The sequence below is a fragment of the Neoarius graeffei genome, chromosome 3, assembly GCF_027579695.1.
Source record: "Neoarius graeffei isolate fNeoGra1 chromosome 3, fNeoGra1.pri, whole genome shotgun sequence".
NCBI classification, from domain to species: domain Eukaryota; kingdom Metazoa; phylum Chordata; class Actinopteri; order Siluriformes; family Ariidae; genus Neoarius; species Neoarius graeffei.
In genome coordinates, this window is record NC_083571.1 from 84,950,823 (window position 1) to 85,095,001 (window position 144,179).

Consider the following 144,179-nt stretch of genomic DNA (forward strand, 5'->3'; position numbering starts at 1 on the left):
TCGGTTCGATTCCGACCCCGGGTCCCCGGATTTATGGTATGGCGCCTTATCCACCTGAGCCACACCCACGACATGGGTTTTAAAAACTTTATTTCAATATTGAAGTTTTGTAATTGTGTAGAACAATGAAAAAAGGCATGTATAGTTTAATGATAAATTGTGATAACCTCGGGGGCGTTGTGGCTCAGGTGGATAAGGCAAAAGGTGGTAAATCCGGGGACCCGGGTTCGGTTCCGACCCGAGGTCATTTCCCGATCTCTCTCCCGCTCATTTCCTGTCTCTACGCTGTCCTATCCAAATAGAGGTGAAAAAAGCCCCAAAAAAATCTAAAAAAAAAAATTGTGATAACCTCAATTGCCTTTTTGCACTACTGTGAATGCCACTGTTCAGCAAAAAGAGAAATCTATGTTGGCAGAATGAGGAATTGAAAATTGACTTAATTAAGAATTCTTAATAAAGATAACAGTTTTATCATAGTTTGGATTATCATGGGCACATCGTTGGCAAAACATAAAATTCTTAATGCAGACGGTTGCCTTGAAATTTCAAGTATTCTCAACTATTTTTTTTACAGTGTATCAACAACATTTGATTCTTTATATTGTCTTGTGCCTGATTTCCCCCCCATTCTTATAAGTGCAGTTTGTAATGTTAAATTTATCTTAAGACCAATAATAATATAATCAAAAATTATTATAAAAATGTTGCAATGCAGTGCACCTGGGTAATTTCAGGCTTCTGTTTACATTTTTTTCTGGCCCTGAAATGAGCTTTGAGCAGATCGAATATCTGCTCAACACCTACCCCTTTTTCTTTGAAAGGAAATTCATGAATCATTTGATATGTGACTTTTCAGTGCAAGTTTTATCTAAAAAAAAAAAGTCACTGTCAAACTACATTTGTCAGACGTTTACATACAGTGACATGAATGTCATCTTGGATATGAATGTCATGGCAATATTTGGGCTTTCAGTGATTTTTCCATGAACTGTTCTTTTTCTGTGGCAGAATGATTGTGCAGCATACATCTTTAAAAAAATAGAATTTGGTACACAGTTTTCTTTAAGTTTTCTGAAATCAACACAGGGTCAAAAGTATACATACACGATCAAAAATGTATATACATTCACTCATCTCATCTCATTATCTCTAGCCGCTTTATCCTGTTCCACACGGTCGCAGGCAAGCTGGAGCCTATCCCAGCTGACTACGGGCGAAAGGCGGGGTACACCCTGGACAAGTCGCCAGGTCATCACAGGGCCGACACATAGACACAGACAACCATTCACACTCACATTCACACCTACGCTCAATTTAGAGTCACCAGTTAACCTAACCTGCATGTCTTTGGACTGTGGGGGAAACCGGAGCACCCGGAGGAAACCCACGCGGACACGGGGAGAACATGCAAACTCCGCACAGAAAGGCCCTCGCCGGCCACGGGGCTCGAACCCGGACCTTCTTGCTGTGAGGCGACAGCGCTAACCACTACACCACCGTGCCACCCCAGAAAAAGTACAGTTCAGAGAAATCATTCAAAGCCCAAATATTGCCATGACATTCATATCACTGTACATAAATGTCTGACCACCTGCCCACTGATCGTTTGAGACGTGTGATGATGGTAAAAACTAAGCTTTTAACTTTTTGTTCATCTGGCAAGTGAACACAGGGCACCTGACTGAGTAGTATACAACATTTACAGCAATTAGCAGATGCCCTTATCCAGAGCATCTTACAGAAGTGCTTTACACAACACTACAGCTGAACGATGGCATCCAGTCGACTTACTGGGGGGCGATGAGGGGGTAGTAGCGGCTGAGCTGCTAGGTCTTTGGACTTCTACCTGGTTGGCTGCAAGTTTGAATCCTGAAAGCTGTCTCTGTTTGGTCCTTGAACAAAACCATTAACCCTCATCTACTCACCTCAATGCGACACAATTTTTGGATAAAGGCATCTGTCAAATGAATAAATGTATATGAAAAATGGTATAATGTATCATTTCTGTTGGGATTATTATGTGGTAATGGAAATTCTGTCCATTTTATATAAACCAGCATAAATAGTACATAGTACCATGCATTTATTTTAACTATTGATGATTGATTATCAGGGCGGCACAGTGGTGTAGTGGTTAGCACTGTCGCCTCACAGCAAGAAGGTTCTGGGTTCGAGCCCAGTGGCTGATGAAGGCCTTTCTGTGTGGAGTTTGCATGTTCTCCCCATGTCCGCGTGGGTTTCCTCTGGGTGCTCCGGTTTCCCCCACAGTCCAAAGACATGCAGGTTAGGTTAACTGGTGACTCTAAATTGACCGTAGGTGTGAATGGTTGTCTGTGTCTATGTGTCAGCCCTGTGATGACCTGGCGACTTGTCCAGGGTGTACCCCACCTCTCGCCCATAGTCAGCTGGGATAGGCTCCAGCTTGCCTGTAACCTTGTAGGACAGGATAAGCGGCTACAGATAATGGATGGATGGATGATTGATTATTACATACTCACTGTCCACTTTAATACGAACACCACCTCATTTATGCAGTTATCCAATCAGCCAATTATGTGGTTATAGCACAGTGCATTAAATCGTACACCGGTCAAGAGCTTCAGTTAATGCTTACATCAAACATCAGAGTGGGATAAATTGTGATCTCTGTGATTTTCATTGTGGTATGGTTGATGGTACCAGACGGGCTGGTTTGAGTATTTCAGAAACTGCTGATCTCCTGGGGTTTTCACACACAACAGTCTAGAGTTTACACAGAATGGTGCAAAAAAGCAGATAACGCTGAGCGAGTAACAGTTTTGTTGGTGGAAATGCCTTTTTGATGAGAGGTCTGAGAAAAATGGCCAGATTGGTTTGAGCTGTCAGGAAGGATATAGCAACTCATATAATCACAACCATGGTGAGCAGGAAAGCATCTTGGCATGCACAAAACATAGAACCTTGCAGTAGGTGGGCTACCAGTGTTGCCAGATACTGCTGACGGTTTCCAGCCCAAAATATGTTCCAAACCCGCCAAAATGCACTTGAAACCGTCCAACTTGGGCGGGAAACCGCCCAATCTGGCAACACTGTGGGCTACAACGGCAGAAGACTACTTTGGGTTCCACTCCTGTCAGCCAAGAATTAGAATCTGAATCGATCATGGAACAGACTCACCCAAACTGTACAGTTGAAGATTTTTAATTAAAAAATAGTAGTAGTAATAATAACTGGGCCTTTTTCCAGTCTTCAACTATCCAGTTTGGGTGAGTCTGTGCTCATGATAGCCTCAGGTTCTTGTTGTTGGCTGACGGAAGTGGAACCTGGTGTGGTCTTTTGCTGTTGTAGCTGATCCAAATTCAAGATTTGAGGCGCTAAGCTGCTTTTCTGCTTGCCACAGTTGTAAAGAGTGATTATTTGAATTATATTGACTTCCTGGCAGCTCAGACCAGTCTGGTCATCAAGTCAAGTCAACTTTATTGTCAAATATGCTATACATGCTCGACATACAGCACAGATGAAATATCAGTCCTCTCTGACCCACGGTGCAAACAGGCAATGCAATAAATAAAAATAGAATAATTGAAAAAAACAAACAATATAAACAGTATAAACACTCTAGACAGGAACTAGACAGACTAAACACTCAAACAATATAAAGAGTATAAATAAACAGTATACACTAGATAAGAACAAGACATAGACTAAACACTCAGACAATATAAACAGTATAAACACTCTAGATATGAACTAGACATAGACTAAACACTCATATATATATATACATACACACACACACACACACACACACACACACACACACAAATTGGTTAAAATAACCAAACAGTCAAGGGCACTTGAGGTATAGCAGGTAAACATGAAACATGAAATAAGCAGAATAAACAAACTCTGTTAAGATGAGGTAGTGCGGAATAGTGCAAATGAGCGAGGTAAAGTGAGATGTGTGGTCCCTGAATAATGAACGATGAGATGTATGTGTGTGTTGGGGGGGGGGAACTGTGAGGATGACATGTCAGATGCTGAAGGGGGGTGTGCGAGCAGAATCTGTGGCAGGGGGCAGAGGGGGGATGAGGGGCAGAACAGGGAGGGAGTTGAGCCTCCTGACTGCCTGGTGAAAGAAACTGTCCCTGAGCCTGCTGGTTTTGGCCCGGAGACTCCGCAGTCTCCTCCCCGACGGCAGCAGGCTGAAGAGGCTGTGAGATGGGTGGGTGGGTGGGGTCACCTGCAATCCTGATGGCTTTGCGGGTGAGGCGGGAGTTATAGATATCCATTAGAGATGCTCATGCTCCTCTGATCTCTCTCATCAACAAGGTGTTTCAGACTGTCGGCCCTCTGCTCCCAGGATGTTTTTTTTTTTTGCACCATTTTGTGTAAACTTCAGAGACTGTTGTGAGTGAAATTCACAGGAGATTAGCCACTTCTGAAATACTCAACAACCATACCACAGTTAGAGAGCTCACACTTTTCTTCTTCATTCTGATGTTTGATGTGAACTTTAACTGAAGCGCTTGATGTGTGTCTGTAAGATTTTACATATCGTGCTGTTACCACATGACTGTAATCCATTTAGCAGCGTGTGCGTGTAAATGGAACCGGGTGCACAAACTTGACCTTGAACTTTCTGAGTCCAGGGCAAGGCATAGTCAAGACGCCGGGAAAGATGAAGGTTGCAGCCGTGATGCACCATCGGTAATCCTCTGCCGCATCCAGGACTAGGCGTTTGTCAGGGGCCTTATCCGTTTGACCTAAAGGCCTGACCACAATGGCAGCAGTGAGCATTGCTCAGGGGCCCACCCCTATCCACTTGATTCTAACAAAAACCTATACCACAGTGGCAGTGGTATCGTAACCCTGACGTGGGAGGCTTATGGGTTGTGCACCTTGCCCAAGGGTGCCCCAGAACAGTGGTGACTAGGGGGTAGTGATGTTCTCCCCGGAACCCTGGAGCTCTTGGACTAGGGCCTCACCACCGAATGCAGTTTAAAGTCTTACCCAGGATAACCCACATGACTGGCTGATGAGATAACTGCATAAATGAGCAGGTGTTCCTATTAAAGTTAATGGTGAGAATATGTAATGCAGTAATGAAAGTGATGGAAACTTTTTTATTGTTATTTTAATGCAATAATAATGTAATTTTTTTGAAAGTAATGAATGTATAATGTGTGTATATATAGAATAATGCAATAAGAATACATAAAATGAAATAAATGTAAGTCAAGTTTATTTCTATAGTGCTTTTAATAATAAATGGTGTCGCAAAGCAGTTTTACAGAATTTGAATGACTTTAAACATGAGCTAATTTTATCCCCAATGAGGAAGCCTGTGGCGACAGTGGCAAGGAAAAACTCCCTCAGACGACATGAGGAAGAAACCTCGAGAGGAACCAGACTCAAAAGGGAACCCGTCCTCATTTGGGCAACAACAGACAACATGAGTCAAGACAAGTTTATTTGTATAGTGCTTTTAACAATAAACATTGTCGCAAAGCAGCTTTAGAGAATTTGAACGACTTAAAATATGAGATAATTTTATTCCTACTCTATCCCCAGTGAGCAAGCCTATGGCGACGGTGGCAACTATAACATTAACAGTTTTTTTTTTTAATTAATGAAAGATACAGAGTTACAAACTTAGATGAAAGACATTCGTTTTTCACTTACATTTCCAAACTACAACCCCCTGCCCACCCTTCCACCCCCAACAGAACCTGTGCGTTTTCGTATGTCACCAGTCAAACAAAAGACAGTAAGTCACTTGTACAATTCTTATACAAAAACAAACAAAAAAAAACATATATACATTATCCAGTAATACCAAACCATACCAGTGGTACATCAAAAAATATTGCAGACTTCTTTAGGCCTATGCCATCAGACTATCTTGGTACTTTACATGTCATTACAGAGACACAGGAAGGGTCTTAAGTTTTTCAAAATATGTTATTACAGGGTTCCAGATACCATAAAAAAGGTCAACAGACCCTCTAAGTGCATACTTAATCTTTTCTAATTTCAGATACATCATAAGATCAGTCAGCCATACTGATACTTTTGGTGGGTATGGGGATTTCCAATTTAAAAGAATTTGCCGTCTGGCAATCAAAGTTGAAAAGGCTAATACATCTTTGTACCCAGAAAGCCTCACAGAGTCACCTGACACAGTTCCAAAAATTGATGTGTACATATTGGGCTCATATTCTATTTCTATAATTTCAGATATCGTTTTATAAACCCCTGACCAAAATTGATCCAAACTTGGGCATGACCAAAACATGTGAGTCAATGTCGCTGGAGCACTATGACATCTACTACAATGTTCATCCATGCCTGAAAACATTTTTGCCAATTTAGCTTTAGAAAAATGCATCCTGTGTAAAACTTTAAATTGGATTAAACTTAGACGCGCACAGGATGTAGTCCCATTGACCCTATGTACAGCTTCCTCCCATACACTATCCGGTATTGCCTCTCCAAATTCATCATCCCACTTTGCTCTAATCTTATCCAGGGTATTATCACCATGGGAAGTGATGATATTATAAATTCTAGAAATAAGCCCCTTTAAATTAAAAGACACATCCAAAATATCCTCCAAAACAGATGGATCTGGTTCATTTGGAAAATCAGTCGTATTACTACGAATAAATTGACGAATCTGTAGATATCTAAAATGATTTGAACGGGGGAGATTAAATGTTTCACACATGTCATTGAAACTTACAAATACACCTTCCTTATAAAAATCTTTAAATCTGACAAGGCCTTGTCTACCCCATTTCAAGAAAGTGGCATCTATTCTAGCTGGAATAAATGAGTGATTATGTCAAATTGGGGCTTGAATGGAGAAATTAGGTAGATCCTCATGTTTTCTAAATTGTTGCCAAATACGTAAGGTATTAATAACCGTTGGATTTGAAGTATATGTTGAACTAGCCAGAGGGATTTTAGAAGTCACTAAGGCTGGGAGCGAAGTTGAAAGGCAAGAATTATTTTCAGACTCACACCAGCCCACATCTGATGACTGACACCAATACAGTATTTTCTGACAGTTTGCTGCCCAATAATAAAATTGTAAGTTTGGCAAGCCCAAGCCTCCATTGGAGCGATGTCTTTGAAGAAATCTCTTTTGAATTCTAGGCACTTTACCAGCCCATATAAAAGATGATATATGCCTATCCATAGATAGAAAAAATGATTTGGGCAAATAAATTGGAAGACACTGAAAAAGATAAAGAAATCTAGGGAGAACATTCATTTTAATACAGTTAATCCTACCAACCAATGACAAATTAATGGCATTCCATCTCTGGAAATCAGACTTTAACTTATCTACTAATGGAGTAAAGTTTTTATGGTATAGCTCAGGGAATGTACGACTTAAATGAATACCTAAATACTTAAACCCATCTCTGGACATACAGAAGGGTAAATCTGAGTCCTGAAGAGACCGGGCCAAGACATTTATTGGGAAGCACTCACTTTTAGTTAGGTTCAATTTATAACCAGAAAAAACACTAAATGTTCGCAATATATTCAAAACATGGGGAATACAACGCATAGGGTCAGATATGTATAATAATAAGTCGTCTGCATACAAGGATAACTTGTGAGTCAGACCCCATCTATTAATTCCACATATTTCTGTCTTTGACTTAAGCACAATAGAAAGAGGTTCAATAACCAAAGCAAACAGAAGTGGACTTATTGGCGAACCCTGACGTGTTCCCCTCGTCAAGGAAAAAAAAATTAGAATGGTTCCTATTAGTGACTATTGATGCTTTTGGGCTGAAATATAAAAGCTCAATCCATGATCTAAAATTGGGACCAAAACCAAATCTACTCAAGCACTCAAATAAAAAACTCCACTCTACCCTATCAAATGCTTTTTCAGCGTCCAGGGAAATGACCACTTCAGCCACCACAGTAGATGCTGGTGAGTATAAAACATTTAGAAGGCGACGCACATTAGAAAAAGAATGACGACCTCTCATAAACCCTGTTTGATCAGGGGAAATCACCTCTGGCATAACTTTCTCTAAACGGCGTGCAAGTGCTTTTGCCAATATCTTGACATCACAATTGAGGAGAGAAATGGGGCGATAAGACCCACATTCCTCTCTGTTCTTCCCTGGTTTTAACAATAGAATTATGGAAGCTTCAGTCAATGTCCTGGGTTCCATTAGCTTTTGATTCTCTAAACATGTCAAGTAAAAGTGGAATTAATTGCTCAGAAAATTTCTTGAAAAATTCAACTGGGTACCCATCCGGGCCCGGTGCCTTACCATTTTGCATGGTCCTAATTGCATCAGCAATTTCAGTATGCGTAACTGGACATTCTAATTCTGCTCTACTAACTGCACTAATTTTAGGCATATCCAGATTACTAAAAAAATGATCCATAACAACATTGTCTATGGGAGCTTCAGATGAGTACAGCTTGGAATAGAATGCCTGAAATGTATCGTTAATTTCTACAGGATCAACTGTGAGTTCCCCATTCTCTTTCCTAATACCTGAAATATGCTGCTCAGATGATCTGCTTTTTAACTGGTGGGCTAAAAGACGTCCTGACTTTTCCCCATGTTCATACATAATGCCCCGTGATTTCAGCAACATCTTTTCAGTTTTTTCTGACATCAATAACTCATACTTGGCCTGCAGTTCCAATTTTTCTTTATAAAGTTCTGGGCTTGGGGAGGTTGAATATTTGCTATCTATCACCTGTATAGCTGTGATCAATCTTTCTTGCTCTACATGATTATTTTTATTTACCATGGATTTATATGAGATAATATTCCCTCTAATAACGACTTTAAGCGTCTCCCACAAAATAGTAGGAGACACACCATCGCCTCTATTAAATTTAAGAAAATCATCAATGGCAGATGAAATAATTTGGCAGAATCTCTTATCTTTTAATAAAGAGGTGTCCAATCTCCAAGGAGTGTACTCCATTCACTTGTGCGACAAGGAGAGGTCTAAAAGTACCGGGGCATGGTCAGATTCAATTATAGATGAATATTCAATTTTTTTAACCAAAGATAGCATTGCACTATCAATGAAAAAATAGTCAATTCTACTATATGTATGGTGTACGTGGGAGAAATAAGAATAAGTCTTGCTCAAGGGGAAACAGAAACGCCATGGGTCAGTGCAGCCCACCTGATCCATGAACATTGACAGTCTCTTCGCCATTTTAGAAGGAGAATCAGATTTTGGGTTGGAATGATCCAAAGATGGAATCATTGTACAATTTAGATCTCCACCAAAAATGAGAGAATGAGAATTGAGACTTGGTATGCATGCAGTGACTCTTTCCATAAATCTCTCATCGTCCCAATTAGGAGCGTATACATTCACCAGTATGACAGGCTTAAAATATAAAGACCCTAATACAATAACATATCGCCCCTGTGAATCTTCTATTATCTTTGTTGGGCTAAAAGGAACTTTTTATGTATCAGAATAGCCACTCCCCTAGACTTATGATCAAATTTTGAATGAAATAATTGACCTACCCATGATTTCCTTAATCTAAACTGATCTTTTACCAATAAATGAGTCTCTTGCAAAAAAAACAATTTCACCTTTTAAAAATTTTAAATGTGCAAATATCCTTGCTCGCTTTACAGGCCCATTCATCCCCTTAACATTCCAGTTTATAAATCTGACAGCTTCACCCAAGTCTTGATTATGCTTACTATTCATCATAATAAACTTAACACTGGTAGGCTACATGTACCCAACAAAACTGACACACAAAGGCAACCCCGACGCACTTCCCCATACCCTTAACCCCCCTCCCCCCTTACAACAAAACCAAAACAAACTGAAACCCATAGCGCATGAACTGCCTATGTCTAGATCCCGAAATGGGATAAACTGCAGGCTCGCTAAACATGCCTTCCCGGTGAACATCCTTTAAGAACTACGTTATCTACACTAAAACTCCCCTATGTCAATTTACATCATTATGAAAGTGTCATATATTTTACAAACTAAGTAAAGCACAGGATAACAACAGAGTAGGCTACCTAGTTATCGTACAGTCCAGGACGCATACTGTCCATCACCTCCTTTCATTCACTGGACCGAATGCGTTTGTTGTAAAATTCCTGTGCTTCATCTGGTGATTCAAAGGTAAGCGTCTCTTCTCCCAGAGTCACTCTCAGGTGGGCTGGATAAATCAGGCGGAACTTCACCCCTTTCTCATACAGCGCTTGTTTAACTCCGTTGAAAGCCCTGCGTTTTTTCGCTAAGGTAACACTCAGGTCATTGTAGAATCGGAGGCTAGCATCATGAAACTTAACCTCATGGTTCCTTGCCCAACGCAGCACTGCTTCTTTCTGTTGAAAACTTCGAAAGCACACCACAAATGCTCTAGCAGGCTTCCCGTGCGCCGGTTTAGTAGCCCCGGACCGATGAGCTCTCTCCAGTTCTGGCGGGGCAGTGAACACACTCGACCCCATACATTCCATAAGTAGCTCTTCCATGAATTTAACGGTGTCTTTGCCAGTCTCGCTGCCCTCCGGAATATTCACAACTCGCAGGTTCAACCTGCGTGACCTGTTTTCCAGATCGTCAACCCGATCCAACAATTCCTGATTTGCTAATTTCAAAGTTTTAATGGTTGCTTCAGCAGTGTTCAAGCGCTCAAAATTTTCACCAGCTATAGCCTCCGCTGATGTCAGCCTGGCTTGGAACGAATTTACTGTGTCCCGTATAGCATCCACAGCAGTCTGGAGTGGTTTTAGCGACTCTTGAATCAACGTGGCAATGTCTTCTTTTAGAACGGACCTCTGCTTAGCTAGCTCAGTCACCAGTTGAGGCATTGATACAGTATCAGCCACCTTGCCACTAGCCTTGTCCTCCGCCATAGCTGAAACTTTGCTAGCCAGACTAGCCTGTCGTGTCGACGGAGTTTGTTGCAAAGATTTCGATTTGCCACTCATTTCAAAGGTACCATAAAAACGCAATAACCTTTGTCTCACCAATGTATAATCCCACAAAAACAAATATTTAAGACCAGAGCGATGTTAAAACAATATAATTTCACAAGTTCACTGGGAGCACTGTAGAACGCGTCTCACCCCCACATCGCCAAACCCGGAAGTCCCAACATTAACAGTTTTAACATGAAGTCAGTTCTGTTGATGTTTATAAACTCTTCATTGATGGAAACTTGAGTGCAAAACTGTTCATGACAACTGCAGTCCGAAAGTTAGCAAGTCAATTGTAGTCCTCAGTCATAAAAGCATTACTGTAAGCGTCCAGAGCGTCTTCCAAGTGTGACTTTCAACTGTCCATATGGGGCCGTCCTCCACAGGAGCGATGTGATGAGACTCCAACCAGACATAGGGCATCAGGATGGATCAGGCAGGTCTGAGGAGCAGAAGAGGTCAGCATCTCGATCTCAGGATTGACATGTAACTCAGGGAAACACAGGTTGTTAGGTATGCCCAATGTCACCTGAATAAACAGTATAAACAGTACGCATTTTGCGCTGAGTGCAAGCAGGGACTCCGGCTAAAACTAACTATGACAGCATAACTAAAAGCGGAGAGCTAGAAGGTAACACAGGCATGAGGGAGCCCCGGGACATAAATCAGCCAGCCACTACACCATCAACAAAATCGAGTGAGCAAGCAAGTGGGGGACTGACAGCATCCATACATCTCGTCCATCCATCCATCCATCCATCCATTATCTGTAGCCGCTTATCCTGTTCTACAGGGTCGCAGGCAAGCTGGAGCCTATCCCAGCTGACTATGGGCGAGAGGCGGGGCACACCCTGGACAAGTCACCAGGTCATCACAGGGCTGACACATAGAGACAAACAACCATTAACACTCAGTCAATTTAGAGCCACCAATTAGTCTAACCTGTATGTCTTTGGACTGTGGGGGAAACCGCAGCACCCAGAGGAAACCCACACAGACACGGGGAGAACATGCAAACTCCACACAGAAAGGCCCTCGTCGGCCACGGGGCTTGAACCCAGGACCTTCTTGCTATGATGCGACAGTGCTAACCACTACACCACCATGCCGCCCCTCCATACATCCCAGTTTACCAAAACACTCTATGTCTAATTTATTACATTTACATGAAATAAATGTATGCATTGGAACGAAGAGGAATGAAGGTGAGCAGTAGCAAAACAGAATATGTGTGCATCAATGAGAATGGGGATGAGAGTGTTGTGAAGATGCAAGGAGTCGATGTAAAGAAAGTTGGTGAATTCAAGTACCTGGGGTCAACTGTGCAGGAAAATGGGGGCTGCGATAGTGAGGTGAGAAATAGAGTGCAGGTAGGGTGGAGCAGTTGGAGAAGGATTTCGGGAGCCTTTTGTGATAGGAAAGGTAAGATATATAAGACAGTAGTGAGACCAGCTGTGATGTACGGATTGGAGGCCGTACCCTTAACGAAGAGACAGGAGGCAAAGTTGGAGGTGGCGGAGTTGAGGATGTTAAGGTTTGCGATGGGAGGTTGGACAGGATAAGGAACGAGCTCATCAGAGGGACAGCACATGTGGAGAGCTTGGGAATTAAGCTAAGAGAGATGAGACTGAGATGCGGAGAATGTTGAGGATGGAGCTGCCAGGCACATGAAAACGAGGAAGGCCAAAGAGGATGTAGTGAGAGAGGAGGACATGAAAGTTGTAGAGAATGATGAGGAAAACAAGGAGCTATGGAGAAGAAAGATCCGCTGTGGCAACCCCTAATCGGGAGCAGCCAGAAGAAGAAGAAGAAGACATGAAATAAATCTCATCTTATCTCATTATCTCTAGCCGCTTTATCCTTCCACAGGGTCGCAGGCAAGCTGGAGCCTATCCCAGCTGACTACAGGCGAAAGGCGGGGTACACCCTGGACAAGTCGCCAGGTCATCACAGGGCTGACACATAGACACAGACAACCATTCACACTCACATTCACACCTACGCTCAATTTAGAGTCACCAGTTAACCTAACCTGCATGTCTTTGGACTGTGGGGGAAACCGGAGCACCCGGAGGAAACCCACGCGGACACGGGGAGAACATGCAAACTCCACACAGAAAGGCCCTCGCCGGCCCCGGGACTTGAACCCAGGACCTTCTTGCTGTGAGGCGACAGCGCTAATCACTACACCACTGTGCCACCCCCATGAAATAAATGTAAATGTATTTTTAATAGGAAGGAAACACTACAAAATGGGCGGCACGGTGGTGTAGTGGTTAGCACTGTCGCCTCATAGCAAGAAGGTCCTGGGTTCGAGCCCCGTGGCCAGCGAGGGCCTTTCTGTGCGGAGCTTGCATGTTCTCCCCGTGTCCGCATGGGTTTCCTCCGGGTGCTCCGGTTTTCCCCACAGTCCAAAGACATGCAGGTTAGGTTAACTGGTGACTCTAAATTGACCGTAGGTGTGAATGTGAGTGTGAATGGTTGTCTGTGTCTATGTGTCAGCCCTGTGATGACCCGGCGACTTGTCCAGGGTGTACACCGCCTTTCGCCCGTAGTCAGCTGGGATAGGCTCCAGCTTGCCTGCGACCCTGTAGAACAGGATAAAGCGGCGTGAGATAATGAGATGAGATGAGATGAGATGAGATGAGATGAGATGAGACACTACAAAATTCACAGCATGCCTCAGAGTCCAGTCAGGTTTTTTTTTTTTACTGGTCTCCAGCACACTGTCACTCTGAAGGAAAGGCTGTGCACCACTTGTGTGTGCGACCTTGATGTCATAAAACGCTTTAAAGGAATTTTACATAGCTACAGTTTGAAAATGAAGGCTTATAAAACTCATATTAACTGATAAAAGGCTGAGTGTTGGAGTAGTTTGGACAAGTAGTGCATTAGCAGGTCTGACGGCGTGTGCGCATGCGCGAATATGGACCGTTAGCTGTCAGTAGTGTTCCAGTTGAGACAGAGAGAGAGAGAGAGGAACCGAACCGATACCGAACCGAGTTCAGCACAAGTGGAGACTTTTACCGGTTGCAGGTTTGTTTTAACTTCTTCGTGTCAGTGCTGTGGTTTGGAAAATAAACACAAACAGCTGGAGGACAGCTTAATATCCAGAACTGGGATAGGTTACTCTAGACGAGGACGTGGTAAGCTAACAGACCTTTTCAATGAGTATTATTTTAAAAACTAGCTTATTTTAAATGCACCAGACAGACGATAACTTTTCAGTAAGAGGTTTATGAACGCATAAAGCCTGTTGGAAACACAGCTTTCACTACTCAGGTCTTTCCTACACCTTCTACAGATTTCCACTAAGACTCTCTGGATGATTTGTTGACCACAGTAGAGATTATTATTATTATTATTATTATTATTATTATTATTCCAGTATGATGATGGGGAACCAGGGTATGCAGGACCTGATTCCAATGGTGAACCGACTCCACGAGGCATTCAGTGTCCTCGGGCGGACCTGCAGTCTGGATCTGCCGCAGATCATTGTGGTGGGTGGACAGAGTGCGGGCAAGTCCTCCGTCCTGGAAAACTTCGTGGGCAGGTAGGTGATGTTCACACGTCTCAGTCTTTCTCGGCGCTGAAGGCGTGGAGGAACATCTCTGATTTGAGTGTGCGGTGTCGTGGCAACAGGTGCAGAGATCCTGCACTCATCTGTAGTCTGCAGCTGCATCTTCTCCTTCTTCATCTCCTCTTGCCAAGTGCAACGATCAGGAGCCAAGAACCACAAGCCATGTTCATACAAAGTCATCGAGACTTCACCTTATTCTTACTGAACATCACAGACGTTTATAGTGTAAGAATGTAAAAAAAAAAAAAAAAAAAGGTTTACATCTGGCATACATTTTAGATGATATAGCAGGCCTAGAAATTCATATTTTTTTTCACCAGCCAGCCGGACTAGTTACCTTCCAAAGTAACTAGCCAAACATAAAATCAACGAGCCAAAATTTGTTCATGTATGGATTTTACTTCTGTCAAAAATAACACAAAAGAGAGTAGTTACTATTGTTCATGACTAATGTGCATTTATTTCAAGACCCGAGTATTTTGATACTGTTGTTAAATACATAAATGAGCACGACACAGAGCACCATAATATAATATCAACAAATAATAATATATTGGAAAACTTGGCAACTTGGTGTATGAGTATTGAAAACGAATATACTTACTATCATGACTATAGCACCCAAAATATGTCCAACATGCTTTCTGTATTTAACCATTTACGAGAGAGAAAGCATTAGGAGCTTCATATTGACTAGGAATCAACTTGAAAAAAATTAATTATTCCATAAAAATCGTATCGCAGCCAAGGCCTACCCTGCTCTCACGTTTACTTATAAGTCCTTTGTTGTTTCTCCTTCTCGTACGCTTTATCGGCGGCCTTTTTCTCCTCTCCAGACCGAGGTCGCTTTGTCCCCGTTTTTGGCGGTTTCTGTACACCTTTCAGAAAATTCCACATCGCAACGTAGCTTTGGCAGATGTAGATGTAAACAACAACAAAAACACGTGTTTAAATGGGCGATAATGTGATTACCGCGATATTCAACGAGATGCGTTATATGCATGCGCAGTAGTGAAAAAACCGACGGCCTGACTCGTGCACAATATGATTTGGAATTCTTCGGTATTTTCCGTCCTGCCGATAAACACATTGATGAACACAGACACGCTTAATATGTGGCGGCTTTAGTTGACGGTGTGTCTGAATCTTCGCTTCATATATATTTTTTATTTTCAAATTGGACAGGAATTACCTGCCGAATGACAAATTAAGTCGCCTCGGGCGACCGGACCACCATGAATTTTGAGCCGTGTATAGACATTATCTAGTCTGCTTATACGTTGTTGGTCGTGGGTGAGTTGGAGTCAATTCCTGCTGACATTAGGCAAGAGGACAGGTCACCAATCTGTCCATCCATTATCCGTAACCGCTTATCCTGTTCTACAGGCGGGGTACACCCTGGACAAGTCGCCAGGTTATCGCAAGGCTGACACAGCCATTCACGCTCATATTCACACCTACGATCAATTTAGAGCCACTGATTAGCCTAACCTGCATGTCTTTGGACTGTGAGGGAAAGCGGAGCACCCGGAGTAAACCCATGCAGACATGCAAACTCCACACAGAAAGACCCCCATCGGCCACTGGGCTAGAACCCAGAACCTTCTTGCTGTGAGGCGACAGTGCTAACCACTACACCACCGTGCTGCCGTCACCAATCTATCGCAGGGCTAATACAGGGAGACAGACAGCCATTCACACCTATGGGTAATTTGGTGTAGCCAGTTCTAATCTGTGGGAGAAAATGTAAACGCAACACAAAGGCCCCACTTGACAGGCAGGTTCAAACCCGGAATATGCTTGTCGTGAGGCAACAGTGCTGCCATAGACAGACATATCCAACACAGATACTTCCAGAGATGGGAAACAACAAGGAAAGCTTGGTCTGCCAGTGTTTCAAGACATTGTCATACATCTGTTCATTCTTTTTATATGTAATTCCCTGAAGACAGGTTTAATTTGAGTATCTGTTGAAGGTCCCTGTCCCTATGGCAAAAAGACAGGGAAACTTGACTAATGAAAACCTGAAATCGTTTTAGTGCCACATTTGTGATTGTTTAATCATCCACTAAAAACAAATGTAATGCATGAATCTATAACGGGGCGGCACGGTGGTGTAGTAGTTAGCACTGTTGCCTCACAGCAAGAAGGTTCTGGGTTCGAGCTCAGTGGCTGACGAGGGCCTTTCTGTGTGGAGTTTGCATGTTCTCCCCATGTCTGCGTGGGTTTCCTCCGGGTGCTCCGGTTTCCCCTACAGTCCAAAGACATGCAGGTTAGGCTAATTGGTGACTCTAAATTGACCGTAGGTGTGAATGTGAGTGTAAATGGTTGTTTGTCTCTATGTGTCGGCCCTGTGATGACCTGGCGATTTGTCCAGGGTGTACCCCACCTCTCTCCCATAGTCAGCTGGGATAGACTCAAGCTTGCCCACGACCCTGCACAGGATAAGTGGTTATGGATAATGGATGGATGGACTCTATAATGACTTGTATAATTATATTTATAGTAGCTACAGCTAATTATAACAATGTTCAAAGCACACAATTGTATTGAATGTCTTTGTATGCCGTAGTATTACGATTTCTCTTTGTTGGAACTAAGAGACGCAAACCTGTTCCAGCATGACAATGCCTCTGTGCACAAAGCAAGCTCCATGAAGACATGTTTACCAAAGTTGGAGAGGAAGAACTCGAGTGTCCTGCACAGAGCTATGACCTCAGCCCCACTGAACACCTCTGGGATGAACTGGAACTCTGACTGCACTCCAGGCCTCTTCACCATTATCAGTACCTGATCTCGTGAATGCTTTTGTGCACTAATGTTGAATTATCACAAATCCCCACAGCCACACCCCAAAATCTAGTGGAAAGCCTTCCCAGAAGAGTGGGGGTTATTATAACAACAAAGTGGGTACTAAATCTGGAATGGGATGTTCAATAAGCACATTTGGGTGTGATGGTCAGGTGTCCACATACTTTTGGAAATATAATGTACATATAGAGTAAATTAAAAGGCAGAACGGCTATGCTAAGTTGTCACTTAAGTGCGAATGAGTGTGTGAATGTAGTTGTGCAAACTGCCCTGCGATTGACCATCCCGGTTGTGTGTTCACTTTGTACGCGATGTTCCTGGGACAGACCCTGGATCCGTCGTAGCCCTGACCAGGATAAATCCTTTCCTCAAAAGAAATTTGATGAATTATTTCAAAAATGCATATAAAAATGATGGGAATCGACAGTAAGCCAATCAAGTGACTTAAACAGACACCATATGTTTTAGGCTCTGAAATGAAAGTTATCTGTATGTTCGTAGACCTTTGCTTCCATGTTGCTTTGCTTTGAGGAGGAGTACAGCTGCTCTACGGAAGATGCTCCCTTGCCAAGAGAATTTCCTTGCCGATGTTTTGGGCCTGTCCACAGGAAACTGGGATTGTTAGTGAAAACCAGCCCATTGTTTGTTATGCTTGGTTTTAAGGAGTGGGGAAGTGAGGTGAAGGTTAGCTGTTTCAGATCACTGTTTCTGACACAGAGCAGAAGTTGAATTCTTATTGTTGACCCTAGCAGTTCCTGAGGCGTGTGTATGTGTGTCTCATATCATTTATACTCATCACCTGTAAGCAGCTCTAAAAGAGTGTGAGAGAAAGCGCGTTAGTTACTTCAATATGTGACCCACATGCAGTAAGAAATAAGGCCACCGAAAGCCTTGTTTTATAGCAGCACAAAGCAAAACGGGGCTTCGTCTCTGCAGCAGTAACTGAATAATGTAGCATTTCACAGATTACACTTTGTCCTCCCAGACATCTGTAGGATTATTTAGTGTTGTAGACCAGTCTTGGTTTGGAGACCACTTTTTGAAGATCTCGGTCTCGTCTCGGAATCGACCGCATTTTTACTCGGTCTTGTTTCGGTCTCAGACACAGAGGACTCTGGATTTTATTTCAAGACCGGTCAAGACCACAACTCTGGGGATTTCACTAAATTGGCTATGCATTGTCTGATTTATTTGTTAACATCGTTACTGTGATTGGATGTAAAATTTTCTGCTTCAAATGTGACCAATAGTGTGACTCATTGCTAGTTTTAAATTTTTCTTCCTGTTAACGGCTGTGACCCCTCCCTTCCTCCCTTCACACACACTGGTCTGGTCCTGGTCTTGACTCAATCTCGCCCTGCCTTGGTCTTGGTCTTGACTTGCTGTCAACCCCTGAGAGTCTTGGTCTTGTCTTGGTCTTGATACACTTTGTTCTTGGTCATGACTTGGTCTTGGTTTAGGTGGTCTTGACTACAACACTAGGATTATTACACCTCGATGAGTGATGCTACAACCCTGTTACCTGGTTTGCTTTTGACTGAGCTGTTTGTTTCACATGTTCTCATCATGTCTGTATGGGTTTTCTCCGGGTTCTCCAGTTTTCTCCCATCTACCAAAAACATGTCGGTAAATTACCTCTAGGTATGAATGAGTGTACAAGTGAGTGCATGGTGCTCTGTGATGGACTGGTGTCCCATCCTCACGCCCGGCGTTCCCGGGATAGGCTCTGAATCCACCATTACCTTGATCAGGATAATGCAGTTACTGAAGGTGAATGAATGGATATTAGATGCTTTTTCATTGTACAATGACACTTCGGTTTACGCCTGCGTTATTCACGCTGTTACGTGGTGGCCTGTTCAGAGTCTCATCTCATCTCATCTCATTATCTCTAGCCGCTTTATCCTGTTCTACAGGGTCGCAGGCAAGCTGGAGCCTATCCCAGCTGACTACAGGCGAAAGGCGGGGTACACCCTGGACAAGTCGCCAGGTCATCACAGGGCTGACACATAGACACAGACAACCATTCACACTCACATTCACACCTACGGTCAATTTAGAGTCACCAGTTAACCTAACCTGCATGTCTTTGGACTGTGGGGGAAACCGGAGCACCCGGAGGAAACCCACGCGGACACGGGGAGAACATGCAAACTCCGCACAGAAAGGCCCTCGCCAGCCACGGGGCTCGAACCCAGGACCTTCTTGCTGTGAGGTGACAGCGCTAACCACTACACCACCGTGCCGCCCTGTTCAGAGTCATATTATTTAAAAGATGTAGCCATAGCGATGGAAAAATCATTGTGCATCAGCACCACAAGCCATCTGTCCTTGCCTACTGTTCATCAAGGCCTGCGGATATGAGAGGGTTGACTAGAAGCCGAAGGAGATAAGGAAAGAGTGATGGTAGAGAAAGGATGAATTGCTTAAAGGAGAATAAGCATGAACGTGAGAGATATAATGGGTCTATATTTTAATTTGAAAACAGATACTGCTCCTATATACTGTTACACATAGGGTCCATTCAGCAAAACGTTAAACAAGCTTCGCTGAGTCGACCTTCTCCAGCAAACACGAACATGAGCTTTTCATAGACGCTCACTCAAATAGTGCAGGGTATGGAGGGTGGGAGCAGGCGTAGAGACAGATAGGAGGAAAAAGAGAGGTACAGTGGTCTGAATGAAAGCATTGTCATGGACCGAACGTCGAGGTCAGGAGCAAGTGATGAGAATGAATGGAGTCGGGGCTAATAATACGACACATTGTGGAGGAGGAATGTGGATGTGCCAGAGTCGATTCCTGACTAAACAGGGTGAAGTAATCCAAAACATCTCGACTGTACTGTTTAAGCGATACACAGATTAGGTTCTAACTACAACATGACATGTTGTGGTGTTTCACAGTGAATGAGAGATCCAACAAGAAAGCTTTGTGATCCTTGATCTTTACCTGTGAGCCAGCTAAGCTGTGTCCTGCATGCTGACATCTCCACCTCCTTATCCCTGTCGTGTCTTTAACTGGGTCTGCTCCTGAGGGAGGTCCCTCTCTATTTCGGATTGTGTTTCTGAATTAGCTTCACACACCCTGATTTCCTGCATTATCGCCTGAATTTCTGCAGCAGAGCCACAAATCTCCTCCTTTGTGTACTCCCTACAATTATGCGTTACATAATAATAATAATAATAAACTAAGGAAAGACATATAAGAAGCCTGAGTACTTGGTTTGTTTTTGCCAAGAAGTCTGTTGTGTGTTTATCTCAGATGGAGCAACGGAACAAAATACATTCATGCCAAGGGCACTTTTTTCTTTCTTGGTTTAAACACCGCTCAGAACTAGTTTGCATGTTTGTCTCATCTCATCTCATTATCTCTAGCCGCTTTTTGTTTTTTAAATTTGAATAGCAAGAAGTTGGGACAAAGTACAAATTGTAAATAAAAACGGAATGCAATGATGTGGAAGTTTCAAAATTCCATATTTTATTCAGAATAGAACATAGATGACATATCAAATGTTTAAACTGAGAAAATGTATCATTTAAAGAGAAAAATTAGGTGATTTTAAATTTCATGACAACAACACATCTCAAAAAAGTTGGGACAAGGCCATGTTTACCACTGTGAGACATCCCCTTTTCTCTTTACAACAGTCTGTAAACGTCTGGGGACTGAGGAGACAAGTTGCTCAAGTTTAGATAGGAATGTTAACCCATTCTTGTCTAATGTAGAATTCTAGTTGCTCAACTGTCTTAGGTCTTTTTTGTCGTATCTTCCGTTTTATGATGCGCCAAATGTTTTCTATGGGTGAAAGATCTGGACTGCAGGCTGGCCAGTTCAGTACCCGGACCCTTCTTCTACACAGCCATGATGCTGTAATTGATGCAGTATGTGGTTTGGCATTGTCATGTTGGAAAATGCAAGGTCTTCCCTGAAAGAGACGTCGTCTGGATGGGAGCATATGTTGCTCTAGAACCTGGATATACCTTTCAGCATTGATGGTGTCTTTCCAGATGTGTAAGCTGCCCATGCCACACGCACTAATGCAACCCCATACCATCAGAGATGCAGGCTTTTGAACTGAGCGCTGATAACAACTTGGGTCGTCCTTCTCCTCTTTAGTCCGAATGACACGGCGTCCCTGATTTCCATAAAGAACTTCAAATTTTGATTCGTCTGACCACAGAACAGTTTTCCACTTTGCCACAGTCCATTTTAAATGAGCCTTGGCCCAGAGAAGACGTCTGCGCTTCTGGATCATGTTTAGATACGGCTTCTTCTTTGAACTATAGAGTTTTAGCTGGCAACGGCGGATGGCACGGTGAATTGTGTTCACAGATAATGTTCTCTGGAAATATTCCTGAGCCCATTTTGTGATTTCCAATACAGAAGCATGCCTTTATGTGATGCAGTGCCGTCTAAGGGCCCGAAGATCACGGGCACCCAGTATGGTTTTCCGGCCTTGACCCTTACGCACAGAGATTCTTCCAGATTCTCTGAATCTTTTGATGATATTATGCACTGTAGATGATGATATGTTCAAACTCTTTACACTTTTACACTGTCGAACTCCTTTCTGATATTGCTCCACTATTTGTCGGCGCAGAATTAGGGGGATTGGTGATCCTCTTCCCATCTTTACTTCTGAGAGCCGCTGCCACTCCAAGATGCTCTTTTTATACCCAGTCATGTTAATGACCTATTGCCAATTGACCTAATGAGTTGCAATTTGGTCCTCCAGCTGTTCCTTTTTTGTACCTTTAACTTTTCCAGCCTCTTATTGCCCCGTCCTAACTTTTTTGAGATGCGTTGCTGTCATAAAATTTCAAATGAGCCAATATTTGGCATGAAATTTCAAAATGTCTCACTTTCGACATTTGATATGTTGTCTATGTTCTATTGTGAATACAATATCAGTTTTTGAGATTTGTAAATTATTGCATTCCGTTTTTATTTATAATTTGTACTTTGTCCCACTTTTTTGGAATCGGGGCTGTATACAATCCATTAATTAGCATTGTTCGATTTGGATAACTGAGGGGGGGTATTTTTTATTTTTTTATTTATTTTTTTTAACAAGAGCATTATGATATGATCCAAAACAGCATGCTGCTGCACATTGTGATTGCAGTATGACCTGGAATATATTAAAGCAAGCTGGTGAAGCCATGGCGTCATGAAAGACTAGCCTGCATTAATTAGACTAAAATTAATGCTGTTATTTTTTGCATCACACAAACGCCATGATGTGTCACCACACCTACAGAAAACATGTCTCGACACTATAAGATTGGTCAAAATGCTCATAAAACACCAAATATGGGTTTGTTAGAAGATTCCTTTTCTATATTGCAGGCCTTTGTGATACCAGTATTCCCAAAGCCGGTATAGTGATGATGTATTGTGTAGCTATTACTGGTATGATCTTGTAGTCATTTGCTATTCCATAAAAGGAACACTCCGATTCAGTTGCTAATTTTCTGTTTGATGCTGTATATTAATTATCCCTTCCCCCTTCTCCCAGTGCCCCCAAGGTTTAAAAACACAGTAAAAGTGCCCTGTGGAAGATAAAATGTGATAAAGTGCCTTCTGGAGTGTTTTATGAATGAAGAAAATGTGATGATGTGCCCTAATGTCTTGCCTTCAAATGGAAAAAGAATGTGATGAAATGCCCTCTAGGGTTGCCCCTATGTTTGGGGGGAAAATACATGAAGCGTCCTCTCGGGTGCTCTTCGGGTGGAGCATACGTGATGCAGTATTCGTTATGGTTCTCCCACATTCAAGGAAACATGGTGAAGTGCCCTCTAGGCTGCTCTCCCAATGGAAAACATGTGACGTAGTGCCCTATAGGCTCCCCTACATGTGCAAAATTCTGATGAAGATGTGTGCAAGAGAAGGTGCCCTATAGGAGCCCCATTGCATGTAGGAGTTGCCCTTTTTTATTACAGGCCCTTCAGACAGGCTGTGTCTGCCCCTGCCTTTGTGTGTCATCAGAGTGCACAGATCAGGAGGTGAGAGAGATGAAAAGGATTCAAGCTCTGCTGCATCAGTCACTTTAGGTAGAGATGAATTCCCATTAACACAGCATTGTGGGTAATATAGGAAACTGTTAGCCAGAATGAAAATAGACCAACATGTTGATGAAAGAAGTAAACATCCATCCATCCATCCACTATCTGTAGCCGCTTATCCTGTACAGGGTTGGGGGCAAGCTGGAGCCTATCCCAGCTGACTATGGGCGAGAGGCAGGGTACACCCTGGACAAGTCACCAGGTCATCACAGGGCTGACACATAGACACAGACAACCATTCACACTCACATTCACACCTACGGTCAATTTAGAGTCACTAATTAGCCTAACCTGCATGTCTTTGGACTGTGGGGGAAACCGGAGCACCCGGAAGAAACCCAAGCAGACACGGGGAGAACATGCAAACTCCACACAGAAAGGCCCTCATCAGCCGCTGGGCTCAAACCCAGGACCTTCTTGCTGTGAGGCGACAGTGCTAACCACTACACCACCGTGCTGCCCCAAGATTGGATATTAATTATAGATATAGAAGAGGTTCAGGGTCGACTTTTCCTTCATGGTTCCAAGCTCAAGATTGAGCTCACATCCATGGGCTGCTGGAGAACCATTGTTGGTCCTTAATTATATTGTGTCTCCAATTTAAGCTGCTTTTGACCAAATGACATGCCAAACGAAGTAGTGTAAATGTGTGAATGCCATAGATTCGAGGACACCATCATTCCCTTATTCACCATGATTCCATTATTCAACTTCGACTCTTTCTTCCTTTTGTCCCTGTTGCATACTGTTGTCTCTTGATTTGCTGAAGTTTCACTCTTTGGTATGATGTTTGGTAGCAATAACTAACTTCAACTTGGACTAACAAAATGGTGCGTCCTGGATTTTACCTTGATGACTGAACACACACCATATGCTAATGACTGTTAAAGGGATCAGCTCGTCCTTACCACAATCCAATTCATTGTTTTTGTTTGCATGCAGACCACTGCGTTTTGAAATCACGTGACCGCTACTCTGTAAGCTCTCTGTGCAGCAAAACCTCCGCACAATCATGTTTAGTGATCCCTTCGAAACACATCTTGAACTTTCTCTTCATCCACATGTCATACGTAGAAGTTTAGAATAGAAAATGCTTGATATTTATTTTTCTTCGTGGCCACCCACGAGATGGCCAAGGCCGGTTCTGGTCCATTACAACAGAATAATCATACGAATGTGGAATAGATCTGTAGAAAAAAAAAAGTAAAATATAACTACTTGAACAAGATATATTCAGTTTCACTTTACAGTTTATGATCTGGGTGGCACGGTGGTGTAGTGGTTAGCGCTGTCGCCTCACAGCAAGAAGGTCCGGGTTCGAGCCCCGTGGCCGGCGAGGGCCTTTCTGTGCGGGGTTTGCATGTTCTCCCCATGTCCGCGTGGGTTTCCTCCGGGTGCTCCGGTTTCCCCCACAGTCCAAAGACATGCAGGTTAGGTTAACTGGTGACTCTAAATTGAGCGTAGGTGTGAATGTGAGTGTGAATGGTTGTCTGTGTCTACGTGTCAGCCCTGTGATGACCTGGCGACTTGTCCAGGGTGTACCCCGCCTTTCGCCAGTAGTCAGCTGGGATAGGCTCCAGCTTGCCTGCGGCCCTGTAGAACAGGATAAAGCGGCTAGAGATAATGAGATAAGATGAGATGAATACAGTGGAATATCGGTGACATCAATAATGGCGACTCACTACTTGGTGCAGAGGCTTCTGGGAAAGACGAGCTGTGCCGTTTAAAGCCTTATATCTCTCTAATTTTGTATACCCTATATCCTGTACCAATCCTGTACACCCTGTCCTATATAGGGAGTCAGGAGGGTAATGTCTGGAATAAGGAGTGAGTATTATTGGGTTTATAGTTTCACCACATCCCTGACACATTGCCTGGCCTTGTCAAAGAATGCTGTCTTTTCTGGCTCCGTTCCAGGGGTGTGTGTGTGTGGTAAAAATACTCTGTCTATTTTTTTTTTCCCCAGGGATTTCTTACCAAGAGGCTCAGGGATTGTCACTCGAAGACCACTTGTGTTACAGCTAATCAGCTCCAGCTCAGGTAGATACACAGACACACACACACACATATATATATATATATATACTGTATATATGTATACAGTATGTACAGTATGTAAAAGCAGCCCTGCTGTGTCACTGCACAAGCCTGACTTGCTGACTCAGTGTTTATCCCTAAAATATCGCACTATGTTTTCTCAGCTGTGATCTAGTGATCTATTCCAGATTTGATCAGCTTTTGCATTAAATAATCAATGAAGGAAAAGGAAAGGTGTGTGACAGCTGAACAAGTTTGATTACATGCATGTTTTTTTTTTTAACCACTGGAGGTCAGTGTGTCCACGTCTGTTTCCATCAACCGTTCCATGAAAGGTTAAAGGGCATATCCTGGACCAATTTAGTGGGGGGTTTTTATATGAAAGTATGTCCCTTTACACACTCATCCAGAAGGGTAATTTTGCACAAGGCCATCTGTCTACAGCAGAAAAAAAAAAAATAACAAAACGCGTCTGGAAAAATCCCAAGGGAGTCTGGAGCCAGATTGATCCAGATTCGTGACGTCACGTGCGGATCCGCCAGCAGACTGAGAGACAAACACAGGAACACCTAATTTAGAGTATAGTCTCTCTTATTTCTTACCCTGGCAACAGTCAACTTGTGAATTGCCGATTTTCTTGGTCTTTTTCTTGGCTCTGCTTGGTCCTCGGCTTCGAGGTCCTCAGTGGATGCGGCACTTCGCCTTCTGTCAGAGGAGACGAACACGGCTGGCTCCTTTGGTGACGCTGACACAAATGGAGACAGTGTTGCTTTGGGCATTCTAACACATGGAAGTGTCTTTTTTCAGATCACGTTGCTTCTTGAAGCCCATTTCCCACTGCAAATAGTTCTCAAAGTCATCGGGCTTTATGAAGTGAGCCCCGCATATGATGCTGTGGTCTGTTGCATGTTGCCAGTTTTTTTCGGGTGCCTCGCACAAAGCGCTCCCATTTCTCTCTCATTGTCCAGCTTTTGGAAAACAATGAGTACTAATCCCATCAAGATTGGTGTTGCTACGCCCTCCTACGATACATTTGTTAACCTCATTCATTCATTATCTGTAGCCGCTTTATCCTGTTCTACAGGGTCGCAGGCAAGCTGGAGCCTATCCCAGCTGACTACGGGCGAAAGGCGGGGTACACCCTGGACAAGTCACCAGGTCATCACAGGGCTGACACATAGACACAGACAACCATTCACACTCGCATTCACACCTACGGTCAATTTAGAGTCACCAGTTAACCTAACCTGCATGTCTTTGGACTGTGGGGGAAACCGGAGCACCCGGAGGAAACCCACGCGGACACGGGGAGAACATGCAAACTCCACACAGAAAGGCCCTCGCCGGCCACGAGGCTCGAACCGGGACCTTCTTGCTGTGAGGCGACAGCGCTAACCACTACACCACCGTGCCGCCACATCTGTTAATCATTTTAATAATTACGTGATGACGTTGAAGAAATTTGCAGAAAACCACCAGGTCGTTTTCTCATAAACAAACCAGCGCTGATGTAGGATTCAGAGGGAGGCGTCCCGCACGCGACGTCACGAAAATCAATGTTTGCCGGGAAATCCAAATGCCAAGTTTTTTCAGAGGCGGACCAATTCGCCTCAAATGGCTTGATTTCAACTGAATTTTTCTGGTATTGCGCAAGGTAAAAAAAAATTGCACAAAATGCAAAATGTGACAGATATTTGACCAAAGTTTAATATAAAATAATAGAATTACATTGATCTTGCTCTTAAATATACCCAAGATGTGCCCTTTAAATCGACGTCTTAATAAATTTGTTAAATGCCTTTTTTTTTTTTGCTCTCATTTCTTTTCCTGTGTTTCACCTTCCATCTACTGCTTTTCTTTCTCACCTATCTGTCCTTCGGCTCTCACAGAGTATGCCGAGTTCCTGCACTGTAAAAAGAAGAAGTTTACAAATTTCGATGAAGTTCGACAAGAGATCGAAGCAGAGACAGACAGAGTTACAGGAGCCAATAAGGGCATTTCCTCCATTCCTATCAACCTGCGTGTTTACTCACCAAACGGTACAAACATCACCTTGACAACATTCATCTTCTAAAATGGCATTTACCGTACACTGAAGCTTCGACAGTTACAGTATAACATATGAATGTGTTCTAATTTTCTTTCTCTCTCAGTTCTTAACCTGACTCTAGTAGATTTGCCAGGCATCACTAAGGTTCCCGTCGGGGATCAGCCTCCAGACATCGAATACCAGATCAGAGACATGATCATGCAGTACATTTGCCAGGAAAACTGCCTCATCCTAGCTGTCACTCCTGCAAACATGGACCTGGCCAACTCGGATGCCCTCAAACTGGCCAAAGATGTCGACCCACAGGGTGAGAATGAACAGAATAATACGAGAAAGAGTTTCTTTCTGTCTCGGATTCCTATATAATTCCGTTGTCTCTTCTCTTTCTATTTGTTTTCTCGTGATCTTCGGTTCCTCTGTGTCAGGTCAGAGGACCATTGGCGTCATCACTAAACTAGACTTGATGGACGATGGGACAGATGCCAGAGATGTGCTGGAGAACAGGGTACTTCCCTTACGCAGAGGTACACTTTGCTTAATCAGTCTGCAATTAGGCCCAAGTTAATCCTTAACAAAGGCTGGAATACAATCAGTGTGATTTCAGTTCATCTTACTGGCACTATTCGTATATTGTCATATCAGTATGGACATGTGTGGACATATGTAGTGTGTGTGAAGCCTTTTAATAGTAAGCAAATCTGTATGAGGTCATGGTGTTGATATGAGACAAGTTCCTAAGTTCCCTTCCTGTAGTCCCACTGCCACAGGGTTTGGGTTACATCCAGAGCTGGCCTATAGGAACTGAACTGGTGCCAAGCAGTATAGGCCATGATCCCAGGCTCCAAGACCAGGTGCTGGGCCTTCATGCTTCGTGCTGGCACTTTAATGCATTAGACACACACACATGCACGCACACACACATTATACATACAGTACTTTCTTATTTTCCATGCAGATTACTGTAGACCACTCTCTAAATATGCTTAAGGGTTTTTTTTTACAGGATTGTACAGACTTTCTATGTAGTATGCAGAACAGTTTTTTGTTGTTCTTTTTGTGTTGTCTTTTCTTTGCATATTGACTGTTTCTTTGTCTTAGAGTCACTTTACTAATGGTCTGTATGTGTGTACAACCCCGATTCCAAAAAAGTTGGGACAAAGTACAAATTGTAAATAAAAACGGAATGCAATGATGTGGAAGTTTCAAAACTCCATATTTTATTCAGAATAGAACATAGATGACATATCAAATGTTTAAACTGAGAAAATGTATCATTTGAAGAGAAAAATTAGGTGATTTTAAATTTCATGACAACAACACATCTCAAAAAAGTTGGGACAAGGCCATGTTTCCCACTGTGAGACATCCCCTTTTCTCTTTACAACAGTCTGTAAATGTCTGGGGACTGAGGAGACAAGTTGCTCAAGTTTAGGGATAGGAATGTTAACCCATTCTTGTCTAATGTAGGATTCTAGTTGCTCAACTGTCTTAGGTCTTTTTTGTCGTATCTTCCGTTTTATGATGCGCCAAATGTTTTCTATGGGTGAAAGATCTGGACTGCAGGCTGGCCAGTTCAGTACCCGGACCCTTCTTCTACACAGCCATGATGCTGTAATTGATGCAGTATATGGTTTGGCATTGTCATGTTGGAAAATGCAAGGTCTTCCCTGAAAGAGACGTCGTCTGGATGGGAGCATATGTTGCTCTAGAACCTGGATATACCTTTCAGCATTGATGGTGTCTTTCCAGATGTGTAAGCTGCCCATGCCACACGCACTAATGCAACCCCATACCATCAGAGATGCAGGCTTCTGAACTGAGCGCTGATGACAACTTGGGTCGTCCTTCTCCTCTTTAGTCCGAATGACACGGCGTCCCTGATTTCCATAAAGAACTTCAAATTTTAATTCGTCTGACCACAGAACAGTTTTCCACTTTGCCACAGTCCATTTTAAATGAGCCTTGGCCCAGAGAAGACGTCTGCGCTTCTGGATCATGTTTAGATACGTCTTCTTCTCTGAACTATAGAGTTTTAGCTGGCAACGGCGGATGGCACGGTGAATTGTGTTCACAGATAATGTTCTCTGGAAATATTCCTGAGCCCATTTTGTGATTTCCAATACAGAAGCATGCCTGTATGTGATGCAGTGCCATCTAAGGGCCCAAAGATCACGGGCGCCCAGTATGGTTTTCCGGCCTTGACCCTTACGCACAGAGATTCTTCCAGATTCTCTGAATCTTTTGATGATATTATGCACTGGAGATGATGATATGTTCAAACTCTTTGCACTTTTACACTGTCGAACTCCTTTCTGATATTGCTCCACTATTTGTCAGCGCAAAATTAAGGGGATTGGTGATCCTCTTCCCATCTTTACTTCTGAGAGCCGCTGCCACTCCAAGATGCTCTTTTTATACCCAGTCATGTTAATGACCTATTGCCAATTGACCTAATGAGTTGCAATTTGGTCCTCCAGCTGTTCCTTTTTTGTACCTTTAACTTTTCCAGCCTCTTATTGCCCCTGTCCCAACTTTTTTGAGATGCGTTGCTGTCATCTCATCTCCTCTCATTATCTCTAGCCGCTTTATCCTGTTCCACAGGGTCGCAGGCAAGCTGGAGCCTATCCCAGCTGACTACGGGCGAAAGGCGGGGTACACCCTGGACAAGTCGCCAGGTCATCACAGGGCTGACACATAGACACAGACAACCATTCACACTCACATTCACACCTACAGTCAATTTAGAGTCACCAGTTAACCTAACCTGCATGTCTTTGGACTGTGAGGGAAACCGGAGCACCCGGAGGAAACCCACGCGGACACGGGGAGATCATGCAAACTCCGCACAGAAAGGTCCTCACCGGCCACAGGGCTCGAACCCGGACCTTCTTGCTGTGAGGTGACAGCGCTAACCACTACACCACCGTGCCGCCCACGTTGCTGTCATGAAATTTGAAATGAGCCAATATTTGGCATGAAATTTCAAAATGTCTCACTTTCGACATTTGATATGTTGTCTATGTTCTATTGTGAATACAATATCAGTTTTTGAGATTTGTAAATTATTGCATTCCGTTTTTATTTACAATTTGTACTTTGTCCCAACTTTTTTGGACTCGGGGTTGTATGTGGGATCGGTGTAGGTTACATTGGAGTGGTGAATCGCAGTCAGAAGGACATCGAGGGGAAGAAGGACATCAGTACGGCTATCACTGCAGAGCGGGTGTTTTTCCTGTCTCATCCAGCTTACAAGCACATGGCCGACCACATGGGCACACCTTACCTGCAGAGGGTCCTCAACCAAGTGAGAGTGATATATAGAACGAGACTGAGATGGAGTATAAATAACAGAACAGCTAGGTTAGACTGCAGCTTGGCAGTGTTTCTACTGCAACTGCAAATCACCACACAGGCACCCAAAGGTCTCTATAAATATGACCTAAGTTCTATGTGGATATATAAACATAACCTAGCAGTGAGTTGTATGATACCTCTGTTGTATCCATAGCAACTGACCAATCACATCCGGGAGACACTACCAACGTTCCGTAACCGGCTGCAGTCTGAACTATTCTCACTGGACAAAGAGGCTGATGAATACAGACACATGAACCCTGATGACCACTCACGCAAGACCAAAGCACTGATGCAGTGAGTCAGAATATGATACAGTATTATAAACAGACACATACGAACATTCACAAACCTGGGATCCTTGATTATCCATCACTAAATTAGGTTGAATGTAGTGAGCCAAAATTTGAACCCTTATCAAAAAGAAGTATGCTTCAAGTTAATTTTATTACGTATACTTAAGTTAAAGTATATTTCCTTAAGTGTACCAAGTATACTGATATCAATGTATTTCCAGTATACTTGTAAGTAAAACTAATCTAATACTTCTTGGGACTAAATTGGCTCGGTTTTAGTTTATAAAAAGTATACTTTAAGTCTAAGAGAAGTAAACTTTGAGTATACAACTAGTATTTTTTATTTTGTACTGCAAGTATACCACAAGTAAACATATATACTGATAGTTTACTAGTTCTATAGTTGAAGTCCACTCTTTAGTTTACAAATGCATACTTCATAGTATACTGGAAATATACTATGAGTTTACTTGTTTTATACTTCTAGTCCACTTTTTAGTTTACTAAAGTATACTTTGTAGTATACTGGAAATATACTATCGGTTTACTCGTTATACATTTCTAGTCCAATTTTTAGTTTATAAAAGTATACTTTATAGCATATTGGAAATACACTATTAGTTACTGGTTATATACCGGTACATCTAGTCCACTTTTTAGTTTTGAAGTATACTGCAATTACCCTTCTAGGTATACTATTAGTTTTCTAGCCCTAACCCTTACCTCATGCACACTACCAGTAGACAACTTAAGTGTTTTGTACCTTAAGATACAATGACGTTATAAAGGTAAGAATTCACAAAATAACAACAGATATTCAGGATTAAGAACATATTCATTTTCTTCAAAAATCAGAATTTAAAGCAACATTGTATTAAATGCCAAAATATAAAAACATGGCAATGAAAACTGAAACTGACATCCAAGCACTAAAGGAAAATAAATAAATTAATAAATAAATTAATTAATTTAATTATCCCACTCAGGAGAAATTTAAAAAAAAAACTTATATGGAACCACAGACATGCCTAAGACCGAACAATGCTGAAGCCCAGCTACAGGGCAAGTACACTTAAACATAAGGCACAAATATTTTAATACTTTATTACACTTTTGTTAAGTATATCTTGATCAAAAGTTTAAGTATCAGCTTAATATACTTAGACTTTTCTATATACGTTTCAGTATAAGCCAAGTATACTTATGTATAACTTTATTAAGTATATCTCTGATAGGTAAATAAAAAGTAAACTGAAAGCATACTCTCTTATTTTTAGTTTAAAAGAACTATACTAGAAGCACACTTGAATAAACTTCTTTTTTGTAAGGGAAGACATACACAGTTGCAAGCAAGACTGAAACTTTAAAGCTAGACGGCCTTTCGATTTCATAAAATCGGTGAAATTTAGTTCCCTCTGAAATTTGGTCATTGTGATATATGTTTATTTCTGTAATATCTCCAAAAAAAAATATCAGGCCATTCTGTGGCTGGGAAATTATTTAATTTGAAGGGATTCCCTCGCAAATAATGTGCATGAAATCGCTCGCTTTGCGCAGTCAAGCAGACAGAGGAAGTCCGTGTGTGCATGTACCTTCTTCTTCTTTTTGGTTTTACGGCAGCTGGCATCCACAATGTTGCATTACTGCCATCTACAGGTTTACCTTGATGGTGCACTGACAGTTACGTCATTCTGTCGCTAAACGAACAGCTGATCACACCGAGGTGCTCGCTGACCACCGATATTTATTAGTTTGGTCCTGCGTTTCCTTTCCTTCGCAACATAACGTCTTTTCTTCTCGCTTTTCGTTACTGTAGTCGGTCTTTCACGGTTCATTCGCACACTCACGTCCTCCATTTTTCTCTCCTGCTTCAAATTTGTATCCTACAGTGCCTTGCACGAATGGGGAAAGCCCACCATGTGATGCATGATGTAGTATCTTGAATTGGGTCATGGTGAAGCAGAAAAAATAGCGGAGCCATGTGGCCTCAAATTCATTCATTGTTCTATTAAAAAAACTAATAAAATTTGACGTCTGTGATTTGAATTCAGTAGCTTTTGGTCCGCTGAACAAAAATAATTGGGTGTCGGGGAAAATTCTTTTTATGACCTACAGTTGAAAAATCTGAAAGGCAGTATAGCTTTAAAGCAATGGTATGTCAAAAAAAATGAATCTAGACCTACGACTCTAATGAACCTAAAAAGTAATGATCAAAGATTTGGTGACATTTAGTAGAGCTCCAACAGGAAGAAACGTTTGGACACTAAACATTCTTGGCAGATTGATAATGGCCTTATTACCTCCGCCAAGGAGGTTATGTTTTCGGTAGCATTGGTTTGTTGGTTTGTTTGTTGGTTTGTCTGTTAGCAACATTACGGAAAAAGTTATGAACAGATTGCTCTGAAATTTTTCCCAGAGGTGTGACTGGGCACAAGTAACAATCCATTAAATTTTGGCGGTGATCCGGATCACCTTCTGGATCCCGGATTTTTTTAAAGGATTCTTGGCGGAGGTCTGAGCTCTTCGAGTGCTTTTCTAGTTTTGGTTAGGGTTCAAATTTTGCTCTAAATATTGCTGTAAAGCAGTAAATCACTGTGATAAATAAATTCACATGGTCCTGATATCCATTCCCTGAAAGCATTTTTTTCCCCCAATTGAAGAGAGGCATTCTTGTTAATACTGACAATTCTCACAAACCCAGTACTCTAGGACAGCTCGACTTACAGCTTTCAACCCAAGTATTCTTTTGTCATAATCTCTGTCATCCAGGCTAATCCAGCACTTTGGGCTGGACTTTGAGAAGATGATTGAGGGCTCTGGTGACCAAGTGGACACAGTTCAGCTCTCAGGAGGAGCCAAAATCAATCGCATCTTTCATGAGCGCTTTCCCTTTGAGCTCATCAAGGTGTGTGCTGGTCATCACATCACATCACATCTGCATCACTGATTAAACTGTGCCTTGTAATAGTTCACACTCATCCATTTTTCATTGGCTCATCAGATTGAGTTTGATGAGAAAGAGTTACGACGTGAGATAAGCTATGCCATCAAGAATATTCATGGGATCAGGTCTGGCTTTCAAACACCACACCTTTATTCTATCTTTAGTCTGACAGTGTATTATACTCGCAGCTCATAGGTACATATGCTGTCTGTGGTGGTCTATTTTTGTTTGTGTGTTTGTTTGTTTGTCTAGGACAGGCTTATTCACTCCTGACCTGGCATTTGAGGCCATTGTGAAGAAGGAGATAGTGAAGCTTAAAGGCCCGTGTATTAAATGTGTTGATATGGTCATCCAGGAGCTCATAGCCACAGTGAAACAGTGCATCAGCAAGGTATTATAAGTGTGTGTGTGTGTAATATTACTGAAATGGAGTGCGCATAAAGCATGTACATATGCAATTGTGGATCTTTACTGTCTGGTGTCCAGTTAGGGACCTTTCCAAAGCTGCAGGAAGAGACAGAGAGAATAGTGACCACACACATTCGGGAACAAGAGACTCGAACCAAAGACCAGGTGAGAGCTAAACTGCATGTAAATCTCTTCTCATGCACGTGACGTGACACTCCAACTTCAGGTCAACATTAAAACTTTATTATCCAGAGCTATGAATGTGTTCTATTATCTTGCACTCTCTTATCTTGCAACAGATTTTCCTTTCAATAGAAATTCAGCTTTCCTACATCAACACCAATCATGAAGACTTTATCGGATTCACCAAGTGAGTTCTCATATTCACGTACGCATGAGCACAAATACAAATTCAGGCCAGGTTACGATGTATAATGAAAAAGCACGCAACTCTTTTTCTGTTACTCTTTTCTGTATTTCAAGTGCACAACAGAGAAATAATCAGATTACTAAAAAGGCTTCCACATGGAACCAGGTGAGTCAGTGTCATGTAAATGTGAGTCAGACGGTGTGATATAGAGCTGTACACGGGACTGTTTTTAAAAACTTCTTCCTCAAAAATTATTTCTCCAGATCGCCACACAGATATTTACAACTCCAATTCCAACACGTGATGGCAGGCAAAACAAACCTCGCCTGGTAGCACTTTCGATGAATATGAAGGAAGATATTGCGAAAAAACGATTTTGATCTTTTTAGTAACCTTGACCTTGATTTTGACCTTGTGTGTGAACATACTTGGCCAATAAACATGGTTCTGATTCTGCTTCTCATTCGCACACCGTACTGCTCTCAGCCAATCAGAACACACCGTACTGCTCTCAGCCAATCAGAACACGTCTGAATGAATATAAAGGACGATATCGCGAAAAAACGATTTTGACCTTTTCGGTGACCTTGACTGGATGACCCTCAAAATGTTTGAGGTTCTATTTGAGACCAATGCCCATCTATCCTGAAAGTTTCATGAAGATTGGTCTAGCCGTTTTCCCGTAATATCATGAACAAAAAAACAAACAAACCCCACCGAAAACAATACCTCGCCCCCTGGTGGACTCCGTCCCGGGCGAGGTAAAAAAGGTGGGACGCTGTGTAAACTGTAAATATAAACAGAATGCGATCATTTGCAAATCATGGAAACTCTATATTTCATTGAAAATAGTACAAAGACAGCATATCAATTGCTGAAACAGAAATGTTGTTGTTTTTTTAAAAATATATGCTCATTTTGAATTTGATGTCACCAACACGTTTCAAAAAAAGTTGGGACAGGGGCATGTTTACCACTGTGTTGCATCACCTCTTCTTTTAACAACACTCTGTAAACGGTTGGGAACTGAGGAGACCAATTGCTGTAGTTTTGAAAGAGAAATGTTGTCCCGTTCTTGCCTGATATACAGTTTCAGTTGCTCCTTTGTGGTATTCTGTGCTTCATGATGCACCAAATGTTTTAAATGGGAGACAGATCTGGACTGCAGGCAGGCCAGTTTAGCACCTGGACTCTTTTACTACGGAGCTATGCAGTTTTAATATGTGCAGAAAGCGGTTTGGCATTGTCTTGTTGAAAGAAGGAAGGTCTTACCTGAAAAAGATTTTGTCTGGGTGGCAGCATATTGCTCTGAATCGCGTATATATCATTCAGCATTAATGATGCATTCCCAGATGTTCAAGCTACCCATGTCATGTCATGTGCGCTAATTGCACCCTCATACCATCACAGATGCTGGCTTTTGAACTGTGCGCTGATAACAAGCCGGATGGTCCCTCTCCTCTTTAGCCTGGAGGACGTGGTGTCAATGATTTCTAAAAAGAATTTCTACTTTTCATTCGTCAGACCTCAGGGCAGTTTTCCACTTCGCCTCAGTCCATCATAAAAGAGTTCAGGCCCAGAGAAGGTGGCGGTGTTTCTGGATATTGTTTATATCTGGTTTTAACTTGCATTTGTGGATGCATTAATGAAGTGTTTTCACAGACGATGGTTACAAAGATTTCTCCAGGTTCTCTGAGTCTTTTAATGATCTTATGTACCATCGATGATGTGACTCCCAAATTCTTTGCGATTTTACATTGAGGAACGTTATTCTTAAATTGTTGCACTGTTTGCCCACGCAATCTTTCACAGAGCAGTGAACCCCTCCCCATCTTTACTTCTGAGAGACTCAGCCTGTCTGGGGTGCTCTTTTTATACCCAATCATGTTACTGACCTGTTGCCAATTAACCAACTTAGTTTTTGTTTTTTTTGTTTTTTTTTAGCATTGCACAACTTTTTCAGTCTTTTGATGACCCTGTCCCAACTTTTCTGAAACGTGTTGCGGACATCAAATTTAAAATGAGTGTATATTTTTCAAAAAAACCCAATAAAATTTCTCAGTTTCAACATTTAATATGTTGTCTTTGTACTATTCTCAATGAAATATAGGGTTTCCATGATTTGCAAATCTTCACATTCTGTTTTTATTTATGTTTTACACAGTGTTCCAATTTTATTGGAATTGGGGTTGTAGTTCTGTTTCACTGCAATGAATTAGCTGTTATTTCAGTTTGTTCTCCTGAATAAGTGCACACTGTTGAAAGGTTAAGAGATTTTTTTCCTTAACCTGTTCATTCAGAGGGCAAAATAGGGTCTTTTTTTAAAAGCTACTTCTATTTAAATATTATTGTCCATAAATTTAAGCGCTGCACACCGATGACTACTCGCTTAAATTAAAGAGACGTGTACCGTAATAGATCATGGTTTTAAAATGTTGAATTTTAATAAATGATCTAAACAATTTGTCCATCAACTGAATTTTTATCGTTGTCTCGTTGTTCAAATTTCATATGCAGATCATTTAAAATGTATTACTTTGATAGATGACATGCCGTTTTTGCTGATGTTGTCACTGTATTCTTTACACGAAAGCTGTTTTTACACAATGGTCAGCCTGTAGACATCAGCGTCTCCACCACTAGGGGTCTGGACAGACAGGCTACTGAATAAACACTCACTCAGTTTCTGTAACCAGTTTATCTTGGTCAGGGTGGCGGGACAATTTATCTTAGCCAATTGACGCCTGCAGGTTTCGCTGAAACCCCAGTCCCAGTGCACACCTCTAGAGTGATGCTATGAGTGTAGACTTGCATTAGACAAAGACCAGGTTATGAAGCATTTGTGATATTGTACCTAATGTCTTGTTTCTGTGTTGTCTGTGGTTTGTGTGTCCTTCCTCATTTTTTGCTATTACACAGTAGATTTGCGATGATTCATCACTAATGTCTAACGTTACGCTCATATGTATTTGTTTCCTGTTGCAGCATGTAGTGCGGTATGCTAATATGGCTGTTTTGTTGTTTCTCTGCCCCCTACTACCATCTGCTTCTTTATGTTTTTTGTTACTCATATTCATTTCTAGTATCGTAGAATACACACTAATTGAAAATAATTCATTCTTATGTTCTTAAGGTCACGTAAAGCTTATTCTGAAGGTAACTGCAGGTTCTTCTGTAATAGTCCCAGCTCTTCCGTTTTATTTCCATTCTCAATGAGTCCATGCAAACTTCCCTTCCCTCTTCCCTTCCCTTCTCGTCTCCTCCATTTTATATTTTGCGCTCATGCACTACTCAGCCTGTTCTGCAGGGGGCATGGTGAGTAACTCGCATCCACACTGCATGAAGCCTCTGTCTTTTATCATATTCACTAATTAACAGTCCAGAAAGGGCGCTTCATCAGATTTCAAAAAATGTATCGATTTACAGTTTGTGTACTCAGTTTTCCTGTCTACATGTTTGTTTGTTGACGCAAGAGCTGAAATGTACTTAACGAACGTGTGATGTTGTATTGTGTAAAGCAAGCGATGCTTACTAGTCCTATTGTAATGGTGTTATTCTCTCTGCTGACATTTTTAGGGTGCTGCACCTCCGCCTCCCAGTCAAATTGTACGAGCCCTACGTGTCTGTAAGCTTTACTGTCTGTCGCCTATCGACTGTCTACCACTTCTCATTCTGCTCTCTGTAGCTTCTAACACGTGCCCTAAACGTCTTGTGGAGCTCAGGGATTGAGACTATTTCACGAAACATCTTAATCCACACGGCTTACTCTGTTTATGTTTGACTCATCTCTCCAACCCGAAAACATTGATCTCCTCCCGCATCAGTCCTAACCTGTTAGATACAGTACACCATAAATTCCCACAAACTAAATCCTCTTCTTTCTTTTTTTTTTTCACATTTCTTCGAGCAGTCAAACTCATCCAACCTGCTTTCATTCACGTTGATATTTCGTCGATCCATGATTAGCACATGTATACTTTTTCACTGTCTGTGTTGTGTATATTATGTAAGCGTGACAATGTTCGAAACACATCTGTACCAACTCCTGTGGAATCTCCAGGCCTGTAGATTTATAGCCTCTGATCTGAGTCCATCTGGTGTGCATGTGTTTACGTACAGTATACTGAGATCACACAGTGTTGGTAGGTGAATTTTTCTTTATTTTGTGTGACTCTGTTCAAACGTTTCAAATTACTAATAGCGTGCCGAGAACACTAGCAACATTTGCGCATATTGTATTGGAATGTGACCATTGATATCATTGGTTTATCATGTCATGGTGTTCGTGTGACCATTTCACATAGCAGTTTTTTGGATTTCCACCAACTAATTTCAGAGACTTGGATACTGTATATTTATGGCTTTTTGTACTGTGTTATGCTCTTGGAAAGGGTTCTTCGAGGGTTCTTTAAGGGTTCATTGGATAAATAAGGCCTCTTAGCTTTCAAAAATGATCCTACTTGGAGCCCTTTCTGGTAGGGAAACAGTTTGTTGCAGGGTTTTACACAGAAGAACCTTTACGGGGTCCCGAAAGAACCTCCGACATTTCTAAGAACATACTGTATGTGCTCTAATTAAATGGCATTGGATTTAGACCTAGATGTTTTCTGCTTACTTGCTGTAATTGAGCGGTCACATTTTGTACATGGGGTACAGTTGGACAGGAAGTTCAGGTCCTCTTCGCTGCTCTCTCTCTCTCTCTCTCTCTCTTTCTTTCACGCTCTCTATGTGTGCGCTTGCTTCATTTTCTATTCGCCAGCTGGGCTTTTTGCTTCCCTTTCTTTCATCACCTCCACCCCCTCATCCCTCCGTTTTCTCTCATCCTCAGCCTGCACCATTTGTATTTTAGTCTCCCCTTCCTTTTTTCTTACACCAGTCCTTTCCTGTTCCTCTGCTGGTCAGTACGTATCCTGCAGTCACACTCCCTGGGCTGTGAATATCTATGCTCGACATTTTACTGTCACGTTTTCTTAGACTCAGGTAGAGTCAAGTCAATCAATTGGTGTAATGAATTCTTTAAAACACTTATAAACATGTCAGCATGCTTCTGTTCAGACACGTATTCAGTCACAAGACTTTTTTTTTATTATTATTTAATTATCTCCAGTTAACACCTCTCTTCCTCTGTTTTCCAGAGGACTGGTGACCTTTCCCTTCTGGTGTCTTTCTTTCCGCCTCCCCACAGATCACACCTTCTAACACTGGAGTCCTGACCTCTTTCTTGCTTTGCAGGTGATCCAAAAAGGCTGGCTGACTATCAACAACCTTAGTTTGATGAAGGGAGGGGCCAGAGAGTACTGGTTCCTGCTGACTGCAGAGAGCCTGTCCTGGTTTAAAGATGACGAGGTGAGGTTTGGCCTGCTTCTGTTTCACGTGACTTCTCACTTGAACATTTGGCGTTTCCTGTGTTTCGTCTATTTGGATCAGATCTTCAGGCAACCGATGCAAGGACGAGTCTTGAAAACGTTTGTGCCCAAGCATTACGAGTCGTGATTGGCTGTCCGGCACGTCCCTCATGCCGCGTGGCCTGCCAGGTGGGCTGCCATCTGTCTGCCTGTCTGTGCCTGCTGTACAGGTGCAGGAAGTTCTGCACAGCAAGTGTAGACAGGCAGACAGACAACGCTCTCAGCCAATGGCAGCATGCTCTGCCTCTGGGAAAGGAGGACTTGCATGGAAGTAGAGGAGGAATCGTACCGTATAACACACATCCGTTCTCATGGTATAACACAGTGAAGGAATAAAATGAATATCATATCATGATATCTTAGGATATGAGGTGCGTGACTAATTACAGTAGCACTGAAAAGGCTCTGCTGATGATGTATAATTGGAAAGGAGATGAGTTTTGGTGTGGAAAACCAGTCCAGAATGAAAATTCAATCAGTTATGCCAACTTGTTTGCTGTTTTTACACTTTTCTATAGGTAGCTCTGTCCTATTTCTTCCTACCTTGCTCGCTTTAACTTCCTTTCCTCTCTTTTGCCCTCTGTGACCCTCTCTCTGTCTCTCTCTTGCTCTCTCACACACACACACACACATACTCCCTCACTCTCATTCTCTGTTGGGAATAGAGGCATTTGGATCAGATCACCCCAACACAGCTGGATTCCCCCCAAGCCAAACGAACACACACACACACATTTGAGCCAAATACAAATGGTTAGATGAAGAAATACATCACACAGTCAGTGATTATAAACGCATATGCAAGAGACATGGTACACACAAAGGTCTGCACAAATATTTCTGCCCTTAAAGACTTCCCCATGTGACTACACAGACGCTTGCGCAATTCTGGAGCACAAAACTTAATTATAGTCTTACGAACACATGCAGGCACACACTTCTTACACTCAGAGTTATAAATTACACAAAGTAATAAATGACTTCCTGTATTGCTGGCTATCGAACGCAGTACTGTTCTGCCTGCAGTGTTTGTGGCAGCGGTTTAACAGTAAATATAATTGATACAGATAGGTCGAGCTTTGTTTGGATCAGTTTGTAATGAACTACCTTCACTATAAAATCCTCTGATGAAAGCGTTAAGTTTAAAAAAAAATGTAAAAATAAGTAAGCGTACACGTCTGCAGAACCTATACTGTAAGAACGCCTTCAGATCCGTCTTTGGTTATATACCTCTCTGGATGTATTCGGAAGCCTAAAACATGTCATTCTGGAACACACATGAAGCCGTTTGTCCGTTTAATTGCTGTCTCTTTGTCTACGCCTATTTTCCTTTAAGTCTGCGCGCACATCCTTGCGTTTTTTTTTTTTCTCGTGCTGTGACTTTTTCTACATCTTTTTTTTGGCATTCAGCTTTATTTCACACTTCATTCGTCTTGTGCCTTAAATCTCCTGTCTCTCTCTCTCTCTCTCTCTCTCTCTCTCTCTCTCTCTCTCTCTCGCTTTCTCTCTCTGTGTGGCTGGCAGTCTCCCTGGGACTATACACATTCCTGGCTGGAAAATTGTAAGGCTTTGTCCAAACACCAGCCTCCAAGAGCCTGCTGAGAGAGAGAGAGAGAGAGAGAGAGAGAGAGAGAGAGAGAAATCCCTCTTGCTTCCTTACTCCTGCACCCCTTCACCCCTTACAGCCTATCATATAGCCAGGGTTCTCTCTCTCTCTCTCTCTCTCTCTCTCTCTCTCTCTCTCTCTCTCTCTCTCTTTTTTCAATCTCCCTCCCTCCTCTCCTTTCTCATTAGCTAATAGTTCAGCATCTGTACTACAACTACATACAGCCGTTCTTATAGTTGTCTCGGTATTTCTGGTGCCGCTGCTTTGAGTAAACCATCCCAACACTAAACAGACACACATTCCTGCAGCCTCTCTCTCTCTCTCTCTCTCTCTCTCTCTCTCTCTCTCTCTCTCTCTCTCACACTCATGCTGCATGAGAGAAAACAGATGACTCTTACTAAGTCTCCAGTCATCTGTGTGTGTGTGTGTGTGTGTGTGTGTGCAGAAGTCTTAGGCACCCTATTTTTTTAGTCCAAACTTTGTTATAGATGTTTATTTTATGACTTCTACTGTACGTCATCAAGCCAGTGCGAAAACGTTGTACATTTCCAAACATTAGTTTTCCAGCACAAAATTCAGTGTTACAGAAAAGTGTTTGTACCGTACGTCAGTAAAGAAAGCACCAGATTACATAAGAAACACTTCAAATAAAAACCATAATGAAGGCTACTGGGTTTTGCTGCAAAAATAAGAAGCAAGTGTGACAAAGTGTCCAGAAGAACTGTGGCTGGTTCTGTAAGATGCTCAGTCGAACCTACAGCTCATTTCCTTATCAAACTACACTCATTGTACCTGAGACTACTTTTCTTTTTTTTTTTAAGCAAAGGGTCATCTAACACTAAATATTGACTTTGTTTCATTTATTAGTGTTTACTGCTGTTTATCGTATTTTTTAAATGTAGAAACATTGAATTTCATGATTTCTGAAGGCGTCTTTGCTCTACGGCATGTCTTTGCATGTGCCTAAGACTTTTGCACTGTGTGTGTGTGTGTGTGTGTGTGTGTGTGTGTGTGTGTGTGTGTGTGTGTGTGGACTCATAGGTGAAATGCTAAACTGAACCCACATTCATATTGCACACATTTCTTTTCAGCTAGTGTCAGAGATACAGAATTCAAAGTTACGCTGCACGTGCATCTTGTGCGTTCTTTGAAACCGCAGCGGCTTATCAGTCTGATCGCTAAACACCAAACCACATCAAACCACATCAGCGAATCCGCTATAACGCTTGGCCATTCACATCGCAGCGATAGAAGATTAGACTGATTAGCAGACACAGTACAAACCTTGGCTAAAAACAGAATCACTACAGAAACATAAGGATTAAAATGCTGTCACTTTGTGTTTCTCAGGTCATTGGTCTGTGAGTGTATATCAAGTGCACATGAGCGTAGCCAGTCCATGCACAGTCTAACCAATGTGCAGACTACTGTACACCAGTATGATCCTGAACAGGTAGTCTGAACACTGGGATGACGGAGCAGGAGATAGTTCCATCCCTTCCTGTCACACTCTCTCTCTCTCTCTCTCTCTCTCTCTCTCTCTCTGTCTTCGTCATTTCTCTCTATCTACTCTATCGCTCAGCCCATTCTTGCTGGCTCAGACTTTCGCAGGAGGAGGTGGAAGATAAAAAATAAACAAGATAGAAATAGTCTCCGTTTCTCTCTCCATCTCTCAGTGGCTTCCCGACCTAGGGAAACGGGGAGGGCAGGGAAACGCGTGCCGGAGCTCCGTTGTCAGTCTTGTCCCGTTCCTGTCTTTTACGCTGTCTGAGTATCAGAGACGCCTCGGTCCTGGAGTCGCCGTGCATTTTCCTTGTCGCTTTGGTTGAGTATCCAGTCTTGACGTGGCACATTTCACTCCTGTAGCCGGCAGTCTGGCAGCACATTTAGGGAAGGCATGGTGAAAAAAGAGCGACAGAAGAACGAGGGAGAACGGGCGGAGAATGGGAGAGAGAGAGGGAGGAACCTGCTGGCCATATATGGGTTGATAGGACCCTGGGGGACCCTGATTTTTTGGATCGTCTTTTGCTATCAAAAAAATTTTTTTCAGACTTTCAGTCCTTTTCTACGAGACTCTGCTGTCCACACCTCCGTCAGCAGTTCTCCAGTTCTCTCCTCTCCTCCCATATCTATCTTCTTTTTGTACTTCAAGTACTCTTCTGCACTTTTCCTGCCCCCCCCCCCCTTTTTTTTCTAAAGCGGTACCAGATGTTGTAGTCTTAACGCCAGCCTGTCATTTCTGACCTTTTTTTTCAACCTCTAAAAAACTCCGGCAGGAAGTGGGCCTCTGAAAGGGAAAAAAGAGAAAGTTTTAGAGGGGTACAGCCGAGGAGGGGTGCAGGGAGTGAGTGAAAGTGGAAGAGAGAAGAAAAGAAGAAGAGCGAGGGATAGAAGGCAATGGCACAGGATGTAACTAAGTCTTAGCTGATCTCTTTTTTTTTGCTTCCTTTAATTTAGATTGTGTATTTGCTCTGTGAGGTCACAATCAGTCCACATCTCCACTTCTGTGGAATTCTGCGTCTTCGATTCTTGTCTTCTTGTCATTCTCTCGGTCTCTGCAACTTCTGCTCTGTGCCGTCATTCCCAGTGTAATCCAAGCCGTTTCCTGAGACCCCAGCCCCTCCTGGACAGAAGGAGGGGGCGAGCGTTAGAGGGGGAAGCTGCCCCCTCTTTTTGAGAAATGTTGTGTTTTAGAGGCTCAGGCTGAATAATGACTTCCACATGTGGGCCTTCTCCTTCTATCTTTCAATCCCCCTTTCATTCTTTTTCTCTCCCTCCCAAGCCTTTTGCCACTCACCAAAAATCTTGCAGCATCCCAAAGTGCTCAGTCTTTTAGTAAGCTGCCCTCCAGCTATGTTAACTCTGATTACATGGATCTCGATCACACCAGCTCTGAGACTCTTTAGGACCAGCACGACGCTGCTATCAGGCTGTTATTAGAGCTGATTTGTGTTAAACATAAAATTGCAGCATCTGTTAAACAGCCGTACATGATTCCATTTGATTCAGGTTGTGTAATATGTGTGTTTAGAGGTTTTTGGCTTTCAAAGGCAGAAATAATCAAGATAAATTCCTCCAGTGCCCGCATGACCTCGACCTCTCCAATCATATAGGATGTCTCTCTGCTTTTTTTTGTTTTGTTTTTTAATAAAAAAAACTCTCTGCCAGCAATTATATACGATGGGGTTTTTTTTCCCAGTGACTGATATATTTTTTTTAATAATTTGTTTGTACGCTTTTGATTTTACTGTCAGTTAATAATCCAGAATCATTATTCATATACAGTGGGTATAAAAAGTGTACACACCCTGTTAAAATGATCGGTTTTTCTGATGTAAAAAAAATGAGACCGCGATAAATAGTTTCAAAACTTTTCCCACCTTTAATGTGACCTATAACCTGTACAATTCAATTGAAAAACAAACAAATCTGTTAGGGGGGAAAAAATAAAAGATGTACAATAAGCTGGTTGCATAAGTGTGCACACCCTTAAAGTAATACTTTGTTGAAGCACCTTTTGATTTCATTACAGCATTCAGTCTTTTTGGGTCGGAGTCCATCAGCCTGCCACATCTAGACTTGACAATATTTGCCCACTCTTGCTTGCAAAAGCGCTCCAAATCTGTCAGATTGCGAGGGCGTCTCTTGTGCACAGCCCTCTTCAGGTCACCCCGCAGATTTTCAATTGGATTTAGGTCTGGGCTCTGGCTGGGTCATTGTCGTGCTGAAAGATGAAATTCCTCTTCAGCTTTCTAGCAGACACCTGAAGGTTTGGGACCAAAACTGACTGGTATTTAGAACTGTTCATAATTCTCTCCACCTTGACTAAAGCCCCTGTTCTAGCTGAAGAAAAACAACCCCAAAACATGATGCTACCACCACCATGCTTCACCGTGGGTATGGTGTTCTTTTGGTGATGCGCAGTATTGTTTTTGCGCCAAACATACCTTTTGGAATTGTGGCCAAAAAGTTCAACCTTGGTTTCATCAGACCATAACACGTTTTCCTACATGCTTTTGGGAGAGTCGATGTATTTTTTTGCAAAATTTAGCCGGGCCTGGATGTTTTTCTTTGACCCTACCTCATCGTCCAGACATATGGGGAATACGGGAGATTGTTGTCACATGTAGTACACAACCAGTACTTGTCAGAAATTCCTGCAGCTCCTTCAGTGTTGCTGTCGGCCTCTTGGCAGCCTCTCTGACCAGTTTTTGTCTTGTCTTTTCATCAGTTTTGGAGGGAAGTCCAGTTCTCGGTAATGTCACTGTTGTCCCATATTTTCTCCACTTCTTGATGACTGTCTTCACTGTGCTCCATGGTATATCTAATGCTGTGGAAATTTTTTGTACCCTTCTCCTGACTGATACCTTTCAACAGTGAGATCCCTGTGATGCTTTGTAAGCTCTCTGTGAACGCTGGCTTTTGCTGGAGGATGCGACTGAGTAAATGTCTGAACTTTATTTGGGGTTAATCAGAGTCATTTTAATTGACGGCAGGTGTGAACCCAAAAAGACTGAATGCTGTAATGAAATCAAAAGGTGCTTCAACAAAGTAATAGTTTAAGGGTGTGCACACTTATGCAACCAGCTTATTGTACATTTTTTATTTTTTACGCTTTTCCCCCTAACAGATTTGTTTGTTTTTCAATTGAATTGTACAGGTCACATTAAAGGTGGGAAAAGTTTTGAAACTATTTATCGTGCTCTCATTTTTTTACATCAGAAAAACCGATCATTTTAACGAGGTGTGTACACTTTTTTTATAACCACTGTAGTATCGTTTTCACTTTGCATTCGGTGAAAAGACATTGGGTGCTTTTGATTTGTGTGAACAGAGTACAGACGTTTAGTTGATCTACAGTTAGCAAACAATACTTTCTGCGGTGCTGATTCTTTCCAGATTTTAATAAGAAAAAACAGTCATGTGGTTCCTGCGTGACTTGTATGGACAGTCTACGTAAAGTGAAAAAAAGTCTCATCTCATCATCTCTAGCCGCTTTGTCCTGTTCTACAGGGTCGCAGGCAAGCTGGAGCCTATCCCAGCTGACTACGGGCGAAAGGCGGGGTACACCCTGGACAAGTCGCCAGGTCATCACAGGGCTGACATATAGACACAGACAACCATTCACACTCACATTCACACCTACGGTCAATTTAGAGCCACCAGTTAACCTAACCTGCATGTCTTTGGACTGTGGGGGAAACCGGAGCACCCGGAGGAAACCCACGCGGACACGGGGAGAACATGCAAACTCTGCACAGAAAGGCCCTCGCCGGCCACGGGGCTCGAACCCGGACCTTCTTGTTGTGAGGCGACAGCGCTAACCACTACACCACCGTACCGCCCTGAAAAAAAGTAATTTATGGTATATCAAGAAGAGTCAGCTGTTGAACTAAAAACTGTAAAATGTTGAATTTTGAAAAGTGTAAACGATGGGTAAAGGTGGAGGAGTTTTTTCAATCCAAATTTTAATCCACTTGTACACTTTTATCCCAGAGTTACCGAGTCACATGATCAAGACTTGACTGCTGTCTTTTACAAGCTGACAAATTAGAAAGTCCAACCTGCTATTAGGAAAAAGTGCACTGATTGGCAAACATGACCAACTTTGAGTCAACCTTGTCATAAAGAGAGAAACACTCACTGTAAGAAGTCCTTACAGTGCGCTAATATAACCTGGACCACACAAGACATGAGCTTAGTCAGCATAGCTGCCAAATGAATTTCTGCCCCTGTTTGTGTGTCATCTCTTCAAGCTCCAAACACTAAAGCGCTTTGTGGTCAGAAGTCAGAAACATCAAGTAAACAACATCAAGTAGAACATCCAGCATCTGAGTTTGTTTACAAATTTTGAAAACAATCTTCCCTGAAAGTGATTCATGTCAAATGGTGGATTTTTGTATGGAGCCGTTCTAGAGTTATGGTTAAATGGTTTACGGGTGCGCTTGAGCTCGGCTCGAGATGGCCTCCTGTTTCAAACGCTTCACCCTTGATTTCTGTCCTGTGTGTGACCCTTTCCTCAGGAGAAGGAGAAGAAGTACATGTTGCCTCTGGACAACCTGAGAGTGCGCTATATGGAGAAGACTTTCATGTCCAGCAAACATGTCTTTTCCATCTTTAACATAGAGCAGAGGTGAGTTGTGAGATATATATATATATATATATATATATATATATATATATATATATATATTTATACACACACACACAGGAAGGAGGGGTTTATGTAGAAAGAAATGATCAGGCTGTAGACTGGGAACTGGAGACACAGCTAGTTACAGACAAACCGCACTTTAGTGACTCACAGCTCGGGACTCACACACCGACCAGAGTGTGTGTTTGTGTGTCTTGCCACTAATAAGAGGTCATGACACTCGCTCACAGCTGCACTTTGATTTATCATCAGGCAGTTATAAAATGGATTCAAATACATAAGAAAACTCGTAAAACTCGACACACACTTTGACGAACGCTCCACTCCCCATACCGAAACGGCCCGAGTATTACTAGTCACCCCGCTCCGTCTCTTCTGTGCGTCTGCGGTCCTCTGCTCGCTGCCACAGTCTCTGCTTTTGCCGGTGGAATTTGTGCTCTGTTCTCCTGGCTGCTCTCTGCTTGGGAGTTTCCCGGACATTTATTACGCTAGACACAAACTGGGAGCGCAGTAGATTTAGAAGTGGTGTACGCAGCACATACACACTCAAGGCAACATTCACAGACCAAATAAATGCAGTCCAATTTTTAGATTCACATTAACATGAGGGATTTACACTAATGGAAAAACTATACACTTCCTCTCACACACACACATACACATTAACACATGGGCAGTGCTGTAGGACTCACTGACACATTCCTGGCTAGTGTCAATCCCCCTTTCCCTCTCCCTTTCGGAGATTCTTTCCTAAGAAGCACAGCTCCGTTTCTGATTGTGGGTGTGACCTGGGACTAATTAGAGGCCTAATTAGAGGGATTGCTGTGTAAGCAAATGCAAATCCTCTCTGATTAACTCGCGTAATCTTTCATAAATGAACGCACACTTAGCAAACTGGTTGCCTTGCACATACGGTGCACTCTTAGGCGTGTTGCTGAGCTCTTCCGTTCTTTCAGTGTATGTATTTCCTGAACAGAGCATTTCTACTTACTTTATCAAGGAAACTATAATGTAATACCTAAAGCACTGATGTGTGTCTCTGAACCAAAGGTGATGTCAGGAGGTAGACACAACTCTGTCAGGGAATACGTTTGGGATGTCGGGACAAAGGAAAACACACAGCACTCCAGCACAAAAACTCAGACTAAAACTCATACATGGTGACTCACACAGCCACACTTTTTCACACATACAGTATAGAACTGAAATTATTTTGAAATGACGTCAAATTTTATGAGAAGGGACAAAAGTGCATGTCAGGTGTGAAGTGTCCTGCTCCACTGTTACGCCACTGGTTTAAGAAAGAAGGAGAGTGTGTGTGGTGTGTGTGTGAGGGAGCGATCATTTGGCTCTCACGTGTGATGGCGTGTTGCCTGTACGGCTCTGGTCGTGGTCAGAAAAGGCTCAGCTTCAGAGAAACAGCACACTCCGGAAATGGTGCAGAACATTTTCCTTGGCTAATCAAGGATTGTTTTGTTGATTTTGCTCATAGTAACACATTTTTAGATGCATTCTGAACTTTTGGTAAGTCAGACCCATAGCGTGTGTCAGCACGGTGTTTAACAGCGCACAGCCGTCTCAGACATGCTCAAATGGTAATGATAAAACAAGTTGTGGAGGCATTTTAAGTGATACAAGTTAAGTAATAGCCAGTTACACGTAATACCACTTGTGCTTGCCAGAACAGTTTTGTAGCTGAACATCATGAGTTATGTGGAAATGTGGCTCTGTGATGTGTGGGTTTTTGCACAACACTTTTTGGTGTACACAACAAAACGCCACAATTGGACTGTATGTTTGGATACAAGTACTGACCAGAGAACATAGAGGAAACTCAGCTGAGCACTAGGAGAACATGTGAAGTGTTGGGGAGCAAAAAAATTTTCTGTAATTTTTTTTTTTTTTGTCTGAGTTCCCTGATAGAACTGGCCGTTTCACATTGGAGCAGTCTGAATTGATATGCAGTAATTAATTAATTAATAAGTCATGATCTGAAAAATCTAACTTTATTATCTCATCTCATCTCATTATCTCTAGCCGCTTTATCCTTCTACAGGGTCGCAGGCAAGCTGGAGCCTATCCCAGCTGACTACGGGCGAAAGGCGGGGTACACCCTGGACAAGTCGCCAGGTCATCACAGGGCTGACACATAGACACAGACAACCATTCACACTCACATTCACACCTACGGTCAATTTAGAGTCACCAGTTAACCTAACCTGCATGTCTTTGGACTGTGGGGGAAACCGGAGCACCCGGAGGAAACCCACGCGGACACGGGGAGAACATGCAAACTCCGCACAGAAAGGCCCTCACCGGCCACGGGGCTCGAACCCGGACCTTCTTGCTGTGAGGCGACAGCGCTAACCACTACACCACCGTGCCGCCCTCTAACTTTATTAAAACAAAACAAAAAAGAGGGTTTTTTTATCACATTTGATGGCAAAAACAGACGATTCCCCAATTTTATTTTATTATATATTTATTGATTGATTGATTGATTTTCAGAAAAACAGCAAATCTGAATTTGCTGGATGGCTGGATTAGATCATGGCTGGATTCGGTTTCTTTTTAAGTCTATCCTGTGATACAGTCACCTGCTCATCGATATCATTGAATTTTTCCATGTTTTAATGCAATATTTGGTGAAATAAATGCCAATTCAGCAAACCAAGGAAGGTCAACAAATCACGAGTGAAAAGAAAGCACAACTTTATTCATCACACACTTGTGAAATTTCCTCTCTGCATTTAACCCATCTGAAGCAGTGAACACACACATACACGTGAGCAATGAGCACACACACACATACCCAGAGCAGTAGGCAGACATGCTAACAGCGCCCAGGGAGCAGTTGGGAGTTAGCTGCCTCACTCAAGGCCATCCCATATTAACCTAACCTGCATGTCTTTTGGACTGTGGGGGAAACCAGAGCACCCGGAGGAAACCCACGCAGAGAACATGCAAACTCCACACAGAATGGCCCTTGCCAGCCGCTGGGTTCGAACCCAGAACCTTCTTGCTGTGAGGCGACCGTGCTAAAGCCTAGGTCACAACCGGACATACAATTTTTTGGCCGTGCAATTTCTGGCGTTTCCCAAATCGCTGCGTTTTTTTTTTGTTCGTGGAGAAAGACGCACGTTGGCCGTAAGTTTGTCTTGCAACCTGAAAAAAACGTAAGCGCCCGTAGAGTTTGTTTGACATGACAAAGAACCTCTGCGGCCAGTCTACGGCTCGAAAATCAGCACGTCACACGCGTGCCCTCCGTGCGTTTCTTGCGTTTTTTGCACGTAGACCGGCCGTAGGAGCACGTACGGCCGGTTGTGACCGAGGCTTTATAACCACTACACCACCGTGTACCCATGATGGATGATGTTACTAGCAGGGACATCACTAGACATCTATGATTGAGAGGGCTGAGCCATCACTGGGTGGGTGGGGCAAAGAGCATGCCTATTGCTGGGTTTCACGTGATGTCACAGCCACCTCATTAGTTATTCAAAACTTTAGCTGGTGGTCTACCAAAGCTCAGCTGACAAAACGTTTGTACGGAGAAGGTGCATTGCTCACATGAAAAGTGCCTTACGCTTGCGTTGTTTTAGGTTGTTTGACTCGATCAAACCGTGAAACTGAAAAGTTTCTTCAGGGTTCCCAGTGAACTAATAAAAAAGGGTGAACGAACACAGGATTTCACAAAAAGATGTCAAGAAAGGTGGCTTTTGAATCTCTCACTGAAATCGAAGGGAGCCAAGTTGAAGCATGCTTGCGTTTGCAGTGATCTCTTCGTGAAAGGTTTGTACCTCCCTCTCAGCTATGTCTTTAGTGTTCTCCAAGTACTTTTCTTGCTATGTGTTATTATTTTACAGTACTTTTTTAGTCACAAAGCGCTAAAGTCCCCAGCTGTTTCTTTGTTTACTCCTCAATCCTCACAAAGTCCATATGCATGAAGGTCGCGACAAAATTCTTACCCAGCCATACAGTTACAATGCGCCGTGATCACTTCTCCGTCTTGTTTAACTAAGATCCAGGTCTTTAAAGGGGTTTCTGATTATCTTTGTGAATGATTTGCCTGAGAGATAAGAGCCAACACAAGTGAGAATCAGGCAAACTGTTATTTGTTTACACTTCAACTTGCAGTGCTTCGTTGTAAAGACGCGAACAAAAAGCTTAAAAATATATACTTACACGGGCAAAAACAATACAGGATTCATTCGGCAGCGACTTGATACCGAGGTCCTTCATCCAGCCATGTACAAAAAAGTTGTAAGCCTCCATACTCTTCCATGCTTTCATCTGTTTTGCGGTGTAGCAGGATTTCTGCTACACCAGATAGTTCGAAATGTCGGGAAACTCGACTGAAGGGTAGTTTTCAAGATCGTGTGACAAATCCTTCTTTCCCAGACTGTAGGGGTCGATTCCATTGTACATAACAATCTTCTGAGTATATCCAAAGCGAGCAGTGGCTTCTAGATTACGAGCATACTCTGATAAGTTATTGCTCGTTGTTTGCACTACGGCAGCTGTTTATACCACCAGCTATTTCACTTCCAGTAAAACCGCTAAGATAAGTCATGTGACTGAAACCCAGCAATAGTAAAGAGCATAAGGCCCTGCAGTATAGCTCATCGTAATTTCTATTGAGCATGGCTCTACTGATACAAATGCTATCCATCAGCTTATAACAGTCACAGTTCAAAGAATATGTCCTTTACAATACAAGTCACTGGTCCTATGAATGTTATTCATTTACACAGCGAACAGATTTGTTCAATCTTAGTTGGTTCAATCAGAAAGAACATAACTATAAGGTATAACAAAACTAAAATTTTCAAGATACAGTGGTGCTTGAAAGTTTGTGGACCCTTTAGAATTTTCGATATTTCTGCATAAATATGGCCTAAAACATCATCAGATTTTCACACAAGTCCTAAAAGTAGATCAAGAGAACCCAGTTAAACAAATGAGACAAAAATATTATACTTGGTCATTTATTTATTGAGGAAAATGATCCAATATTACATATCTGTGAGTGGCAAAAGTATGTGAACCTCTAGGATTAGCAGTTAATTTGAAGGTGAAATTAGAGTCAGGTGCTTTCAATCAATGGGATGACAATCAGGTGTGAGTGGGCACCCTGTTTTATTTAAAGAACAGGGATCTATCAAAGTCTGAGCTTCACAACACATGTTTCTGGAAGTGTATCATGGCACGAACAAAGGAGATTTCTGAGGACCTCAGAAAAAGTGTTGTTGATGCTCATTAGGCTGGAAAAGGTTACAAAACCATCTCTAGAGAGGTTGGACTCCACTAATCCACAGTCAGACAGATTATGTACAAATGGAGGAAATTCATGACCATTGTTACCCTCCCCAGGAGTGGTCAACCAACAAAGATCACTCCAAGAGCAAGGCGTGTAATAGTTGGCAAGGTCATAAAAGACCCCAGGGTAACTTCTAAGCAACTGAAGGCCTCTCTCACATTGGCTAATGTTAATGTTCATGAGTCCACCATTAGGAGAACACTGAAAAACAATAGTGTGCATGGCAGGGTTGTAAGGAGAAAGCCACTGCTCTCCAAAAAGAACATCGCTGCTCGTCTGCAGTTTGCTAAAGATCATGTGGACAAGCCAGAAGGCTACTGGGAAAATGTTTTGTGAATAGATGAGACCAAAATAGAACTTTTTGGTTTAAATGAGCATTGTTATGTTTGGAGAAAGGAAAATACTGCATTCCAGCATAAGAACCTTATCCCATCTGTGAAACATGGTGGTGGTAGTATCATGGTTTGGGCCTGTTTTGCTGCATCTGGGCCAGGACGGCTTGCCATCACTGATGGAACAATTAATTCTGAATTATACCAACGGATTCTAAAGGAAAATGTCAGGACATCTGTCCATGAACTGAATCGCAAGAGAAGGTGGGTCATGCAGCATGACAACAACCCTAAGCACACAAGTCATTCTACCAAAGAATGGTTAAAAAAGAATAAAGTTAATGTTTTGGAATGGCCAAGTCAAAGTCCTGACCTTAATCCAATCCAAATGTTGTAGAAGCACCTGAAGCAAGCAGTTCATGTGAGGAAACCCGGCAACATAACAGAGTTGAAGCTATTCTGTACGGAGGAATGGGCTAAAATTCCTCCAAGCCGGTGTGCAGGACTGATCAACAGTTACCGGAAACGTTTAGTTGCAGTTATTGCTGCACAAGGGGGTCACACCAGATACTGAAAGCAAAGGTTCACATACTTTTGCCACTCACAGACATGGAATATTGGATCATTTTCCTCAATAAATAAATGACCAAGTATAATATTTTTGTCTCATTTGTTTAACTGGGTTCTCTTTATCTACTTTTAGGACTTGTGTGAAACTCTGATGATGTTTTAGGTCATATTTATGCAGAAATATAGACAATTCTAAAGGGTTCACAAACCTTCAAGTACCACTGTACCAGTGGCGGCTGCTGGTTTTTAAAACAGGGGAAGCCCATTTTACGCATTCATCGTAAAACCTGTAGGCCGGATATCAAAGCATAGAAAGGTGTGCCCCATTAGCATAGTGAACTAGACAACCCTACCTAGTGGCAGAAAGTATTTTTGCTTGTACATTTCATGTTATAGTCTGGCTTGCCAGGCTAGTGCCTCATATCCTTAATCAAAAATATCAAACATCCAAAAATCACTGGCTATTCAGCGAAGAGCCTTGAACATCATACCCTGATATGCAACACAGAGTCTTTCACACAACACCCAGCTGTGCAACACATCCTTGAACATCTTCTGCAACACAGTCTGGAAATTCATAACCAGGTAGGCTATGCAACACACAGAACCTTGAATATTATACCCAGGTATAACCTATAACACAGAGCCCACCATTCTCTTAACATTACTGAACAATATACACACTTCAGATTCATGAACATTATATGATGCACACTATTTATACACAAATTCTGCCTTCCGCTCCTTTTCCAGAAAATGGTCTGTGACCCTGTCATACTAGCTGGTTGTGCTTTCCAGAGACTTCACCAATTTCTGTTAGCAGCTAGCACTGCAGATCCCAATAAGGCTCAAGCTAGCCTACAACCAGATTGAACTACAAATGAAATAAACGAGTGAATTCGCGAATGATCAAACTGATAGAATGGATGAAAGTTAACGGAGCACAACGAGTAATATTTACATTTATTTACAGAGTAATGTACAGAGACATCAATGAGAAGAAACGTTTATATGAAAAGAAAGTCAGACAGCACTTTGGCACACGACTACACTTTCTCGACATCCGCTGGGGACTGACTGATCATACTTCCGTGTTCCTCGCCGACGCCGAAGTATAGAGCCCGCCCTCCTCATGTCTTTCAAACACTACCTCCAATAATCCTTCATCAGCCCGGCTTCTTGTCCCTCCCACTGTCTCGTTTAGTCCCAGAGAAGCCCGGCTTCCCTGGAAGTAACGATTTTGTCGATTTTAACCAATAACAACTAGCCGAAATTGGCTGTTCAGAGCCCTCTCATAGACTACAACGGATACCCGGCTGCCAGCCATAGAGCCCATTGAAATAAGAAAGGTTACAGCCAGTGTTGCCAGATTGGGCGGTTTTAAGTGCATTTTGGCGGGTTTTGAACATATTTTGGCTGGAAAACATCAGCAGTATCTGGCAACGCTGGTTACAGCCTGGCAGCAAAGGTGATTCTCGTAGCGAACTGCAAGTTCATCAGACATCACTCAAATAAGTTACAGGATAGTTATGAACGTAAATACAATCTTGGGCATATATTATGTTATGCAAGTTATTGTTTTAATGAGAATTCAATGTCGTAGATGCCGCAGTTTGGGGAGAGAATTTTAGGGGAAGCTCGGCTTCCCTTGTTGTCTCTGAGAAATCACCCCTCCACTGTACCATTAGCTAAAATGTGCAAGATCCTTTAAATTGTTCATAAAATATTCACTTAATCAAAAAAGTCTCAATTTAAAGCTAGAAACCTTGCATTTACTATATCCCTCTAATAATCATGAAAATTAAGGATTTGCAGCTTCAAAAGACAGGTTACTTGGGGAGACAACGATTACTACACAAGACTCATTTGTGTGAAAAACTTCTCTCGTTGTCTAGCAAGGTAAACTTTCTTTTGGAACAGGCTAATAAACGACCGCAAATGAGAGTTGGTTTTCAATATCAGGCTATATTTTGCCATAAATCAGTATGTTAGGTAGGGATTTTCAATTAAGTATTTACTACTGCAGCTTATCCAAGTCCCACATGAACTGTGATAAAAGGTAAGTGTCACTACTTTATAGAGCGTGTGGCACAGAAATGAAAAAGGTAGCCTTCTGGTTCACTCAGTGCACTGAATGTCAAGTCTGTGTTGACACTTCCAATCGTGACAGACACTCATTTGTGAAGGTGGCAGAAATTCCTGACTTCTGCTTCCATCCCAGGCTAGTGAAATTTGTCACAGAAATGTTTGAGGGTGGGCGGCACGGTGGTGTAGTGGTTAGCGCTGTCGCCTCACAGCAAGAAGGTCCTGGGTTCGAGCCCCGGGGCCGGCGAGGGCCTTTCTGTGTGGAGTTTGCATGTTCTCCCTGTGTCCGCGTGGGTTTCCTCCGGGTGCTCCGGTTTCCCCCACAGTCCAAAGACATGCAGGTTAGGTTAACTGGTGACTCTAAATTGACCATAGGTGTGAGTGTGAATGGTTGTCTGTGTCTATGTGTCAGCCCTGTGATGACCTGGCGACTTGTCCAGGGTGTACCCCGCCTTTCGCCCGTAGTCAGCTGGGATAGGCTCCAGCTTGCCTGCGACCCTGTAGAAGGATAAAGCGGCTAGAGATAATGAGATGAGATGTTTGAGGGTGTTGCGGCAGCTAGGTGACCTCCTAGGGGGTGAGTGTGATTGAGGTGCATGGCTACGTTCACCGTTGTATGAGGGACCACCAGTAGGACAGAAGGCTGGCTGCATCGCTCAGTGCAATTGTATAGGAGGCCCCATTGGATCAAGAAGCAGGTGGCGGGAAAGGCTTGCCCTGGCTGTTGGTTCTCACCCTCGACCAGACTCACTTGCCCCCATTAGTACTTCAGTTGATTGTCCTCCATCTGTTCCCGGTTGAAATTCCCCTTCTGGGCAGCCTGCTGATACATAAGAGAGAGTGTGTTCGCAGCGATGGCTGCTACTTCTGCACTTTTGGCTGCAACTTTGGCTTCTGCTTCTTTGGCTGCTACTTCTGCACTGTCTCATTGATACCTGGCCCTGCAGAGAGTTCAGGGTGGAGCTGGGGGGCGTCAGCCCCTCCAGGGTGGCCTGGGGTGTTCCCCTCTTTGGCTGGATGGCAGTTCTGTTGGGAACCTTGGTCAATCTCAGCCTATTAGGAAAGACACAGGCAAGTCAGCCATAATTCCCACCAGAAGGTCCCACTCACCGTTGTTGCCCCCTACTTGGACCTTGGCAATGGCCACCTCTTGTGCGTCCCCATGCACACAGGTGACCTTGACTATACAGCCCATCTCAGCCATACTGGGCAGTATAGACGATTGGGCTAGGCCGATTGTACTCTGTGAGTCTAAGAAGGTCTGAACCTCTAGCTGGACCTGGATGCTAGGAAGTCTGGAGTTAGGGGAGGAGTACAGGACACAGCTTATCAGCCATGGCTTTACAGCCACAGGGCCTCCTGCCAAGAGTCAGGGAGACGAGGAGGAGTAGGCCTTGTGAAGTTTCTCATTTGCAGCAGCTCGTGAGTGGTTGCCTGTAGTCCTCATGCTGGTTCATGGGTCTCATGCTGATGCTGGAGGTTGGCTTTGAGGAGGTGCTGGAGCAGGAGTTCCATGAGGAGGGAAGACAGGGGTGCTGCGTTTATGCCTGAATTCTCCACCACTGAAGCAGAATGCTAAGGGAGGCAAAACACAGAGATGGACCCAAGAGGGAAGTGCAAGGAAAGTGCTCTTTTATTAATACAATTTAGGGGGAAAGGGGATAGGTGTAGGGTTGTGGATCTTGAAATGGAAGTGTTCTGTTCCACCAGAGTGCAGAGCGGGAGTGAACTGACCGTCTCGGAGGTGCAGGGTTTTGTGGAGGGCTGGTTGGGCCACAGGTTGCAGGCAAGCCGAGGGGAGCATTGGCCAGAGCCCTGAAGGTTTTCAGTCTCTGACTGGAGCAGGAAGGAGAACCTGGGTTGCTCTTGGCATGGCTAGAATGTCAATTTCCTCATCTTCATTGTCGGCAGTGTGGCCTCAGTAGACAGTAGCTGTACCTAAACTAGACTCACCTCTGTTGCTGGTGGCGCTGTCTTATAATCCCCTAATTTCTCAAGGAGGGTAAAAAGAGGTGCTTAAGCTCCTTCAACTGTTAGGGTTTTGCTGGGATTCGAACCTGGTTCGTTGGTGTGATAATCCAGCAAACCCCCACTAGGCCACCAGGGGGATGACTCAAATGCAGAGGCGTGAGGCGGAAGTAGAAAAAGAATCAAATGGTTTATTTAAACTATATACACTATATACAGGGCAAAACAAAAGACAAAAAAAACCAAAGAGTAAATCCAAAAGAAAAGCAAAGTGCAAAAATTCAAAAGCTAAGAAGATCAAAAACACAGTACAAAGGAAACTGGAGATAAACATAACAGCACAAAGACTCCGTGACAAGAGGACTGAACTCAGGGGTATAAATAGACAAACTAATTAAGGACACAGGTGAAGATAATTAGGCAATTAACACAAACACAAAACACAGGAACAGTGGCGGCCTCTAGAGGCCAAAATAAACACGACATGAAAAGGAAATAACAGCGGCCTCTAGAGGCCAAAACAGTCCTAGTCCTAACAGGACCCCCCCCTCTAGGAGCGTCTCCTGACGTTCCCAGGGCGATCCGGATGGGCCGAATGGAAGTCCCGACATAGTTCTTTATCAAGGACATCCCGAGCAGGAACCCAGCAGCGCTCCTCAGGACCATAGCCCTCCCAGTCCACCAGATATTGCAACCCGCCGCGGACCCGGCGGGAGTCAAGCAGGCGATTCACAGTGAACACAGTCTGCCCCTGGAAGATGCGGGGGGGTGGGGGGTTCCTAGGGGCAGGGGCATACGTAGACGTCAGTACGGGCCGTAACAGGGAAACATGGAAAGTGGGGTTGATCCTCAGAGTCCGGGGCAACTGGAGCCGGTAGGAGACAGGGTTCACCCTGCGCACCACCTTGAAGGGGCCAATGTAGCGAGGAGCAAGCTTGCGGTTCTCCACCTGCAGTGGAAGGTCCTTAGTGGACAGCCAAACACGCTGCCCAGGGCGGAAAGCGTGTGCAGGTCTCCTATGGCGGTTGGCCTGAGTCTGGTTGGTTCTGGAGGTCTGTATGAGGGTCTTCCTGACCATGCTCCAGGTCTTGCGACACCGTCTCACATATTGGTTGACCGAGGGCACCCCCGCGTCCTCCTCCTGGTCCGGGAACAGAGGTGGCTGGAACCCGAATTGGCACTGGAATGGCGACAGCTTGGTGGCCGATGACTGCAGGGTGTTGTGGGCGTACTCCGCCCATGGCAGCCAGGTGCTCCACGATGTCGGGTTATCCATAGCCAGGCCTCGCAGGGTGGTTTCCAGGTCCTGGTTGAGCCTCTCTGTCTGACCATTGGACTGTGGGTGAAACCCAGAGGAGAGGCTGGCAGTGGCTCCGATGACCTTGCAGAACCCGTGCCACACTCGGGAGGAGAACTGGGGCCCTCGGTCTGAGACGATGTCCTGTGGAAGACCAAAGACTCGGAAGACATGATTAAACAAAAGTTTCGCAGTTTCAAGAGCAGAGGGGAGTTTGCACAGTGGTATGAAGCGGCAGGCCTTGGAGAATCTGTCAACTAAGACCAAAATGACCGTGTTACCTTGTGACTCAGGGAGACCCGTGATAAAGTCGACTGCCACGTGGGACCAGGGACGCCGGGGAATGGTCAGAGGATGCAGGAGACCCTGGGGACGCTGTCGTGGGTTCTTGGTTCTGGTGCAAACCTCACAGGACAGGACAAATGACCTTACTTCCTTCTCCATGTTAGGCCACCAGAAGCGTCTTTTCAGGAAGTCCAGGGTCCTCCGAGCTCCCGGGTGGGCGGTGAGAGGGGAAGAGTGACCCCACTGGAGAACCTTGGCCCGGGCTTGATGTGGGACGTACAAGAGGCCTGGTGGCCCCGTCCCAGGACCGGGGTCCTGGCGTTGGGCTCGTCGGACAGCCTCCTCAATACCCCAGCGGACAGGGGCCACAATCCGGGACACAGGGATAATAGGCCCGACTTCATTCTCCCTGTTAGTGGCAGAGAACAGTCTGGACAGTGCGTCAGGTTTGGTGTTCTTGGAGCCGGGGCGGTATGAGAGGGTGAAGTCAAACCGACTGAAAAACAGGGCCCACCTAGCCTGTCGAGGGTTCAGTCTCTTGGCTTGCTGGAGGTACTCCAGGTTCTTGTGGTCAGTCCAAACCAGGAATGGATGTTGTGCTCCCTCCAGCCAGTGCCTCCACTCCTCAAGGGCCAGTTTGACCGCTAGCAGTTCTCGATCCCCCACATCGTACCGGGACTCAGCAGGACTCAGGCGGTGGGAGAAGTAAGCGCAGGGGTGCAGCTTTCCTTCCGAACGTTGAGAGAGCACCGCGCCGACACCACTGTCCGAGGCGTCCACCTCCACGATGAATGGTTGGGAGGTGTCCGGGAGAACCAGAATGGGTGCCGTGCAGAAGCGGTCCTTGAGGTCTTTGAACGCCTTTTCTGCCTGAGGAGACCAGCCATAAGATCCACCTGTCCCTTTGGTGAGGTCTGACATGGGTGCTGCCACAGAACTGAAGTTCCTGATGAACTTGCGGTAGAAGTTAGCGAATCCTAAGAACCGCTGAACCTCCTTAACGGACTTGGGAGTAGGCCAATCCTGGACGGCCAGGGTCTTGGCAGGGTCCATTTGGAGTTGGCCTGTCCGTACAATAAATCCCAGAAAGGAGACCTCGGGAACATGAAATTCGCATTTCTGGGCCTTGGCGAACAGATTGTTCTGTAGCAGCCTCTGGAGAACCTGGCGGACATGGTGGCGGTGCTCCTGCACGGTCTTGGAGAAGATAAGGATGTCGTCGAGGTAGACAAAAACGTATAGGTTAATCATGTCCCTTAAGACGTCATTGATTAGGGCCTGAAAAACAGCTGGTGCGTTGGTGAGTCCGAAGGGCATCACCTGGTATTCGTAGTGCCCAGACGGGGTGTTAAAGGCAGTCTTCCACTCGTCTCCCTGTCGGATACGGATGAGGTGGTATGCGTTCCGTAGGTCCAACTTGGTGAAGACGGTGGCGCCTTGGAGCAGGTCGAAAGCTGTGGACATCAGCGGAAGGGGATATCGGTTGCGCACAGTGATCTTATTCAGGCCCCTGTAATCAATACATGGTCGGAGCCCCCCATCCTTCTTGCCGACAAAGAAGAAGCCGGCTCCAGCAGGTGAAGTGGAGGGTCGAATAAACCCAGAGACCAGGGCATCTTTGAGGTATTCCTCCATGGCCTTGCGTTCTGGCTGAGAGAGTGAAAACAGTCTGCCACGAGGAGGGGTAGTCCCAGGGAGCAAGTCGATGGCACAGTCGTAGGCCCGGTGCGGAGGAAGAACGGCGGCCCTGCTCTTGCTGAATACCTCCTTGAGATCCCAGTACTCTGTGGGAACTTGAGATAACTCGGTGAGATCAGGGGGCTCGGCAGGAGACACAGGAGAGCTAGAGAGCAGACAAGAGGCATGGCATGCAGGGCCCCATTCCACAACCTGGCTTGTTACCCAGTCTATGCGAGGGTTGTGGCGAGTAAGCCAAGGAAGGCCTAGAATAACTGGGAACTCAGGTGAAGGAATCAGGTGCAGGGATATTTCTTCCTTGTGACCTTGAGACTGGAGGAAAACTGGAGAAGTAACTTGGGTGACTCTTCCATCACCTAACGCTTGGCCATCGAGGGCAGACACAGACAGTGGGACTTCAAGAGGTGCAGTCGGAATATTGATGCTTTGGGCGAAGTGAATATCCATAAAGTTCCCAGCCGCCCCTGAGTCTATCAAAGCTTGACAAGAGTGGACAGACTCACCCCAGGAGATGGAGACCGGGATGTAGATTCCTTGGCCAGGGAGTCCGGGAGAGAGGGTAGGCCCCGTCACAACCCTCCCTCGGCTGGACGGGGCGGTCCTTTTCCCAAGAGTTCGGGACATGATGCTCGGAAGTGACCAGGATTGCCACAGTAGATGCAGCACTTGTCTCTCCTTCTGCGCTCCCTCTCAGATGCGGAGAGGCGAGTACGACCCACTTGCATGGGTTCTGGACAGTCACTGAAGGAGGTAGACGGTCTCCAGGTAGAGGTAGGGAGGCTGGGGGGGCTCAAGGCTTGGTGGCGTTCTCTCATCCTGTTGTCCAGACGAATAGCATGTGAGATGAGGGTTTCGAGGTCACTTGGGCATCCAATAGAGGCCAGACCGTCCTTGATGGGGTCAGACAGACCATGGTGGAAGGCTGACACCAGGGCAGTCTCGTTCCATCCACTTACTGCTGCGAGTGTTCGGAACGAGATGGCGTAATCTGCGACGCTTCCTCCTTGCCGGATGGACATGAGCTTTCGGGCTGCGTCGGTACTGATGTCTGCCTGATCGAAGACCCGAAGCATCTCTTCAGAAAACAGCTGGAAATCAAAGCACTCAGGTCCCTGTCTTTGCCAGATAGCAGTAGCCCAGGCTCGCGCCTTACCAGCTAATAAGGTGATCACAAAGGCAATCTTGCGGCGATCCGTAGTGTAGGTGGTAGGCTGAAGCTCAAAGGTGAGTTGACACTGGGTAAGGAACTCTCGGCACTCACTGTGCTTGCCGTCATACCTCTGTGGTGCAGGAAGGCTGGGTTCGCGAGGTGAAGAAGGCAGCATTGCAGGAGGCACTGGAGCAGGAGTGGGAGCTGGATCAGGAGCAGGAAATGCAGGCAGAGATGTCAGCTGTGCCAGGGTTTTCCCAATTTGCTGAAGCAGTTCCTCGTGGCGAGCGAGGGCCTCACGTTGGCTGGTGAGCGTACGTCCATGAGCGTCCATGGTCGCTCCGAAGCGTGTCAAAGCTGCCATAATTCCCTGAAGGTTGGCCGGGTAGACAGTTGAAGCAGCCTCTGCTGAGTCGGTCATGACGGAGTCTTTCTGTTAGGGTTTTGCTGGGATTCGAACCTGGTTCGTTGGTGTGATAATCCAGCAAACCCCCACTAGGCCACCAGGGGGATGACTCAAATGCAGAGGCGTGAGGCGGAAGTAGAAAAAGAATCAAATGGTTTATTTAAACTATATACACTATATACAGGGCAAAACAAAAGACAAAAAAACCAAAGAGTAAATCCAAAAGAAAAGCAAAGTGCAAAAATTCAAAAGCTAAGAAGATCAAAAACACAGTACAAAGGAAACTGGAGATAAACATAACAGCACAAAGACTCCGTGACAAGAGGACTGAACTCAGGGGTATAAATAGACAAACTAATTAAGGACACAGGTGAAGATAATTAGGCAATTAACACAAACACAAAACACAGGAACAGTGGCGGCCTCTAGAGGCCAAAATAAACACGACATGAAAAGGAAATAACAGCGGCCTCTAGAGGCCAAAACAGTCCTAGTCCTAACATCAACTTAAGCTGCTTCAGCTGAGGCTGGTTAATTTTCTTCCACCCTGCGGCCACGTGCTGCTCTGCTTTCCCAAACACTTGTGCTGAACAGGAGCTGTCCTTTCAGCACCTGCAGCACGGTGAGGTGAGGAGCGGTGAACAGGCTGAATGGAGTGTCGCCGTCACAGTGATGTACAAAGCATACATTAAAACATGCTCATATTTTATATCCTGTCTCAGTTTTTTACGTTTAATATGAGCATTCAAAAGAATTAAAAGGGTGAACACATTCAGGCTCGCAATTGGCGAGTTTTCCTTTTCCTCAAGAGTCTGTTCATTTGAAACCTGATGATGCTACAGGCATCTGTGGCATGGGGCCAAGAAAACAAAATGGGAGACAGGAATGGCATAGTATCTCCCCTGTCAATCACAGCGACACTAGCCAATCATAGGTGTCTGTGAGCTCATGTATGTGGAAGAGGGTAGATAGCATTGTCCGCCAAGTGTGTTACACTGCCCTGTGATACAGCATTCTGGCTTCTTGTGACTCAGAGGAAGCACGTGTTTGTTTTCAGCCACCCTGCTTGGAATCTGTTGTATGATGGGGAGAGCTAAAAGATGGGTGGGAATTTGGCAAGTGACCAAATTTGGAAGAAAAACAAGGAAAATTTGAAAAAAGAAAGAAAAGGATTAACATTTTTTAGAAATACTTTAGGGATTCTTTTTAGGACACATGCACCTGGACAATACATATTCATACATTTGATGCATTGTAAGATTGTGTGTGTGTGTGTGTGTGTGTGTGTGTGTGTGTGTGTGTCCATGCCTGCTGTTAGCTCATGTCCAGGCTATGTGTACTTTATGATGCTGGTATGAGGTGCAGCCAGAAACGGACCCATGTTGTGGAGCAGCCTGACAGCCTCTCGCCCCACAGGCGCAACAAAGCCGAACAACAAGCTGTGCAAACAGGGTGGGGGGTGGGGGAATTGTGTTGATGGTGAGGGTGGGTTGGGGATGGGGTGGGGTGGGGGGGCACAAAAAGAGGAAGAAACAACACAGTCATTAGGAGGAATGTGGAACAGATGGAAGGAGCTGGACTCCAGATTACTGGCTCTCGGAGCTATGCCTGCAAGAGACGGAGACTGGGGAGGAGACAGCGAGTATGGAGGAAAAGCATAGATGGGAGATGGGTACAGCACAAAAGCATTCCAAAAAATGTCACAGTATTAAGAAAGGATATAAAAATGTGAATGTGAATAAAAGACTATTGTGGGTGTCAGATGGAGCTCTGAAAGATGCCAGTTGTACTGGGTGACCTTCTAAGTTGGTCGATGTTTGTTCGGAAGTGTGTATGCTGTCCTGACCAGTGTGCATGTCTGTACTGTATGTGTTACTGTCATAGGAACGTATATAAGGACTACAGGCACCTGGAGCTCGCCTGCGACACACAGGAGGAGGTGGACAACTGGAAGGCCTCACTGTTGCGCGCTGGAGTCTATCCTGAGAAAACAACAGTAAGATAACCGTATCCATAACCTATACTGCTGTACAGCACTCACCTGTCGGGTATACACACTGTACACTGTCTACTGCTCAAGTGGATAGCATTGAAAATGCAACCCATTGGTCTGAAGCGGGTTATATTGCTTTACTCCAGGATTTTTAAAGGTGACCTATTATACCCCTTTTCCACAAGTTGACACAGTTCTCTGAGGTCTTAATGAAATGTCTATGACATGCTTTGGATAAAACACCACAGCTCCCTTCTCACCCTAATTTGAGTGCCTGTCCCCTTAAAGGATAATGAGCCACTGCTCATGCCCCCCCCCCCCCCCCCCCCTTCCACGAGCCTGTCAGGTAGCACTTTCCTCATGAATATTCATTTGCAAAGGCAGTTCTCAATCCATGAGTGGAGATACTCAGACGAGGGGGAGGCACAATTCTAATGAGCTCCTCTTGTGACATAGAAAATGGAGCCAAATCTGAACGGCTTGTTGAAGCACGTGTTTTCTGAAATGGACAGCCCAAAAAAAACCTGACTGGATGTCTTATTTCATAGTTTGTGGGTTGGTAGCACTCCAGATACCTAAATATTTGTGCACAAGCACTGAAAAAGTGAGTTTTTCATAATATGTCGTCTTTAATATAGCTTGTTCTATTGTATCTTCAACACATGTACACCTTATACTGTATATCCACGACCAGAGGTGGACAAAGTACCCAACTTCATTCCTTAAGTCAAAGTACAGATCCCACTGGTCAAATGTTACTCCGATACAAGTGAAAGTTGTCCAGTCAAATTTTTATTTAAGTTAAAGTACTGAAGTACTTGCTTTTAAAAATACTCAAGTATTAAAAGAACATTTTCTGCCAACGCATTGTTGTATTATTGCCACAACGCTTACAAAACCTAATGCCGTTACCAAAGACAGAAATGTGAATTCACAAAATGAACGCATGCTGTGCCATTATGGTGGTTTAACGTTAAGCTAGCTAGTCAGTGAAGCTCCATCTGACATGCTAGCAAACTCTTTTCAAACTCGAAATCATATTGGGTAGCTAACGCTACAAGAAAAGAAAGATTTATACATTCTGTTTATTTGGCAAGATTATGCTGAAACGTACAGTATTTCTGAAAGGACTTCAGATAAGTTAATGTTATTCATGTTAGCGTAACACAGTTTTTACATGCTAACTAACAGTGTCCAAGTTAACTAGCTATGTGTTGAGGTTAGCCATGGACAAGGCTACGGCAACTTGGCAGGTAAATCCATAGAAAGTCATTTCACTAACCAGACTGCATAGCTACATTTGCAACGTTATCACTAGCTCTAAAAGCACAGACAACTTCACTGCAAGCTTTCTCTTGGAATAAAACATTTATATACAACCCCGATTCCAAAAAAGTTGGGACAAAGTGCAAATTGTAAATAAAAAACGGAATGCAATAATTTACAAATCTCAAAAACTGATATTGTATTCACAATAGAACATAGACAACATATCAAATGTCGAAAGTGAGACATTTTGAAATTTCATGCCAAATATTGGCTCATTTGAAATTTCATGACAGCAACACATCTCAAAAAAGTTGGGACAGGGGCAATAAGAGGCTGGAAAAGTTAAAGGTACAAAAAAGGAACAGCTGGAGGACCAAATTACAACTCATTAGGTCAATTGGCAATAGGTCATTAACATGACTGGGTATAAAAAGAGCATCTTGGAGTGGCAGCGGCTCTCAGAAGTAAAGATGGGAAGAGGATCACCAATCCCCCTAATTCTGCGCCGACAAATAGTGGAGCAATATCAGAAAGGAGTTCGACAGTGTAAAATTGCAAAGAGTTTGAACATATCATCATCTACAGTGCATAATATCATCAAAAGATTCAGAGAATCTGGAAGAATCTCTGTGCGTAAGGGTCAAGGCCGGAAAACCATACTGGGTGCCCGTGATCTTCGGGCCCTTAGATGGCACTGCATCACATACAGGCATGCTTCTGTATTGGAAATCACAAAATGGGCTCAGGAATATTTCCAGAGAACATTATCTGTGAACACAATTCACCGTGCCATCCGCCGTTGCCAGCTAAAACTCTATAGTGCAAAGAAGAAGCCGTATCTAAACATGATCCAGAAGCGCAGACATCTTCTCTGGGCCAAGGCTCATTTAAAATGGACTGTGGCAAAGTGGAAAACTGTTCTGTGGTCAGACGAATCAAAATTTGAAGTTCTTTATGGAAATCAGGGACGCCGTGTCATTCGGACTAAAGAGGAGAAGGACGACCCAAGTTGTCATCAGCGCTCAGTTCAGCAGCCTGCATCTCTGATGGTATGGGGTTGCATTAGTGCGTGTGGCATGGGCAGCTTACACATCTGGAAAGACACCATCAATGCTGAAAGGTATATCCAGGTTCTAGAGCAACATATGCTCCCATCCAGATGACGTCTCTTTCAGGAAAGACCTTGCATTTTCCAACATGACAATGCCAAACCACATACTGCATCAATTACAGCATCATGGCTACGTAGAATAAGGGTCCGGGTACTGAACTGGCCAGCCTGCAGTCCAGATCTTTCACCCATAGAAAACATTTGGCGCATCATAAAACGGAAGATACGACAAAAATGTCCTAAGACAGTTGAGCAACTAGAATCCTACATTAGACAAGAATGGGTTAACATTCCTATCCCTAAACTTGAGCAACTTGTCTCCTCAGTCCCCAGACGTTTACAGACTGTTGTAAAGAGAAAAGGGGATGTCTCACAGTGGTAAACATGGCCTTGTCCCAACTTTTTTGAGATGTGTTGTTGTCATGAAATTTAAAATCACCTAATTTTTCTCTTTAAATGATACATTTTCTCAGTTTAAACATTTGATATGCCATCTATGTTCTATTCTGAATAAAATATGGAATTTTGAAACGTCCACATCATTGCATTCTGTTTTTATTTACAATTTGTACTTTGTCCCAACTTTTTTGGAATCGGGGTTGTACCTCAATATGCTTCTGCAGGTTGGACGGCAAGTTTTTGTAGGCTGTGATGTGGTTTGTTTCGACAAACAAAGCAAACATTTAAAACGAAACGCATCTTTAATCCTTTCAGAAAACTGAAATATGGGTTCTAGGTATGGCCATGGGTGCGTGCATTCCCCAGAAGAACCGCCTCCTTCCGTTCAGCCATCAACTGATTGTGTTAAATAATTCTGCGGAGAAATAATTGAGCTTGAGTTTATACAGTCTATGGACAGGATGTGACCCTAGTGATTACTGATAGGCTGTCTCAGTGTCACCTGCGAAAAAACCAATCACGTTTTAGAAAAGAAAAGAAAAAATATCCACTTTCAAAGCCACTTAATAGTAACGAGGACCTTGATAGAAATGTAGTGGAGTAAAGAGTACAATATTTGTCTTTCAAATATAGCGAAGTTAAAGTCATAAGTTTCTAAAAAAAATAATACTCAAGTAAAGTACAGATACTCAAAAAATGTACTTAAGTACAGTCTCATCTCATCTCATTATCTCTAGCTGCTTTATCCTGTTCTACAGGGTCGCAGGCAAGCTGGAGCCTATCCCAGCTGACTACGGGCGAAAGGCGGGGTACACCCTGGACAAGTCGCCAGGTCATCACAGGGCTGACACATAGACACAGACAACCATTCACATTCACACCTACGGTCAATTTAGAGTCACCAGTTAACCTAACCTGCATGTCTTTGGACTGTGGGGGAAACCGGAGCACCCGGAGGAAACCCACGCGGACTCGGGGAGAACATGCAAACTCCGCACAGAAAGGCCCTCGCCGGCCACGGGGCTCGAACCCGGACCTTCTTGCTGTGAGGCGACAGCGCTAACCACTACACCACCGTGCCGCCCTACTTAAGTACAGTACTCAAGTAAATGTACTTCATTACTGTCCACCTCTGTCCACGACTATCCGGTTTGTCTTCAGCTACACTTTTAAAGCAGCACATGATGACCATTGATCCCAAATATCTGTCAAAAATGCAGTGCAATAGTTTTATTGTAATTTTAATACTTTTAGATTAACCTATATACTTGAGTCCTGTTGTGTAACTCAAAATGTTTACTTGTGTTTCGATTTGGCAGTATCCAGTAAGACTTCGTTCTCGCATTCTAGTTTCGGACTTAACCTTTTTCCCAGAGTGTTTCTGAGCATGTGTTTTCTTTCAGAGTCATTTTTTCCCCCCTGAACATTTGTACTTTTTCTGTTCACTTTCTCACAGTCCTCTCTCTGACTGTGTGCGAATATGTGTGTCACCTCTCTGAGACTGTTCAAGTTTAAGGGCAGGAGTCTGAACGTGACCTCTCTGAATGTGTACAAGACACTTCTAAAGTGTCAGTATATGTGTCCTGTTTGTTAGTGCGTATCGCTTGCTCTGCCACTTGGCCAGCAGTCTTCAGGCTCTCTACCGGCTGCTCTACCGTCAGCAGGCCGCCTGCATTCCTCAGCTCTTGTGTCACTGTGTTGAGGAGAAGAGAGGGGAAAGAGGGGCGTTAATGTCTGTTTCTAATCAGCTCCCTCTTTTTTTACCCTCTTTCTCCATCTCAGTCTCCATCTCTCCCGTTCTCTAGTTCTTTCTCGTGCTCTTTTTTCCTCTCATGGTGAAACTTGCTGAATGATGTTAGAGATCTGTCAGGGTTCTGTCCTTCCCTGTCCCTGGATGTACCGTATTATGTCCTTCTGTTTCTTTCTCTCATTCTTTTATTGTCTCTAGCTAATGTCTTGTACTCTGATTCTATTTCTTACTCTTATAACTATGACACTTCATTCTTTCCATGCATCTTGCCCACATCTCTCTATCTCTCTGTCCTTTGTCAGGCAGATGGTGAGAGCTCAATGGTGGATGAGAACTTGTCCATGGACCCACAGTTGGAGAGGCAGGTCGAGACCATCCGCAACCTGGTGGACTCTTACATGAGCATTGTCTACAAGAGCATCCGAGACCTGATTCCCAAAACCATCATGCATCTGATGATCAACAACGTCAGTGATGGTTATGCATTTCCTCTCTCAGCCCAAAATCAAATATTAAAGTGTTATGTTGTTAAATTATTTGGAAAGTCAAGCAAGTAAATGAACTTGACCGTTCATGTCATAGTCACTGAAAATAGTTTCTCATTGGTTAACAGCTGTCCAGTCAGAACATTTCTCAATCAACGCTTTTGATACTGTGTAAGCCTGCTGTAACTATGACGACCATAAATAATAATTAGGTGTATGTTTACCATCCAAACTATGGATATCACATACAACCTGGAAGCTAAAAAGTGTAGGGATGTAAGCAAATACGAACGGCCCTTGCGGGTACATTTCAAGTGTTGACTCTGTTAGTCACTGTCACCTCTGTTATCGTTAAACTGGGCGATCCGTTAACAGAATTGGTGATAACAGAGTTGACATTTCCCACCATTTCGTGTCTTAACTCCAGTTGCTAACCTCAAAATAGCTACCACATGGCATGTATAAAAACAGAACTTTATGCATTTTAATCATATTATTGTTTAAAAAAAAAAGATTCACTCCAATATCACAATAACAGATTTGATGAATAATTAATCTACTGTTGGTGTATCTTCAACATTTTGTTCAAATTAATGAGAGAAGAAACGTAACATGCCTCACTGCCTTTCTGAAGTTTCCTGCCAGAGGAAGTGACATCACTCAGTGCAGGGGTCATGCGTATTATTAAAAGTCTTTGTGGACTTTATGCGGCTTTAGAACAGAGTTAACAGAGTTGACAAGAACATTGGGACGGATCGTTTTTTTATTACTGAAATTTCACATCTCATCTCATCTCATTATCTCTAGCCGCTTTATCCTTCTACAGGGTCGCAGGCAAGCTGGAGCCTATCCCAGCTGACTACGGGCGAAAGGCGGGGTACACCCTGGACAAGTCGCCAGGTCATCACAGGGCTGACACATAGACACAGACAACCATTCACACTCACATTCACACCTACGGTCAATTTAGAGTCACCAGTTAACCTAACCTGCATGTCTTTGGACTGTGGGGGAAACCGGAGCACCCGGAGGAAACCCACGCGGACACGGGGAGAACATGCAAACTCCGCACAGAAAGGCCCTCGCCGGCCCCGGGGCTCGAACCCAGACCTTCTTGCTGTGAGGCGACAGCGCTAACCACTACACCACCGTGCCGCCCTGAAATTTCACATAATACAGAAAATAGACTTTCTATGCAACTGATTTTATAACAGTTAATAGAATAAGCCCCAAATAGATTGTTAGACTGAATCACTTCATGTTTATTCAAGTTGAATGTATGAACCAGTAGTTGAAGACAGCCAATAATGTGGGGGGTGGGAGTCATTTAGTTAATATATTATGGATAAATTGGGTCTAAAATGTACATCAAGCATTGCTATTGGTGAAAGTTTGTCATAATTTGCATTACTGTTCAAAACTGATTCAATAAAGATTTTCTTTTGTGGAAAATAACAAAAGATTTATCTCGGAGACGTGAAATGTACCCCTAATTCTAGAATGACCCGAATATATTATTTGGATTGAACAGATAATGCATCCTAAACAAATGCGAATATAGATACGGACAAAAGGTGGTGTATAGGGAAGAGTCGTCAAGGTTCAGCAAAATTCCCATCACAAATACAACTTAAAAACCATGACAAAAATCTAACCAAAAACTAGACACAGGAAAATATAAACACATTGTTCTTCTGTTTGTCAGTCATTTCATGAGAAAGTGGTGTGCATTTCTGATTTGAAGAAAATATATTATCTGGCCAGAAGTATGTGGGCACCTGGCTATCACACCCATACCGTATATGGCTCTTCACCAAACTGTAGCCACAAAGTCGGAAGGGCACAACTGGCTCGAATGTATATTTTATGTTGTAGCATTACAATTTCCCTTCATTGAAACTAAGAGACCTAAATGTGTTCCAGCATGACAATGCCACTGTGCACCAACAGAGCTCCATAAAGACATGGTGTGCCAAGGAAGAACTCGAGTGACCTGCAACAAGCACATATGGGTGTGATGGTCAGGTGTCCACAAACTTTTGGCCATATAGTGGATCTGCACCACAAACAAAAGATTATAGAACCCCATTTTGACTCAGAGCAGCACTCCATGGTGTGTCCCAGCTTTATAGTGGATTCTGATAGCATGTCCAGTGAACTTTTCTGATCTTTCTGGAACATAACAACCCCAAAATAATTTTATTAGATGACTATTGTCAACGGGGTGGCACGGTGGTGTAGTGGTTAGCGCTGTCGCCTCACAGCAAGAAGGTCCGGGTTCGAGCCCCGTGGCCGGCGAGGGCCTTTCTGTGTGGAGTTTGCATGTTCTCCCCGTGTCCGCGTGGGTTTCCTCCGGGTGCTCCGGTTTCCCCCACAGTCCAAAGACATGCAGGTTAGGTTAACTGGTGACTCTAAATTGACCGTAGGTGTGAATGTGAGTGTGAATGGTTGTCTGTGTCTATGTGTCAGCCCTGTGATGACCTGGCGACTTGTCCAGGGTGTACCCCGCCTTTCACCCGTAGTCAGCTGGGATAGGCTCCAGCTTGCCTGCGACCCTGTAGAACAGGATAAAGCGGCTAGAGATAATGAGATGAGATGAGACTATCGTCAACTGTAACTTTGTAAGTTGATTTGCATTGAGCAAGTTAACTTGCTCAGTCACGTCAGATAGAAGATAGAAATCTACATTGTTATTATAATTTTTCCAGCAGCCCTGATTTTTTTTTTTTCATTGTTTTCCAGGACATAGTGGTAGGGTTAACCAAAGCAAACAAAAATCAAACTTCTGGTATAGACCACACACACTTCTGGTTTTAATCCATACACAAAAACAGATACGAATTTTGAGTGGCAAACAGGTAGAGATACAATTACTGATATTGGCACTGTTTTACACCCCGACTCTTTTTGCCCACTTCACAGTTGAACCAGTGGGAACGTTTCATTTTCATTAATTGTGTGCTTAGACTGACATTCCTGCGAGGATCAGTCAAAACAATCAATCAGTTCCCAGTGTCAGTGTTAATAAGTGAAAAATAAAATCAGAACTGGGCATGCTGATGAGCAATGGGTGGTGTGATGTGTTGCCACCTGAAGTTGATATTTTCCAAAAGTAGCATTTTGATTACTACACTTTAATTCCTCGTGTATCACAGCAATGCTATCAATTTTTATTTATTAAGAAATATCTGGTCATACTTTTCACTCATGTGGTGGTGGTGGTGGACTGAGTCATCGCAGGCAACGAATCTCATTCTCCCGGTCATTTAGTGACGATGCCTGCGATGGCTGAGGAGTCCAATGTGCGAAGCGCAGACGCCGTTGGCAGTCATCGCAGATGAAGTGATGGTGTGGGGGTGATGGGTTGAGGGGCAGCGGCGGGGGCAGCAGCAACATGATGCCTTCGCAGGCTTTTCTCTATCAGCCTGGTAGTCCTCTTTTCTTCAGAGGTTTTGCAGCCATCTTGGCAGATCTTGTGCCACTGGGCACGGTCTTGAGCCTTCCTCTCCCAAGATGAAGGATCGATGTTGTAGGCCTTCAGGGTGGCTTTCAGGACATCTTTATAGCGCTTGCGTTGTCCTCATTTATAGTCACATGGAATGGAGCAAAATATCTATAAAATAAGCTACTTCCTGATATTATAACTGTCCCTCTCCAGCCACTCATTTTTTCTCTCTGTTGAAGTTGCAGCTTGTCATGTTACTAAGAACCTGCAAAAATGTCTGTACTGAAGCCTTTCCTGTGACACAAACCTTACTGTTCAAACTTAAAGTGAGTGTTTCAGAGCACTGACATTGGAGACTCTGTACAAAAATGCTACAACCCCGAATCAGAAAAAGTTGGGATGGTATGGAAAATGCAAAACAAACTAATAATCATAATAATAAGTTAATATCCATCCATTCCTGCATTTCAGGCTGCAGCACATTATAAAAAAAGTTGGGACGGGGCAATTTAGGGCTATTAATGAGGTAAAACAATTAAATAATGATGTGATTTGAAACGGGCAATGTCAACTGGTGATTGTAATCATGATTTGATACAAAATCGGTATCCAAGAAAAGCCTAGTCTCTGAGGAACAAGAATGGAGCAAGGATCTCCAGTTTGTCAACAAACGTGTGAGAAGATAATAGAAATGTTTAAAAAAACAATGTTCTTCAAAGAAAGATATGAAGGGGTTTGGATATTTCACCCTCTTACGGTGCGTGATATCATTCACGATTCAAAGAATCTGGAGGAATTTCAGTGTGTAAAGGGCAAGGGCACAAGCCTAAGCTGAACACCTGTCCCTCAGATGGCACTATGTCAAGAGCTGTCATCCATCGATAGTTGATATAACCAGATGGGGTCGGGATTACTTTGGCAAACCTTTGTCAAGCACAACAATACAGCATTACATCCACAAATGCCAGTTAAAACTTTACTGTGCAAAAAGGATGCCTTATGTTAACTGCGTCCAGAAGCACCGTTGACTTCTCTGGGCTTGGAGGCATCTGGGATGGACCATCACATAGTGGAAATGTGTATTGTGGTCAGTTGAGTCAGTATTTCAAGTGTTTTTTGTAAGAAATGGATACCGTGTGCCAAAGACAAAAGACAAAGACAAAAAGATAAAAAGGACCATCCAGACTGTTATCAGCAACAAATCCAAAAGTCAGGGTCTGTCATGGTATGGGGTTGTGTCAGTGCCCTTGGCAAAGGTATCTTACACTTCTGTGATGGCAGCGTTAATGCAGAAAAGTACATTAAGATTTTTGAGCAACATACGTATGCTGCCTTCAAGATCACATCTTTTCCAGGGATATTTCAACAAGACAATGCAAAATCACATTCTGCACACATTGCAAAGGCATGGGTGTGGAAGAAGAGGGTGCCTGTCACCTATGTCCCCAACAGAGAATGTCTCATCTCATCTCATTATCTCTAGCCGCTTTATCCTGTTCTACAGGGTCGCAGGCAAGCTGGAGCCTATCCCAGCTGACTACGGGCGAAAGGCGGGGTACACCCTGGACAAGTCGCCAGGTCATCACAGGGCTGACACATAGACACAGACAACCATTCACACTCACACCTATGGTCAATTTAGAGTCACCAGTTAACCTAACCTGCATGTCTTTGGACTGTGGGGGAAACCGGAGCACCCGGAGGAAACCCACGCGGACACGGGGAGAACATGCAAACTCCGCACAGAAAGGCCCTCGCCGGACCCGGGGTTCGAACCCAGGACCTTCTTGCTGTGAGGCGACAGCGCTAACCACTACACCACCGTGCCGCCCCAATAGAGAATGTGTGAAATGAAAAATACAACGACGACCTCGTACTGTTGCACACTTTAAGACCTGTTTGCGGGAAAATGGGACAAAATAACACCTGAAATACTTCATCACTTGGTGTCCTCAGTCCCTAAACATCATTTAAGTGTGGTGAGAAGGAATGTCAACATTATAAAGTGGTAAATGCTTCACCGTCCCAATTTTGTTTCGAAATGTGTTGTAAGAATCGAAATTGAAATGTGTTTATTTGGGGGGGATTAATGAATTTAAAACATCAAATAATGTACTGTTGTATTGTTTTGAGTGCAATACAGGTCAAAGATTACTTACAAACCAATGTTTTCAGTTTTAATTTCAATTTCAGCATAATTTCCCAACTTTTTCTGATTTGGGTTTGTAAATAAACTCCTCCTCTCCTCAGAGAAAACTTCATTATCACAACCATGTCAGTGATTACACACTATTTTTAATCCCTTGTTCGAATAGAGAAAACAGAAAAAAAGTCCTTGAAGGTATGTAGTTCTTGGGGGATTCTCTAGTGGGTAGTTTTATAAAAAAAAAATGCATTTTTTCCTTGTTACATTATAGCTGCACGTACGTGGTGTGATCAAAAAGTTCACAGACCATTCCTGTTGCGAACCAACGGAGCGCAGAATGGTCATGCATGCAGTTTGATGCGGTGTCACTATGATGACTAGCTGTCGTGGAAAACAAGCTGCTGATACCAAAAGCAGGTAGTTTTGAGTCAAGTCATGCTGGTACCATGCTGTGGAAAAAGGCCGTTAGTTCCTGAAGTGCGGACACACAACAAAGGGGGAACTTCCTCCATTACTTTTAAGAACTAGCCTGAAAGTGTTTATCAAACCATGAACTTCAGCATTAATGTCCCGTAAGTAATGTTAATGAAGTAACGTGTGACCATAGTTAATATGTATTAATTGATGCTTATTTAAATGTTAATAAATCTTTATTAAAGTCATGATTAAAAATAAGTCTACATAAATTACAGCATGTTTCTATATACAACCCCGATTCCAAAAAAGTTGGGACAAAGTACAAATTGTAAATAAAAACAGAATGCAGTGATGTGGAAGTTTCAAAATTCCATATTTTATTCAGAATAGAACATAGATGACACATCAAATGTTTAAACTGAGAAAATGTATCATTTAAAGAGAAAAATTAGGTGATTTTAAATTTCATGACAACACCACATCTCAAAAAAGTTGGGACAAGGCCATGTTTCCCACTGTGAGACATCCCCTTTTCTCTTTACAACAGTCTGTAAACATCTGGGGACTGAGGAGACAAGTTGCTCAAGTTTAGGGATAGGAACGTTAACCCATTCTTGTCTAATGTAGGATTCTAGTTGCTCAACTGTCTTAGGTCTTTGTTGTCGTATCTTCCGTTTTATGATGCGCCAAATGTTTTCTATGGGTGAAAGATCTGGACTGCAGGCTGGCCAGTTCAGTACCCGGACCCTTCTTCTACACAGCCATGATGCTGTAATTGATGCAGTATGTGGTTTGGCATTGTCATGTTGGAAAATGCAAGGTCTTCCCTGAAAGAGACGTTGTCTGGATGGGAGCATATGTTGCTCTAGAACCTGGATATACCTTTCAGCATTGATGGTGTCTTTCCAGATGTGTAAGCTGCCCATGCCACACGCACTAATGCAACCCCATACCATCAGAGATGCAGGCTTCTGAACTGAGCGCTGATAACAACTTGGGTCGTCCTTCTCCTCTTTAGTCCGAATGACACGGCGTCCCTGATTTCCATAAAGAACAATTTTGATTTGTTTGACCACAGAACAGTTTTCCACTTTGCCACAGTCCATTTTAAATGAGCCTTGGCCCAGAGAAGACGTCTGCGCTTCTGGATCGTGTTTAGATACGGCTTCTTCACTGAACTATAGAGTTTTAGCTGGCAACGGTGGATGGCACGGTGAATTGTGTTCACAGATAATGTTCTCTGGAAATATTCCTGAGCCCATTTTGTGATTTCCAATACAGAAGCATGCCTGTATGTGATGCAGTGCCATCTAAGGGCCCGAAGATCACGGGCACCCAGTATGGTTTTCCGGCCTTGACCCTTACGCACAGAGATTCTTCCAGATTCTCTGAATCTTTTGATGATATTATGCACTGTAGATGATGATATGTTCAAACTCTTTGCAATTTTACACTGTCGAACTCCTTTCTGATATTGCTCCACTATTTGTCGGTGCAGAATTAGGGGGATTGGTGATCCTCTTCCCATTTTTACTTCTGAGAGCCGCTGCCACTCCAAGATGCTCTTTTTATACCCAGTCATGTTAATGACCTATTGCCAATTGACCTAATGAGTTGCAATTTGGTCCTCCAGCTGTTCCTTTTTTGTACCTTTAACTTTTCCAGCCTCTTATTGCCCCTGTCCCAACTTTTTTGAGATGTGTTGCTGTCATGAAATTTCAAATGAGCCAATATTTGGCATGAAATTTCAAAATGTCTCACTTTCGACATTTGATATGTTGTCTATGTTCTATTGTGAATACAATATCAGTTTTTGAGATTTGTAAAGTATTGCATTCCGTTTTTATTTACAATTTGTACTTTGTCCCAACTTTTTTGGAATCGGGGTTGTATGTGGTGAGAAATAAATTAAGTCTCTTGTCTCCAGGTTTAGATATTGGAACTTGCTCTTCTGAATTTTGCCTTTTAACAAACGCAAACATGTTAATTAAGATGTTAATTTAAGCTCATATTGGTCATTATGAGCTTAAATTAATCATTGATGGAATAGACATTGATTCATGTCGGTGTTGATTATTACTCACCCGGCCGACAAGCTTATGCCGTCATGTTGTCCATCGTCTGTCAAGCATCGTCCATAGTTCACAAAAATCACTTCTTCTCTCTCAATTCTTCACTGATTTTTATTCTTTTTGGCAGGAAGGTGGGTCTGCCTGGGGTGCATATAGCTTCCACCCAAATTTGCATAATTGCAAGTAATAATGAAGATTATGGAGTAATTAATCCCTAACGAGCAGTTTCCACACAAATTGCTTCTTCTCCCTCAATTCTTCACCGATTTTGATTCTTTCTGGCATAAAGGTAGGGGTGCCTAGGGTGCATATAACTTCTACCCAGATTTGCTTCATTACAATTACTAATGAAGTTATGGACTAATTAAGCCTTAATGAGCAGTTCAACAAAAAAATCGCTTCTTTTCAGTCAATTCCTCACCGTTTTGGATTCTTTCTGGCAAATAGGTCAGTATTCCTAGGGTGTATATAGCTTCTATATATAGCTTGTATATAGTGTATATAGTTTGCAACATTTATTGTGCAAGGTGGCCCACTTTAGATCGTTCCTTCTGGACTAGACGGGGCCGGAGTGAGCTACGCCGTCATTGACAGTCTCGTTTGGCTTTATTTCGGTTCTGATTTGAAAAAAAAAAATCAATTTATATGCATTTGTTAGTTTACGTACATGTGTTACCATTGCCTATGATGTATTAATTATCCTTATGAACAATGATGATGAAAATATAAAAAATAATACTTATAAAGGATTATTGTCCTGTCAACCCAGTTTTACAGAAAAAAAGTTGGGGGGGGGGGGGGGGGGGGGTTTCAGCACCTTCTATATGCTGAATATCAGTGTTTATTCTGTCCACATTCACTGGATATGAGCAATCGCACGCTCTGATTGGCTACTCTACTACTAGGATATCAGCTCATATACCATGAGTAGAGAAAAACAAAATGGCAGAGCGTGTTGCTGAACCAACCGAGGACAAAGTAAAGACAACTCAAAAACAAAACTTCAAAAAATACCAAAAAAAGCAACAAGAAAAAGGAATAAAAGTATTTGATGGTAAGAAAGTGTCTTTTTTCATTTTTCAAGAGTTATTATAGCATTTTTCCACAAATTGCTACTGTCATTTCGCCGGTTTGTTTACACTGTAAGCAGAAATGATTTTGTCGGACATTTTGTAGAAAGTTTATATTTATCGGATTTGCAAAAAATTTTTAAAAATGCTCTGTTTCTCAAAATCCAGTGAATGTGGATAGAATAAAACAGTTATTCCACTCAGTCTCGTCGTACATAGCTTATAGCCAACTCAGTGTTATGTGCCTCATCGGCTATCAGCTCATGTATGACTCGATTTCGTGGAATAACTTAATTGTACCATAAGTTGCATATCAACATATCAAACCTCACTCAAATGTTCTGTATGCCACATTATTCATCAACATACAGTATTTCAACCAAGCTAACTTCAACCACTATGCTATTTGAATCAGATCATTTAACCTCTTTTTTTTTAATTATTGAGCATTTCCTGGGGCGGCACAGTGGTGTAGTGGTTAGCGCTGTTGCCTCACAGCAACAAGGTCCGAGTTCAAGCCCCGTGGCCAGCGAGGGCCTTTCTGTGCGGAGTTTGCATGTTCTCCCCGTATCCGCGTGGGTTTCCTCCGGGTGCTCCGGTTTCCCCCACAGTCCAAAGACATGCAGGTTAGGTTAACTGGTGACTCTAAATTGACCGTAGGTGTGAATGTGAGTGTGAATGGTTGTCTGTGTCTATGTGTCAGCCCTGTGATGACCTGGCGACTTGTCCAGGGTGTACCCCGCCTTTCGCCCGTAGTCAGCTGGGATAGGCTCCAGCTTGCCTGCGACCCTGTAGAACAGGATAAAGCAGGCTAAAGATGATGAGATGAGATGAGATGAGCATTTCCTCGTGCATGCATAAAGTTTGTGCTTTTTGTGACATATGATTAATCTTAGCAGGCTCATGAAACTTCTCTGCAAACACAATCAGGCTTGCAAGTCACATGGTAGCACGGTACGGTAATGCGAGTGTTTTCAAAATTTGGATATGTGCTTTTTAGGCTGTAAATTCTTTAAGCTTCTGACAATACAAAGACTTTCCACATTTTTGAGAAAAAAGAACTGCATTACTAAACAAATTGAACACTTGTTTGTGTTAATGGTGAGTGCCCCAGTGTTACGCTAATTGAACAGGGCCACAGTTCCAGATTGTATTTGGGTGTTGGATGATAGAAGCTGATTGAGTGGTTTAAAGTGACAAAGCGCTCAATGACCAAATGCTGCATAAGTAATGAAAGTGATTTGTCATACGTGATGGTCAAATGTCTGAAATAGTTTTACTTCAATTGCTTCCTTTCTGTTTATCATACAAAGAGGTTACTTACACCTCCATGTTCAGGAAATCCATCCATCCATTATCCGTAACCGCGTATCCTGTGCAGGGTCGCAGGCAAGCTGGAGCCTATCCCAGCTGACTATGGGTGAAAGGCAGGGTACAACCTGTACAAGTCGCCAGGTCATCGCAGGGCTGTTCAGGAAATCAAGACCCATTTTCATCGCTGTCTATGAATATTACCATCAGTCCATCCATCCTCTTTTCACTCTCATTAGCACGATATTTCAAAAACGAGTGGTTGAATGTATGTAGGATTATATGGAATTATCATTGTCACAGATGAACTGATTAGATATTGGACTTGATCCAGACAGGGTCAAGACCACCGAAATAGTTTTTCTTCAATAGCCTCTTCACATTTGAAGTATAATTCAAGGGTAATTCTGCCCTACAAATTAGTAACAAGAAGGATTAGACTTCCCTCTTCCTTTTCACATTTCCCATTATCCCTACTTGCATTTTGTATCTCTTTTTTTCCCCACAGGTGAAAGAGTTTATCCACTCAGAGCTGCTGGCTCATCTCTACTCTTTAGGAGACCATTCAGCTCTAATGAACGAGTCTCCGGAACAGGCTTTGCACAGAGAACATGTGTTGCGGACTCACTCAGCCCTGAAGGAAGCGTTGTCCATTCTCAGTGAGATCTCCACTTCTACCCTGTCCACCTTGTTCTCAGCCTCTATAGAAGGTCCCAGACTACCGACCAGCATCACTGGTGACCTCAGGTAGGATATAGTCCCGGAGTCAAAAGATTTTGACGCAGTTTAAATCATATTGTGAGGTAGATTAAAGTCTAGGTAAAATAGATGGTGTGGATAATTCCTGTCAGTCAGAGGATGGAGAAGGTTGGTATAAGTTAATAAAGAGTAATAAATAAATGAAGTACAGAAGGGCTTTGTGAATAGGAAGTTCAATAAACTGCAAAGAACACCAACAGGTATTCCCTGTGCTTCCCTTTTGGTTTATTGCTGTAACAGTTCAGTGCAGTTGGATTCAGTGCTAGTTGTGTTTTTAGTTGTGATCCTCAAAATGTTCCACTACCAAAATTCAGTAATAGCAAATTAAAAAAAAAACAACAACAACAAGGTGAATCCATAGAAATCCCTAACAAGGGATTTATGTGCTTAAATCACACAGAAACATGCCAAGGCACATGGTTAAACAAGAAAACACATCATTAATAATGTTGCCTGGAGACAAGCAAGACTGTGACAAAACAAGAGATAATCTACAACCCCAATTCCAAAAAAGTTGGGACAAAGTACAAATTGTAAATAAAAACGGAATGCAGTGATGTGGAAGTTTCAAAATTCCATATTTTATTCAGAATAGAACATAGATGACATATCAAATGTTTAAACTGAGAAAATGTATCATTTAAAGAGAAAAATTAGGTGATTTTAAATTTCATGACAACAACACATCTCAAAAAAGTTGAGACAAGGCCATGTTTACCACTGTGAGACATCCCCTTTTCTCTTTACAACAGTCTGTAAACGTCTGGGGACTGAGGAGACAAGTTGCTCAAGTTTAGGGATAGGAATGTTAACCCATTCTTGTCTAATGTAGGATTCTAGTTGCTCAACTGTCTTAGGTCTTTGTTGTCGTATCTTCCGTTTTATGATGCGCCAAATGTTTTCTATGGGTGAAAGATCTGGACTGCAGGCTGGCCAGTTCAGTACCCGGACCCTTCTTCTACACAGCCATGATGCTGTAATTGATGCAGTATGTGGTTTGGCATTGTCATGTTGGAAAATGCAAGGTCTTCCCTGAAAGAGACGTTGTCTGGATGGGAGCATATGTTGCTCTAGAACCTGGATATACCTTTCAGCATTGATGGTGTCTTTCCAGATGTGTAAGCTGCCCATGCCACACGCACTAATGCAACCCCATACCATCAGAGATGCAGGCTTCTGAACTGAGCGCTGATAACAACTTGGGTCGTCCTTCTCCTCTTTAGTCCGAATGACACGGCGTCCCTGATTTCCATAAAGAACTTCAAATTTTGATTCGTCTGACCACAGAACAGTTTTCCACTTTGCCACAGTCCATTTTAAATGAGCCTTGGCCCAGAGAAGACGTCTGCGCTTCTGGATCATGTTTAGATACGGCTTCTTCTTTGAACTATAGAGTTTTAGCTGGCAACGGCGGATGGCACGGTGAATTGCGTTCACAGATAATGTTCTCTGGAAATATTCCTGAGCCCATTTTGTGATTTCCAATACAGAAGCATGCCTGTATGTGATGCAGTGCCGTCTAAGGGCCCGAAGATCACGGGCGCCCAGTATGGTTTTCCGGCCTTGACCCTTACGCACAGAGATTCTTCCAGATTCTCTGAATCTTTTGATGATATTATGCACTGTAGATGATATGTTCAAACTCTTTGCAATTTTACACTGTCGAACTCCTTTCTGATATTGCTCCACTATTTGTCGGCGCAGAATTAGGGGGATTGGTGATCCTCTTCCCATCTTTACTTCTGAGAGCCGCTGCCACTCCAAGATGCTCTTTTTATACCCAGTCATGTTAATGACTTATTGCCAATTGACCTAATGAGTTGCAATTTGGTCCTCCAGCTGTTCCTTTTTTGTACCTTTAACTTTTCCAGCCTCTTATTGCCCCTGTCCCAACTTTTTTTTAGATGTGTTGCTGTCATGAAATTTGAAATGAGCCAATATTTGGCATGAAATTTCAAAATGTCTCACTTTCGACATTTGATATGTTGTCTATGTTCTATTGTGAATACAATATCAGTTTTTGAGATTTGTAAATTATTGCATTCCGTTTTTATTTACAATTTGTACTTTGTCCCAACTTTTTTGGAATCGGGGTTGTATACAAGGCATTATGATAATTCTTAAAGCCAAACAAAACCCAAAAATTAAACACGGTTTGCCGATCATGGCAAGTGCCCTGATGTGCCCTCCACATGTTTTAAATTAAAAATAAAACTTTATAACAATTTATATATTTTAAAGGTTACGATATTGCTAAAATAGGCTTCCCTGGGCGCAGGCATTTGCGTTGAAACCGGATATCCGCTTGTGAGGTAACCGGTTCACGAATACACGGTTTCTCTAAGTAACACAGAGCCCTCAAATAAAGGCTTCTAATTTAAAAAAAAAATTCCCAACCACCACTGCTCTCTGCCTCTCTCTCTCTGTGTGCACGTTTTCACTGCTTCAGATGGGTTAAATACAGAGAAAGAATTTCACTGTGATGTAATGTATATTTGACAAATAACAGCTTCTAATTCTAAAAATCTAATCAGAAGTTTTCTGTAATCATGTGATTTTTACTGGCAACAAAACACGCAAATCAACAGAGTTCACTTTTATGAAGTGTGAATCTCACTCGGCTAGATAACGCATACGCAGTAGTAAACAATGTCCATTGTCCTAGCACAAACGCAATTCTTGCCATCTAAAAATATCACTTTTATCAATGAATAAGAACAAACAAAAGCATGTCACATAAAAATACAATTTAATTAAAAAAAAAAACAACTGCAAGTAGCCAGCAATGGAGTTTATAGGCAGCAAACAGCATCCTGGTTGGGTATGTGTCTGTTTACTACTCACGTGTGTGTGTGTGTGTGTGTGTGTGTGTGTGTGTGTGTGTGTGTGTGTGTGTGTGTGTGTGTGTGCACGCGCATGTGTGTGTGTTCATTGCTTCAATGATCGGGCTTATTTTTACAGCCGAACGTTTGACACTCGGCATCTTCAAGGTTGTTTACAACAATTTAGAAGTGATGTATCCACTAGATCTCAGCCTCGGTAACTCATGTAGCATGTAAGTAACGTCACAATCTCGGATTCTGTCATGTAATTTGTACTCAGAGTGCAATATTTGAACCTCGGACAGAGTAAGATGGCAGCACCCAGGGACATTTTATTTTAAAAGGAAAACAGTCTGTAGACAATATACAGGTACAAATATGAACAAATGAATAATCGAACATGTCTTATATGGATATTATCTGTCAGTATAAAGAAGTTAATTGTTTGGGTTTTGCTTGCCTTTAAAGCAAAATCTTCTAAGCCGTTAGCTTCAAACCTTCCCTCTCATTTCTCTCTCTCAGCTCTCCATCAATCATCTGTGCTCCTAAGAAGACTTTGTCTTGTCCTAGTCCTCAAACCCGTGGTTCTGCTCCTCCTGCTCCTCGCATCCTGCTTCACCCATCTCGTTCTGCTCCTGCTGTCCCCAAAGGCCTGAAGAAAAAAGAGTCCTCTCAAACACTGACACGCCCTAACCGATCTGCTCCCAGCATACCCAGGTAATGAATTACTGTGCGCTCAGATCATTCATGCTTTCTGCATCAGGTCTAAGCTCAGGAAGAATCCTACAGGACACAACTTATACTGTAAATATGTGAAAATAGACAGTGCGAACTTTTTAGGGTTTGCATACAATATTTATGAAAGCATGTTAAAGAGGTACACTTACACTTAAATGTGTTTTTTGAGCTGTAAAACTAAATTATATTACTACTGTGAGGAAACACATCAATGCTGGTGTTAAAGTGCATATTCTGGACCAATTTTGTGTTTTTTTTATATGAAAGTACGTCCCTTTACACACTCATCCAGAAGGGTAATTTTGCACAAGGCCATCTGTCTACAGCAGAAAAAAATAAAATAACAAAACGTGTCTGGAAAAATCCCAAGGGAGTCTGGAGCCAGATTCGTGACGTCACCTGCGGAAGCGCCAGCAGGCTGCGCGAGCTTTGCACGGTTTCAGTGCGCAGCCTGTGTAGTCAAGTCAAGTCAACTTTATTGTCAAATATGCTATACATGCTCGACATACAGCACAGATGAAATATCAGTCCTCTCTGACCCACGGTGTAAACAGGCAATGCAATAAATAAAAATAAAATAATTGAAAAAAACAAACAATAAAAACAGTATAAACACTCTAGATAGGAACTAGACATAGACTAAACACTCAAGCAATATAAACAGTATAAACACTAGATAACTACACACAGACTAAACACTCAGACAATATAAACAGTATAAACACTCTAGATAGGAACTAGACGTAGACTAAACACTCAAGCAATATAAACAGTATAAACACTCTAGATAGGAACTAGACGTAGACTAAACACTCAAGCAATATAAACAGTATAAACACTCTAGATAGGAACTAGACGTAGACTAAACACTCAGACAATATAAACAGTATAAACACTCTAGATAGGAACTAGACATAGACTAAACACTCAAGCAATATAAACAGTATAAACACTAGATAAGAACTACACACAGACTAAACACTCAGACAATATAAACAGTATAAACACTCTAGATAGGAACTAGACGTAGACTAAACACTCATATATATATATACATACACACACACACACACACACACACACATAAATTGGTGCAAATAAACAAACAGTCAAGGGCACTTGAGGTATAGCAGGTAAACATGAGTAAAGCTGTGTAGACCAAGCGCTCCCATTTCTCTCTCGTTGTCTGGTCTTTTGGAAAACGATGAGTACTAATCCCACCAAGATTGGTGTTGCTACCCCCTCCTACGATACATCTGTTAACCATTTTAATAATTACGTGATAACGTTGAAGAAATTTGCAGAAAACCACCAGGTCGTTTTCTCATAAACAAACCAGCGCTGACGTAGGATTCAGAGGGAGGCGTCCCACACGCGACGTCACGAAAATCAATGTTTGCCAGAAAATCCAAATGCCAAGTTTTTTCAGAGGCGGACCAATTCGCCTCAAATGGCTTGATTTCAACTGAATTTTTCTGGTATTGCGCAAGGTAAAAAAAATTGCAGAGAATGCAGAATGTGACAGATATTTGACCAAAGTTTAATATAAAATAGGAGAATTACACTGATCTCGCTCCTGAATTTACCCGTGATATGCACTTTAACGTTGGCAAAATGTTTATAAAAACACAGCATTTTATGGGCTGAAAATGTCTCAAGACGCCATCTACTGTTTAAAATCATTCTGAACCTTGCAAGCCTGATACTGATGTAGAGTTGATCGTTTGATACTTCTCTGTATCATGAAATTTTTATCTTTAAAAAAAAAAGGATGCTAACACTTTCTAATCAGAGGTGGGCAACCCAACCCCCCATAGCCCCGGCCCTTGAGTGGGAGTCTGTGAAACAGCACTCGTTTTCAAATATACCGTATGCTGATCGAGACTCACTGAGCAACTCCGGCCTCATACGTCCCCATCCCGCCCCCTCCTCAGCCCCTCCCAACCCCACCTCAGCACCTCCCTGCCCTCCCCCTCTAGCCCCTTTCCACTTTTTAGCATTTTTCAAAATTACGCAGTGGGTGGAGTTTGGCTCAGGGCTAAGTAAGGGTGAGTTACATTTTAATATTTGCTCAAGCAGTGGGTCACATTACACTGTTAAAACAAATCAGTTTAGTAGACCAACAACACATAAACAACTCGTTTAAATGTGTTAATTTCTTTAAATTTATCAGAAATAAATAAAATAAAAACATTTTGATTGCATAAGTATTCACCCCTAATGCTGTTAAACCCTTACATTAGTTCTTATGGAAAGACATGCTTACACTGTCAAATAGTTTGATTGCTAATGAAGAATTACATATCACTGGCACATTTTTAAATAGCTTATTTTATAGCCTATAGTTTACTGTTCCGTTTCGCCCCCTAGTGGAATAACAGAGACTAGGAAAGGAGTGTCCCTCGTCACAATTACACTCTGAGAGAAAAAGGGTTCAAAGCGTTCATTTGGATGGTTATTGTTAATAGTTCTAGCTTACCAAAGGGGTTCTCCTTGGAACAACTGCTGTAGGGTACTACATAGAACCTTAGGCGCCGTTTACACATACCCGGGTATTTTTAAAAACGCAGACCTTTGCCTTCGTTTGTGCCTTTCGTTTATACACAAACGGAGTTTTTTCCTCTGAAAACGATTCTTTCTAAAAACTCCGGCAAAAGTGGAGATTTTTTGAAAACTCCGTTTTGCGTTTGTGTGTAAAGAGACCAAAACGGAGTTTTAGGCAATCTTCGCGCCACAAAAGAGCGACCATTGTACATATGACAAGCATGGAAACACTCAGAGTAGCAGCATTTCTGTTATTAAGAGCTATATTCGCCTGTTTGCTTTTGAGAATAAAGCTCATAAAGCTCATTGACCAGCAGAGACGCATTAGGGCTCGGAGGGCAGCAATTGCGGAGCTTCTGGTGACCAAAAGAGCCCGACCGTACCACCACCAGCATCGGCGATTTTGGGTTCGACCTGGACGGACTGCTATCTGGTGGGAGAATTTCGAGAATGGCGTTGTCGTCCCGGAGGAATGGCAGGAAAATTTCAGAATGTCGCGATCCTCACTCCTGTCACTCGCAGAGTTGGTACGTCCGTACATACGGGGTAAGTGTACTCACATGCGCGCTTCTGTCGATGTCGTCAAAAAAGTTGCCTGCACACTCTGGCGTAGTTTAACAGCTCTTGACAGCGTATTTATGCGGATCAATATAAACGTAATTTTTTTAAAAAACGCAGCTGTGTGCACGAAGTTATTTTGGAAAACGGAGTTTAGAAAATATGCGTTTTTAAAAATACCCGGGTATGTGTAAACAGCACCTTAAAGTGTAACTTCACTTCTGAGCCCAACTCCACCCACTGCATCGTTTTGACAAATACTAAAAAAGTAGGTAACGGGCTGTGCGTGGGGAGTGGGGTCATAAACTCCTGTGAATGATTAGTCTCAATCAGCATATATTTGAAAATGAGCACGGTTTCACAACCTCCGATCAAGGGTGGGGGGCTGGGGCGGGGGGATGCCCACCTCTGATTAGGGGGGTTTCTTATTTTTTGTAGAGAAAAACCAAAAGGTCGACTCTACATTAACATCGGCCTTGCAAGGGTCAGGATGATTTTAAACAGTAGACGGCATTCTGAGCCATTTTCAACCCATAACATGCCGATTTTTATAAAAACGTTCGTTTTGTCAGTGTTAACACCTGCATTGGTGTGTTTTATCACAGTGCAGTAATATCGTTTAGTTTTCAGCTAAAAAAAAACACATTTAAGCGTGCAGTACCTCTTTAAGATGCAAGCAGAGCCTGCATTAACTGGCAGGCTGTGAGCCGAGCAGTGTATTTCAACAGATTGAACCGAGCACGAGAAAAATACTTTAGCACAACCAGTTAACTGATTAAAAAAAAATGGCCGTAGTTAAATAATTATAGTTTGTTTGTTTTTTAACAAGAAACATCAAGACTTGTATAGCAGATACTCTGCTGTAGCGTGTTGCAGCAAGTCACAAGCATTTATGGAAATAATTTAGCTGAAGACAGGAAGAGTTTTCACAGACTTTCAGAGATTTGTTTTATGTTGTTTACTTTCTCTGGCCTGATTAGTGATGTCATGCTCGTTAATAAAAGGAAGCAATGAAAATAGCTTGTTTAAAGACGACTGGAGCGGCACGGTGGTGTAGTGGCTAGCACTGTCACCTCACAGCAAGAAGGTCCGGGTTCGAGCCCCGTGGCCGGCGAGGGCCTTTCTGTGCGGAGTTTGCATGTTCTCCCTGTGTCCGCGTGGGTTTCCTCCGGGTGCTCCGGTTTCCCCCACAGTCCAAAGACATGCAGGTTAGGTTAACTGGTGACTCTAAATTGACTGTGAGTGAGGGTGTGAATGGTTGTTTGTCCCTGTGTCAGCCCTGTGATGACCTGGCGACTTGTCCAGGGTGTACCCCGCCTCTCACCCATAGTCAGCTGGGATAGGCTCCAGCTTGCCTGCGACCCTGTAGAACAGGATAAAGCGGCTAGAGATCATCGATGGATGGAAGGAAGATGACTGGACAGAGAAGGATGCATGTATAGGGGACATATGTTTTGAAAAACTCACTTTTTCAGTGCTTGTGCACATACATTTGGGTATGTGGAATGCCAGCAACCCACAAACTCTGAAATAAGACACCCGGTCAGTTTCTTTTGGGCTGCATATTTCAGAAAACATGTGATTCAACAAGCCGTTCAGATTTAGCTCCACTTTCTACGTCACAAAGGGAATTTGAATTATTCTGCCACCTCATCTGAGTGTCTCCACTCATGGCTTGAGAACTGCTTTTGCGAATAAATATTACTGAGAAAAGTGCTACCTGATTGGCTGGCGGAAGAGGGAGGGGTGGAATGAGCAATGGCTTATTATCATTTAAAGGAACAGGCGCTTTGAACAGGGCTGTTTAGACAGGGTTAGAAGTTGCTGTGGTGCTTTATCCTTGTAGTATTTTGACCAAAGCATGTCACAGCCATTTCATTAAGACCTGAGGGAACTGTGTCATCTTGTGGAAAAGGGGTATAATGTGCCACCTTTAAAGTTCAAAACACTGTTCAGAGTCTGTAGCAGGTAGTCCTTTCTGCACCATATGGCGGCGCCAATCTCCGTTTCTGTAGCCCTCGGCCTCTCGCCTATTACATAGCTAGGGTTACAGTGGGGGGCTAGACCTCTGGTAACCACAAGAGTTTGACTCCCTACTCGCATCTGTATTGCAGCGTGCCTTGCCAGACGGCAGTAGGTACCATTTTTATGATGGTCTTTGGTATGACCTGACCGTGAGTAGAACTCGCGATCTCCCGATCGAGAGGCGGACACGCTAACCACTAGGCCAACTCGCGGTGTTCCGAGTCTGTAGCATGAGTCGAAAGTCGTAATGTTGAAGTGCCACCACAAAACAAAACCACATATTTATAGTCGTGAACTACTATGTAATGGTTAAGCATTAAAAGGTAATTATTGTCACCATTCAGTCATGTTAGTTGCTTAGCCAGACCTTCATAAGCAAGGAATTTGATGCATTGGACTTTCACAAATTTTATTTCGCTCTTTTTTTATTTGGATAGTCTACTTGATGGGGCGGCACGGTGGTGTAGTGGTTAGCGCTGTCGCCTCACAGCAAGAAGGTCCTGGGTTCGAGCCCCGGGGCCGGCGAGGGCCTTTCTGTGTGGAGTTTGCATGTTCTCCCCGTGTCCGCGTGGGTTTCCTCCGGGTGCTCTGGTTTCCCCCACAGTCCAAAGACATGCAGGTTAGGTTAACTGGTGACTCTAAATTGACCGTAGGTGTGAATGTGAGTGTGAATGGTTGTCTGTGTCTATGTGTCAGCCCTGTGATGACCTGGCGACTTGTCCAGGGTGTACCCCGCCTTTCGCCCATAGTCAGCTGGGATAGGCTCCAGCTTGCCTGCGACCCTGTAGAAGGATAAAGCGGCTAGAGATAATGAGAATGGGATGAGTCTACTTGATTTGGAATGATAGTTAAAATGTTACTCATAATCACATTTGATTATGGATCCTACTCTAACTTTAAAACATGGTCAGAAATTCTGTCTAGACCAAGCACATATTTGAGAACTCTGCATACTCTCTCTATTCCCATCTGCAGTCTGAAATCATATCCATCAGCTATGACAGCGAGCTCATGGGGATTTGTTTGCGTTTTCTTAGAACCAGCTTCAGTCATCAGCACATGTACTCCATCCCTCTGCAGTACACCTGAATAAACTAATCAAGGTCTGCAGTGTACAGCGTAACGGTTAGGGCCCCATGACTAAACCCTGGCACAATCCCAGACTGCCCCTGTACGATATACGGTATATAGCGCATTCTATAAAGCATGAGCTACTGACTTTTACTGCCTATAAACTCCAGCGCTGCATGTGTGTGCATGAGAACCGTGCTTAACAGCCTCAGACTTCGGTCGTGTTTAACATCCATGCCAAATTTTCAAATAAAAATCACAGCACAGACAAATTGTGTTTCCTTTACATGTACTGAGAAAAGCATAGCATGCTGTTTCTTGGATGAACATTCAGCAGTATGCTCAAAGGACTCTCTGAAATGAGAGTGAACGATCGGGCTTATACTTATCTCAGAAATTTTGAGACATATACCGTACCGGTTAATGTTCCCGTAACTACAGTACTGGCGCGGAGACACTGTAGGCTCCATGTGCAGATTTATGACCAGAAGACTGTTTATGTTCATGAATCAGAAGAAAAAAAAAAGAAAACACATACACACACATTTGTCTCAATATCCTTGTGAGGACCTTCCATTGACGTAATTATTATTGCAGTTAATTAATGCTGTGCCTGCACCTAACCTTAACCTCAGTATTGAAAAGGAGACTTTTTGGCGCTTTTATTTTTTTCAAATTTTGTTTAAAAAAAAACACAACGGGCGGCACGGTGGTGTAGTGGTTAGCGCTGTCGCCTCACAGCAAGAAGGTCCTGGGTTCGAGCCCCAGGGCCGGTGAGGGCCTTTCTGTGTGGAGTTTGCATGTTCTCCCCGTGTCCGCGTGGGTTTCCTCCGGGTGCTCCGGTTTCCCCCACAGTCCAAAGACATGCAGGTTAGGTTAACTGGTGACTCTAAATTGACCGTAGGTGTGAATGTGAGTGTGAATGGTTGTCTGTGTCTATGTGTCAGCCCTGTGATGACCTGGCGACTTGTCCAGGGTGTACCCCGCCTTTCGCCCGTAGTCAGCTGGGGTGGGCTCCAGCTTGCCTGCGACCCTGTGGAAGGATAAAGCGGCTAGAGATAATGAGATGAGATGAGATGAAAAAACACAACAGCAATTTCTTTGTGGGGACCATCTGAACGTCCCCACAAGGTTGAAATGGTCATATTTTACTATCCTTGTGGGGACATTTGGTCCTCAGTAGTATATAAACCACACACACACACACACACACACACACACACTCTTGTCTCACTATCCTTGTGAGGACCTTCCATTGACAATTATTATTACAGTTAATTAATGCTGTGCCTGCACCTAACCCTAACCTTAACCTCAGTAATGAAAAGGAAACTTTTTGGCTCTTTTAATTTTTTTAAGTTAAAACACACACACACACAACAGCAATTTCCTTGTGGGGACCTTCTGAATGTCCCCACAAGGTCGAAATTGTCAGATTTTACTATCCTTGTGGGGACGTTTGGTCCTCAGTAGTGTATAAACACACACACATATACACACACGTTTGTCTTGCCATCCTTGTGAGGACCTTCCATTTACAACTTACTACTCTTACCTCAATAACAGAAAAGGAATCATTTTAACTCTATTAGGTTTTGTTTAAAAGCAGGTTCCTCACGGGGATGAGTCGAATGTCCCCATAATGTCAAAACCATCAGATATGCCTATCATTGTGGGGACATTTGGTCCCCATGAAGATATAAAAGCATGCACACACACACACACACGCACGAATTAAGATGCCGGCACAGTGAGGACAGAGGTTACTTGAGCTGGGTGGGGGTCTACTGGAAAATGTGTTTTTCATATTTCTTTTTTTTTTTTCTCCAACATTCAGTACAGACTGCCTCCATCCCCTTCCCCCTCTCATTCGTTGGATGGTGGAATCCAGTCAGCACCAGCTGTAAATAAACACTTTTCATGTGTTCTTGTAGTTATTGAACTGTTTTCTGTGGGTTTTCGAAGTGTTTCACGATGACTTACTAAGCCCGGGGAAGTTTTCTTCGGGAGAGGATTACTTGCTGTGTTCTACACAGTTATGATGTCTGCTGTACAGTTTGGGTGTCACTGCCCCAAGTCTTTCTCACTGCTACACCGTTTCCCTGCTTTAGTCTCTTCTCTTGCTCTATTTTTCACTTTGTCCTTTCATTTGCTTTCTGCCTCATTACCTCTGTGCTCCGAAAAAGGGTCGATTTGGACTTCCACCCTTTTTTTCGACTGCTTTTTCTCGCAGCCACCCAAATCCCCTTTTTCCCTCTCACTTCTCACTTTTTCCTCTCCTCATCATACATTCCAGCTCTCGAGCTTCTCTCTCACCCCCACCCTTACATGCCCTTATTTTGCTCTCTTAATTTATTTTGCAGTACTTGGGCACGTACATACAAATTACACGCTCTCTGCAGTGTGGCTTCTCTCGTTCAGCTCCTCAATGCTCTAATGCTCAGAGATCTTTTTAATAGCATTCTCAGTTAAGAGCCTGGCCCAGTGATTTTCATAGTGATATATTTAAATCATATGAGCTAAATAGAGCTGAGCTAACACTGTATAACCACTCCTGCATGGTTATAAGGGTAGTTCATATGCACTGGCTCGAATCTGATTTTGAAAGTACTGTCAAAAAAAAAAAAAGCACACTCACCAACTAATTAGTTCTTTTTTTTCCCCTCCCTGTTTAACTTGATGTTTTAATTATTGATGATTATACTCAAGTTTTACACAGTTAGCACTTCTTGATGATATAGAAGAGAAATGATTTATAATCGCACTCTCCAATGTCACCCAGATGAGGATGGGTTCACTTTTGATTCTGGTTCTTCTCAAGGTCTGGTTCTTCCTCATGTCTTCCTGCCACCATCACCTCTGGATTGCTCATTAGAGATAAATTATAAATTTTGATTTAACTTTTATATCTGGATTTCTGTAAAGCTGCTTTGTGGCAATGTCCATTGTTAAAGGCACTATTTAAATAAAATTGAATTGAATTGTATAAGACAATAAAAGATATAGTATCATAGCCCTTGTAGTACACACTCTCTCTCTCTCTCTCTCTCTCTCTCCAGAATAAACCTCTGGTATCTCCAGGCTGTTGAATCTGTTTGGCCAATTTAAGCCTTGTTTTGCTTTCTTTTCCATCACCTCCATCTTTTCTCTCGCTTGTCCAGAGCTCACCGCAGATCGGGAAAAAATAAAAGCCTCTCTCTCTCTTCTCATCATTCCCATCTCAAAAAACATCTCCCTCTGCCAACTCCATTAAAGAGCGAGATTCCTGAACCTCCACAGGGATCTTTCCTGGATTTGTGGTGCAGGAACGCTGCGCACACACACACATTTTATATATATATATATATATATATATATATATATATATATATATATATTGTGGGCTCATGCCAACTTTGTGTCACAGCCCTGACTGAGGAATTATTAAGGGATAACAATATTATTCCAACACTCTTTTTTCCACACACTTCTTCAAAAAGTACCCTCAGAAGGAAAGAATTGAGAAACGGCAAATATATGAGATTTGTAGTCAAATTATGTGTTCTTTCCCCCTCAAATGATGTAAACGCTCAGTGGATCTATTTGACATTCGCGACATTTAATATCTCAGGTCTTCTGGAGAGAATCTGCTGGTGTTATTTGATGTAACATAGCGTTTTACTCATGGGTTTGTGGAATCTGGTATTCATTTATAGTTGACCCTTATGTAAATATTGAAGCAGTTATTGTAATTTCATTCGTTAAACAGAGCTATGATTGTCAAAGCAGAGTGTTTAGAGTCATTTTGGCAGACGTTTTAGGCTATCCTTTGTTAGCATGTTAAAATTCAAAACACAAACACATGCAGAGACATAAGCTCGAACGCCTGAATGTTTGTGTAAGATTGAGAGCTTTGTGAAATGACCGCAAACATAACTAACAGGCAAACAGAGACGACTCTTCGTCCTGATTGGTCAGCTCCTGGGGAATGTGTTATATTGTGTTGTTGTTTTTAAATTCCACAATGTAAGAAGAGCTACTATTACAAAAATGTTGTACGCTGATCCCAATATCAATGATATTCTGATGCTCTGTTTGTGTGCGTTTCAGGAGACAGCCTCCAGCGGTGCCTTCGCAAAAACCACACGAAGTCGAGACAATCCCAAATACAAAAGGATTGAGGACTGAGTGAGAACTATATCATTTCTGCCAAAAACGTACCAAGAGTTTGTTCCAGCTTATCTTCAATGAGAGTTTCAAGGTGATACACTTGGGCTGTATCCAAACCCACCTTCTAATGTACTTAGTATTCTGTAAAAATAGCAGGAGCAGATCACAGCTGGTTTTCACAACACTGGTCATACTGTGTTAGTATGCGTTTTCTGGTGTAGCCTGAAGTCTACCACCTCTAATGCCACACCCTTACTCTTAAACATGGTTCTAGATGAACTGACACGAACTACGAACAAACTCAAGTCAGGCCGGTGAGGCTCAAGGCTCGAGTGGTCACTGGTCAGCAATATTCCGCAATATGTTTTATTCCTTATGCTGTTTATTCTTTACTTGCAGTCAGACTTTTACTGAAACCTGTCCTGTTCTGTATAAAAGTCTTCATCTGTTTGCGTTGCGTGTTGAATATTCTGTTGGGTGTACGTGTTTAGGAGAGAGAGAATGTGAGTGGTGTGTATGTATATGTGTATATACACACAAACTAAAATGATTTTCATTCCAACTTCCTCCAAAAAGAAAGGTTCAGTAAGTTTTGGAGTCATTTCACATCATCAGGGTAGTGGTGGATCCGGAGTCTATCCTGCTAACACTCATCGGAAAGCAGATGAGATGCCAGTCCGTCGTAGGACATCACGCTTCTGAGTGAACCCATGACTCTGGAGCTGTGAGGTGGTAAACGATACACTACACTGACAAACAGAGACACTGTGCCACCCAGAATAATTTCTCTCTGATTAACAGCAACATTACTTCAGTTATCGTCTGGCAATTAAACTGGGAGATGGACACCATCCTTTCTTTTATCTTCCAAGTGATCGTCTGATGTGACACTGTTGGATCTCAGTGTGTAAAAAAGGTAATGAAGGAAAAAGGTATGAAGGGTATTTGTCTTGTTGCTGCCAATCACCACCACACACACACACACACACTCCACCACAACGGACCTGAAGGTACCGCTGACCTCTAGTGGGCTTTACAGCTACAGTGCACCTACAGTACTATGGACAAAATGAGGAAGATCAAGCCACTCGAAAATTACTCCAGCTAAAGAGAACAATAATATAAAGACTTTATATACAGTACCAGTCAAAAGTTTGGATGCACCTTCTAATTCGATGTTTTTTCTTTATTTTTATGAATTAAAAGACACTTCATGTATCACAGTAATGATGGATGTCATGTCTCTTTACTTACCTGAGCGGCTCTTGACATAATATGGATTACTACAGTTGCGGAATAGGGCTATTTACTGTATTTTTATTATTCATTGTTTGATCTCAAACGCAGTAAGAAGGCAAGAAATTGCACTAATTAACTTTTGATGAGGCACACCTGTTAAATGAAAAGCATTCCAGGTGACTACCTCATGAAGCTGGTTAAGATAATGCCAATAGTGTGATATATGTAACTAGTAAGTAAGTAAGTAAGTTTAATTTGTATAGCACATTTAAACACAGCGTACACTGACCAAAGTGCTGTGCAGAGTCAGTATTAAAAGACAAATGATCAAAAAGAAAATAAAAAAGAAAGAAATAAAATAAAACTATAATAATAATAATAACAATAACAATAAGCTGATGATTAGGGAAAGGCCAAGGAGTAGAGATGAGTTTTTAGCCTAGATTTAAAGGCAGAGATGGAGGGAGCAGATCTGATATCCGGTGGGAGCTGATTCCAGAGACGTGGAACAGCAACAGAAAAAGCTCTCTCACCTCTCTGCTTCAGCCGCAAGCGAGGTACATGAAGAAGCCCTGTGTTAGAGGATCTTGGAGACCTTTGGACTGAGTGGGGCTGTAAAAGGTCATTGATGTAGGCTGGGGCCAGCCCACTGAGTGCTTTAAAAACAAATAATAAGACTCATCTCATCTCATTATCTCTAGCCGCTTTATCCTTCTACAGGGTCGCAGGCAAGCTGGAGCCTATCCCAGCTGACTACGGGCGAAAGGCGGGGTACACCCTGGACAAGTCGCCAGGTCATCACAGGGCTGACACATAGACACAGACAACCATTCACACTCACGGTCAATTTAGAGTCACCAGTTAACCTAACCTGCATGTCTTTGGACTGTGGGGGAAACCGGAGCACCCAGAGGAAACCCACGCGGACACGGGGAGAACATGCAAACTCCACACAGAAAGGCCCTCGCCGGCCCCGGGGCTCGAACCCAGGACCTTCTTGCTGTGAGGCGACAGCACTAACCACTACACTACCGTGCCGCCAATAATAAGACTTTAAATTGTATTCTGAAAAAGACTGGGAGCCAGTGCAAGGAGGCCAGAATGGGACGACTACATGCTTAAAAAAGGTAGGGACAGTACCAGATGTGAGACATGAACTTAGAATTATTTGAATCGATGGCCCAACAGCATCAAAAACATCCTTTATGATACAGGAAGGAATGGCATCATAGGGGGATCCAGTGGGTTTCATATGTAAAACTAGTTCCCGCAATTCACTGAGAGAGATGGGCTGAAATTGATTAAGAGTAGAAATAGCTAGTGCACGAGAGTGAACAGGTAGAGCAGTTGATAAGGAGGGCGGACATTTTTTTTAATTTAATTTTTTGGGGTTTTGTTTTCGAGTAGAGTTTTTAATTTCGTCCTTGGTTGGTGCAATAACATGGTCCGCCATTTTCTTTTCTTCCGGTTGGCAAACCAACTTAAAGGTGCATTACCGCCACCAACTAGGCTGGAGTATGGAACAGGAGATATGGGGGGGCTATATTCTTTTATTTAGCCATTTCTGTTTCTTTTAAATACTTGATAACAAAGTGATATATCTGACTTGATGCACTCCACCATTTTGTTTTTCTCTACTCATTGTATGAGCTGATAGCCTAGTACTAGAGTAGACAATCAGAGCATACAATTGCTCATATCCAGTGAATGTGGATTGAATAATATATATATAAGACACACCCTGTTAAAATGATAGGTTTTTCTGATGTAAAAAAAAATGAAACCACAATAAATTATTTCAAAACTTTTCCCACCTTTAATGTGACCTATAACCTGTACAATTCAATTGAAAAAAACCCAAATCTGTTAGGGGGAAAAACATGTGCCAGTGGGGGCGTGGCCGAGCGTCGGTTTGTGAATGGAGGGCGGAGTCAGGGAAGGTGAGTGGCCAAATCGCTACACCTGTCATCAATTAATGTGTGTGTGTGTGTGTGTGTGTGTCTCTTGCAGTGACGACGGTGTATAAAAGGAGTAGGAGAGCAGAGGAGTGGTTGGTTGGGACCAGGACACGACTGTGTGTGTCTGTCCTTGTCTTAAAAGTACCATGTCTTTGCTGAAAATCAACAATAAACATGTGTTTGAGCACTAACAAACCGCCTGCCGTACTTCTGTACTCCACTCACATCAGGGCAGCTTTCACAGTGGTGCCGAAACCCAGGAGTGCAGAAGGGAGCCATCCATGGAGTCCTTGCCCTTCAAGGACCTCGTTCATGCCCTCGCCACAGCACAGCAGAACCAGCATCAAGCGCTGATCGCCCTCTGAAAGGAGCAGGAACAACACTTTGAGGCCTTGATGCTGGCCCAACAAGAAGACCGCCAGATGTTCTGGCACCTGCTCGCGTCGACGGGGTCCTCGACCGCCACCGCAGCGGACCCTCCCCACCTCACCCTAACGAAGATGGATCCACACAACGATCCAGAAGCCTTCCTCGCGCTCTTCAAGCAAGCAGCCAAAGTGTGGGGATGGCCGGTCGAGCAGCGTGCAGCGTGCCTACTTCCCCTGTCAACTGGCAAGGCGCAGCTCGCCGCGCTGCAGGTCCCCGCTGACAGCCGGCTCATATACGCAGACTTAAAGTGAGCCATTCTCCAGCGAGTCGGCCACTCCCCAGAACAACAGCATCAGTGCTTCCACACGCTGCGGTTGGAGGAGGTCGACCGGCCGTTCCCGTTAGGCCAACAACTCCAGGACGCCTGCCGGCGGTGGCTGAGGGCAGACAACCGCAACGCCAAGGGAATTATCGACCTGGCAACACTGGAGCAGTTCATCGTGCGACTTCCGGAAGGAACAGCGGAGTGGGTCCAGTGTCATTGCCTGGCGTTGCTGGAACAAGCCATCGAGCTGACAGAGGACCACATGGCGGCGGTTCTGACAGCAGGAAGATGTGCTTCCTTTTCTCCTCTTTCCTCTCTCTCTCTCCCTCTCCCTTTGCTTCCTGTCCTCGCCCTGTGCCCCCATCGTGGAGGCGGGGGCTGGCTCCCCTCCAGGTGAGTGACGTCCATAACACCAGTGCAGAGGGAGAGCCTGGGCTGGTGTGCTGGCACTGCGGAGAGCCGGGACATCTCCAAAGTCAGTGCTCCGCGATGGAGGTGGGAACGGTGGTCCGGGTCCCTGACACACCCGAAACCACCCTCGATCAGGCCGGAGCGTATCGTATACCGGTAAGTGTACAAGGGGATATGTATCAGGCCTTGGTGGATTCCGGCTGTAATCAGACCTCCATCCACCAAAGCGTGGTGCAAGGTGAGGCATTGGGGAGAGCACAAGTAGTGAAGGTATTGTGTGTGCATGGGGATGTTCACAACTACCCTTTTGTGTTCGTCCACATTCTAGTTCAAGGAGAAAAGCATAAAGACAGCGGTTAATTCTTGTTTCACCTACTCGCTGATTGGTGTGAGGCGACAGCGCTAACCACTACACCACCGTGCCGCCATGATACTGTATAAAGAATTCAATTATATTATGGGGTTTTTTTTCAGTTTTTCCAATATGTGGCTCATTTTGATTCTTGAGCCAGCTCATTAGCAATATTAAAGGTCTCATTGCATCGTTTTTTCATTAATTGTGCGGTGGTCTCTAGTATGAATGAACGCCCTGTGAGCCGGTTTTGGTGAAAAAAAATGCTGTGGTTCTCCTGTTTCAGGCTGTTCTAGTTTGGTGGAGGAGTGGGTGGCAGGAGAACGACAGGATTTCAGCTCTTACTCATTAATATTCATGACATGTAAACGTGTTACCTCTGATTGGCTAACAGCAATCAGTAAACGCGTTACCTCTGATTGGCTAACAGCACTGTGATGCTACCTCCAGTGGGTCAGAACAAGCGGATGTGGGTCTCTTTGTAAAAACTGTTCTGATTGGCTATTATGGTCTCGACATCGATGTTTTGACCAATAACAATGTAGATAACACAAATTTTACATCACATTCAACGAGATTTAAACGAGACTAAAGATGGCGACTTATAAATAATGTGTAAACATCGTTGGAGTTAATAAAGTTTGAACAGTATGAAGGAACATACCCGAACCCCCCGAAATTAATTTAAAAAAAAATTCTCAACGGATTTGGCATAATATAAAAAGATCGTTTTTTACTCAGAAAAAGCGGAAATCCGCCGAAAAGTGGAAAACTCTCATCCCTGCCTAGCTTGTGACCATGTCATGCATGCTATTTTGTAACAAAAACCTTCGAACAAGAAGTTCATGTTTTACTTACAGCTTGTGAGCTGGTGGTCGATCGTCTTGACAGCACAGATCCAAGTATTAAAAACAACCTCGAAGCAAAACCACTACTGAAGGCACCGAAGTTTGAAAAGTCACTGTGGTTGAAATGATCAGAACACAGTACTAATGTTGCATTATACTTCGCTGGTGGTGTTCCAAAGATAAATTCCAACCATTTCTTCTTCAGCTCTTCTATCTTGGGCAAGAAATGCAATGTTGATGTGTTACTGCCACAAATAATACAGGCACGAACTTGTTCAGACATGTTTTCAACTTGCTGTTAGGTCCTCTTCGTTAGCTACTGACGAGATGGGCTGTGCTGTCTCTCCTCGCGCTTAAATCCGAACTTTCTTCCCATGGGTGGTCGCAAGTCAAGGTGGGCGAGGCCATGAATACTAATTTTCGAAGTGACGTAAGTTCGTAGGGCTTTTTCAGATTCGCTCGTTTTTCCGACTATTTTCTTTCATAAGCTAATACAGGGAATGGGAGTAGAATTACATTTTCACATGCAGCATGCATATGCAACTCGGAGTGAACTATGGTATTTCAAAAAGAGCCAGTATTAAATGTTTTTGGTGGAAGGGCACCTTTAACAAATTGCAACACCTTAAAGGGAAGAAAAATGTCCTTGTTCATAGCTTAATGGCATATTATTATTATTATTTTTATTATTATTATTATTATTATTGCTTTGGATATTAAAATCACCCAGGTCAAGTCATATTGAAATAAATTATGTGAACATCCTGTACATTTAAGTAGACAGGTATTAGGATAGTGAGCCACAAATGTACGTCAAAACAAGAAGAGCATAAAAGAGCTCACTTCACCATTCAGTCAAGTGAGTAACTTATGGAGAGCAGTCATCCATCCATCCGTCCATTATCTCTAGCCACTTTATCCTGTTCTACAGGGTCGCAGGCAAGCTGGAGCCTATCCCAGCTGACTACGGGTGAGAAGCAGGGTACACCCTGGACAAGTCGCCAGGTCATCACAGGGCTGACGCATAGACACAGACAACCATTCACACTCACATTCACAGCTACAGTCAATTTAGAGCCACCAGTTAACCTAACCTGCATGTCTTTGGACTGTGGGGGAAACCAGAGCATCCAGAGGAAACCCATGCAGACACGGGGAGAACATGCAAACTCCACACAGAAAGGCCCTCGCCGGCCACTGGGCTCGAACCCGGACCTTCTTGCTGTGAGGCGACAGTGCTAACTACTACACCACCATGCCACCCCAAGAGAAGTGATGTTTTTCTAAAAAAATATATATATACTAGTGCATCTCAAAAAATTAGAATATTGTGAAAAAGTTCAATATTTTCCATCAGTTATTTAAAAAAGTGAAAATGTTATATATTATAGACTCATTACACATAAACTAAAATGTTTCAAGCATTTTTCTATTTTAATTGTAATCAGTATGGCATACAGTACAAAAACATAAACAAAACCCCATCTCAAAATATTAGAATATTTCATTTCAAGTTTGAGTAAAACAGTATGAACACGGTGTGTCTCTCGGTCTAGTTCAGTACACACAACCACAATCATGGGGAAGACTGCTGACTTGACTGTTGTCCAGAAGATGATCACTGATGCCCTCCACAAGGAGGGTAAGCCACAAAAGGTCATTGCTGAAAAGGGTGGCTGGAAAAGGTGCGCAAGCAACAGGGATGGCCGCAGTCTTGAGAGGATTGTCAAGAAAAGTTGATTCAAGAACTTGGGAGAGCTTCACAAGGAGTGGACTGAGGCTGGTGTCAGTGTATCAAGACCCATCACGAACAGACATCTTCAAGAAAGGGGCTACAACTTTCGCATTCCTAATATCAAGCTACTCCTGAGCCAGAGACAATGTCAGAAGTGTCTTATCTGGGCTAAGGAGAGAAAGAAATGGACTGTTGCTCAGTGGTCCGTCCTCTTTTCAGATGAAAGTACATTTTGCATTTAATTTGGAAATCACGGTTCTAGAGTCTGGAGGAAGAGTGGAGAGGCACAGAATCCAAGGTGTTTGAAGCCCAGTGTGAAGTTTCCACAGTCTGTGATGACTTGGGGTGCCATGTCATCTGCTGGTGTTGGTCCACTGTATTTTATCAAGTCCAAAGTCAACACAGCCATCTACCAGGAGATTTTAGAGCACTTCCTGCTTCCATCTGCTGACGAGCTTTTTGGAGATGCTGATTTCCTTTTCCAGCAGGACTTAGCACCTACCCACAGTGCCAAAACTACTACCAAATGGTTTGCTGACCATGATATTACTGTGTTTGATTGGCCAGCCAACTTGCCTGACCTGAACCCCATACAGAATCTATGGGGTATTGTCAAGAGGATGATGAGGAACAGCGAACCCAAAAATACAGATACGCTGAAGGCCACTATCAAAGCAACCTGGGCTTCAATAACACCTCAGCAGTGCCACAGACTGATCACCTCCATGCCACACCGCATTGATACAGTAATTCATGGTAAAGGAGCCCCAACCAAGTATTGAGTGTATAAATGAATATACTTTTCAGAAGTTGGACATTTCTGTATTGTAAATCCTTTTTTTTTTATTGATCTTAGGGAATATTCTAATAATTTCAGATACTGGATTTCTGATTTTCATGAGCTATAAGCCATAATCATCAAAATTAAAACAAAAAAGGCTTTAAATATTTCACTTTACATGTAATGAATATAGAAGATATGAAAGTTTACCTTTTTGAATTAAATTATGAAAAAAGGAACTTTTTCATGGTATTCTAATTTTTTGAGATGCACTAGTATGTATGTGTATATATATATATATATATATATATATATATATATATATATATAGGACATAATGGATTAGATAATGTCAACTAGCTAGCAAATGGTAGCTCAGTCAGTTGTGACACAACTTCGAACTAATTTAAACTTCAAAAGTGCACAGTGGGAGTAAACAACACCATATTGTCTGTTCATATATAGTCATTGGCTGAGATACATGGCAAGGTTCATCTCCGTATAATGACACTGAATAAATAGGTTTATATTAATGTGTTTTTTTTTCTTTTTTATCAGAACATAGAAACTAGGTGTGGTTTCTCAGGCTAAATCCATCACAGTCATTGTAATGGTTGGACCCAAAGACTATCATCTCCTCTCCCAAACCTGCAGCATAGCCAGCTCTTCACTACGATCCCTGAATTTTCAAGCTAGACCCAGAAACCTGTTCCAGCCTTCAGGCCTCGGTACTCGCCAAACGATTTCTCTAATTATTTAGGTAGAAAAATCTTTGTGTCTTTGGCTGTACATTAAACACTTACCATTTTTTTCCAAGCTACATAATGATGTTCTTGTTCGTTTGGATGCTTGGTTCAAAGATTCACTTTATTATAATCTTTATTACATGTACAATAAATAAAACATTTATTAACATGTTTATTAATCATATTTCCAAGTATGTTAGTAGTCTTTCAATAACACATCTGCAGAAATACTGCTCTAGTTATCAGTTGTGCCTTGTGTTATTTAGGACTTTCGTGAATAAACATATAGAGCGGCGGCTACCTTAATGATCTTTTGGCCATTGCAAATGTACAAGAGACTTTCAATATGTAGATTGTGCATAAATAGTTACTCAAACTTCCACTGGAGACGGGGGAAAGAAAAGTTGATTCCCGATTAATAATAATAATAATAATAATAATAATACATTTTATTTAAGGCGCCTTTCAGGACACTCAAGGTCACCTCACAATACACATAAATGACAATAAAAAGAAAAAAGACAATATACCGTAAATGCAATAAGATAAAATAAAATCAGAAATCAGCAGTAGTGGATGACAAGTTATAGTGAGTAGGCAAGTTTGAAAAGGTGGGTTTTTAAACAGGTTTTGAAGATGGATAATGAGTTAATGTTCCTTATGTCAGGGGGGAGGGAGTTCCAGAGGCGAGGGGCAGAGCGGCTAAAGGCTCTGGACCCCATGGTGGACAGACAGGCAGAGGGCACAGCGAGGCTGATGGAGGGGGCTGACCTGAGTGTCTGGGAGGGAGTGTTGATGTGGAGAAGGTCGGAGAGGTATGGGGGGGCGAGGTTGTGAATGGCCTTGAAAGTGTGGAGCAGGATTTTAAAGTCTATGTGAAATTTGAGAGGAAGCCAGTGGAGCTGTTGGAGGACAGGAGTGATATGATTGATGGATGGAGTTCTAGAGACAAGACGAGTGGCTGAGTTCTGGACCAGTTGGAGCTTATGGATGGACTTGTGGGGGAGACTGAAGAGGAGGGAGTTACAGTAGTCGAGGCAGGATGTGACTAAAATGTGGACCAAGATGGCAGCGCTATTAGAAGTAAGGGACGGATGGAGGCGATTAATATTGCGAAGATGGAAGTAGGCCGACCGGGTAACATTATTAACGTGGGTTTGGAATGACAAAGAGCTGTCAAGGACGACACCCAGGCTCTTAACCTGAAGGGAAGGGGAAACAGAGGAGTTGTCAATGAGGATGGTGAATCTGGGAGTGTTAGTGAGAATGGATTTAGAACCAACGAGGAGGACCTCAGTTTTATCACTGTTGAGTTTGAGAAAGTTGGAGGAGAGCCAGGATTTGATTTCCTGTAAACAGACAGAGGGAGGGGGGTGGGAAGGTGGAGGTGGGTTCAGAGGAGAGGTAAAGCTGGGTGTCGTCGGCATAACAATGGAAATGGATGTTGTATTTACGGAAAATATGACCAAGAGGAAGGAGATAGATGATAAATAGGATGGGACCGAGGACAGAGCCTTGGGGAACACCAGAGGAGAGGGGAGAGGGTTGGGATGTGAATGTCTTTAGCTGGATGAACTGAGTGCGGCCAGAGAGGTAGGAAATGAACCAGTCCAGGGGTGTGTCAGATAATACAATAGATGCTAGCCTATCGAGGAGGATGGTGTAGGATTACTTAGCGTATCAGATCACGTGACACTGTTCCACAAGTATTGATACCTTTGTCCACAGTTATCGACACCGTTCCACAATTATCGACATCCAGATGATTATTTTTTTTTTTAAAATAATCAGTATGTGGTATTAAGTTAACAAAACAGTTTTTATTTCAAATTTGTTTTACATAGATTTATATTTAGTACAAAATATCTTTTATATAAATATATGGGGGCGGCACGGTGGTGTAGTGGTTAGCGCTGTCGCCTCACAGCAAGAAGGTCCGGGTTCGAGCCCCGTGGCCGGCGAGGGCCTTTCTGTGTGGAGTTTGCATGTTCTCCCCGTGTCCGCGTGGGTTTCCTCCGGGTGCGCCGGTTTCCCCCACAGTCCAAAGACATGCAGGTTAGGTTAACTGGTGACTCTAAATTGAGCGTAGGTGTGAATGTGAGTGTGAATGGTTGTCTGTGTCTATGTGTCAGCCCTGTGATGACCTGGCGACTTGTCCAGGGTGTACCCCGCCTTTCGCCCGTAGTCAGCTGGGATAGGCTCCAGCTTGCCTGCGACCCTGTAGAAGGATAAAGCGGCTAGAGATAATGAGATGAGATGAGATGTTGATTTTTTTAAATTGAGATTTTAAATTTACATCTAAAAATATAAAATGTCTACTGATATTGTAATATGTGGTAGATATTTACAACAAACTGCAAAAAATATTTTCTGAATGGAACGGAAAAATCTGAATATTTCAAGCATTTAATTTTTTTTTAATATGCTAGGAATATAATTCTGGTCTAATTCTATTTATTGCAAATACTCTAAGCATTCCATTCTGTTATGAATCAGAAAATAAATTATTAAAAATCACAGCACTTTTATTTTTTTAAAAGTACTTCATCTACTTCAATAATGTTACACAAAGATCGATCCATAACAGTTGTAAATGTCACTTAATTCCACAGGGTGTCGATAATGATGGACACCAGTGAAAGTGATCACTATTATCGACACCTCACTTGACTTCTCAAACGCGCGTTTAGATACAAAATGGCAATTGTCAACTGAAAGAGTCAGAAACAAAGTAGGTTTCGACAAGGATATCATGAAATATCGGTGAATTTGATAAGTAAAAACATGTCCATGATCTTTCCACCATGCTTATCTGTGATAACGTCTGGATTTTCCTCAAATTGCTGATCACGCTAAAAAAAATTTAAAATTCCAGCTCAGGTAACGAGCTGTGTCATCAGATGACCAGATCAAAGAGCGAGGAGGATCTTCCGGTTGATTGATTAACCAAGAATAACTGTTGTAACCGAAACTCACCTTTGTAAAATTGTTGTTTTTTTTTATTGGTAAATCTGAAAAGGTGTCGATAACTATGGACTGTCGATAATTGTAGCCGCCGCTCTAGTTGTTTCATAAAACGAGCAGTCCAGTCCTAAAGTAGTGCTTTCCCTGAGATTTAATGTAAATGTGCCAAACATGCGACATGAGCAGCCCTTTTTGCATCTGCACCCAAAATAGGCAGTGTACACTTTTAAAGACATATTTATGGCAGATGTTTAACATGTGTAGAGGCTAAACAAAGGCCATCCAGTGACATCCACATTCATATCAACTCAGAAAGCGGGACAGGTCCTCTCTGATCTCAGCCTCGTCCCACGGTCCGTGGATGTTGTCTTTGTGTCTCTGTAGATGCACCAGCAGCAGCGGACACACCAGCGTTAGTACTACTAGAGCAAGACAGAGAAGAAGAGCTCCAGCAGGCCACAAAGTGCCGACACTTACAACTCCACACGCACACACTATCCCGGCTGCCCAGGGGAAAGTCCACTCAGCCGCCTGCCTCAGTCGCTGCAGAAGACACGGCCAGAGTGCAAAGATGAGCAGGGCGCAGCTCAGCATGGCGAAAGTGTGCAGGGTCCCGGTGAGGCGTGATGCCAAGCAAACCGAGGCAAAGAGCGCTGCGTTGAGTGAAAGGCTGCCCGGCAGGCTCGGCTGTGTGTAGGGGAAAGACACCAGGTGTGCCATGAGCATGCCAGCGGACATGGCGTACACCGTATCCGTGCTCACAGACTCGGTCAGCGTCTTGAGCACTGGTGAGAAACCAAAGGTGAAGGCCATGAACACGGCAGCGCTCTGCAGGTCGGCACAGCGCGTTCGTTCTCGGCTGGTTCCTCCTCCCAAAGCCTCGTAGAGCATATAGCCTAGAACCGAGCATCCCAGGCCAGTCCAAAGCAGCGTCGAAGGACCCACATTTCCCTGCTCCATATAGGACCACAGCGTGAGGAACAGCGCCACACACGAGAGCTGCTGAGAGACGAGCCCGGCTTCTCGAACCACCGCCCAGTAGCTGTACTGATGCACTCTGATGTTGCGTCGAAGCTCTTCTAGGAAGCGGCGGTCCACGTAGTTGTCAGGAAACGGCTGGCGCTCATACAGCACTTTACGCCACGGCACAGCTGGAGTAGCACCTGCATCACTGTCTGCTCCCATTGCCTGAAATGATCTTCAGTACAGAGAAAGCTTTTTTTAGACTACGGTCGAATCCCACATTGCTCCCTAATCCCTTGTAATACAGTATATTATAACATGAGTGACAGGCTCAACAGCACACTGGGTTTGACAGACAGGAAGTGTTAGTGAGCATTATCTGTACCTCTGCGGTGGGTTAATGAAGATTTACAGTGCAACCCGTTGATACTTGGCCATGATGACAGGAATCCAGGATGAGCAAGTTTTATATCACGCTTTCACGGTTCATAGAAGCGACGCAGGTTGATGACGTCACCACCAGCCTCGATTACACGCAAGACAACCCGGAAATCCACATCTCAGAAAACTACTGAACGATTAATCTGGTAAACACGATACAGGCAGCGCTCAAAACTCTCCCAGGACCGACTCCGAGTCCTCTGCCACTGAACAAGCCTCGTTTGTGCTCCAGGAATTCCCGGAAGTGATGCCTTTGAAAACAGGAAGCGCGCATGTGCAGTTGTGGCTCCTGCTGAAAGAGGAAAGCAGGAGGCTGGACTGAGGAAGGTGTGTAGTGTAGACAAATACACTAGCGTTCAAAAGTTTGGGGTCACTTTGAAATGTCCTTATTTTTGAAAGAAAAGCACTGTTCTTTTCAACGAAGATCACTTTAAACTAATCAGAAATCCACTCTATACATTGCTAATGTGGTAAATGACTATTCTAGCTGCAAATGTCTGGTTTTTGGTGCAATATCTCCATAGGTGTACACTGAGTGCAGAATTATTAGGCAAGTGAGTATTTTGACCACAACATCCTTTTAATGCATGTTGTCCCACTCCAAGCTGTTTAGGCTTGAAAGCCTACTACCAATTAAGTATATCAGGTGCTGTGCATCTGTGTAATGAGAGGGGGTGTGTGTGGTCTAATGACATCAACACCCTATATCAGGTGTGCATAATTATTAGGGCAACCTCTTTTCCTCTGGCAAAATGGGTCAGAAGAGAGATCTGACAGACTTTGAAAAGTCTAAAATTGTGAGATGTCTTGCAGACGGATGCAGCACTCTTGAAATTGCGAAGATGTTGAAACGTGATCACCGAACAATCAAACGTTTCATTGCAAATAGTCAACAGGGTCGAAAGAAGCGTGTGGGGAAAAAAAAAGGTGCAAAATAACTGCACATGATCTGCGGAAAATCAAGCGTGAAGCTAACAAGCAGCCATTAGCATCCAGTTCTGCCATATTCCAGAGTTGCAACATTCCTGGAGTGTCAAAGAGTACAAGGTGTGCAATACTGAGGGACATGGCCAAGGTAAGGAAGGCTGAAAAACGACCACCACTGAGTAAGGCACACAAGATAAAACGTCAAGACTGGGCCAAGAAATATCTTAAGACTGATTTTTTCTAAGGTGCTGTGGTCTGATGAGATGAGTGACTCTGGATGGGCCAGATGGATGGGCCTGTGGCTGGATCAGTAATGGGCACAGAGCTCCACTCCGACTCAGACGCCAGCAAGGTGGAGGTGGAGTACTGCTATGGGCTGGTATCATCAAAGACGAGCTTGTTGGACCTTTTTGAGTTGAGGATGGACTCAAACTCAACTCCCAGACCTACTGCCAGTTCCTGGAAGAAACCTTCTTCAAGCAGTGGTATAGGAAAAAGTCAGCATCTTTCAAGAACAACATGATTTTCATGCAGGATAATGCTCCATCTCATGCGTCCAAATACTCCACTGCGTGGCTAGCCAGTAAAGGTCTGAAAGGTGAAAAAATAATGACATGGCCCCCTTGTTCACCTGACCTAAACCCCATAGAGAACCTGTGGTCCATTATAAAACGTGAGGTCTACAAAGAGGGAAAACCGTACACCTCTCTGAACAGCATCTGGGAGGCCGTGGTTGCTGCTGCACACAATGTTGGTCGTGAACAGATAAAGAAATTGACAGAATCTATGGATGGAAGGCTTTTGAGTGTCCTCATGAAGAAGGGTGGCTATATTGGTCACTGATTTGTTTTGTGTTTGAATGTCAGATATGTTTATTTACAAATCTGGAGTTGTCATATCAGTGTACCTGGTGAAAATAAATAAGTGAAATGGCTACATATTTGGTTTTTATTAAGTTGCCTAATAATTCTGCACAGTGAAAGTTACCTGAACACATACATATTCTCCTAAAATGGCCAAAACTAAAAACACCCCACTCTAACTTCCATACATATTCAGCTTTGATATTTGTCTTTTTGTTTGATTGAGAACATAGTTGTTGTTCAATAATAAAACTAATCCTCAAAAATACAACTTGCCTAATAATTCTGCACTCCGTGTATAGAGGCCCATTTCCAGCAACTCTCACTCCAGTGTTCTAATGGTACAATGTGTTTGCTCATTGCCTCAGAAGGCTAATGGATGATTAGAAAACCCTTGTACAATCATGTTAGCACAGCTGAAAACAGTTGAGCTCTTTAGAGAAGCTATAAAACTGACCTTCCTTTGAGCAGATTGAGTTTCTGGAGCATCACATTTGTGGGGTCGATTAAATGCTCAAAATGGCCAGAAAAATGTCTCGACTATATTTTCTATTCATTTTACAACTTATGGTGGGAAATAAAAGTGTGACTTTTCATGGAAAACACAAAACTGTCTGGGTGACCCCAAACTTTTGAACGGTAGTGTAGATTTCTTAAATGGCATCTGAGAAATATATACATATACAAAGACTTTTCATACACTGTACTTTATTTAAAGCTAGACTGACAAGGAGCTGGTCATTGACTTTGGGAGGTCCAGACCAAGGTCACGACCAGTTCTGATTGAAGGAGTCGAGGTAGAGGCTGTGGATTCCTACAAGTACCTCGGGCTGTGGCTGGACTTGCAACACAGGGACAGAGCAGGCTATACTTCCTGAGGAGGCTGCGGTCCTTTAACATCTGCAGGAAACTCCTGTGGATGTTCTATCAGTCTGTGGTCGCCAGTGTCCTGTTTTACACCGTGGTGTGCTGGGGGGGAGCACATCCAAGAAGGACACATCCAGGCTGGACAAACTGATCAGGCGGGCCGGCTCTGTGGTCGGCGTGAAGCTGGACTCTCTGGTGACGGTGGCAGAGAAGAGGTCTATGGACAAACTATTGAACATCATGGACGATGCCAGTCACCCTCTGCACACCATCATGAGCAACCAGAGGAGCCTGTTCAGTGACAGAATGCTCCTTCCCAAGTGCAGGACGAACAGACTCAAAAACTCCTTTGTCCCTCACGCCATCAGACTGTACAGCTCCTCTCTGGGGGGGAGGAGGGGGAACAGGAGGACAGAGGACAGGAAGGAGCAGTAGCCTAGCCTAACAATAAGCAATACCGGACAATGTGCAATATCTCTCCTGCTGCCCCCCCCTCCTCTCTTCCCCATATCTTATTCTTTTTATATTTGTATATCTCAACTCATTATCTGTAGCCGCTTTATCCTGTTCTACAAGGTCGCAGGCAAGCTGGAGCCTATCCCAGCTGACTACGGGCGAAAGGCGGGGTACACCCTGGACAAGTCGCCAGGTCATCACAGGACTGACACATAGACACAGACAACCATTCACACTCACATTCACACCTACGGTCAATTTAGAGTCACCAGTTAACCTAACCTGCATGTCTTTGGACTGTGGGGGAAACCGGAGCACCCGGAGGAAACCCATGCGGACACGGGGAGAACATGTAAACTCGGCACACAAAGGCCCTCGCCGGCCACGGGGCTCGAACCCAGGACCTTCTTGCTGTGAGGCGACAGCGCTAACCACTACACCACCGTGCCGCCTATTTTTATATTTATATATGTAAATAATTTAATTTATCTAGAATTTTTTTTCTCTATTTTCTATTCTCTGTTTATCTGTAATGATGCTGCTGGAATCTTAATTTCCCTGAGGGAACCCTCTCAAAGGGATCAATAAAGTTCTATCGAATCTAATCTTTCAGATTTTTCATGAAAATAATTTTCCCTGACACCCAGTTATTTTTCTTTAGTGGACCAAAGGCTCCTAAATTCGAATCACAGACTTCAAATTTTATTAGTTTTTTAAAATAGAACAATTAATGAATTTAAGGCCATGTGGCTCGAAATTCTCCGCTATTTTTTCCTGCTTCGCCATGACCCAATTCAAGATACTATGTCATGCATGACGTGGTGGGCTTTCCCTGTTCGTGCAAGGCATTGTGGGATACAAATTTGAAACAGGAGAGAAAATTAGACACAAGTGTGCAAATGAAACGTGAAAGACCGACTACGGTCGCGGAAAGCGAGAAAAGACGTTATGTTGCAAAGGAAAGGAAACGCAGGACCAAACTAATAAATATCGGCGGTCAGCGAGCACCTCGGTGTGATCAGCTGTTCGTTTAGCGACAGAATGATGTAACTGTCAGTGCACGGTCAAGGTAAACCTGTAGATGGCAGTAATGCAACACTGTGGATGCCAGCTGCTGTAAAACCCAAAAGAAGAAGAAGGTAAACCTACGCATGCGCACACGGACTTCCTCTGCCTGCTTGACTGTGCGAAGTGAGTGATTTCATGCACATTATTTGCGAGGGAATGGTTTGGGTTTTTTGTGAGATATTACAGAAATAAGCATATATCACAACGACTAAATTTCAGAGGGAACTAAATTTCACCGATTTTCTGAAATCGAAAGGCTGTTTAGCTTTAAAGTAGGCTAGATATCCATACAAATCTTGATCTTTTTGCAAATTATGCATCAAAATGTTAATATCTATACTACATATCATTGGCGCCTCAGTCTTGGGAGACCATACGGGTAGCGCCCTTGTAGTGTCGTCTGTCTCTGGGTTTCTGGCATCGTCTGCTGTGACTGAGCAGGCCGATGCGCGAGTTGCAGTCCCTCTTGCAGTTGGTGCAGACGTACTGGGATGTCTGTGTTGCTGGGGTTGCTGCCGCACTCTTCTGTCTCACTTGTTTCTCTGCAGCTTGCTGGCCTCTCTTCACATCGGCGTCTGCTATGCCCTGTCGTACAAGCTGTCTCCAGGTTCCTCGGTCCTCGGCCTGCGCTTCCCAGCTTTCAGGAAGAATGCTGCATGCCTTGAGGTCCCTCTTACACACATCCTTGTCGCGGAGTGAGGGGCGGCCGACTCTTCTGTTGCCGGTGGCCAGCTGTCCGTACAGGATGTCCTTTGGTATCCTCCCATCCTCCATACGCCAGATGTGTCCCAGCCATCGAAGGCGGTGCTGGCTCAGAAGGGAGTATATGCTCGGGATGTTTGCGCGCTGCAGGATCACACTGTGTGGGACGCGGTCTTGCCAGCTGATTCTCAAGATGCACTTGAGGCACCGCGTGTGGAAGGAGTTGAGCCGGCGTTCTTGCCTCATGTAGGTGCTCCAGGTCTCACTTCCGTATAGTAGGGTGCTGAGAACGCAGGCCTGGTAGACGCGGATCTTGGTGTGCTCTGTCAGCGTGTTGTTTTCCCACACTCTCTTCGTTAGCCGAGCCATGATGGTGTTCGCCTTTCCGAGCCGTTTGTCCAGTTCTACGTCCAGCGAGAGAGTGTTGTTGATGGTCGACCCCAGGTATGTGAAGCTGTTGACTGCTTCCAGGGTGACGCCGTCAATTTTGATGGAAGGGTTAGTAAGTGTATCCTGTGCGCTGACGTTAGTCTTTTTCAGGCTGATGGTGAGCCCGAACTGCTTGCAGTCATCAGCGAAGTGCTCTCCGAGTCTCTGGAGGACATCCTCGGTGTGGGTCACAAGGGCTGCATCTTTAAAGTGGTCGGCATGTTGTGTAAATCAAATGGTGCCAGCCCCCCAAAAATCCATTTTAATTCCAGTTTGTAAAGCAACAAAACAGGACAAACACCAAGGGGGATGAATACTTTTGCAAGGCACTGTATCAGCATACTGTGTACATCTGTGGCATGTGCATACATTTGATGAATACATGCTGGTGCAGGCAGGACGGTGGTGTAGTGGTTAGCGCTGTCGCCTCACAGCAAGAAGGTCCGGGTTCGAGCCTCGTGGCCGGCGAGGGCCTTTCTGTGCGGAGTTTGCATGTTCTCCCCGTGTCCGCGTGGGTTTCCTCCGGGTGCTCTGGTTCCCCCACAGTCCAAAGACATGCAGGTTAGGTTAACTGGTGACTCTAAATTGACCGTGAGTGTGAATGATTGTCTGTGTCTATGTGTCAGCCCTGTGATGACCTGGAGACTTGTCCAGGGTGTACCCCGCCTTTCACCCGTAGTCAGCTGGGATAGGCTCCAGCTTGCCTGCGACCCTGTAGAACAGGATAAAGCAGCTACAGATGAGATGAGACATGCTGGTGCTTCTTGCACACAAAATCACTGCACTGGGCAAACAAAATTGACCGATGAGCCACTCATCACTCTCAGCAAAGTTTCTTGAGCTTGTTCAAATCACTTTCCTGGGGGGGGGGAACAAAAACAAGCTGTGCCACATCTCAAACAGGTCATCATCCCAGTCAATCTTTTGATCATTTTATCTGATTCTACTTTGTGTCATCTGTGCCACATATCTGCACCGTGTGAGCACCAAAATCAATAATTATACTCATATGATTCGGCACGGTGGTGTAGTGGTTAGCGCTGTCGCCTCATAGCAAGAAGGTCCGGGTTCGAGCCCCGTGGCTGGCGAGGGCCTTTCTGTGCGGCGTTTGCATGTTCTCCCCGTGTCCGCGTGGGTTTCCTCCGGGTGCTCCGGTTTCCCCCACAGTCCAAAGACATGCAGGTTAGGTTAACTGGTGACTCTAAATTGACCGTAGGTGTGAATGTGAGTGTGAATGGTTGTCTGTGTCTGTGTGTCAGCCCTGTGATGACCTGGCGACTTGTCCAGGGTGTACCCCACCTTTCGCCCGTAGTCAGCTGGGATAGGCTCCAGCTTGCCTGTGACCCTGTAGAACAGGATAAAGCAGCTACAGATAATTGATAATAAGAGCTCCTTATAATCATTTCACTCTTGCACTTTCCTACCTCTGTGTATCCTCATGGTCAGGAGTGGGTGAGAGTCCTGGTGAGTTTCCATTCACTCAGTCCAACCCAAAGACTTAATCTCGAGCCCTGAAAACAATCCTGTTCTCCACTCTGCCCATATACAGCTAATGAACTTGTAAGGTAAAAATATATTTTACTACAGTTACATAACGGTTTGTCACAGTTCAGTCTACGCTGTATGATGAATGTTGGTTGATGGATGGACTAACAGGTAACACTGTCATATTATTGAGACTGGATCGAAGTCAGGAGACTCAAGAGAAGGAAGATCGTTAAAATAAAGAGTGAATTGACGACAGTGGTCCTTGAAAGTTTGTGGACCCTTTAGAATTTATGTTTCTGCATAAATATGACCTAAAACATCATCAGATTTTCACACAAGTCCTAAAAGTAGATCAAAAGAACCCAGTTAAACTAATGATACAAAAATATTATACTTGCTCATTTATTTATTGAGGAAAATGATCCAATATTACATATCTGTGAGTGGCAAAAGTATGTGAACCTCTAGGATTAGCAGTTAATTTGAAGGTGAAATTAGAGTGCGGTGTTTTCAATCAATGGGATGACAATCAGGTGTGAGTGGACACCCTGTTTTATTTAAAGAACAGGGATCTATCAAAGTCTGATCTTCACAACATTTTTGTGGAAGTGTATCATGGCATGAACAAAGGAGATTTCTGAGGACCTCAGAAAAAGTGTTGTTGATGCTCATCAGGCTGGAAAAGGTTACAAAACCATCTCTCAAGAGTTTGGACTCCACCAATCCACAGTCAGAGATTGTGTACAAATGGAGGAAATTCAAGACCATTATTACCCTCCCCAGGAGTGGTTGACCAACAAAGATCACTCCAAGAGCAAGGTGTGTAAATAGTCGGCGAGGTCGCAAAGGACCCCAGGGTAACTTCTAAGCAACTGAAGGCCTCTCTCACATTGGCTAATGTTAATGTTCATGAGTCCAGCATCAGGAGAACACTGAACAACAATGGTGTGCATGGCAGGGTTGCAAGGAGAAAGCCACTGCTCTCCAAAAAGAGCATTGCTGCTCGTCTGCAGTTTGCTAAAGATCACATGGACAAGCCAGAAGGCTATTGGAAAAACGTTTTGTGGACAGATGAGACCAAAACAGAACTTTTTGGTTTAAACGAGAAACGTTTTGTTTGGAGAAATGGAGACACTGCATTCCAGCATTAGAACCTTATCCCATCTGTGAAACATGGTGGTGGTAGTATCATGGTTTGGGCCTGTTTTGCTGCTTCTGGGCCAGGATGGCTTGCCATCACTGATGGAACAATGAATTCTGAATTATACCAGCGAATTCTAAAGGAAAACATCAGGACATCTGTCCATGAATTTAATCTCAAGAGAAGGTGGGTCATGCAGCAAGACAACGACCCTAAGCACACAAGTCGTTCTACCAAAGAATGGTTAAAGAAGAATAAAGTTAATGTTTTGGAATGGCCAAGTCAAAGTCCTGACCTTAATCCAATCGAATTGTTGTGGAAGGACCTGAAGCGAGCAGTTCATGTGAGGAAACCCACCAACATCCCAGAGTTGAAGCTGTTCTGTACGGAGGAATGGGCTAAAATTCCTCCAAGCCGGTGTGCAGGACTGATCAACAGTTACCGCAAACGTTTAGTTGCAGTTATTGCTGCACAAGGGGGTCACACCAGATACTGAAAGCAAAGGTTCACATACTTTTGCCACTCACAGATATGTAATATTGGATCGTTTTCCTCAATAAATAAATGACCAAGTATCATATTTTTGTCTAACTGGGTTCTCTTTATCTACTTTTAGGACTTGTGTGGAAATCTGATGATGTTTTAGGTCATATTTACGCAGAAATCTAGAAAATTCTAAAGGGTTCACAAACTTTCAAGCACCACTGTAAGTGTGAAGTCCACAAGGGGTTTAATTTGTGAATCTTTAATCGTCCTTATTTGTATGTGTATTAGTTTTGAGGCCATGGTGTTGTCTCAGGCTTTACTGATCTCTGCGTGCCATGTTTACCCATGATCCCCCTCTCTGTGTGCGACAAACACACGCATTTGTTAATGCAGAAGTATAAACCAGGCTTTACACTCCATCATACCATACATGTCAATGATGATCTTAAAACAGCATAAAAAGGATAAAGAAAGGATTCCAAAACTTTATCATTAAAATTTTAATGAATTCTGTATGAACTCTGATTTGAAACTCACAAAGCTCCACAATGGCAGTCAGTACATCATCACAGCAAATCAACAGTATTAATGAAACATGACCAAAGCAAATATGAATCCAGGCGTTTTAGAGAATGTCCATCAGAACGTTTCCTGTTACACGTCATATAGACTGGAGGTGTGCATCGGGACATGGATCCTTCCAGGCCAAACAGGAACACACATACGAAGAAGCCCGGGCGACAAAAAGGGCATCTTCATTAACATGGGAGCGAACTGGGTTCTTGTGTAGCGCTCATCACGTTCATCCATTTGTCCAACTTATGCCCAGGTCAGAGGGCAGAAAGACCTGCTGCGACCTGCCATCAGTTGGGTGGTGACTGATCACAGGTGGACGCAGGCATTTTGCATCAAATCCTTCGCTGTGGTCAGACGTATTGCAAGACACAGAGGTTTTAAGCTGTTACGACAGGATGCAACCAGTCGGAAGCAGAAGCAGGTTGACGCAGTGCACAGAAAACCTTTAAAATAATAATAATGCCATAAGACTGCTCGCAGGTTGTTGTAAACTATTTACAGGTGCAGTCTGCGTCTACCTGCGATGCATCGCAGCCATCTCTAAAGACTCATCTTCCCCTGTATCAGCCTGCTTCAACCTACGACTGGTCGTTCAAGCGTTGCACGACCGCCTGCCTCTACATGTGTCAACCTGCTATTTGCACCGATTGGAAGTGAATCGCAGCTGAAATGCAAATAGATCGTGATCCACTTGTGTCAACCTGCTTCTACTAAAGACCCTCTGCAACACTCCGCCATTATCTGCGTCCTTGTGCGTCGTCGCAAGACCAGTCTTGCATCTACCTGCGATATCGTAACGCAAATAGACACATGTAGTTGAAAACTAGTTGCAGCCTGCCGTCTGACCTGGGCATTAAAGGAGAACTGAAGGCAAATTTTTATCATCAAAATTCTATTTCTCATTTTATGAAATGTAGGAATGCATTTCTGACAGCTATTTTGTCGCTGCTATAGCAAGTTATGAGTGTTTGAAATATGCTCTGTAATACATCAGTCCATATGTCAAAGCAACGGCTGTAAACGAGATGCGTTGAGACCTGTGCGAGACATCGTAGGACAGAAGTAAAACATACAGCGGAAATCAAAGCGACCGACATCTGCCAACGTCGTCAAAAGACGCGCGCGCCCTCTTTCGAACGCTGACGTAATCAAGCCGGAAGTTTTGTTTGTTTTGATAGCAATCAGGAAAGTTTGAAAAAAGCAGGCAGTAATCGTCATTTAAACTCGTTTTTGTGCAATATTTCGTTTGGAAAACAGTTTTCAAAATGGCGGCACTGACACCTGGCTAACGCTTCATGTTTCGAAGTCTCGCACAAGTCTCGTGAAGATCGCGCGGATAAGCGACGCCTGCCGTGGACCAAACGAACTACATTCAACACGGCTAAAAACCGAATAGGCCGATAAGTATAATATTTAATTGCAATTAGTTGCTGATGCGAGTCACGATATCAGGTTACTAAAACTGAAAATGTACCGTATTTTCTGGACTATAGAGCGCACCTGTATATAAGCCGCATCCGCTCTATTTTTTAAAAAAAATAAAAAAAAAAAGATATACAAGCCGCACCGGGCTATAAGCCGCAGATATCTATGGTGAAAAATTAGATATTTACTGCATGTACAGAACGATTTTGTACTGTAAATGTACATGTATGTACCTGAACAGATTCTTTCCGAACAGTGCCTTTTAACACGGCAGCAACTTTGCTGATTAAAACGGAACAGAACCAAGAGAAAATAACCGGTATTTATTTACCTTCATTTCTCCTGTGTTTGAAACCACAAGTCACTTTAATCATCTTCGCTGGATTTGAAAATAATTACCAGTTAGTAATTTGTCGTGCATGTTCTATCTGCTAAAGATCTGCTAATTCTTCTTTGCATTGATTTTTCATCTATCTTATTTTTGATTCTACTACCGGTTAGAGCGCCCCTAGCGGTGGAAGAAAAATCCACAGAATAGCCGCACCTTTGTATAAGCCGCATGGTTCAAAACCTAGGAAAAAAGTAGCGGCTTATAGTCCAGAAAATACGGTAATTGAATAACACGTTAAGAAATAAAGCAAGTTTAAAAATGACTTCAATTCTCCTTTGAATTAAGCCTAGGCCACAACCGGCCGTACGCGCTCCTATGGCCGGTCTACGTGCAAAAAACGCAAGAAACGCACGGAGGGCGCGCGTGTGACGTGCTGATTTTCGAGCCGCAGACCGGCCGCAGAGGTTCTTTGTCATGTCAAACAAACTCTACGGGCGCTTACGTTTTTTTCAGGTTGCAAGACAAACTTACGGCCAACGTGCGTCTTTCTCCACGAACAAAAAAAAAAAAAAAACGCAGCGATTTGGGAAACGCCAAAAATCGCACGTCCAGTTGTGACCTAGGCTTTAGCAAAACAATGATGGCAGACAGTTAGGAACGGGGAAGAAAAAAAAAACCAAACACACACAACAGTTTCATGCACACCTCTAACATAGACCACCATTTATATCACGGCTCACCAACAGCATCAAGCAAGCGTTGTAGTACAGTCTCACAGTATAATATACACATTAGATGGCAAACTATATATTTTTAAGAAGGGATTTTTTTTTAATATTCCAAAAGCACATTAAAACATTTCTATGCTATTCAGTAGATTTCCTGAGGGTAATAATATTCTTCGACAAAAGCAGACAAAGAGCCAGTATATCCTTAGCAGATGTCTGCTCTTCGTAGGTACTGCAAGTATTAAACAGCTGGTTTAAAATATATATGCGCTTAAAATGGCAAAGGGGAAAAAACCCCAACATACCCTCAAAATAGTGTGTTGGGAAAATGTTAAATTAGATCAAGCATGTGTTTGATGGAAAGTAAATTAGTCATTAATTTGTATGACATTGTAAGAGAAATTAACTTCATAAGTTGATCATTAGAAGCTATAGCGAGATAACCTGACTTATTAATCATCTTGTTAATAAAACTATTTGGTGTAGAAATGCTCCTTCTGTGGCGCATCATCATCATCTAACTTCTCACTAGTCATTCTGTCCACTTAGGCTGCGTGCATCGAGACTGAACTTATCTCCTCATAGTGGACAAGCAAGGTCAACTTCAGCTATGTCGGAGCTCATACGTCCTACAAACCAATGACAAGACCTGAAATGTCTTTCTATAAATCACTCCAGGTCACGCCTGACTTGGCTCACTCGGTCACGCTGCTCCAACTAGAACGGTGTTCCAGCGAGGCCAGAGGAACAGCTCGTAGGTCATGTGATCCGCTCCTCTGGCCTGTAGTGATTTATAGATGCAGGATCGCGTTCCCTTTACTCCACGCCGATTCTGGGCCGAAAACAGCCCTTGGCATCGTTCATAAGGGCAACTGACACGTGGGGAGCTTTTGAAGAAGCAGTGTTGCTGCTGTTAGGTCTTAAATCACGACCATGCTTTGATTTTTTTTTTTTTTTGGGTTACCTCTAAGCAGCATTGTGAGAAGAGTTCCTCAGCTATCAATCTTATAGAACACAGCTACAGCAGACTGGAAATTTTATAAGAAAAAATTTTAAAAAAAGAATAAAAAAAAAGCAGGCGGCACGGTGGTGTAGTGGTTAGTGCTGTCGCCTCACAGCAAGAAGGTCCTGGGTTCGAGCCCCGTGGCCGGCGAGGGCCTTTCTGTGCGGAGTTTGCATGTTCTCCCCGTGTCCGCGTGGGTTTCCTCCGGGTGCTCCGGTTTCCCCCACAGTCCAAAGACATGCAGGTTAGGTTAACTGGTGACTCTAAATTGACCGTAGGTGTGAATGTGAGTGTGAATGGTTGTCTGTGTCTATGTGTCAGCCCTGTGATGACCTGGCGACTTGTCCAGGGTGTACCCCATCTTTCACCCGTAGTCAGCTGGGATAGGCTCCAGCTTGCCTGCGACCCTGTAGAAGGATAAAGCGGCTACAGATAATGAGATGAGAGATAAAAAAAAGCAGCCTGAAGTACAGTAAAGTTCTGGCACAAATGACTGAAAAAAAGAAAAACAAGTCTATTACCATATTCCCTAAATTAAACGTTTAATTCTGCAGCTCTTGGAGGAGGGAAAAAAAAAAAAAAAGAGGTGTGTCAGAGCCTCGGTGGTTTTCTCAGGTCAGTGCTGTTAACGTTGATAAAAATTTACTTTAAAATGATGCGATAAGAAATTGCAACAGTCAATTCTTTGCTCAAGTTACATTAAAAATACATTGGGTGTCCTCCTTTTTTGTAAGATCTGTCACCTATAGCAGCTTAGAAACCAAACCAGGGTTTTCTTGGCTCAGCTTGATTGGGCAGAAGCAGGTGGAGGTGAGGAGAGTTAGGGAGGAGTTTGATGATGGAAAGAAAACCAGAACATTTCTCTTTTCAGTCCCCGGATTTCTCCTCCCGGATGTTTGGCAGAGGTTACGTACGCATTTTCCTCTTGTCGTCGAAGAGGCTGCGCAGCAGGTAGACCTGCACGCAGGACACCACCACCATCACCGCCATGTTGGTGAAAGACCAGATATTGACGCGGTTGTAGTTGCTCTCCTGCAGGTTGCGGTCCCGCGCCTCGAAGGCCTTCAGCACCGTCTGAATCTGCAGACTCTTCCCTAATCGTGCCTTCACGCTGTTTATCGTGTCCTGCGAAGAGAAGAACACCGAGCTCAAACCAGGTACAAACACACAGGAAGCAAAACAATCTGGACGAGCGAGACAGGCTGAAAGAACGGTATATTACTCTGTCGGGGGGAAGAGAAAGAAAAAAGAAGTAGCTTCGATTCCTCCTGTGCTTCCATTTATAGCGAGAATGTGTTATTGTTCAGCTTTGGAACAAAAAGATTTTAAACAATTAGCGCAGACCGAACACAGTTTCCTATGTTAAAGGGACTCTAATATCATTTCTGTACGGATTGGCCAAGCTGTTTTTCTGTCCTCCTCTGAGAAAATTCCAGGCTGAATTACCTACAGTTTTTCACCAAACTCAGTGTTCATCTGGTCATTTTTGTCCTGTTTGGAGACACACGTCCACGATTTTATAACCCCTTCGGACATCACGTGTCCAATTGTACACATGAAGTTCCATAGCATTTTTCCTTGTGTCCGAAGGGGATAAGCAGGTGTCACCTCACACTGGGGGAAGGGGGGCTGTTTTGACTACTGCTGCTACTTGTATTTGGTCTCAGTGTGGTCATCAGTGATCTTCACACAGATATTAAAGTGCAGATTCTGGACCAATTTCATTTTTAAAAAAAAAAAAATGAAAGTACGTCCCTTTACACACTCATCCAGAAGGGTAATTTTGCACAAGGCCATCTGTCTACAGCAGAAAAAAATAAAATAAAACGCATCTGGAAAAATCCCAAGGGAGTCTGGAGCCAGATTCGTGACGTCACCTGTGGAAGCGCCAGCAGGCTGCGCGAGCTTTGCACGGTTTCAGTGCACAGCCTGTGTAGACCAAGCACTCCCATTTCTCTCTCATTGTCCGGCCTTTTGGAAAACGATGAGTACTAATCCCATCAAGATTGGTGTTGCTACCCCTTCCTACGATACATCTGTTAACCATTTTAATAATTACGTGATAACATTGAAGAAATTTGCAGTAAACCACCAGGTCGTTTTCTCATAAACAAACCAGCGCTGACGTAGGATTCAGAGGGAGGCGTCCCGCACGCGACGTCACGAAAATCAATGTTTGCCGGGAAATCCAAACGGCAAGTTTTTTCAGAGGCGGACCAATTCGCCTCAAATGGCTTGATTTCAACTGAATTGTTCTGGTATTGCGCAAGGTAAAAAATTGCACAGAATGCAGAATGTTACAGATATCTGACCAAAGTTTAATATAAAATAGGTGAATTACACTGATCTCGCTCCTGAATTCACCCGTGATATGCACTTTAAACACCTCCAGAATCGCTATATGAAAACGGATGCGCTTATAAACCTTGCAATTTTTTGTTTTATTGTATCTTCAAATCATTGCTGGAACTTTAGTTCACCACAGACTGAAATAAACCAGACTCCAGCACCTCTTGCCTCTTCCACGGAGCTTCGACACAGTTTTGTTTGGTGTCTATATTTAACGGTTATTCGCCAAAGGTGAAGTGAAGAATAACCTCGACTTTGTCTCGGTTATTATTCACCGAGATTTGCTGAGCCTGAGGCGGGTAATTGTTTTAGTAAAAATACACAGAAGTATTTTAAAGTTTTTTTTTCTTTCAAAATTTCAAAAGTGGCATGCAAATGTAATAAAAGCATGACGCAGACTTGCGTCACATAAAAAATACTTTGTTTTGAAATAGATAAAATAAACCACAATTCCACCTTACCTTTGAACAGTTCTTGACCAAACTTCAGAGCATCTTTAGTGCTTTGCATAGCTTTGCGAAGCTATGCAAAGCACTAAAGAAGGCGAAGCTTTGCATAGTAGCGCCAACTCATCAGATGAAGCCAGGCTAGATGTCTGTGCAAGAGACTTCTGGATAAGGGGGCAACGAGCATTTTTTGACGTAAGGGTGTTCAACCCATTTGCTAAGAGCCACTTGAACCAGAAACTAGAAACAACATTCTCCACCAACGAGAATGAAAAGAAATGCCAATACAACCAACGCGTTATACAGATTGAACAGGGCTCCTTCACCCCTTTAGTTTTTACCCCCTATGGAGGGAATGGAAGGGAAGCGGAACGTTTCATTAGCGAATTATCGATTAAAGTTTCAAGGAAAAAGGACCAAGATTACAGTACTGTCCTACACTGGCTAATGGCCCTTTTCCACTACCCTTTTTCAGCTCACTTCAGCCCGACACGGCTCGCGTTTCGACTACCAAAAACCAGCACGACTCCGCTCATTTCAGCCCTGCTTAGCCCCTAAAACTCGCACCGTTTTGGAGTGGGGCTGAAGCGAGCCAAGCCGTGCCGAGTGAGGCTGGGGGCGTGAGCAGACACTCCCCTGTGCACTGATTGGTGAGGAGGAGTGTCCTCACATGCCCACACACGCCCCGCGAGCGCGCTGGGATCTGTAAACACCGCAAACCCGGAAGGAGAATAATTACGAATTACGAGAATTTCTGAAGCCTTATGCGCCTCGCCTCATCTATACGCTCTTGCCAGTATCTGTTGGCGTTGTCGGTGACAACAAGCCACAGCACCAAGACCAGCAACACTAACGACTCCATGTCCTCCATGTTTATTGTTTACTATCCGGGTCGTGAGACTACCGCTGAAAAGATCACTGAATCAGTGACATACAGAGCATCGTGGACGAGTTCGCGGAGCGCAAGGCTCGCCGTATGCCCTTCAAATAATGCGCGCAGTAGGCTATTGATGTTTTATTATGAGCCATGTACAGTATGTCGCCTAATGTTTTTTTGTTTGAGTTACATGTTCGTTTGAAGGACTTAATGTACAAAATAACATAGTTGCACCCCGGAGTGTTGAAACTGGTAAACACAGTGCATTCAGTGAGGTTTGCACCGCCCTCCTTTTATTTCTGACTCTTCCTGTCACCGTTGCAACCTCTGAGCGCTCATTCGTATGCCCTTCAAATAATGTGCGCAGTATAGGCTATTGATGTTTTATTATGAGCCATGTACAGTATCCTAATGTTTTTTGTTTCTGAGTTACATGTTCGTTTGAAGGACTTGATGTACTAAATAACATAGTTGCACCCGGTAGTGTTGAAATTGGTAAACACCGCAGTTGCGGACATTTTGTAACCTAAAATGATGTTATGATAAGCTTTAATAAAGGGCCCGGTCATTTGCCCCGCCCCCGGCCCGGCTCTGACTTGTTCCACCACTGTCACTGATGTCACTGTTTGCGCTGCTTAACGACATCACGTGACGTCCACCCACTTTCGCTAACTCCACCCAATGTGTCCACCCACTTCCAGCCAGCACGGTTCAGCGCGGTTGTAGTCGAAATGCAACTTCAATAGCCCCGCTCAGCTCGACTCGGCACGGCACAGCTCAGCCGTGTTTGTAGTGGAAAAGCGGCATAAGAGTCAAACTGTCACTCATTCTTATCAAATCAGCTGTATTAAGTCTTAGAGGATCGAGAACCATTAAGAAACTGAACAATTACTTTGAAAATGCGGACACAGTCAAAAATTATCGAATCGAATAATTTATTTCAATTTTGTAAATAGTATATATTTTAATCCCTGGACAGGGTTTTAGAGTTTTTATTCAATATACTTATTTGTATATTATAAATTTTATTTATTGAGAGAAATTGTTAATAAAATTTTCTTATTCTCTTTAGTGCTTTTAGGAGCAGCATTTTCTTTCAGAATTCACAATTCTTCCTCACTTATGGTGACGGTGCTTGGCCGCCGTTTTGCTGAGTCACTCGACGTGTTTAATCGAGAAATAGTCTGAATCTCTCAACCATTCAGCGCGTGCGATTTTCTATAACCATGATGATTTTGATTTTCTCTGTATTTATACTAATTCCGTATTATATACATTTCGAAATGCCACCAAATCATATGTAGCCATGAGTGAGAAGCTAATTTTGTCTGTTTTTCACCATCTAGTCATTTGAAATAGCACACGGGGTTAAAAAGACGACCAATAACACGTAGCAACAAGAAGAGGTGAAGAGCTTGGACTTTAATCAAGGTGGTCTAGCCTAGAGCCTAACCATATTTTAAGCCAAAAACAAAATTTCCTCAGATTCACAAGCTTGTTTTTTTTTTTAAACCTCTGCCAAGTGTGTTGTAGGAGATAATGTTCTCGCTTCGGTTTGTTTATCTTTTCCCAAAGTAACTCAAAAAGTAACGAACAGATTTGGATGAAATTTGGTGTACAGCTTTAGCATTATCCTAGGTTCAAGTCTTTTGATTTTGATGTTGATATGTGGCTTGGCGGAGGTATGTTCTCTCCCGAGTGCCCTTCTAGTTTTAATTATGCAATTATACAACCATCAACACAGTCAAGCAACTGAATTGAAGGAAATTCTTTGCTAATTCACTTTTCCAATGCTAACTTACTGGCACACAGTGTCTCTGAAATCTATGTCAAAAGTTATATATAACCAAATTTTTACAATGTACTCGAGGCAAATTAGAGACTGAAATTCCAGAGATCACGGAGGTTCCTCAGGCGTGAACGATCTTCTGGTTGCCTTGCATACATCCATGGCATAAACGAGGCTTTCAGACGCCACGCTGTGAACAGAGCGTGATCATGTGACACAAATATCCGCAGAGATGCCAACCTTTTGTGAAATCAATGTGTAGTGACACATGCATACAAGTGGAGCGCCTGCAGGGCATGTAGCGAGTCCAATCCAGCTGGGGGTTCGGGGGGGGCGCTGTAAGCCCCCCGAGAAAATTTGGGAAATTGGTGCTTTTTTAGGGCCATTCTGAGTGAATACAGGTGACTAAAATGAACTGGGACATGTTGGTTTTGGGGGGAGAAAATTGTTGATTTGGGTTTTTTTTTTTTTCCAATTATCTGAAAAATAAAACCAAACCACAATCACTCGTGATTTTCTCATGAGTGATACTCATGACTCACCACATTCACACAAAGTAAAGACTTCTCTGGTAATCTGTATGCAATCAACTTTCAAACAGTGAATATTATTTTCTTAACTTTACTACACAAATGCAGATTACATACCATCAATATTTATTAGTGCTGTCAAAGTTAACGCGATCTCAATTTATTGCGATTAAAAAAAATAGTGCCGTTAATGCAAATTCTAATTTGGCCCTGCGAGTCACCCGTAGTTCCTGTTGAGGCTTGTCGCACGCTGCTTCAATAAGAGTACGTGTGAGTGATGGAGAAAGGCATAGACATATAAACATCCTCGCCGCCATGTTGGATGGGGCAAAGTGGAGATTCTTCAACCGTCTCTGGTATAGCGTCTAGACAGTAGCCGAGAATAAAGATGCCTCATTCATGTGCTGCGTTTAACTGTACCAACAGGTTTACCGTCCAAACGAGATCACATGGGATTACCTTTCACAGGTGAGACTGGAAAAATACTTTTCAATACTGTTCCTTCAGTCTCCAGTTTCCCAGCTCATCTCCACCGGGTAGGTGCAGAGTTATAAGCAGTGAGAATTAGATAATACAGTGCCACACTATGATGAACGTTTCTGAACGCATGATGAATGTTTTTATTTTTGTTATGTTTTTTTCTTCTTTTATGGCAAATACTTCTCTTCAAAAGAAACTAATGAGTAAAATAAAACTTTTTATTTTCACAGTGATATGCACTTTATTTTTCATCCCTTGGTTTTTTCATCTAATATGGAAGTTATGGATGTCAGTGGCTGTGACAAGACGTGTTATGCTCTGCAATAAAATAAAAAATAAATAAATAAATAAATAAAAACATTGGTACAAAGCAAGCCCATTCACTTTTTTATGCTGATAAGAGAATTACAATGGTTTTTCATGTGACAAAAATGTGCGATTAAATTGCGATTAATCACAAGTTAACTATGACCGTCGCGACATTAATCACAATTAAATATTTTAATCGCTTGACAGAACTAATATTTATAGATAACATACTGGAACACGGCGGCACGGTGGTGTAGTGGTTAGTGCTGTCGCCTCACAGCAAGAAGGTCCGGGGTTCGAGCCCCGGGGCTGGCGAGGGCCTTTCTGTGTGGAGTTTGCATGTTCTCCCCGTGTCCGCGTGGGTTTCCTCCGGGTGCTCCGGTTTCCCCCACAGTCCAAAGACATGCAGGTTAGGTTAACTGGTGACTCTAAATTGACCGTAGGTGTGAATGTGAGTGTGAATGGTTGTCTGTGTCTATGTGTCAGCCCTGTGATGACCTGGCGACTTGTCCAGGGTGTACCCCGCCTTTCGCCCGTAGTCAGCTGGGATAGGCTCCAGCTTGCCTGCGACCCTGTAGAAGGATAAAGCGGCTACAGATAATGAGATGAGAGGAGATGATACTGGAACACTCAATTAGCAAATACTCAAATAGTTTACTAAACAAATGCAGATTACATGCCATCAATATTTATAGATAACATACTGGAACACTCAATTAGCAAATACTCAAATAGTTGTACTGGAACATGTCTATTTCCTTTTTATTCCCATGATTAATGTCAAGTCACTTTGATTACTTGTAATTTTTATCAACTTCCTTTCACTTTTAATCTCATCAATATCAAGTCAGATTACTTATTCAGTTCTGATTGATTTACTTCAGAAGATGACAGTTTCAGTTCCGACAGTTTTTCTTTAGTAGCATGTTTGTGAGGTTACAACACCCCGACAGCCCCTCAATACCTAGTGACACGGGCTGCTCGACATTCCATCGCGGCATCGATAATTAATTCGCGCATGCGCAGAACGCTTGTCAACAAAGATGGCGGCGCCCATCGAAGCAAACTTTGACCATAAATACAGTCAAAATATTGAATTATCAAGCGATAATTGGCCTCAAATGTACCGAACACCTAGCCTGGGAAATCCCATGCTGCTTTGCACAATCATTCCGATCTGAAAAGACAGCATGGAAACTATGGTCTAAAGGCTCGCCGGAGTTAGGGAGCCAATCAGAGACTGGGGAGGGGTGGAAAGACGGTGACGCGTACTACTCGACAAACGGAAGCTTGTAGTTTATTTGGGACTGTTTACGGATCACATTTAACATGGCGGTGAGCGATACGAACCAAACTTTCGATCAAGCTTTAGACACTGTTCTGAATAGTAGGGCTGCAACTAACGATTATTTTAATAATCGATTAATCTGTCGATTATTTTTTCGATTAATCGATGAATCGGATAAAAACAAAAAAGCATTAATTTCCAACCCTTTATTCAAAAAAAAAAAAAAAAAATTCACAGTGCAAAAAATCTTTAGTGCAAAAACATGTTGATCCTTGATCACCCCTGAGCAGTAAAAAAATAAAATAATTAAAAAAAATATATATAGGCTTTTTTAAAATAAAGTGCACAAAAAGAGGTATATATTTTTAAGGGGATCTGAGTGGTTAGAACAATAAATAAATTATAAAAAAATAAAGAAAAATACAAATCAGAAAACACTCACAGATGCACAAACTCATACACACACACACACACACACACACACACACACACACACTCTCTCTCTCACTCCCTTTGCTCAGACACTTTGCATTGCAATGCAAAAATGTGAGCATGTCCACATGCTCCTGACTCAGGTTCGCTCTCTTCTTGGAGGCCATGTTTCCTGCTGCAGAAAACAGACGCTCAGATGGTATTGAGGTGGTAACACACTTATTCGTTTTGTTTAGCGTGAAATGCTCCCACACTTTAGATGATTTTGGTCGCACTGGTTTCTCCGCTTCCGGCATGTTTCTAAACAACTCCGCTCCGAGCTCAACTCTGCTTGTTTGGCTGGCATCCAGCTTAATGGTGCATTACCGCCACCTTCTGCTCCGGAGTGTGAACTCCGCGCTCAACTCAAACCAGAGACTTTTTTAATAATAGAACGACTTTGTTCAAACGGTCTGTGACTTTGTAATCGCGCGACACGACGAATCGATAATGAAATTCGTTGCCAACACTTTTAATAATCGATTTTTACCGATTCGTTGTTGCAGCCCTGCTGAATAGTTTAGAGCGAAAGTTTGTTTTAAAAAAAGAACAGTGTTTGACGTTTCAGTCTTTCTTCACCTCTTCGTCGCTCTAACTACGTCACCGGGTACAACTGCCATGATTGGCCATGGGCTACGTATACGCCAAATGATAGACATTCGCAACGTCCAATAAACGGCCGTTGACAATCGTAAACCACACCTCCCCTACGAGAAATTCAATAGGCGGATTCCAGACCATATTTCACTTGTGATATGGTCTGGTGTTAACCAGACTACCGAGCACCGGCAAAATATCGTGAACCCTTATAGATTCACGCGTTTCAAACCGCATCCATGCTAAAATTGTATGAATCCCATATAAACTGAATAAACGGTCGTAGCCTCGTAGTGCTACTGTCAAAAACGTAGTGACTATGCACGAAATCATAGTGATTGGCATCTCTGCATCCGGGTTCACAGCAAATACAACCTGCTAAAAACGTATAGCAATTTTATTCCTCTCCAGATGCGAGTTTTATCACTGAAAAAAATGACAGACGTCCCCCTGATAAACTAATCCGATCCAAATAGAGCTATAAACAATAAGAATCATCTTTAAAAATAAGGCTTCTCAAGTAGTGCGATTTTTTAACCCATTACACTCTTACACTTAATATTTAGTGACGCCAGCCTTGGACAGAGTCTCTTCCTGTGTCCTCGGTGTCTTTAATAGGTGGAGATATTTTGGTGCAGGATCTCTGTCCACACCTCCATGCAAAACATTCTGTGGTAAACAAGCTGATATGCATCACTTTGTGCTACTGTGGAAACGCTTCCTGCACAGCTGCAATTTTTATTTTGAACTTCCTGAAACTAATATTATGATCCGGAATCTATTTATAATCGGCAGGCCAAAAGTAAGCCACAGAGTTGTGGAATGTGGTCAGTTCAGGCAGGGGTCGAAATTAAGCATGTACCGACGGACATGGGCAAGTCATTCTCATACTCGGGCAACAATAAAATTATCACTAGTTGTCCGTCGGACAACCGTGTCTGAATGTCTATTTTACCAAGAAAAATTAAGTTGTTGCGATTCCTAACAGAAACAGAACGAAAACTTTATTTTTCCCGTCTTCTCTTTCGTTTGTCCTTGACTTTGGTTCGTTGCGGTAGTTGACGCTTCCATTCGCGAGATGGCGCGACATGATATTATGATTATTCACACGAGGCGCCACTGTCCCGTAGGCTAGAACGAACGAAGCGTCTTTTTGGACCGATTTTTAATTCTGATTTGATCAGTTACACTTGACCATGATGACATGATGTTTTCTGACTGTTTAACATGTTTAATAGAAGATACTAGTAGTTATACCTAGTTGTTTTACTGTTCATCATGATGAAAAACACCAAACACATGAGTCTTATATAACTTTATTTCTATCAATCAGTAATCAAACAATGGCAAAACAAGTTGAAATTTTTTATTGCATACTCTATAACAGGGGTGGGCAATTATTTTTTTCCATGGGGCCACATGAGAAACAGAACATTTTGTGGAGGGCCGGACCAAAAGGCTGAACTAAATTCTGCATAATATTAATTGTATTTCTTTATATAAAGCAGTAGATAACATTGTTTTTACAAGCTGCTAAGACTGGTAAGAGTATGGAAAAAACGAGGTTGCCTCACAAAAAAAAAAAAAAAAAAGTCATTTATTCAATCAAATTTCCCAAAACAATGGTTAACAAAATATGAACGTTTGTACCTTTTTTTTTTCCAGTCACATTCACCCCAAAACACAATAAAGGCATCACAATATTGTCTTTCTACTCCAAATATCAAGCAAGATACATCATATTATAATAATGATGCCCACATTTGTAGTCTAATCACCTCATTTGGTGTTTTTCAGTTTTTCGGATCTGCTCTCCGCAAATTAAACACACGGCTTTATCTCCGACTTCAGTCAATAAATACTTAGCAGTCCATGTTTTGTTGAAAGCCCTGCATTCGGCATCTACCTTTCTTCTTTTTGTGGACATTTTGGGGGCCAAAGTCTTCTTGTGACCTGCTCGCAACAACATCGATTCAGTGTAGGGATCAGATCTACAGATCGGCTCGGGCTCCGGCACCTAATGGTAACGTCACACGATGTGATTGGCTGGACCGTTTGAAGGATGACATACAAGTTTGTGGTTGGTCTGGACAAATTACGGAAGTAGTTATCGCGGGATTAGGTTTCGTGGGATTTCATGTCATGTTCATGTCGCGCGCATTGCGTTTTTGTTGAACACAACTTCAAAATAAAAGCAATGCACCTTCAGTCCATGCATGAGGTAAAATTAGAAAATACGTTTATTTTGTAATTTCTAATTAACCTTACACGGGCCGGTCAGAATGAACCAAAGGGCCGGATGCGGCCCGCGGGCCGTAAAATGCCCAGGTCTGCTATATAATATACATCCAGATCGCTTTTTATGCAAATTGCTTACCCAGTCAACCTGCAAAAAAGTAGGGCAACTGATACATGCATGCGGGCAAGTACATTTTTGGGGTTGGTTGCCCTGAGGGCAAGTACATTCAAAAGTTAATTTCGACCCCTGTCAGGAATCCTTATTATTCAGAAACATTCACGACATCTGGTAAACATTTTATTCAGAGTGACTTATAATGCTGAAGTGCTTGATCAGCTTTCTCAAACCCGACGCATAAAGATACCAACAAACTAAAGCACCTTCTGGTGTCATAAATTGTTGCACAATAATATTTTACTGGTTTCGGTTTTCATCTTGTTGATTTTTTTGACATTCAGTGCTGAAACCGTTATAATTCATAGTTGTTGTCATTAAAGGAACAGTCCACCGTACTTCCATAATGAAATATGCTCTTATCTGAATTGAGACGAGCTGCTCCGTACCTCTCCGAGCTTTGCGCGACCTCCCAGGCAGTCAGACGCGCTGTCACTCCTGTTAGCAATGTAGCTAGGCTCAGCATGGCCAACAGTATTTTTTGGGGCTGTAGTTAGATGCGACCAAACTCTTCCGCGTTTTTCCTGTTTACATAGGTTTATATGACCAGTGATATGAAACAAGTTCAGTTACACAAATTGAAACGTAGCGATTTTCTATGCTATGGAAAGTCCGCACTATAATGACAGGCGTACTAACACCTTCTGCGCGCTTCGGCAGCGCATTGATATCTGAGCTCCGTATCAATGCGCTGTCGAAGCGCGCAGAAGGTGTTAGTACGCCTGTCATTATAGTGCGGACTTTCCATAGCATAGAAAATCGCTACGTTTCAATTTGTGTAACTGAACTTGTTTCATATCACTGATCATATAAACCAATGTAAACAGGAAAAACGTGGAAGAGTTTGGTCGCATCTAACTACAGCCCCCAAAAATACCATTGGCCATGCTGAGCCTAGCTACATTGCTAACAGGAGTGACAGCGCGTCTGACTGACTGGGAGGTCGCGCAAAGCTCGGAGAGGTACGGAGCAGCTCGTCTCAATTCAGATAAGAGCATATTTCATTATGGAAGTACGGTGGACTGTTCCTTTAAGGTGCTACTGCAGTGATGTATGTTTTGAGTCACTGTTTCTCATTAAAACTTGCTGTGGTTTTTGCTGATTTTTATTTATTTATTTATTTTTTTTTGGGGGGGGGGGGGGGGGAGATTTTAAGCCTCTATTCATCACATGTACATTAGAGCACGGTGAAATTCTCTCTCTGCATTTAACCCATCTGGGGATGTGAACTGTGCTGCAGCACCCAGGCTGCAGTTGGAGGTTCGGTGCCTTGCTCAAGGGCACTTCAACCATGGATGGCTAATTCACTGCAGGGAAAGTGCTGTTCGTTTGTTCTTTCTTTCTCTCACTCTCTCTATCCTGCTGGTCCAGGGAATTGAACCAGCAGCCTTTTGGCCCCAAAGCTGCTTCTCTAACCTGAAGCCCATGCCAGGCCTTGATCAAATGACGCGATGATGATTCCTGTGTATAAAACTTTCTTCTTCGTTTTTACAAACCCTATACGTGTTTTGCTAAGGTGCTAGCATGCATGTGTTCCCTCACCATGATGTCTTCCAACTTCATGTCCAGCAGGTCAGCGCCTTGCACGTACTCCTTCCAGTTCTCAGGATCTTCTCCGTCATTCAAGTTGTCCAGAATAAGCTCGAAAAAAATGATCTTCTCAGACACCGCGCTGAAGGTGTTGTCAAAGCAGAACATGTAGTCTCCGTCCTCGGTCTCTACACTGAGAAAGAACACCAGACACCATTAGGATACCTCATGTGAAATAATAATACATGGAGACAGAAAGAATGGGTAAAAAGTGTGTTAAACCTACGTATGAACTCCATCAGACTTCCTGAAGTCAGAGGCCAGAACGTGACCAGTAGGAGAGGACAGGTAGAAATCCACATCCAGTCCTGCGCCATCCAGGACCTGCAGATTAACCAACGCATAGAATCAATCAGTCGGAACGTCTCTCTAAACTAGGTACAAATCCCAGGACACCACAAGACAACGATATGTGCAATAATGACCCTTTGCCTGCAACTCTGGCTTCAGATACAGGTTTCATAATACTACTCGGATTGTGCCACAAGTCCGCTCCTTACTGATGTGGAAACTGGTCTTGGACCAAAAGGTCGCTGGTTTAATTCCCTGGACCAGCAGGAATGGCTGAAGTGCCCTTCAGCAAGGCACCCAACCCCAATTGCTCCCTGGGCCGCCCACTACTGTGGGTATGTCAGGGTCCTGTTGTACATCGCTCTGGATAAGAGCGTCTGCTAAATGCCTGACACTCAGCGGCCACTTTATTTGAAACAACTTCACGTTCTTGAATTTATCCCGGCTCACTGAAACTGGGCAAACGAAGACCAGAATAATATCAAATAATCAGTTTTGGTGAATCTGTGCCCACTGCAGACTCAGATTTGTGACCGGAGTGATTTTCTTTAGTTATATCCCGTCCGCCGAAAGGTTCAGTGTTACACTTTCTGAGATGCTTTTCTGCTCACCACGGTTGTCAAGAGTGTTTAAGTTACCATAGCTTTCCTGTGAGCAACAAGGAGTTTCTACATGCATCAGCTCACTGGTGCCCCTTTTCCACCAAAGCAGTTCCAGGGCTGGTTCGGGGCCAGTGCTTAGTTTGGAACTGGGTTTTCTGTTTCCACTGACAAAGAACTGGCTCCGGGGCCAAAAAAAAAACGGTTCCAGGCTAGCACCAGCTCTTTGCTGGGCCAGAGGAAAGAACCGCTTACGTCGGGGGGGGGGTTTGTTAAGACCAACAACCATCGCAAGACCGCGAAAGGTCGCCATTTTTAAGTGCCAAGAAGCAGCAGCTGTACAAACGCGAAGTCATCCATTATTGTTGTTGTTGCTTCTTCGATATTCGCGCCAAGGTTTATGCAAACGCAGCGACGTAACTGACGTATACAGCGACATAACTGACGTGGCTCCCCTTAGCACCACGAGCTACGGAAAAGCAAACTGGTTCTCAGCTGGCTCGCAAGTTGAACGAGTTGTGAACCAGCACCGGCCCCGAACCAGCCCTGGAACTGATTTGGTGGAAAAGGGGTATGGATGTTCTCCCCTCCTCCATCCCATTCTGTCTAAACTCTACAGATCGTGTGGGAGAAAATCCCACCGATCAGCAGTTTCTGAAACACTCAAACTATCATCTGGTACCAACAAGCATACCAAGTCACAGAGATCACACGATTTCCCCTTTCTGATGTTTCATATGAGCATTACCTGAAGCTCTTGACATTGATGTTTAACCTGATGACTGCCTGATTGGAGAACTGAATGAATAAATATATACTCATAGAAGTCAGTTCAGGTTTAACAGACATTGTCAGAAAGCCGCTCGAAGAAATCTCACTCTAGACTCCAAATGAGCAAGGAAAAGGAAAAACACCCTGAGACAGCATCACGAACCCGTCCTCCTCTGAGAAACACCAGAGAAAGATTAAACTTATGAACTACAGTAAGGTGGGGTTTACATTAGACCGTATCAGCGGATCATCAGATTAACGTTTTTAAAAACGATTAGTGTGCACACAGCAACACCAATACACGATTAGCGTGCACACAGCAACGCCAATACACGGATACGCTAATCACATGACTAATTCGGCACGCAAGTTGAAATGTGTCAGTGCGGCTCATCGCTTCCTCCTCAGCGGCTGCGCTCCAAATCACTCCGCCCTGAACAGCGAGTGCCCTCTGGAGGGTGCGCACTCCGGCCCTGCGCAGCTCACAGAGCGCGCGCGTGAAGCGCACGAGCAGTGATTCGGGACTGAGCCGCTGTGCGCAAGTCACTTACCACTTGCAAGTGGAAGGATGGCAAGCCTAAAGACAATCATAACTACACAATGGGCAGTATTTGCATCAGTATTTGCAGTATTTTCATACTTTTATACTCTTTAATGAAAGGTGACACAAGGCGGAAGTCCGCGCCGTTTTTCAGCAGTCGCGTCACATGACCAACGCCAGCGAATCAGGAAGGTGGATGTCACAGTGACGTTGTCCAATGACGACGCCAGCTAGAGCTCAGCACAGCGTATCCGCGTATTCTCAATGTTTACACAGCACCGGAGCTGACACGATCTGGATTGAATACGTGGACCCTGGCGGATTCCCGTTTCCTGGCGTTTTAATGTAAACGGACAGTGCATCCGCGAAGAAAACGAGACAGATACGGTCTAATGTAAACTTGGCCTAAAACTACGTGCTGGGGGGGGGCGGGACGGACAATTAGGGGTAGGTTTCCCAAAAGCCTCAACACTAAAAGCATCTTAACTAAGAGGGAGTGTGTTCATTGTGCTGCTCGCTCTACCATTTAACGATTATCTTTGTGCTGCGATGCTTTCTGGGAAACCCAGGCCAGAACAGTACATGTACAGAATGTTAAATCTGACCATACGGACAGAAAAAGGTGTCTCAATGTCAACACTGCAAAAGACAGATTTAGGTAGAATTATAGCCAAATCATAGCTGCATTTGTTTTTTTTGAAGGGCATGTCTCTCAGGTATACGGATGAGACTATTCACCACAGCCACAAGCTGAACCAGACATGCAAACAGCTCCAAGAAGGACAAGCCACAGTCACATCAGGATCTGTGAGCTCCTCATACCAAGAAAAAGAAAGAGCAGGGATCAGGGACGTGAATTCATAACTTTAGTTCATTGTCAGTTGGTCAGGAAAAAAAAAAAAAAGAGTAATTTCATCATCATTTAGCCTTGTTGAATGTTGAGAAACCGAGTCATTGTGAAATAAATTACTTGGGCTAAAAGGCACCGACTCTAAAATACAGCCAACAGGTCCACTTCCAGTCAGAAGCTTTAAAAAAAGTCACTGGATTAATTTCTGGAATCTTCCAGACTGTTTAAAGCGAGTGGTGTATGTAAACTTTTGACCCCTCAGAATGGTGATCCAGTGAATTAAAAGCTCTCTCAAGCGGTCTTGAAATGTGTTCTCAAAAATATACAACTAGGCTGAAGTTTAACAGTTATTCAACAAAATCGAGTCGTATATGAGCTGAGAGCTGACGACGCACATACACTAGCGTTCAAAAGTTTGGGGGCACTTTGAAATGTGCTTATTTTTGAAAGAAAAGCACTGTTCTTTTCAATGAAGATCACTTTAAACTAATCAGAAATCCACTCTATACATTGCTAATGTGGTAAATGACTATTCTAGCTGCAAATGTCTGGTTTTTGGTGCAATATCTCCATAGGTGTATAGAGGCCCATTTCCAGCAACTCTCACTCCAGTGTTCTAATGGTACAATGTGTTTGCTCATTGCCTCAGAAGGCTAATGGATGATTAGAAAACCCTTGTACAATCATGTTAGCACAGCTGAAAACAGTTGAGCTCTTTAGAGAAGCTATAAAACTGACCTTCCTTTGAGCAGATTGAGTTTCTGGAGCATCACGTTTGTGGGGTCGATTAAATGCTCAAAATGGCCAGAAAAATGTCTTGACTATATTTTCTATTCATTTTACAACTTGGGCGGCACGATGGTGTAGTGGTTAGCGCTGTCGCCTCACAGCAAGAAGGTCCGGGTTCGAGCCCCGTGGCCGGCGAGGGCCTTTCTGTGTGGAGTTTGCATGTTCTCCCCGTGTCCGCGTGGGTTTCCTCCGGGTGCTCCGGTTTCCCCCACAGTCCAAAGACATGCAGGTTAGGTTAACTGGTGACTCTAAATTGAGCGTAGGTGTGAATGTGAGTGTGAATGGTTGTCTGTGTCTATGTGTCAGCCCTGTGATGACCTGGCGACTTGTCCAGGGTGTACCCCGCCTTTCGCCCGTAGTCAGCTGGGATAGGCTCCAGCTTGCCTGCGACCCTGTAGAAGGATAAAGCGGCTAGAGATAATGAGATGAGATTTTACAACTTATGGTGGTAAATAAAAGTGTGACTTTTCATGGAAAACACTAAATTGTCTGGGTGACCCCAAACTTTTGAACGGTAGTGTAGTGCCGAGTCGGCTATAAGCCATGTACAGTGAGATTGAGTGGAATAACTATTATATCTACATTCACTGGATTTTGAGAAACAGAGCATTTTAATTTTTTTGCAAATTCAATAAACAAAATCTTTATACAAAACGTCTGACAAAATCATTTCCGCCTAGAATGTAAACAAACCGGCGAAATGACCGTAGCAATCTGTGAAAAATACTATAATAATTCTTGAAATTTTTTTTTAATCCGTTTGTACCATCAAATACTTTCCCTTTTTTTTTGGCATTTTTTGGGGTTTTGTTTTTGAGTAGAGTTTTTATTTCATCCTCGGTTGGTTCAGCAACACGCTTCGCCATTTCGTTTTTTCTCTCAGTTCAGTTGTTCGGGTTCAATGCCCGAACTGATAAATCACCATCAGTTTTTCATTGGCTAATCAGACACAAGGTACACCACCACTCTTGCTGGAGCGGTTGGGGGTTAGGTGCCTTGCTCAAGGGTACTTCAGCCTGTCCTGCTGGTCCAGGGAATCGAAGCAGCAACCTTTTGGTCCCAAAGCTGTTTCTCTAACCATTATGCCATGGTTGTTCCTCTACTCACGGTATATGAGCTGATATCCTTGTAGTAGAGTAGCCAATCAGAGCGCATGATTGCTCATATTCAGTGAATGTGGATAGAATAAAAAAAAAAATAGACACAGTCTTGTTACAAAGTTGTTTTAGGATCCTGCCCACCCAGGGAGGCCTCTGTGCCACGCCATGTCTGAAAACCTGAACACACCCCTTTTGTTTGCATTTTCTTTTCCTAAGCAAACTGCGAGCAAACTACTGACTCCTGAACTTGTAGTGTTTCACTGCACGAGATCAGGGACTCCTAAAAAAAAAAAGTTCAGTTGTTCAGGTTCAATGCCCAAACTGATAATCACATCAGTTTTTCATTGGCTAATCAGACACAAGGTACACCACCACTCTTGCTGGAGCGGTTGGGGGTTAGGTGCCTTGCTCAAGGGTACTTAAGCCTCTCCTGCTGGTCCAAGGAATCGAAGCAGCAACCTTTTGGTCCCAAAGCTGTTTCTCTAACCATTATGCCATGGTTGTTCCTCTACTCACGGTATATGAGCTGATATCCTTGTAGTAGAGTAGCCAATCAGAGCGCATGATTGCTCATATTCAGTGAATGTGGATATAATTTTAAAAAAAAATTTGACACAGTCTTGTTACAAAGTTGTTTTAGGATCCTGCCCACCCAGGGAGGGCTCTGTGCCACCCCATGTCTGAAAACCTGAACACGCCCCTTTTGTTTGCATTTTTTTTCCCCCAAAAGCAAACTATAGACCCCTTGCACTGACGTCACCTGAAACCGGAAGTAAACAAACCCTGCGCCATATTGGAAGACCAACAAACTCGTGATCAGGGGGAAATAACGGCAGCGCGCGGTATGTGAACCCACGAGGCACTTGGTTCATCAAAAACCTACAATGGTAAACTTTTGTGCTGTGTTAGGGTTCTAACAAAGCTGATGGGAAAGGTGAAAAGAAGTCTTTCTTCAGAATACCAGCTGTGATTGAGACACAAGGGGAGCAAACCAAGGAGCTTTCTGCCAGGAGACAGCGAGAGTATTTAGCTGCTTTATGCAGAGCGGATCTGAATACTTCAAGTCTACAACAGTACAGAATATGTTCAGACCATTTTGTTACTGGTAAGTCACTAGGCTAGAGTGTTGTAGAACATTTTTTTTAAATGTTTACTGAATAAAAGCATCCTTAATTTTTTTATCACGTGTTATATATTTCACTTATTTCTTTTGTTTTAATTTTCCTCCCTCCATCCCTCTTTGGATTTTAAATATAGTTTTTCCCCATGTCCAAATAATTCAAATATATATAAATAAAAACAGATAAGTAGTAAATTAAAAATAAATTATGAAATAAAAAAATCCATAACAGCATGAATACAGATTGCAATAGTGGTCAAGTGCTATAATTTTTTTAACATGATAGTGGAGAATTTCATTTAATCTGCACTGATTATTATATGAATGTTTACAATGTCTGGGTAGCAAACAGATGGCAGAATTGGTGTCCGGTCCTCCTTATGTTTCCATTCTCCATTGCCCCGAGTCTTATCATATGGGTCAAACCCATCAATCACAGCGAGTTTCTCCACATACCGTGCCCTTTCTGCAGCTGGTAATGTACTCACATAACCAGAATTATCAGCCATCGTGTCACTTCACTCTCGCTCGTAGTTTGTTTTATATTGTGAGTAAGAGATCTTGCATGTGACGTCACAGCCGATCCAGATTGTAACAAACGCCATCTTGTCGGTCAAATGCCATATTTCCGCCTTCTACTTCTGGTTCTGCTTCTACCTTTTCTTCTGGAAAACCCTACTATATACAATTCTACTACAACGGCTGCGGCTACAAGCTCTCCCTACCTGTGCACGTTTTTTGTTTGTATTTTTGCGTGTTGTTCGTCTGTACCGGACTTCAATATCCACTACAACCGTATGGACTTACAGGACATTGGTTTCCAGCAGAAAATGACGGTTTGTAGCGATTTCCATCACATGCACAACATTCCGGACAAGGTAGCGAGACCAGCGGGGTCTCCGTGGATTGTTATCGGGTCTGGCAGGCGAAGGAGGCGGCGTCGGGAGCGGAAGCAAAAGCGAGGCTGCAGGCAGAGCCGGCCTGTTGACTAAGCTCAGAAAACAGCCACTCAAATCTCCACTGCCGCCTCTACCTCTCCAACGCCAGATCCATGGTAAACAAGATGGACGACTTGGAATTACAGCTGGAATTACCTTATTCTATTCTATAATCGGCTGGTCAGTGCTATACTCAATACTTAAAGGGGAACAGAGGGCAATATATAGAGTAAATATAACAATAAAACACACATTAACGAACCTTATTCAAGACTTACAAAAGTTTCTTGTTCTAAGGTTGGAAAGTTATAGCGTTTTGAAAGTAGCTCGAGCAAACTATTTCCGCAGTTTGAACAGCCCGCCATGATATTTTATCCAATCAGAATGCACATTCATTTTCTCTGCGGAACACTCATGACGTATGTACGTGCCCAGTTGTGTTGGCTCATTGAGGTTGGGAATAGCACCTGTGAAATACCCGTTTCTGCCTCTTGCGACGATTTCGCAAGTCCACGGGTGGCGCCCATCTCATTGCAGCAAATAAATTCTGCTGGACTCGTGAGCAACTCCACGTTACATTTTCCGCATGAGCACCGCGCCGTGTCACCTGCACGCAGACGCTCTGCCCCACGCTCGCCATGCCCATGGTCAGCATCAGTCTCATCCAGGCCCGGCGCCGGGGGGGGGGGGGGGGGGGGGGCGTCACCCCCTCGTGGCTACAGCCCCGCCCCCTCAATGGAGACTCAGATCACTTAATTGTTTTCTTAATTGTTATTGTGGGTGTGTGTGTGAAATGCTGACACAGCCGCGCGCACACACAGACCTGTGACAAGGACAAGGGAAGGGGTTGTGCGGGCAGGCGGGGGTTTTACATGTACACTTACAAGTGCACTGTCTCTGCAATATGCAGTCAGTTTACGGGAGTAGTCTTTCCCCCACCGAATTAAACGAATTCAATCACAATATTGTGAATCCATTTTCTTTCTTTGTAGGCTAAGTTTATCTCCGTTTATGTCGGTGTATGTGTTCATATATGGTCTGCTTTGTGCGCAAATAGCGTAAGAATATGTGTCGTTGACGTCACCCCCCATGCAGCGGGGGTGAAAATTCATCACTTCAGAGTGTTTAGTCCCCTACACGCCTAAACCGGGATCGCGGTTAGCGTTGGCTCAGTGCGAGTCAGGAAGGCTATTACTGGTGCAGCCGCGGGGTCTGTTGATTTTTTTAAATTATGATTTTGGCCGCCGAGCCAAGTACCTTAGACTTGCATTGGAGTTTTGTTTTCATGCCGCGGAGCTATTTGTATGTATTTTAAATGTAAAGGACTTGCCTGTAGGTTTGTGTGTGTTGTTTTATGTTTGGCATCTTTCCGGTTGTAACGCGTCTGTGAGAAAATCGGAGGGGAGGGTTAACAGGTGGGCACGGGGGTTGATAAAGCACAACTGCCCTGGTAATATGTCACATGATTTTCCCGGACTAAAGCAACCTTCGGGGCCGTGGTTTTGTGGTTGGCACAGTTAACTGTTTTTAACACGTTGTCAGACCGCCATCACTACCACACACTATATGAAAAATATTTGCCCCCTTGCGATTTCTAATTGCCCCCTTAGTAAACTGTTCCTGGCGCCGGTCCTGGTCTCATCCTCGCCGTCATCTGAGCTTTCTTCTCTTATTTCATCACCGGAGTCGAGAGTACCTCTCCTAGGTTCAAACTGGTACCCTTCTAAGCCATAGCCTGCTTGCAGTGTGTCTTGCGGGATCTCTTCGTATGATTCGACAGAGCTGTCGCTTTCACTTGATGCGCCCGACGCCATGATTACACGCTCATCTCTATTTCAGAGAGTTCCGCTAGTGCAGTGGGTAGCGCTGACGTCACGGTCTTTTAAAAATGGCGACTCTTGTGCGGTTTAGCGTATAAAAGTATTATATTTACAATTACCAAGATATTTCGTTGTCTTCTAGTATATAAATTTGATAGAATACTTAAGAATACGTACTTTGTCACATCAGCAACTGTATATATTATATTTGGTACCCCTTTAAGTGACTTACCCATCCAATGAGGATTCTTGTTTACAAGATGCCACATCTGAGTCGCTGACAAATCCTGAATTTCTGTAAAGATAACTGTCCAGAGATTTATAAGCACGCAGTGCTTCACCACTGAACAGCGAGGGAAAGTTAATGAGGTAATTATACACGTTTGGGTATTCCGCTGGCAGCTCAACATCCGGTCGTGAAAACTCCGTCCGGTAAGCCATAAGGGTCACTAATCTGTAGGTCGTTTATTTTAGACATATATCTAGTTATCTGTTCATTAAAAAAATGAGCCGTGTAGTCCGTCGGCTGAAATTGATCCATTCTGTACACGAGTGCAGCAGTATTCAGCGGTGTTTTTGACCGACAAGATGGCGGCTGTGTACTTTCCGGTCACGTGACTGCAAGATCTCGATATAAAATCTCGCGGTACGGTGACGTCACGCGGTAGCTCTCTACAGACTCCTGAACTTGTAGTGTTTCACTGCACGAGATCAGGGACTCCTGAAAAAGCGATAAAACCTAAACCCGTGCACTACACTAGAACCGAAAGCGGAAAAGTAACATGTTCACCTGATACTCAATTTCCAGGGAGGCGTCTTTCTTCATGGTTTGGTAGAAACACTCCTTGCGTCCTGGAGGGAGAGTGAAGGTGAAGTCGCTGTCCAGAGCCTGTGTGAAGGCGCCGGTCACTTCACTCCACTCCAACACACACACACCGAACACTAACAGCCCCGCTAACTCCCATCTCAACCGCCTCATACCTTCAGCAACACACCGCTTCTGTGTGAGAACGCAAACAGTAAAGCCCAAAACCACCTGTTTAACCTGCACAACTCGCTCTGATACCGACTCAACTTTCCTGGGAAACTTCTCCGTGTGTCTATAGACGCCTCGACCGATTACTTCAGGACCCCGGAGAGACAAACAGACCATTCTTTTAGATTTATTCTCCAAATAAATTAATACACTTATTCGTTTGCCTGTTTTATACATCGAACATAATATCTAAGAAGATATTTTATCTCTAACGTAAATACGAAGGAAAAAATAATTGTTCTGCTCAGGCGAATATCACAGACAGCCTTAAAATGTTGCATTATGGGAAATT

The 144,179-nt window shown here is 43.3% G+C and overlaps 3 protein-coding genes across 8 annotated transcripts; 1 reads left to right on the forward strand and 2 right to left on the reverse strand.

Moving 5' to 3' along the window:
* Window positions 1-13,877: 13,877 nt before the first annotated feature.
* On the forward strand, window positions 13,878-96,498 carry dnm3a (dynamin 3a). Of its 6 annotated transcripts, none has more exons than XM_060917559.1 (23): window positions 13,878-14,089; window positions 14,332-14,499; window positions 25,369-25,442; window positions 27,329-27,478; window positions 27,593-27,796; window positions 27,915-28,013; window positions 30,633-30,793; window positions 30,998-31,140; window positions 33,909-34,044; window positions 34,141-34,208; window positions 34,336-34,474; window positions 34,570-34,656; window positions 34,791-34,861; window positions 34,975-35,026; window positions 38,438-38,467; window positions 40,094-40,207; window positions 47,896-48,005; window positions 65,022-65,133; window positions 69,962-70,126; window positions 81,114-81,352; window positions 84,709-84,903; window positions 92,960-93,025; window positions 95,212-96,498. In XM_060917559.1, the coding sequence occupies exons 2-23, from the start codon at window positions 14,333-14,335 to the stop codon at window positions 95,291-95,293; spliced, it is 2,664 nt and encodes an 887-aa protein (XP_060773542.1). In that variant the 5' UTR covers window positions 13,878-14,089; window position 14,332; the 3' UTR covers window positions 95,294-96,498. The 6 variants fall into 6 exon arrangements, with proteins under 6 accessions (XP_060773542.1, XP_060773543.1, XP_060773547.1 ...); XM_060917560.1 differs by having other exon boundaries at window positions 13,878-13,979; XM_060917561.1 differs by lacking the exon at window positions 13,878-14,089 and adding an exon at window positions 14,206-14,225.
* Window positions 96,499-106,208: 9,710 nt separating this feature from the next.
* Window positions 106,209-108,659, reverse strand: pigc (phosphatidylinositol glycan anchor biosynthesis, class C). The gene is made up of 2 exons (XM_060917566.1): window positions 108,348-108,659; window positions 106,209-108,197 (listed from the first exon to the last, which is right to left on the reverse strand). Exon 2 carries the CDS (start codon window positions 108,182-108,184, stop codon window positions 107,303-107,305), a length of 882 nt encoding a protein of 293 aa, XP_060773549.1. The 5' UTR covers window positions 108,185-108,197; window positions 108,348-108,659; the 3' UTR covers window positions 106,209-107,302.
* Window positions 108,660-121,159: 12,500 nt separating this feature from the next.
* tmed5 (transmembrane p24 trafficking protein 5) lies at window positions 121,160-143,938 on the reverse strand. Its single transcript, XM_060917567.1, has 4 exons — window positions 143,642-143,938; window positions 134,259-134,356; window positions 133,985-134,165; window positions 121,160-122,018 (listed from the first exon to the last, which is right to left on the reverse strand). The coding sequence occupies exons 1-4, from the start codon at window positions 143,828-143,830 to the stop codon at window positions 121,800-121,802; spliced, it is 687 nt and encodes a 228-aa protein (XP_060773550.1). The 5' UTR covers window positions 143,831-143,938; the 3' UTR covers window positions 121,160-121,799.
* Between the last annotated feature and the right edge of the window lie 241 nt (window positions 143,939-144,179).

Excerpts from the sequence above, each read along its gene's own strand:
- dnm3a (XM_060917559.1), top strand. The coding sequence starts at position 14,333 with ATGATGATGGGGAACCAGGGTATGCAGGACCTGATTCCAATGGTGAAC. Across the intron at positions 14,500-25,368 it reads CTGGAAAACTTCGTGGGCAG|GGATTTCTTACCAAGAGGCT; the intron begins GTAGGTGATGTT and ends TTTTTTCCCCAG. Across the intron at positions 34,045-34,140 it reads TTCCCTTTGAGCTCATCAAG|ATTGAGTTTGATGAGAAAGA; the intron begins GTGTGTGCTGGT and ends TTGGCTCATCAG.
- pigc (XM_060917566.1), bottom strand. The coding sequence starts at position 108,184 with ATGGGAGCAGACAGTGATGCAGGTGCTACTCCAGCTGTGCCGTGGCGT.
- tmed5 (XM_060917567.1), bottom strand. The coding sequence starts at position 143,830 with ATGAGGCGGTTGAGATGGGAGTTAGCGGGGCTGTTAGTGTTCGGTGTG. Across the intron at positions 134,357-143,641 it reads CCCTGGAAATTGAGTATCAG|GTCCTGGATGGCGCAGGACT; the intron begins GTGAACATGTTA and ends GTTAATCTGCAG. Across the intron at positions 122,019-133,984 it reads TGAAGTTGGAAGACATCATG|GACACGATAAACAGCGTGAA; the intron begins GTGAGGGAACAC and ends TTCTCTTCGCAG.